The sequence below is a fragment of the Vigna unguiculata genome, chromosome 6 (assembly GCF_037176805.1).
Source record: "Vigna unguiculata cultivar grain cowpea cultivar isolate G323 ecotype 2 chromosome 6, ASM3717680v1, whole genome shotgun sequence".
NCBI classification, from domain to species: domain Eukaryota; kingdom Viridiplantae; phylum Streptophyta; class Magnoliopsida; order Fabales; family Fabaceae; genus Vigna; species Vigna unguiculata.
Window position 1 is genome coordinate 45,116,820 of NC_140797.1, and position 121,896 is coordinate 45,238,715.

Below are 121,896 nucleotides of genomic sequence, written 5' to 3' on the forward strand. Positions count from 1 at the left end.
AGAAAAAAAATTAATTATGTGTGTATCACATAGTTGATTATATTTTATTTATACATAGTTTTTCGGTTCCCCTTTTATAAAATTGCATGCACCTTTTTCTTTCTCCTGCAATGATTCATTTTTCTTTAAGCTAAAAAAACGTTCTTTTCTTTTAGATAAAGGATGGAGGAAAAAAGTTGTTAGACGTCAAACGAAAAACTTATTTTCTTAATCACAAAATACAGACAAAAGTAAAACCGACATCGTTTAAATTAAGAACTCAAATTAGGTTTTCTGTTAAAGTAAAAAGAAGAAAAAAAAACTCTAAAATCTTATATTACATTAAAATATATGCACAAAAAAATAATATAAACTCTAAATAATTCCTAAACAAATGAGTATTTGATATTTAACATATAAACATAATTTTTTATATATATTTATGTCTGGGATACTTTAGAACTCATTTAATTTAATTTAATTTATCGTGAATATTTGAAATAGTGTTAGAAGTGTGATTATGATTAAAGGAAGAAAGTGATTGTGATATTCCTAAGGTTTTTCCATACGTCTCACGTTGGTGTTCTTTGACCAACCAAAATCTTCTTCCAACACGGTAGAAGAACTACGCTTTTGACAAGTTCCCAAGCATTACGTAAACCACCAAATAGCCTGCACAAAACTAGGGGCTCCTCGATTGCCCCACTATTTAACACCTAACCAATTACAATTTTTTCTACTATTAAAAAAATAAATTAGAGATACCACAATTAGCAAAAAAAATTTCATTGTCTTTCGCTTCTAAAACTAAACATTATGTGGATAAATTCATTGATTTGACCTAATCTCGTTTCATATATTACCAAATTTTAATACGGTCAAATTGAATTTATTAAACGTCATTGTCAAATCAAAATGTTGAATCAGGTAATGACAAAAATAAATAAATTCCAAGTAGTTATATAATATTTGTGTTAAAACAAGAAGATAGAAATATATGATTGATTTTGTCTTACATTGATAGTATAATTTGTTTGTCTTAGAGAATAAGATAAATGTCTAACACAATAATTTTGGTCAAACGGAATTTATTATATTGGCCTCCTGGTGAATATATTTTAAGGATCTTTGTTGTGTTATTGATAACAAATTATCTTTGTTTCAGCCCATTTGTCTTTATGAATAAGACATTTTCCTGACTTATTTATTCGAAGCTCGTTCTTGAAAGGTCAGCCATGTTGGTTGTCGAGTATTATGAACACTGTACGTACGCTGTAATAATGCATCCAACAAAACTTGTCTTGCTCCATTTTATACTCAAACATCTACATAAGAATAATAAATACCGAATTTTCCATTCGTTAATTTACTTTAGGGTAATTTGTTTTCTTCTCTTTTTTGAGTCTCTATTTTTAAGTCTTTTCCCTCTTTCTTTCACCCTTCTATTTTCTCTTCTTTGGGTTTGTATTTGTATGAACCGTACGTACTAGACTGTACTTCAATTTTTAGTGCTTCATTGAAGAGACACTCACGGTTGAATGTTTTGTAATTTAATTATTACATTTTGACTACCATTAATGTCAATATCAATATATATATAAAAGCTGGTTTATGCCTTTTGCTGTGCCAAAATTGGTGTAAATAAAATGCAACCGCACGCTGATTTATTAATAATTTGAATTAAAATTAAAATAATTTATATCTACGATTATTAATTATTTACCAACCTTTGTCGTATTTCTCTAATTAGTTCTTTACACACAAGTTAATACATGATATAGCATATGCAATTTATTTATTTATATATCATATTAATTGACGTGTCAAAAAAGAATTAAAATAGCAAGGAAATAGATACACAAAGGGATAAATAATTTTAGGTCTTCCGTTATACCCTCTGAAATATAATTTTTATAAACTTGTTACTGTATTCTGCTTTTACTTTTTTCTTGAGATCCAATATTAAATTATATCGTAGGAATTATTCTCATTACTATGTTTGTTTTACTTCAACAAATAGAATATAAATGTTTATTTTATTATATTTATAAAAGTATTGAACTATATGGAAATTGGAGGCATAAGAGTCTAAACTTCAAATAATCTCCTCCTTTTTCCTTTAAAAAAGTTTAAAAGAAGCAAGTATCTCAAACCTAAGTGAGTTATTGAGACTCAATTTGATGATTATGACACCAACATATTGAACTAAAGAGACTCATGTCACAAGTTTAGAAAAAGGAGAATGCTAATCAGTGTTATAAGGAAATTTGAATTTTCTGCTGGTTTTGTTTGTTGTTCCTCTACTGTGTCTTCATAATATACTGATTATTACTAATTTTAATATTTTAAAATATATTAAAAAGATATTTAAAATACCAATAAAGTGTATTTTTAATGATCAGCAGAGGACAACACAAAAAAAAATCAATAAAGAACATGGACTCGTCATAAGGACACCAGTTAAGGATAATTAATTTGCATTGGTTTCTTCATTTTTGTATTGAAAGTTGAAATAATTAAATACATTAATTAAGATAGTATAAATGCATATAACAAATTTTATAAAGACAAAAATACCCTTTTAAAGTTTTAGACAATAACATGATTTTGAAAATATTAAGGTCACTACTAAAATATTTATATATATATATATATATATATATATATATATATTTATAAATTTTTTAGATCTCTAAGACTATTTTTTTTGCTGATTGTTCTATTGGTTTAAACTTCCTAATATTTTATTATATTTAATTTTATTAAATAAAATATGAAACACACATGTATAATAATTATTGACAGTTTTATCTTTTAAATAAAATAAAATTACATTAGTGATGATTAAGTATGTTCAATTTAATATTATACTTTATCGATAAAGTAATTAATATGTATTAAATTATATAAAAAATTATGTTTACCACCACTAACTAATTACAACTTAGTTTATTCTAAGAATTGATGCAGGCTTCAATTGTTGTTTTTATTGACACATTTAATGCAGATGAAATCAAACATATATGTCTAGACACTAAACACCTAAATGACAGATGTTGAATCCAGCTGTCAAACAAACAATTAGGATCCAAATTTAATACTTAAGACTTCCTCTTTCCTCCATATGGCTACGTTCCTAACTTAGATTATGACTACCCCATGGATTAATTTTAATTATTCCATATGAATTTTCAGCACCTTTTTTAACTTCTACACAACATAAATTATATAATTTTGTCTTTACTTTTTGAAGTTTAAGTCAAACGCTTGTCTTTCTTCGTCGAGTTATACCACCAAGAAGAAACACGATGTCTATACGTGTAACTCTCTGCTTTGAAAGCTTCATAACAAATTTCAGAACTAAATAATCTACGGCCCAACATAGGATACCTCATTTTTTTTTCTTGTATGTTTTTTAACAATGAAACCATTAGTAACTCTTGTTTGAATAAAAATATTATCAAAGTAAATATTAGTTTTTAATAATAAAAAAAAAAAGTACAATCAGGATCGTATTATACCTCACAATTAATTAGGTTCAGTATCCATCTAATAATCAATTTTTTTTGTACGTGTTTTAAGTAATGATAAAAACATCCAACAACATTTTTTCAGTATTTAGTATTTAATTATATAACCAAACAGAGTATTGATCGGTTAGAACATTGTTATGTTAGTAATTTTAGTTGGTGGTTGATTGTCCTGGTCAGTATTTTTAGTTGCAAAATGTGACGTGTTAAGGGTCGTTAGAATTTGGAAGTTCCTAGGTCGAACTTTTTTAATGTCATAATAAACTTTTCAGTGGTGTTTACTAAGAAATGTTACGTTAGTGTTAAATTGAAGGCGATGTGCATTCAGAAAGACATAAAACTTAATTGATTTCTGATTATTAGAAGTGAGACGGCCGAATCTCAGTAAAATACTTCATCTCACAATTATGAAATGCTTTACTTTTATATAATATTTATACAAACATTGGAGTATGTGATATTTAAGTTAAAAGTTAAATATCTTACAATTGACGTAAAATTTAACTAAATATATACAGTTACCATGTGATGATTGTCATTATAAAATAATCTACCGTGTAAACATATCATATATATTATAAAAGAAAACTTCTCAAGAATTTTTTCTGATACTATGTTAGTTTTTTATAAAATACAAGTGAGAGAAACTAAAAAAATAAATACATACTTGATTTTGATTGAAAGTACGAGGATAAGAGTTTGTATACCAATTTATTAGAAATTTATTCAATATATAAATTACAATATCCCATTATATAAAGGAAAAAATAAAATCTAATGTGTATCATCATCAAACATCAAACAAACTATCTAACTATTTGATAATAATAGAAGAGAATCAAAAATATGATATCTTTATCAATCAAATTAAAGTCAGAAATGTATGATATATTTATCATGGTAAAAGTAAAATAGAATCAAATATATGATATTTCTATCGATATCAATAAAATTAAAACAAGAGGATATATTATATATTTATCACAATAAAATATTTTTTTTCTATTTATAACCATTGTATTTTGAGAATAAATATTCAAACTCAATTTGTAAAAGCTATTTTTTATTTTAGTTATCTTTTAGATTCATAGCTTTCATATAACAAATTAAACCATTCATTTTTTTTATTCCTATAAAAGTATTGTTTTAATTTTGTAATTTTAATTAATATGATATTTTTAAATAAATTAAAAAATATTATTTTATTAAAATATAAGGATGTATATTTTTCATTTGCTAAACATATATGGGAACTAAAGACTAATAGTTAAGGACTCATTTAGCATTGAAGAAATGGTACATATATAAGCAATAAAATAGAATTAAACATTTATCTCGTATTATAATTTGTACTATATTTATTATTATTAGGGGAAAAAAACAATGATATGATAGGATCTAAATTATATTAAAACTAGGGTAAACACAGGCGCTATTGCGCGTGTGTGTTTAGGGTAAATGATTTAGGATTTAGGATTTAGGAAAGAATAATCATTGATAATTAAAAAAGAAGAGAAGAAGCAAAAAATATCCGATTTTATAAGAAGTTTGTAGAAGTGACGGTCAATTTTAAAAATTTAATAAATTATTATATTTAAAGAGTAAAATTGATATTTTGAAATGTGGACACAAAAAGAGGAATCTCCTTTAAATATGGTTATAGATGATAAAATAACCGTTTTGTTAAAAGAAAAGAAGTTTTTGAAAGATTTTTGCTATATATCATTAAATATAATGCTATAATTTCTAGTGACGTGTTTTTTATCCATAAAAAATGTATACGTTTTTTATTAATAAAAAAATATAATAATTCTCTTACAATTTAAAAAAGTTCGTTGTTATTCACCTGTCACTATATGTTTGTTAATTCATTCAATCCGGGTACAAACACAAATGTGGAAAACGTGAATGATTTTATATATATTAAGGCTCTCACTCATTTTAATTGTGGTCTTTTTGTAAATGGCCTGGAAAGTTTGGTCGACCCACATTCAAAATTCAAGGACATGAACATGATAAATAGTGTGCTTGGTTTAATGTTCATAATCTCAACATTTTAGATGTAAAACAAGTTAAAAACTTTTTAAATTCATTTTAATTAAAATATAGTTTATGGATTTATTTTTAACTTGATTAAGGTAAAATCCTATTATTATTTTTACATAGATTGCCTCTAGTATGACCAATCAATAAGTTATTAATTTATTTAACTAATTTATGAGATAAATTGTTCCGATATAAAAGTTTTTAGAATTTATTCATTATATTTGTTAATTTTTTATTATTGTTATTTATTTTATTTTAATACATGTATTATCTTACATATATATAACTATTAGATTAATTTTAATACATAATGAGTTTTTTTATTAACTCAAATAAAAAAATTATCATTAAAAATAATAAATATTTCATTACATAATACAATGTTAAAATTAGACATAACAAAAATGACACAAAGCAAATTCAATGTACCATAGGTTGAATTAAAAAGAAAAATTGAAAAAGAAATTAAAAAGAATTTGTATCAAATAGTTTAACTTATGTATATAAAAAAATTTGCCAGATAAGAAAAATGCATATGTATTTTTCAAAAACAAATAATAACTCATTTACATGAAAATAACTTATTATACATTTTTTCAAAAAATAAAATGCAAAAAAAGTAACTATAGTTTAATTATTAAAATATATAAAATTATAATTATATAATAATACATTTGTCCTTAGAAACTCAAATTTTATGTACTTATATTTTTTTCTTTTAATTTATATCTGCTAACTAGTTTATGAGTTAGTTTACTAGATATTTTTAATCTAAAATATTAGCTTATCAGCTTACAATTTATAAACAATAAATTATTAACTATAAATTTATATGTTGAGATGAGAGTTTATTAACTATATAAAAAACTTATTTAATAAAAATTAAATTATAAAATAACAATCAGTTTATTACATAGTTCTACAAAAACAGAACCGTAAGAATGGTCTTAAACTATATTATCCTACTATATCTAACTATCATGGTTAAAATAAATTTAATATTTTAAATTATTATTTTTTTATTCGTGTGAGAAAAATTTAAAACAGTAAAGGATATTAGATTTTCTTCAACGTGGCTCCTTATAAATTTTGTTTTTATGAAACAACTTTTTGGGAAAATTTCCGTTGATGGTGCTTACTTATACAAATGTCACTCAGCACAATATGTTTATTATAAAACTATTTACGTTATAAAAAAATATTCCAATAAATATTTATGTAAAATACGTAAATTTATGTAATATATCTATAATAGTTAAATGTAAGTGATAATTTAACTTTTTCAAAAATAACCTATTTAACTAAAAATATAAAACACAATCATTACAAGATTATTTTAATTATTGACAAAATTTTATTAAGAAATAAATCCAACGATAAATTAAATTTATTTTATTGATGAATTTTATTGAAAAATATTATAATAATTACAAATAAAATATTCTTTGATAATAAATTTGTCAATAAAATTTATCATTGATAATTTACAATTTTTATTATTGATGAATTTTTATCGCATTAAAAAGTATAACAGATTTTGTATCAAGTTAAAAATAATGAGAAAGAAGATGAAAAGGAGAAGTGAATATCAACAACAATAGCGAGGATAACATAATAGGCAAAATTAGAAGAAGAAAAAACTAGAAAAGAAAAAGTAAAAGGAAGAAGAAAAATAAATAAAGATAACCCATGATAAATACATGTTTATTGTAATTATATTAATTGTTGTAAATGTCTTACACATTTTGTATTTCTTTTTTAAATGTAATAAAATCTCTATTAATAGCTTAGTTATTATTTTTCAAAATTTGGACACGAAATCTTTATTTAGAATTAAAATATGAAAACTTTTATCAATCATATCATATTACATCAATATACAAAAATTTATTTTATAATAACAAAATTAATAATAGATTGCGTTTAGTATCCGTTGTATGCATTAGTTGTAGCGTAAAATGTGAGGAGAGCCTTGATAATATTTTATGGATAAAAGTATTATTTTAATATAGATTATAACTATCTAAATTTACAAAATTAATAATAAAAAAGTTATGGATAAAAAATTACTTTAGTAAATTTTATTGTCTGGCTTGGACTTCAAGAAAGGTGGCTATATATCTTGTCAGGTGGACAGGTGAAAAGCTAGATGTAAAAAAATGTGTTTGGAAGTTGCCCTACTTTTCTTCCAGATATATGCACAAGTAAATAAAAAAACACAAAAACTCTAACTCTCATTAGACAATTACTTAATCATTTAATATTATTATGATTATTACAGAAACACACATACACCTATTTATTTGTATTTTTTAAGATTTTGAAAGAGAAAATTAAAATATTACTATTTTTTAAGATTTTAAAAAGAAAATTGAAAATAATAATAAAAGTATAAAAATATTAATGTAAACACTATAAATTTAATTAAAAAAATTTCAATATAATGATTATTATTAAAATGTTAGTTAACAATATTATAAAGTTAAAATTAAAATTATGAAATATGTAAAAAAAAAAAAATCCTATTATATATGTATACGTATGAATAGATAAATTAGTAAATTGTTATTTTAGTGATTAAAGTACGATTTTTGTTTCTAGAATAGGGATAGGATGACATTCTTTAAAAGTTATATTACGATCTAAGATTATTTTTATTTAGTAATTTAATTGAAGATTTTATTATTATATAGATTTCTTGAATGGATGGAAATTGGACTGAGTTGTGAAAAGTATTTTTCTTTTTCTTTTTTTTTTCTTGTTATAAATGCTAACGAGAAGGAGAGCTTGTGAGTCAGATTACCTCTATAAATAGTTCGTAAGGCCTCTTCCTCATTCATGCATCACACTCTTTTCCCCATCTAAAACCTCACCCTGTTCTGCTTCTCTTTTTTCATAGTAACAAGCGAACAAGAACCATGGTTGTTCTGTCTCAGCCAGCATTGAACCAGTTTCTCCTTCTGAAACCATGCAAGTCCACGCCCTTGTTCACGGGGATTCCTGTGGTCGACCTCACGCACCCCGATGCCAAGAACCTCATAGTGGAGGCCTGTAGGGACTACGGCTTCTTCAAGCTCGTGAACCATGGTGTTCCATTGGAGTTAGTGGCTAATTTAGAAAACGAAGCCCTCAGGTTCTTCAAAAAACCTCAGTCCGAGAAAGACAGGGCTGGTCCCCCCGACCCTTTCGGCTACGGTAGCAAGAGGATTGGCCCAAACGGCGATGTCGGTTGGGTCGAATACCTCCTCCTCAACACCAACCCTGACGTCATCTCACCCAAATCACTCTCCATTTTTCGAGAAAATCCTCATCATTTCAGGTAAAACAGAGTCCCCTGTTTTTCTTCTCTCCTGAAAACACCCTACTCACACGCGTTCATCACTTATACAATCCATTAATCCTAAACCCAACATTTTAAAACAGAAACAAAGCATATTTCACCTGTCGGGTCTCTCTGATTTTTATCAGATCACTGGCAAATTTGAACATTTGAAATGGAGTGTGTTTAGTTTGTAGTTAAAAGCTTGCAAACTAACTTTCAATGTAAAAACAGAAAATTCTACTCCTTTTTGCTTTGTTGTTTTGAAAAGTTTCGACATTTGTAGCAGAAGGTAACTTCTGGGCAGCAATAGACCCAAATCTAAAATTTGAAGAAAGACATGACATTTTGTGATGATGTGTGTTGTGGCACTTTTCAGGGCGGTGGTGGAGAACTACATTACGGCGGTGAAGAAGATGTGCTATGTGGTGTTGGAATTGATGGCGGAGGGGTTGGGGATAGCGCAGAGGAATAGCTTGAGCAGGTTGCTGAAGGATGAGAAAAGTGATTCTTGCTTCAGGATGAACCACTACCCGCCGTGCCCCGAGGTGCCAGCACTGAACCGGAATTTGGTTGGGTTTGGGGAGCACACAGACCCACAGATAATTTCTGTCTTAAGATCTAACAGCACATCAGGCTTGCAAATCTGTCTCACAGATGGCACTTGGGTTTCAGTCCCACCTGATCAGACTTCCTTTTTCATCAATGTTGGTGATGCTCTACAGGTACCATTAATGCCTCTCTACTTCTTCACCATTCCGTAACCTCATTTATCATCGTAAACATATATTTTTTTTAGTTGGATTAAAGTTTGGATAAGATCGGAGGGATTTGAATGTTTTAATTGTGATGATCTGATGCCTGCCCTGTTTATTTGTTTACTCGAACTGTTTGACGTGTCGCGAAAAGGGTCACTTATCCTTGGTAAAGAAAACTAGAAAAGACATTCCGACAAGCATATTCATGAGATGATTTATTTATTTATTTATTTATTTATGTGGGTATGTGTGACGAAATGTTGTGAAACTGAATTGATACAGGTAATGACTAATGGGAGGTTTAAAAGTGTAAAGCATAGGGTTTTGGCTGACACAACGAAGTCAAGGTTATCAATGATCTACTTTGGAGGACCAGCGCTGAGTGAAAAGATAGCACCTTTACCTTCAGTGATGTTAAAAGGAGAGGAGAGTTTGTACAAAGAGTTCACATGGTTGGAATACAAGAAGGCTGCGTACACTTCAAGGCTAGCTGATAATAGGCTCGCCCCTTTCCAGAAATCTGCTGCCGATTAAGCAAACACACCCCGAAAATTCTACTCATTTTTCGCACGTGTTATTACCCCACTTTTCTTTCTCTCTTTTTTTTTTTTTTTTTTCTATTTTCTTTTTTCTTTTCTCGTGTGTCTGTCTAGCTTTCAAACACTTGACTCTACTTGACATATATAGAAAATGAATAGGTTAAGATGTTTATCATTTTCTTTTTCTTGTTTCATCTAAATGTAACAGTCAGTCACTACTACTTCCCTTTCTCAATGGAACGCAACTCTAGTTACATCTTTTTCTATTCCTTTTGCGGTGCACTCTACGAGAAATCAAGATAATCATCCATACTTTTATTTTTCCTTTTTTTACTCTTTTAAGAATTAAATTATATATTTTTAATAAAAAGAATTATATATAAAGAGAGAGGTTGAGGTTGAAGGCATCATGATGTCCACATTCTCGTACTTGGGTTTTCCACCTTTACTTAGGTCTGAGAAGGTAGCTCGTAAAGAGTAGGATCTGTAGCACATTGACGCGCAATCGACCAAACACTGAACCGTGTAGTGAATAGGCATGGATAGATGCACCTTGCTGGCTTCCTTTCGGCCACTATCTTTACGTTTGTGTTTCTCGCTTTAAATTCACAAACCATCTGACATAATTAAAAAAGGACAACCTATGAGGGTTTATGAATGAAGCAAAACAACACACATGGTTGCATTTTAACAAGGCACGCATGATTTTCTATGGCAAAAAAATAAAAATGGATTTCGGTTCAAGTTTTGATTCAGAGCAGTTTCGTGGTAGATGAACATACAGGTGAAGTTGGATGAGATTTCCTACACGTAATTTTTCTTCTCACCAAGGACTTTGATTTAAGCCCTCTCATTTATTTTAGTTGTACATCAATGATTTTGACTTCGTCTTCATCTACAGCACTAAATTCAGGAACATACACATTACACCACCAACTCACTAAATTCAGTCTTTTTAGTGAGTTTTTCTTGAAAAGTTCATCATGGCATCGATGATGCGTACTCAAACGAGGTATAACATAGATGAAAAATCTTAGATGTAGAAATTTTTTGCATAGAAAATCTTCTTGCAAAAATTTTAGGCAAATGTGACTCATTCACATTGGTATTAGAAAGGCGTATTAATAAAACTTTTTAAGTTGATATCAATAATTGTGACAAACGAAAAATTACCATTAACTAAAATAATTATAATTAATATCAATTGACAATCATTTTGACAAAATAATTTTAACCAATAATAAAAGAAACTAAAATCTTATATTTTAAATTGTTAAATATTATTTAAAATTAAAATAAATTTTGTTAGAAAATTTCTGATAATTTAGTAGTTGTTAGAAAATTTCTGACAAAAAAAATTAACAATGATCAGAAAACCTTTTTGCAATTCAAAACTTCAAAAAATTTTGAAAAACTTTTAGTTGCTAGAGAAATAGCTAACTTTTGTGTGTGGCTATTTTACGTCATCAATTTTAGTTTTGCATGGGTGGTATTAGAACACCTAGAGTTTAGAAGTTATGTTAAAATTGACACCATTATATAGTGTTCATAAATAACATGTATTATATAATTATTTTTTTAATAGAATTTTATATATTAATTTATAAAAGTTATAAATTGGTTTGATATTAATAAAAAAGAAAAAGAAACTGTGAATTCAACTTTCTCTTTCTCTGCTGATTAAAACATTATAAACTTGACATAACGACAAAATTATAAAAAGTTGTGAGTTCAACACTTTCTGTAACAATTTTGCTAAAAATAACTAGAACGTAAATTTTTAACCTGTCTAGAATTTTGATATAGCAACCTATGTACAAACAAAGAAGACCTAAATAAATAATCTGTATATGTGAATTGCACAATACCTAAAGTTTGTTTTTGATATAAATATGGTAGGAAATGGGGAAAGAAGATTGATAGCAATATGATTTAAGTGACGGTGGCAACAATAATGATGAGTATAGCGTAGTTGTGATGTTGGAACTAAATATAGAAATATCTTATTGATTTAATGAACGTTGTATGGTGTTTCTGAACATATATAGTGACCTGGGAAATTCGGGCACTACTTTGTTATAAATGTTTATAAATATACACTTGATTAATAGGTCCTATCTCCATGACTGCATTCAGAGTATTCATACCCATGACATCTCATATGGCTTCAACTGATAGTGATATCACGGTCATCACCACAAACAATGAAAACAAAGCATTTGGGACGTGTCGTGTCAATTACCAAAGTTGACTCTGTTGCTACTTAGCTTGATAAAACCCTAATCAAATCGTCAATACACTCAAGTGGACCATTCATTCAAATTCTACTTTTCAATTATATAAAGTTTTTATAAAGCCAAAAAAACAATTCAAAGACAAAATTTTATTCAAGTCAAATATCGATCCACATGAACAAGGATAAAAATAATAATATTATAACTATATTGCATATGAATACAATGCTACGTACTAATCCACTTAATTTTCCCCTGCTCAGGAAGAATTTCACATTTTTTATTATCAGCAAGAAAAAAGTTATATGCAAGAAAATTTTGAAGTGTTCTAATACGTATATAAACCAAAAGTTAACACATGTGATGATTTTATTATACTACATGGAAATATAAATACTCAATTTTAATTCTCTCTTATATCTTCCAAAGTTCCTCACATTAAGACAAAGTAACGATAAAAATAAGATTGGCAAAACAATGCAATCTGATTAACTAGTGATTCACTGAAAATAACGCGGACCTACTATGTTACACGACAGATCAGACTACTACTTTATTTATTTATATATATATATATATATATATATATATATATATATTAAAAAAACTATTTAACATTTTTTTTTATTTTATTAATTAATGTTAATAATAAGATAAATTAAAATAATTATTACATTTATATATTAAATAATTAATCAATTGTAAATAATAACTAAAATTTAATTTATAAACATGAATAATTTAAATCGGAATCAATACCCACCTTATTACCTCTAGATAATATTATAATAAAAAAACAACGTGGTTCTAGCAGAAATTAATATCAGATTCAACTCCTATTCTCTCCTTTCTTATGTTCCAAGATGAAGTTTATAAAAAATTCCTAACGTGGGATATGCAATGAAAAAAACTGTGGTTTAGGCAATAAAATGTTTAAAACTTTGAAAAAAAGTATTAAATTTTGTGAAGAATTTAAAAGCAGTGTTAATATTTGCGATTATTTATAGAAAAATATCTTGAAAGAAAACGTGTATGAATTGTTAAATTTGAAATGGAACTTTTATGACACAATATCTATCTACAGATTATGTGGGGAACTTGGTGGATACCGCGTAGTGCAGGAATGGTCTCTTATTAAAGTTTTGTTTTACTTTTTGTTATTAATTTCCAAGGTTTCCTTCAACTGCAGCAGCGTTTATTGATTTATTTGCTTCCTTCTGAATAGAATATGAAAGCTAGCGCATGTTTTCACCACTCATACCCCACTTTTCGCACGCACAAACCTAGTAGAACTTTCCAACAAACACATGCATCAGAGAATAAATACAATGTGACCCATCAAATTTTTAACTTTTAATTAAAATTGGATATATGTAGTACATTATTTTTCATCATTCATGTTATGTTCAATATTTAAAAACTTCCAATACCATACTTGGCCCACTCTAGATCACAAACATAAAATCATAAATATTTAATTTTCATTTTATAGACTGATCATGAGTTAAGTTGGATTTTTTTTTTAATTATATCACAGTTTTTCATAATTTATTTTAAAAATCTGATCAAGTAGATTTAATTATTTTATATCTAAATTGTTTTGAATTTATTCAGTTTTGACAATTTTTGTATAAAGACGGTAATTTTATGATGGTGAGCTTGAATAAAGATTTATGTTAGAGCAAAAAACTTGAGTTGGGTGGGTGGCTTGAATAGTACTTGTATAGTGTGGAATGGTCAACAGAAGTAGAGTGAGATAAGTGTTGTACATGGTCAACGACATTTGTACTATTGAAGCAACTTCGTGTGCTATTCTTTTCATTTGCACATGCAATGTCTATAAAGGTAAATTGCGGTTGACAACAATTGCAAATGAAAATGCTCCTCTGAACTAGGTTTTCCCATATTATATTACTTTCAATTTTTGTCAAAATATTCTTTGATTGCAAGAGAAGAACAGAGAAATGAAACCTGGTATCACAAAAATAACTTTATATATAAATTAATGACTAACGTGTGTGAACTTCATAGAACGATTTTTCAAAGATCTTTTCTGTTAATAATCAAATAATATTAAAATGTATATGACTTCCATAAACCAAACACTTCTAGAAAAAGCATATTTCTTTGAAAACTTCAACTCTTTAGATACTGTTTCAACACAGGCAAAAGTATAGATGCATGTAAGAAAATATATTATCTTTTAATTTGTTTCATGTGGAATGAAATTCTTCTTTAAAATCCATGGTTTTTTTCGAACTAAAATGTATATAGAAAAAACATTATCATTATAATTATCGTGTTACTTCATTTATTGTTACTAGTGTCATTATAGTTCCAAAAGAATTCAGAAGATTTTGTCACTTTATGGCAAGCTAGTGGTTCGTAGAATTAGTTATTGCATAATAATATCATTTTCCTAGGAATAGCAGTTGCATTTGAAAAATATTGTTTTCAAAATATCCGTAATTATATTTATTGATGATGAAATTTAGATTTAAAAATTACTTTTTTAAATAGTAATGTTAAATTATGATTGAGGTAGTTAAAACTTATTTATATTTAAGTTTGTCAAACATGTACGTTTTTTAATTTAAGCCGAGATATTTTGTTAAGAAAAAAAATTGAAGACAAGACCAATAAGTGATAAATTCTTATTCCCATATTGTTCACATGTTCTCTGAAATTTATTCTAAGTTATTGTTCAAACAAAATGGTCGTTGTCACATTACTGCACATCTGTTTAATAAAAAAAATAAAAATAAAATAAGAATAAATTAACTGACTCATTGCTTAGACATTTTAAGTTTATACAATAATGTATTTCCATATTCAACGGCCGACCTCGCTGATCGTGGATCCTCTCATTTTTTTAAATTATTACAAAATATTTGGAAAAAAATTATTTTGTTTCCTCTGATTTCTTAATTTAGTCTTCCCTAATTTTGTTTGGTTTATTTATTTCAAAGATTGATATCCAAATAATTTTTAATTAAAATATGAAAATAAAACTCTAAATTTTTAATTATAAAATTAAATTAAAAGAATCATTTATTACTTTCAATTACTCCTATTAACTTAGGGTTTTAAGTCTGTCATTATTCATATTAATTATTTATTTAGGGTTGTTAAAATAGTTTTATGTAACTTGATTTTGTCAAGTTATTTGTAATTGTGCGTGGAATTGTTTTTCTCAACAGAATGTTTAAAAAAAATATTTTTCTATTGGTTGTCATTACAAACAATCCATCTAAACATAATTTTCCAAATTTATTTAGTGAGAAATAATATAAAAAAACTTTAAATTTATTGGAATTATAATTAATATAAAAATTGAACTTTCTAAACCGACTAAGTCTGTGTAAAAAGTATTCATATATCCTCCAAATCAATCTAAAAAGTTAAAAGTAACCTTTCTTAACAGTTTGTTTTACAACGTCGAAATATTCGATCTTATATTGCTTATACGAACAATTTTGATATAAACTGATTAGATTTTATAAATATTCTATATAACTGAATATATTCTTAATTCTTTTATAAGGATCGAAGAATTTTGTAAATTCAAGATTTCTATTCATTCAATTCTTTTCATTATTTATTACACTTTCTTATAGAAATCTTGAATTCTTTTACTAATTTGAGGATCAGATAATTTTTTAATCAGTAAATCTTTCCTCCAACCTCGTCAACAACTCAACAACAAATTATTCGATTATCAAATTTTCTAAAATTTTCTTCGCTCCCACCCGGAATATTCATAATCTTGCAAGCTCAACATCTATTAATCTAAAAATAATTGTTTAAAATTTTTATGAATTGATATCACCATCTCAAAAATTGTAGTAATAAGTGATAAAAAACTGTGTTTAATGCAATTTTTAAACTAACCTAGACCACCCTAGATCACCAAAATTAATTTGATACATGGTCAATATATTTAAACACTAACAAGGATAACTCACAAATTTTGATCAGGAGTTGGGTATTCAAGTGTGAGTCTAAGTCAAATATTGAATAAAAATGAGAAAGTTGAGCACCATATGAGTATGAAAGCCCATAAACTCATTGTCTTAAGATTTTAGGTTGAGAGTGGTGTCAATCTCTCATGTGTGGGTTAAACTCATGTCTCATTGGTGTTAAATCTCCTGAGTGATCCTCTCTCGAAAGATCCAACAGTGGTATCAGAATCTAGTTCGTGTGGTGACTGGCTTAGACGGGTCCATGTATCAAAAGTCTTCCTGACAATGTGTCAGGTAAAGGTACTCGTGACTTAAAATGCTTCGGCTACAAGTATTAATGTGAAAAGACTCACATTTAAGGGGAAGATTGTTAGGAGTCCAAGTCCTACATTAAGTAAAAATGAGAAAGTTAAAAATTATATAAAGATGAAGACCCATACACCCAATAGTGGTATCACAGTAAGTCAAGTAAGCATATCCCGTCAAGAAGAACGGCAATACAAAAAAGTGATACTCGATAGTTAACTTGAGAGGAAAGTTTTGAATTAAGACTTAATTTAATCCCTTAAGTGCGAGTTGAACTCATTCTTATTCTCGAAAGACAAAAATAAAATTATTAGAATAAATTGTTAGCACTCTTGTGTTTTATCATAATATTTTAATAGAAATGTATTTTTTTAAAAGGATTTTAATTATATGAAATATAAAACAAAACTTAGCATATTAAACAAATATATCATATACATTTCCCATTATAACATTAACTTTAAGGCAGAGAAAAACTTTTTTTTAAAAATTTTGACTCGATTAGTTTTTTTTTTTCGGAAGTCAATGTAAACAATAAGAATATGAGTATATATATATCATACCGTCTCTTCGTTTGGGGGGCATATATTCACAAAAGCTTGTATGTGAAGTTACATAACTTAATCTAAAGAGTGAGGTCCCCACAGCAATTATGTTGTAGCTCTTGATGAACACGAATATTAGTGTCTAACATCCTAAATAAAGAAACTAAGGGTTCATGCATGTGCCACTGCTTTTAAGCAAAAAGAAACCCAGGTTTTACTTTCAAAAGTATAATATTTTTCGCGGGAGAGAAGAATATTCCATCAACAAAGTCTTTAATATTCTTTCACAAACTTAAAAAATACATTCACAAACGAATATTTTCAACGCGTCACCTAAATTCGTCACTATTTCCCGCGGTTTATAATTTAGCTGCCATTTCTAATCATTTTCTTCTTTTTGTTTTTTTCATTCTAGATAATTTACCTTCTAAATTTAATACTCTTGTTTTTTTTTTTAATTTGAATTTATTTCTTATCCCTAAAACTTAAAATTAAAACTCTCTTAGTTCATCATGTCAAAAGTGATATATCTGACTATTGCAGGAAAAAAACGCTTTGAAGAAATATGAGCAATAAAAACTCAATCTAATAGTTAGCATCAGAAAACTCTTTTTAATTGCGGTAAAATTCACGTAATAATGATGCGATTCTGATAAAAGATATACTGGTGGATACAGATGGTGAATGTGTTTATTTAAACTCTTTTTAATTGTATAGTTGGGGAAGGTGAATTATATGATTATTTAAAATAATAACTTACTTTATTTCCACAATTAATGCACAAAGGATCTATCCCCGACAAGAATGCTATATATGACCTGCTATTAGAAAGTTGAATTGTGTTATAACACAGAATATTCTTTATAGCTAAAGTATTTGATATTCGTAAACATGGATCATTGAGTTTAATATTGTAGTCGTAGAATGTTGTAAAGGCATCACCTTAAACCATTGGTAAACTATATTAATAATGTTATTCGTCTTGTTTATCTTTATGTATTCATAGGTTGATTCTGTTTTATTTTTTCCTTTCTGAAATTTTTATATTTAATGTGTTTGATTGAAATTATGTAAATATTAAGTTAATTAATTGATCCGGTGGGGCGAAGTACACCCGACATTACAATAAATTAGATTCCCAAAACTGAAAACATTATCATGTTTGTCATGATTAGGCACTCATTCATATATATCCTTTGGTAATTATATAATAAATAGTAATAATTAATTATGTAGGATTTGTTGAGTAGAGAGAAGGACATGGTGTCCATATAGCACAATCAATTGTAAGTGGTATTTTGTGTATCTTATCTGTTTTGAAAATGAAAGAACATAAAATAAATACTACCAACTTTTCTATTTATATTCTGACAACCTTCCCTTGCCTAGGGTCCCCTCCCATGGTACTCGTTAGAGTAGAATATCTAGCAATCAACAAAGTGGGATCCACAATTCTAAAACTAATTAATTTAACTAACATTCTAAAGTTTTCGTCTTAAATATATATAAAAAATGCTAAATATTTTAAGCTTTCTACAACTCATAATAACGTTATTTAACTCAAACAAAATTAACGAATATTCTTTTAGAAAAGATGTCATAGAAAATTAATATTAACTAGTGGGAATTTTGATAATTAATATTAGAAATCAATTAATCGAAACTATTTTAAATATCAATAATTTTTAATTTATAAATTTAAATTTAAATTGAATAATATAGTAATTAATTATTATTATTTTTTAAATTGGTTATTTTTTATTTAGGTATTTCCTTACCGTGAATACATTATTTTCGACCAAAAATAAAAATAATGGTTCTTTTAATTAAAAAATAACTATACCCACGTTTTCTACACAGATCATCTTAAAAGTTCATTTTAAAAATAATTGTAATAGATTTAAAATATTTTTTTAGGTGTTTATCTAATTAATACTAAATTAAATCCTTTCAAATAAAATATGACATTTAAATCTTAAAAAACTTATATTAAAAATCTAAGTATGAATTGAAAATTTTATATTAGTTCTAAATAAAAAAAATGAATAATATAAAAAAAACCGCTCGTAAATATTAATTCTGAATATTGTATATTAGAGATGGTATTAAATCTTTTATAAAAACAATCATAGATTATTTTTCCACTTTGTTCCAATAGAAAGATTTTCCAACACATTTTAAAATTGAAAAGTGATTTATGAGTTTTTAAAATTTAAAAAAAGCGACTGAAAATGCTTTTTACTATCTTTGGGTAACTAAATATAATTTATAACTATAGAATTGTAAAGCATCTTAGTTTGAGGACTAATTTAGAGTAGATATATGCTGGTTGGCAGAATATTTGAGAGACTTTTAGCTATGAAAGAAAAGAATACATTGGATGATGATTGTAGCACAAAGATTCTTGTGAACCACTCTGAATTAAAAAAAAAAAAAAAAAGCTCAATCCAAGATGAAGAAGAAGAAGAAGAATAGCAGAAGAAATGGTATTTAAAGAGATCCTAACAATTAATCTATTAAGCAGCCAAAGGCAATAACAAGACTCCAAAAGTCTTTCGGCAAAGTGAGTTTTGAATCGTAATCTTAAAGAAATGGTCGGTTTGTTATTTTCAAGGACAAAATCTTTGTCATGTTTCACTCTATATTGCTAATTAACAACTTACTTTCTATAGCCCATCCAATTCAGACCGACCAAATGATGTCACCAACACTTGTTGCAGAGTCAAAAATTTCATTCATTCCTTCCTTCTTTCTCTGTCTGCAATTTTATCCAAAACAGTAGTAACTGATAAACATCATCCAAAAACACTTTCAAATTCTTCTTCTACTTTTCTCATGCATTATTTCATCATATCAGGTACATTGCATTCTTTTGAATCACTGACACACAATCTTATTACACCATTTCACAACTCTCACCACATTAAAAAATGTTTCACATTTCTTTATTAGTTCACACTATGTTGGACAGCAAAAATAAAACAATAACACTACTGGTAGATGATGTAAAAATGAATGTTACACACAGAATGACAGATAAAGTGTAGATGAAAAAAAAAACTGTAAATTATGTATTTTTACATTGCATGAACTTGTGTTAATTTTAATTACTTAAGACCAATTTACTTTCTTTAATTTTGGACTAGTCTATCCAAGCTTTGAGAGTGATATTTACACTGAATTTGGGTCATCTGCTGGTACCACCTAGATTAGTCTGGGCTGAATAATTATGACACCAACAATGGTCCAGCCCATCGGGCCAATATCTTATTATTGAAACTTGTTAATTTCCAAAATTTTTGTGGCTTTTACTTACTGCAACTCCACAATTGCTACATGCACCTCCATAAACTTTTAAAATTACCATTTTATCCTACGAAAACAAAGTGACTTCCGGAATATATATTTCAGTAACTTTCTGGAACGGGCTTTCGCAAATTTCAGAATAAAATTTCAAAAAGAATTTCTAAAACAATTTTTGGAGTTAGATTTCCGGAATGCGTAAAATACATTTAGGAAAAGTTTTTCTATCATAGGATTTTTGAAACAATTTTTTTAGAACACATATAATGTCTTTTAGAATGAGGTTTTTGTATGAAAAATGTTTGGGAAAAATATTTTCAAGACATATAAAATATTTTCCAAAATATTCTTTTTTTCACATTTTCTCTATTCCGTTGTAGCGTTAGCGTTATTCCTCTCTTCATCTTTCTCTGCAGCAGCAGTCACCATGCAAGCAGCAACAACTGCGATAATGATGTTTTGATGTTATTGTGGGGGTTCAGTTAGTAATTTTGGGGTTGCAGGAAGCAATATCCCATGTTGTGCTTCTGGGTATTTGGTTTGGGTTATGTAATAGGCTTTACTAATTAATTATTTATTGTGGCAAGATATACATCATGGCCTTATACATAAAAACAAAATACAAGTAATGGGAAATTAATAATAGTCGAATATTTCACATCTTTCTCTTGAACCCTCTCAAATATGTTGATAGCTTCGTGTACAAAGCCACATTTAAAATACATATCAACAAGAGTCGTTCCAAGAAGCGCATCCAGTTATAGTTTCTGCTCTTCAACAAATCTATCTGTGACCAACTACTTGAATAGATCCATATGCAATGCAAGGTAGAAGAATTAGGCTTCATTCCTTGAAAACTCATTTGCTTGAGTAAAGTCATTGCTTCCAGAAGACATGTTTTTTTTCTGTAACACTGTCAAAAACTTGTCGTGCCAGATAGATATGACCTGTCTTTGCATAAAGATCAATCAATGCAGTAATGACATTCAAATTAGCTAAATCCAATTTTGATGCAGACTTGCCTATGTCACCAGGACCTGACAAAACACTCAACCAAACACATTTTCCAAAACAAGGCTGAGAAACAGAAAGACCCCCACCCATCAAAGTGTTACACGACACCAACTCTTTTTCACTCAAGAAATTCATCAAAAACCTTAAGTGCATCTTCAATTCGTAGCAAACACAATACAGATCCTAAACTGCATTCTTTACATCAAAAAGTCCCTAATCCCAGACTTCACAGCGACCCCATGGATTCCTTCACCAATCCCAACCCATATTATAAATTTTTTACTTTTTTTTTTCTCTAAATTGAATAACACTCTTCAAGGGAGCCAAATCTTGATAGAATTAGTGATATCTTGAAATTATATTCGTTGCAGTGGCAACCGGTAACTAATAGTAAAGAAGTCTTGTATTGACTAACAACAATTTGAAAAATGACAAACAATCCAAATATTATGAGGTTTGAAAAGGAAGTTATGTTCTTGAATGAATCTACTCTGATTTTTCATACGAATAAAAAAAAGATTAATTTAATATATATATATATATATATATATATATATATATATATATATATATATATATATATAAATATGAACTCAACGCTATGGTATTTTAGTAAGTAGTTCATTATTGCTCAAGTATTTCATCGTAGATAAAAAAAGAAGCAGTTAAAGTAATATAAAAAGGAGAAGAAAAAAAAACAAACATGCATGATAATTTGCCAGTGGCAAGCTATTTTCTATGGGTATGCAAAGTAATGGCAATGGACACTTGAAGTATATATTAAAGGTGTTTGAGATCCTGAAAACATGGTTATTTGTAAATTTTTTAAAAGTTTGGAAAATGGAAAAAGGTTTGCACATTATCCATCTTCTTTTAAGTCAATGTTGAAAGCTACCACACATTACAAGTTTTTAGATGAATATGACATTTATCACCATTGCCCCCTGATATTTGAGCACTGCCATGTAGAAGTTCAAAAAAGGTGATAGATTGATCTAGCGCTGTGTAAAACTACAGTTGAAGATATCAGAAATAATAGAAATCCCGAACACAGAAAATAGACAAAATGATTTGATTATTATTGAGTATTATTGAGGTATGAGTGGGTGTGTTAGCAACCTGCAACCTGGCAAAAGAAAGAGACTCTGAAATAGCGTATATAGCCTTAAGAATAGAAGTATCACATTTTTTTTCAGGTCCATAATAGACGAGCACTTCACATGCAGAAGTTAAATTCCATGGGACCCCTGTTTGGGGATACGTCTTATTATACTTTAATCATTTCACTAAAAGCCCAAAAACTGTTGCCACATCACATGTCTTCGAGATACAGTTTCAAATAAGAATGTTCAACTCCAACACAAATATTCTTGGTGGATTCTTTGAAAATTGTCCCTTTTCATGCCCCAAAAGAAAAAAAGAAGAAATACTTAATGGTCAGCATTCATAATTCGAGGGCTTCATGTGTACCACGTTAGCTTATGTCGAAGAGCATCACTTTTTCATATGGCTGAGGTTTGATTATCCATCTTTAAGACTAGGAAAACAGAAGGTCCAAAGAGAGAAGAAAATTAATTAAACAACAAAGAAACTATTTTTAAAGGCACCTTTGGGAATGACCCTATGATGAGGCTTATTTGGCAGAGGGAATAAAGGAGAACCGCCCCACTCTCCTCTCGAAGATAATAGAAACAAACAAAGCCTTATCTTTCTGTATTATAATAAGGTTATGAACAGATTTTGTTATTAATCTTTATAACAGAGCGTTCTCAAGATTGCAAAAGTGGAAAAAGTGAGAAGGAATCATAATCTTACGACATGTTAATCTTAAAAAATGTACCTCTTTTAAAAATGTACCCCCATCAAATATAATAATATCAGGACATACTATAAATATAAATACTCAAGGGTCCTGAATGAATTCCACGTCTTAGCAACCAATAAGGGTAGCCTCTAGTTTTTCTTCCAGGACCAGTCATTTATTCACCTTTTCACTAATGAAATTAAAAAGTAGGAAATTTTAACTTTTGGTTATGTAGCCTTGTATACTAAGCTCACGTAAAGTTGAAAACTTACATAGATTATCTTACACTGTTTAATAGTTAAAAATAATGATAATATATAGATTATCTTCTCACTTGCCATGTTATCTTTCAGGATAAAACTATGACAGAGTTCTTTCTTCATAGAACCATCGAAAACTTGCTTCATGAATGATTGATCTTACGTTATTTCAAGAATGATTATGAAACCATAAAACTCTTTTGTACAAAAAAAAAAGAATTGATGACGTTGGAATAGTTTTAAATTTTATGAAATGGGAAGCTTTGTGATCTTTGTGATTTTAAGGAATATAGTCGTATCCAGTAAGCAAACAAAAGGGAAATAAACTTTACATAAGCGACATACAACATATATTTGGTATTTGATAATCAAAGCAAATAAACTGAAACTAGAATTTATTCTTCTACATAATCTTGCATCGAAAGAATGAGATGGCTTTTGTCCATTGTCTACCTAAAATAATAAGTTCAGTTTCTGGTCACCGCCACATGCATGCTAGTTGCTAGAATGTGACTACTGACTAATGGTGGTGTAAGTGAACGTAAGCATAGCCACTTGATTAAGACGTTGAGAATTACACCATTTTCAACCCTTCACAATTCCTTTCCTCATGTGTTCTATCATTGGTTTTGCTACTCAATTGTTTGCAGAGTGTTGGTAGGTCTCTATTTTCCTCAAAATAGTACCTTCAACTTTCGAACTTCAGATTCCATAATGCCTTTGTTCAGGGGTGAATCTCTTTGGTCACTTGAAGGAAGAAAAATCCCAACTGTACTTAATGAGGATAGTGACATGAATTTCACAGCATAGGGATATTCTTCACCCGTAAAGAGTTGAAATCAGTACACACACAAGCATCCAGTTCACAAAGCTTTTGCATTTCCATGGTGCTACTACCTGTTTCATGGTTAAAGAGAAGGAACAAAATTTATCAATACAAATAATTGGGTTGAAATTGTATTATAAGCTAAGTAACTTGATGATCAAAGGTTTTAGTTTTACCTTAACCCTAGCGGCAGAGGAAGCAAAAGAAACAGAAGAGGAGGAGGAAGTTGATGCTGACGAGGTTGCAAGAGCAGACAAGCCAACATTGTACGTCATGGATTCATCGGGCCGAAAAAGACCATAATTTCGTTCCGAGGTTGGTCCAGGCTTCAAGTCTTCATTAAACAACGCAAACAAGTACACGTCCAACCTCATTCTAGGATTCAAAGGTGTCCCTTCACCTGCCATTTGCCTTCTCAGTAAATTCCTGTTGTAAGTTGCAGCATTCATTGGCGTGGCACCAACCTCATCAGCGTCTCCCTTGGATGGCCAACCAGTCTCGGAGACCCTAACCTCTATCCCCTTGAAGCCCATTTTAGCGATGGCAAACGAAACAGCATCCACCATAGCATAAAGCATGTTATCATAGTGGAGATTGGTGTAAGGGTCAACCATTCCTGCATTGGGATTGAACAACACATAGTTCAAAGGAATCCCATTAGGACTGTCCTTGTAAGCAAAGTAGGGATAGGCATTGATCCAGAAGGGGGACTTGGAGGTTGACAAGAAGCTCAAAAACTGGTACATGATCCCAGAGATTTCACTTTGGAAACTACCAGATGAAGGAGGGTACGAGGAAGCAAGCACTGCCAGAGAACTAGGTGTTGAAACTTTGATGTTTGAGTAGCCTAACTGAGATAGAGCATTGTGAATGTTCACTACCGCTGGCACAAGGTGCTGAATAAGAGTGGTGTCATCATCAGTGAAGACCTCATTCCCAACCTGAACCCCTGTGATCTTTGTCTCTGGTAGGTACGGTATGATGTGGCTGTTCACCCATTGAGCTGCTTGTTGAGGATCATCCAACTGGCTTAGTATTTCGTTTTCCACTGTCACGATGATTTCAATGTTTGAGTTGGCAAAAGAACTCAAAATCTGAGGATTGGTATCGTAGATTCTTGTTTTTGTGAGATTAAGGGTGCTCAACAGTTCAAGGACTTTGTCTGGTGGTGGCAAATTGTTAGCCACTTGACCATAGTTGATTCCAAAAGACTCAACACCAACAAAAACTCCAATACCTGTGTGATGATGGCACAATCAACCAAAAAATGTCAGCAATATTACTCAATGTTATGATTAGCTAACGATTATAATTACAAGTACACAAAAGGGTACGCGAAAACAAAAAGATGTATAGAAAAATAGAGCAAACAGGGTACCTGCTGAGAGGAAAACTGCAAGAAAGGCATAGCTGATAGCGAAATTTCGGATGAAAGTTGCCATTGTGAGGAAGGAAGAGAGTCTAGGATTGTGGAAGAGATATAGAGGTATTATTATAAGGGGGAGGAATTCCTTTCTTTTCTTGTTTGAATATTTTGGAGGAAAAGAGAGACAAGGTAAATGAGAGGATTTGTGTTTGGTTGAGTTAGCTTGCCTTAGTAGTATTGCTATTGCATTTGCCATTACCCTGGGGGCTTTTTCTGGTTTGGCTTGGTTTCCTTATTTATATATTCTTAATGATGCATATTTCTTTTCGCCTGGGTTGTCTCTTTCCAACCCATGCCAACTTCCATTTAACCCACTTTCTTCTGACAAAAGCAAAACAAATCCCACTGCTTGGTTAAATATTAGAGTCTTTATGGCAAGTCATTGCATATTCCCAAAAATTCAGATAAGGTGAAATTTAGAGGACTTTAATCATAACGGATTCTGTTTTAAACAAATGTATATTTCTGTGTACATCTTTTTTATTATGCCAGTGTCGGAGACAAACAACCTTGGATCTCTGATATACACATAGGATCATACTAAATATATTTTATTGAGAAAGGGATTAGATACTTAATTTGTAAGTGATCACATGCAGAAAATTTGGACTATATATGTCAGACAATGATAATTATTTAGCATTAGTAAGTACTGGTTTGAGTGAATTGGTATTATTTATGAAATGATATATACCTTCCAAAAAACTTTGAGCTGAAAAGGAGGGGGACAGAATGAGAAGCGTACCTGTATACATGAGGTGGAAGGTACATTATTTATTTTCTGGTTGAAGTGTCATAATATGTTAGATCTAAATCAACAGAAAGTAGTGGGAAATGTGCGTGTCATTGCTTAGAAAAACCTTGTCTGGTCGGTGAGTTGTTTGGGACTTTTCTGGGTTCATCCATAGATTTCTGTAACATGCATATATAATGCTTTAGGAGTCATGGTCAGAGAGCCCTCCTTCTGTTTTTCATTGAATGAATTCGATTTCGACAAAATAGGTGGTCAAATTAATCGAATGAAAACAAGTGTTCATGTTCTCTTCCACAAAAAAATCTTGTTCGGATCAGACAACCACCCTAGCAAAAAGTTTTCTGCCCCTCTGTTGTAGAGATCGCAATAATTAGCCTTGTGGATCCGTTTCCTGTACCATGAAAAAACCAAAGGATACAATAAACCAATACATACTGTGTTACATACTCAAAAGTATATGCATGAGTTTTGCTATCAGATACTTCTTTAATGACAGAAAAAATGAACTCCGAGGCAGCAGGTCATAGGATTCTGTTATTTCCAGTACTTTAAATATGATGTATTCAAAACGTATTAAATAGTGTGTTTTTAGTATTTTTCAATTATACGTGATTGTAAGAACCTAAGAAAAGTTAAGATTGAGTATATGATGCGCACATATGCACGTGTGTTTATGTTTGTATAGTTTTGTAATTCGGAAGAAAGTCCTAATCCTTGTTACAGCTTTTGTCTGTATAAGAAAAAAGATCCTGGATATTTTTTGGTATAAAAATTCGTATGACATGACATTATAAACTTAAACCATTTTCATTAGTCTCTCCTTAAGTAAAGCAAAGTATACTGTAATTAATTGTTCCCTGATACGTGTAAGATATATTAAGGATAAGTATAGTTTATGAAGAGATTTAATAATATATTGTGTGAAGTATGGTATCCACATGGACTACATAAGTGCAGGATTTGTAAGCTTTTTAGTTATTTGGACGAACTAATTTGACTAATTGTCAAGATCAATTAAAGCTAAAAGACAAAACATAACAAGAACGTTAGAAATGCAAAGAGAACTTAGGAATGATTAGATCTAAAGCAAGCTTTGAATTCCACTTGCATGCGATAGACTAGATTCCTCCCTCATTAATCAGGGAAAACTCTTTCTCTTCAAAAGTCAGTTACCTCCAATAATGCTATAATCAAACACGTCATTATCAATTACTTATTTATAATATTAGGTTATGTTATTTTGAGAGAAAGAATTAGAAGGAGCGGGAGAGAAAGAGAAGAGATGGGAACAATTAAACTATGAAGTTAGTATCCTTTATTTTAAAGGATTTGAAGGTAATTTTATAATAAATTAAGGAGTGAAGTTTTTAAAATCTTTGACTAAATTAAGCGATGTAACGTGTTAAAAAAAATTAACAGATAAAAAAGTTAGATTATGAAAATGTTCCAATTATTATAATATAAAATTGTATATAAATGATTTAGAATTATTTTTATAAATTTTATGAAATGATTGAAAATTTTAATAAAAAAATTATTTATAAAAAATGAATAATACAATATATTTTGTATGAAAATAAATTTAATATATAAGGTGAAAAATAATTTATTTACGTATTTTTTAATAGTAATTTTATAAGTAATAAATCTTTATTATAATCATAATAAATTATTATTTGTGTTACTAATTTTTATTATGTTGTTTTTTTTAAAATAAAGAGAATGAATATCTTCTAATTTCACTATGGATAGTAGGATTGAATTTTCAATAAATTCTCCTAATTACTTTCTTCTATCACCACTTCCAAAAGAACATGTTAGTCACTCGTTAGTCATCACTTCTTATTTCTTATAAATAATACATTCATCCAAAATAACATAGTGTAAAAAATTTTAAAAAGTCCATCTAAAATATTTTAACAAACATTAATTCTTTGTATCATAAAGAAATAAAAAAATTATCCTGATGGAATAAAAAGGCAAAGGTATAAATTAAAATAGTTGAAAATGTGGAACAATTCAACAAATAGGCCGTGATATTATATGAGTTTGAGCGACTTGTTTTCGGACTGCGAATTAATATCCGCGACCAGACATGGTCCTAAAACTTAGAGATCGCATCTCAATTATCTGAAAATGAATACTTTTCACTGTTTGTATCTTATCCTGTATACAGATTATTAGATAATATATGTCAAGTAGTTGAAAACAATTTTAGGTGAAAATTATAAGAATTAAATAACTAAAAAATCCACTGAAATTCTCAAAATTAACGCAGAAGTTTATCATTCCAAATCCAACCAAAAACAAAAAGTAAGTGCAAAAAGTACCGATGAGAGTTTCATTGCATCTTTCTAATAAAACAACTCTACTTATATTTAATAAATAAATTGTTAAATTAAAAAATACTTTAATTTTCGAAAATAAAAATCATCTCTGTATCTAGGAATATTTTTCTGATAATTGATTGGTTTCTGGTAACTTTTTCATTTGAACTCTTTGATCTAAAGATTTTGTATTTAATGACAACGGGACCAATAGAAGTTAAAAAGATTGAAGTAAACTAAAAGTCTTCCAATATATGTGGTAGTTATTATATTTTACTAATCTTTCAAATTATTTAACATAGTAAAATGTTTCTTTTCTGCACGCTTTAGACTTTCCATCCAATTGCGTTGTGTGTAATCCAAGGTAACGTGGCAAAACTTCTTTTCTATTTTGTGGTCTCAAGTGATACCATTTGTAGTTTAATCAGCCTAACCATATTAACAACGGATAACTACAGAACATAAACCCTCATAAATATCTTATTCATCAGCTTAAGCTTACATTTAAATATGTTAGTTTGGGATTAATACAAAATCACTTTGTAATAAAATTTAAGATTAAATATATTTTTTATCCTTAACTTTAAGTGATTTCTTTTAAAATTTAATTTATTTTAGCCTTTCAATTTTAGAATTACATAATTGTCAAAATAATATAAATAATTTAAATATTATAAAAAAACGTGTTTAAAATATCAGATAAATATATCACTCACGTAACGTATTAAAATTGATAACAAGATTTAAGCAGATAATATCATCTTATCACAATTTCACCACTGGTTCAAAGAACTTTCAACAAATACTCAACTGAAAAGGGTTCTGAGTTCCTATAATAGTGAAAGTGTTTACGAGATTACTACTAGAAAGTTGATCAGTTATGAGAATTATCAACCATAGCTTATGTGAATGGATCCATAGCCATGGTTTTTCCCACCACACTTTATTGTGTACATTCAGTGTTGATGAGGAAGAGTGGAAAAGTTGCTGTGAAAAAATGCACTTTACTTACGAATGGCATCACCCCAGCCACTAGCCATAACTTGCATTGCATGTGATCTCACTGTTACAAAAAGATAAAAAAAAGAAAGGCTTACGTGCCCTAAAGCTCCTTTCATATAAAGCACCTACCTTCTCTTTATCAAAATTAACTAAAATTTCATGGATACTTGATGTTTAAGGATTTCTAAATTAATATAAAAAAAATGTCAACAAACTTTGACCCTGAAACTACTCTCCCTTCACAAAAAAATTGTTGTTGTCATATTTGATTGGAAAACTCTTTGAAAATATATATTGTTTTTGTTCGTGTAAAATTAAGTAATTTGTCAATTAACTTTATTTTACTCAAAAATATATTCAAGTTGTATTAAATAATTTGTTTGTTTGTTGATCAAGAGTGGTACCTTTTTTTTTTCCCTTGATGCATGTAATGGAATATGAATATGCATGTGTAGGAGAATATTGAAAGTGGTTATTTTTTTTTATAAAGATCGTGGCTTTTGTTGAAGGACAATTTAATATTTGTTGCAAAGGTAGAGGGGTATGGTGGGTGTGTTATAGGCATACTAAAAAGATAGTTTTAAAGCACATCACATGTTTGTGTTTGCACAAAGACAACTTAAGTCACGCCCTATGTTACAAAAGCCATTCATTTCAATTTATTATCTCTTAATCTAGGGATAAAGCTTCGTGCCATATTTCCATGATTTTTTTTTTTTTCAAAAATCGATATTTTGCTTAATAACCATTGTCCTAAATTAAATAACATTATTGCACCTAATTTAATTCTTAAATTAATGCTTCCTTAAACGTAACTTGATTAAAAAAAGTTAATGATTCAAGATGTTTGGCACCAATTACAAGCACGGAAAATGAGGGATTGGAGTATTATAAAACTATATATACTTTGTTTTGTATTTATTAACGAAAAATATGTAATTGCCGTCTTCTCTTCAAAGGGAAGATTTTATGATAAGAAGAAAATTTTCATAATTTTTGTATTACATCTCACACAAAATGGATAATTATATTTTATCTTTTACGAGAGAAAATATTTGTATACTAAATACTTCTTTTTATTCAAGAGTAAGCAAAACAGAAAGAACTCAAGTTTTCTCTTTCCTTTTTATTATTATTATTATTATTATTGCTTCTTTTAATGTCGACAATATAAAAATGTGCTAATTTTAATTATTTTTTCCTCTCGCTCACTTCCTCCAGACTTTTTTTTTTCGTATACCGTTTTTTTTATTTACCTAAATAACCCAAGTACCCTTTTATTTGGTTAAATATACCGAAAACCTATTTATTGCTGAGAAATTAATTATTCGTCAAGAGAATTTTCGCCTTCCTTTTTTTTCACATCCAATGATCCCAATTCCGAAAGTATGTATTGTTATAATCACGAATACCTTGGGCCGAATTAATACAATTGCTGGACCCTTGCATTTGGGCTCAATCAAATTACAGCTTTCTCTACAGTACGATTTGGGCTTCTTGACTTCATTAAAAGGATTCTTAAGCCCAACCCATAGACTCAGTGGAGCTTGAACTTGGGTCGGCACTCACCTCTGAAGTTTTATTCTCACCCTTACCCCTTTTCTCTTAAGTTCACTACTTACCTTTTTAATTAAATAGTTGATGTAAATTTTTTTAATTCTTTTCAAGTTTGGTTTTTTAAAATATATGTATATATTTTAAAGCACACATAAGATATTTTAATTTTTATCTTAAAAAAAATATTAACGGATCAACGGATTAAAAACTTTAACCTATGCTAATTTTTGACTGATAAATCAAATCATCCCGATACTTATTTTACCATCTCTAATTTTTTTTATATATAAAGATAAACATATTTTTTTTACTGCAAATTTGAAACAACTTTTCCTTCTGATAAATATCAGTTGTGGATATTAACACCTATATGACCTAAATCAGAATGATTGTCATTGTCGGTGTGAAAAATAATACATTAAGAATACATGTGCAAGTATCAAACCATTCATAATAAAAATCTAATACGGAATGGGTCTAAGATAACATAAAAAAATACATACATAATCTTAAAAGTCCATAAAATGAATGTTGTCAAGTCTTCCTTCAACAGGTACACCTTGTAAAAATATTTAACTATGTAAGTGTCAACAATGGAGTAAATTTGTTAGTTTGATGCTTTAGCTTCAATAATTATTGTACAAAACTGACAAAATGGACCAACCTGGATTATTTGGACTTGTCCAGTCAACATGTTGAAAATAAGTCAATATAGTATTCTTCTTTAATAAACTGTAAACTGAAATTCATAACTCGCTGATAATGAGTCTTGGACTCAAACCACAAGAACAACATACTTCAAATTTCTAGTATATTATATTAAAGTTGAATTTTGTTCAAATCGCAAATTTAGTAACAAAAAATCCAAACCAGACAACGTGGTTGGACAATCACATTTGCCGGCGGATTGGCTAAACCCTTTATGCTGACATTTTGACTTGAAAAGCTTTTAAGAAATATTCTTAATATAATTAGGTCATCTTTATTTCCTAATGACAGTTCTTTCTTTTTTTTAACGAATCTGACTTCAGCATTGAAAAAAATGATATAATCTGAAGGTTGAAATAAAGTTTTGTTCTATAATAATGATTTTAATAGACCAATATATTTATCTGTAATTATATAGACTTACGATAGTTAAGTTTAAGATTTTAGACAGAGATTTTTTTTTTCTTAAACAAAAAAAGATCGTTAATATTAGATAAATAACAAGCAATATATACATGTATGAATCGTCCGTAATTAAGGTTCCCTTTCATTGTAAGCAAAGTTCGCAATAGCTACTAAACGCGTGCAGTAACTCACGTAGCTAGATAAAATTTAAACGGAAAGTACGAATCAGATTCAAAGTTTAAGTACATATACACATATTAGATTACAAAATTTTTGTATGGAAATTTTTCTTACTATAATTATATCTAACTGAATCGTGATTGCTTACGAAGAATAGGTAAAATCTGTCAAAAAAATTCTGCAATACCCCATTCATATATACTTGTAACAAACACAAGTAAATAAGAAAAATCAGAGTTTAGTGACAGACACATACATATATATATCGGATAAAATCAGTGGCCAAATGATTTTCGTTATGAACTAAAACATCTCATAGACTAATATAATATGAATTGAATTGTGTGATGGTAAAAGAAAGGCCAAAAGAATGATGATATGCGAATCTTAATATGAGTATGACCATGGCATCAACTCGGTGGGAGGCAACATGAATCCATCAAAGTCTTTGAAGGAGATGTTATTGAAGAGAGTTTCATTTGTTCCAGCAGCAGCAGCAGCAACAGCTCCTATTTCCTTTGACTCAGCGATTCCTCCTTTTGAGCATGACTCAGCAGCAGATTTAACATTTCGCCCTATCCAATCTGTGGAGGAGTTCTTTCCCGTGAGGCTCTGAACCACGTCTCTGAAGTTGATAGCATCGGTTTCCACGTACCTGGTTTCGATTTGCACTATCTTCGGAGCTTCACCCATCACAAGAAGAAGAAGAAGAAGAAGAAGAAGAAGAAGAAGAAGACTGTTCCCAATTTACAGTATACTGTGTTGTGAGGTGTTTGGAGATTGAGATTTATTGCATGTGGATTGGGTGTTATATAGAGTTGCGATATGTGGCCATTATGGTTGCATGGTGGGGCCTAATTTGACACTGCCAAAAGCGTTATTTGAAATGTATGCAGAGAGATAGCAAAAAAAGACGGAAATGCAGTCTAAAGAGACTGGGGAGTTGAAACTTCGGGGTCTGAGTCAAATAGCACGCAACTTGGAAAAACAAAATCATCAACTTGCTTACTGTGAAAAACAATAGTGAAGAAGTCACACATGCAGGGACTATGAAAGAGACTTCTATACAAATAACACTGATTATTGATGTCTCCTTCGTTGGTCTCTCACGTGCCACCAATTTTTGCTACTTTTTTTTTTTTTTCTTTTATGTTCAAGTCAGTCTAGTCAATCAGATTAGCTAAGAACTTTCTTCTTTACATATTATGAGTTGAAGAGATTTTTTCTTTTTAATGTTGTAAATGTAATGTAGGTTTAATTAGGTTTCCATTCCCTTATAAATATAGGTTCTATTACATTTTATTTTTTATTTATTCACTATTTAATTTTTTTTTATTTATGTTGAAAATAATAAGTATTTTTAAATATTTTCTATACTATATTGATTTTTAAGAATTCATAATCGAATTATAATAACAAATACTTAACGTATCAACAAGGAGGGATTTAGGAGATAACGAGAACAAAAGTGATAAAAAGTCTTAAAACTTTGTTCGACTATATATAAACTCTGGTTGAATGAATTTTTGGGTGAAAAACATTCGAGAAATCATTATTTTTGTAATTTAATATTAACTTATACACATATCAAAATAAAATTTTGAAAAGGTATATGAATAAGTATTTACAAATTAAATTATATGCATAAAGTAATGTTAATTTATTAAAAAACATCAATTTTAATTTATAAAAAATAATTTTATCTCTCCGTTTTTTCTCGGAATTTTGTTCGTAAAAAGTTCTAAATAATTGTGGTCCCCTAAGTGGAGAAGCATTTTGTGGTTGACAATTTATAAAACTAATTAATAATTTCAAAGGTTGAAATTTTTTGCTGACGGAAAAGTAGTACAGTTAAGTATTTCTGTAAAAAAAAAATCAAAATAATTAAAAAATATAACTAATAAAGGAATGTTGAAATTCATTGTGTAGAAGTATTTATTATAATAAAACTTTAGACATTTTAGCAATTGAACCGAAACCATTTTGACTAACCGATCATTGTTCTAGACTGGGCTGTACTGTGGGTAGAGGGACTTAAAATTTTGGGTCATAAAGAAAAGTTTCGACATAACAACGATTTTTTTATTTTTAGTCTTAAAACCTCTCTTTTTTTGTATATTTTATTTTTTTAATTTTATATTTAACAATTATTTTAAAAATTTATTATATATTTTTTATTAAACTAAAGTGAACCGAATTGGACCAGACCGAACCGAACTGTACTGAACCGAATCAAACCGAACTGGACAAGACAAAATCAAACTGCACTAAACCAAACTGAAACGTACTAAATCGTATCAAACCGCACTGAACCGAATCGAACCAGACTAAATCGAATCGAACCGCACTGAACCAAATCGAATCGCACTGAACCAAAACGAACTGCACTGAACCGAACCGAACCACACTGAACCGCACAAAACCGATATCCAAACCGAACCGAACCAGATCGGACCGAACTGAACCTAACCAAACTGAACCGAACTGAACTTAAATACTCTTTAGTTGTGCTAAATTTTAAAACACCTTCAAAAAATGATGAGAAAATTTAAAAGAAAAATTTACACTTTCATAATTAATTAATATAGAGCAAAAGGAAAATCGTTTTGTAATATGCATAAAAAATGTCACACCCAAAAGTTTTTAACACCAACACCACAATTGTGAGGTCCTTTTTAAACAATTGAAACATAATGTTTTTTCCCAAATTAAATATAGCAAGTGTATAAACAATAACATAAACAGTGTATATGTTCAATAAAAAGAACATTCAAAGGACAAGCTTAAATTGGTTTGTATTATATGACGATGAAAAGCCTAAATAGTTAAGAAAAAATATTATATGACGATGAAAAGAAAAAAGGTGAAATGGGAGTAGTGAAACATTGAGTATAGAAAAAATGTGAAGAATACAAACGACATATAAGAGAAGGATAAAATGTTAGTTAGGACCAGTTGGGTGGGGTGCGAGGTGTTAGAATTGCAGTGAAGGTGGTAAGGTGAGACGGCGAGAGCAAGGCGACATGGCCTTATATAAAAAGAACATTCAAAGGAAAAGCCTAAATAGTTAAGAAAAATATTATATGACGATGAAAAGAAAAAAGGTGAAATGGGAGTAGTGAAACATTGAGTATAGAAAAAATGTGAAGAATACAAACGACATATAAGAGAAGGATAAAATGTTAGTTAGGACCAGTTGGGTGGGGTGCGAGGTGTTAGAATTGCAGTGAAGGTGGTAAGGTGAGACGGCGAGAGCAAGGCGACATGGCCTTATATAGTAATGACGTGGATGCGAAGCTCACGATCATTGTCTCAATGGTGATGATTGAACTAAAAAATGGAGTGTGTGTGGTGTTTATGATACGAGGTCATTGAAGAAAAAGAAGAAAATATTATACATAATTCAATCAGTGAGCAGTTAGCCGATAAAAGATCATTTTTTTTAAATAAAAGATAAAACAATATTGTTTAATTTTTATTAATTTTTTTTACTTTAATATTTAATTTTTATTATAAATAGTTTAGTTTTTTTTTTTACTTTAATAATATAATACAGATAATCATAGTTAAGTTTACTAAGATTAATTTTGTTCTTGTATAAAAATATATAAAGAGGATATCCTCTTTTGTGTTCATATTTCGTTATTCAATTTTTATCCTTAATTATTGTTTTAAAAACTAATTATTTTATAAATAGTTTACTTTTAACCGTTAGTTTAAAAACCTCTTTTGAAAATATTTTAATTTTCTAATTTTACATTTAAAACTATTTTAAAAATTCATTATATATTATTTATTGAACTGAACTAAACCAAACCGAATCGAAGTGAACTAAACTGAATCGGACCAAACCGAACCGAACCGAACCGCACTGAATTGAACCAAATCAGACAAGACCAAACCGAACCGCACTAAATCGAACCGAACCGAATCAAACTGCTCTGAATCGAACCGAACCGAACCGCGCAAAACCGAACTGGATCGAACCAAACCAAACCATATCGGACCGGACCAAACCGAACTGAACCGAATCAAAATGAACCAAATTGAACCTAACCAAACTGAACCGAACTAACTGAAATACTCTTTAGTTCTGCTAAATTTTAAAACACTTTCAAAAAAAGAGGAAAAAATTTAAAGAAATATTTTACACTTTCATAATTAATTAATATAGAGCAAAAGGATAGTCGCTTTGTAATATGCATAAAAAATGTCACACCCAAAAGCTTTTTCAACACCTACACCACAATCGTGAGGTCCCTTTTAAACAATTGAAACATAATGTTTTTCCCCAAATTAAATATAGCAAGTGTATAAACAATAGCATAAACAAAGGGTATAGGTTCAATAAAAAGAACATTCAAAGAACAAGCTTAAATTGATTTATATTCATCTTTCACACAAATAACTATTTTGTCAAAGTGGAGAACATAGAGTTCCGAAATTGGTAAAAGACTAAATATTTAAGAAAAATATTTTATGACGATGAAAAAAAAAAGGTGAAATGGGAGTATGAAGCATTGAGTATAAAAAAAATGTGAAGAATACAAAAGACATATAAGAGAAGGATAAAATGTTAGTTAGGACCAGTTGGGTGGGGTGCAAGGTGTTAGAATTGCAGTGAAGGTGGTAAGGTGGGACGGCGAGAGCAAGGCGACATGGCCTTATATAGTAATTACGGGGCTGAGAAGCTCACGATCATTGTCTCAATGGTGATGATTGAACTAAAAAATGGAGTGTGTGTGGTGTTTATGATATGAGGTCATTGAAGAAAAAGAAGAAAATATAGTACATAATTCAATTAGTGAGCAGTTAGCCGATAAAAGATCAATTTTTTAAAAATAAACGATAAAACAATATTGTTTAATTTTTATTATTTTTTTTACTTTAATATTTAATTTTTATTATAAACAGTTTAGTTTTTTTTACTTTAATATAATACAGATAATCATAGTTAAGTTTACTAAGATTAATTTTGTTCATGTATAAAAATATATAAAGAGGATATCCTCTTTTGTATTCATATTTCGTTATTCAATTTTTATCCTTAATTATTGTTTTAAAAACTAATTATTTTATAAATAGTTTACTTTTAACCGTTAGTCTAAAAACCTCTTTTGTAAATATTTTATTTTTCTAATTTTACATTTAACAACTATTTTAAAAATGGCTTAAATATACATTTAGTCCCTATTTTTGTTGATTTTATTCAATTTGGTCTCTATTTTCGTTTTATGTTCAATTAGGTCCTAATTTTCGTCAAATTATGGTCAATTTGGTCCTTTTCACGGTGTTTAAATAGTTAACGTTTTTGAACAGTACATGCCACGTGTCAACTCCGGGTTTTTTTTTTATTTTTTTTAATTTGTTTTTAATTTGTTTTTAATTTGTTTTTATTTTTTTGTTTTTATTTTTTTTTTTAATTTCTAAAAAAGTGCCACGTGTCAAGTCACAATTGTGCCACGTGTCAGTTTCTACTAGTATTTTTTTTTTGTTCAATTTAGTCTTTATATTCGTTATTTTTTTCAATTCAGTCCCTATATTCATTATTTTTGTTTAATTTAGTCCCAAATTTTGTTAAAATAAAACCATTTAATTTTTAGGGTTTAGGGTTTAGGGTTTAGGGTTTAGGGTTTACAAATATTTTATATGTAAATGTTAATTTTACAAATATTAGTTTATTTTTCTAAAATATTTTGAATATTTAAAACATTTTTATAAATCAATTTTAATATTTAAAATGCAATAAAAATATTAAATATTTTAAATTTAAATGTAAATTTTACAAATGTTAATATATATTTTTAAAATTTTAATAATTATATTTTAATTATATTTAAATAATTATATTTTATTTAACAATTGAATCTAAAAATTATATTCAATTAATAATTAAATATTAGAATTTATAATTAAATTTAAAAAATAAGTAATAATAATGTCAATTTTAAAAATTAAATGGTTTTATTTTAACAAAATTTGGGACTAAATTAAAAAAAAATAACGAATATAGGGACTGAATTGAACAAAAATAATGAATATAGGGACTAAATTGAACAAAAAAAATAATACTAGTAGAAACTGACACGTGACACAATTGTGACTTGACACGTGGACACTTTTTTTGAAATTAAAAAAAATTAAAAAAAATTAAAAATAAAATTAAAAAAAAATCAAAAAAACCAGGAGCTGACACGTGGCATGTACTGTTCAAAAACGTTAACTATTTAAACACCGTTAGTAAAAAGGACCAAATTGACCTTAATTTGGCAAAAATGAAGACCTCATTGAACATAAAACGAAAATAGGGACCAAATTGAATAAAATCAACAAAAATAGGGACCAAATGTATATTTAAGCCTTTAAAAATTCATTATATATTATTTATTGAACTGAACTGAACCGAACCGAATCGAAGTGAACTAAACCGAATCGGACCACACCGAACCAAACCGTACTAAACCAAACCGGACCACACCGAACCGAACTGAATCAAACTGCTCTGAATTGAACCGAACCGAATCAAACTAATCGAACCGAACCGAACCACGCAAAACTGAACTGTATCGAACCGAACCGAATCAAACTGCTCTGAATCTAACCGAACCGAAACGCGCAAAACCGAACTGGATCAAACCAAACCAAACCAAACCATATCGGACCAGACCAAACCGAACTGAACCGAATCAAAACGAACCGAATTGAACCTAACCAAACTGAACCGAACTAACTGAAATACTCTTTAGTTGTGCTAAATTTTAAAACACTTTCAAAAAAAGAGGAAAAAATATAAAGAAATATTTTACACTTTCATAATTAATTAATATAGAACAAAATGAGAGTCGCTTTGTAATATGCGTAAAAAATGTCACACCCAAAAGTTTTTTCAACACCTACACCACAATCGTGAGGTCCCTTTTAAACAATTGAAACATAATGTTTTTCCCCAAATTAAATATAGCAAGTGTATAAACAATAACATAAACAAAGAGTATATGTTTTATAAAAAGAACATTCAAAAGACAATCTTAAATTGATTTGTATTCACCTTTCGCACAAATAACTATTTTGTCAAAGTGGAGAACATAGAGTTCCGAAATTAGTAAAAGCCTAAATATTTAAGAAAAATATTATACGACGATGAAAAAAAAAGGTGAAATGGGAGTAGTGAAGCATTGAGTATAGAAAAATGTGAAGAATGCAAAAGACATATAAGAGAATGATAAAATGTTAGTTAGGATTTTAGGTTCAAAAAAAGACATACCAGTTGGGTGGGGTTCGAGGTGTTAGAATTGCAGTGAAGGTGGTAAGGTGGGACGGCGAGAGCAAGGCGACATGGCCTTATATAGTAATGACGGGGCTGAGAAGCTCATGATCATTGTCTCAATGGTGATCATTGAATTAAAAAATGGAGCGTGCGCGTTGTTTATGATACGAGGCCTTTTTAGAAAAAGAAGAAAATAAAATACATAATTCAATTGATGAATAGTTAACCGATAGAAGTTCAGTTTTTTAAAAGTAAACAATGAAAAAATATCGTTTAATTTTTATTAATTTTCTTGCTTTAATATTGAATTTTTATTATAAATAGTTTTGTTTTTTTTGTTACTTAAATATAATACAAATAATAGTAGTTAGATTAATTTTGTTAATCCCTAAAAGATAAAATAATTTTATAAGAAGGAAATATTCTAAAATATAAAGAGAAAATAGAAGAAACAAAAAATCATAACAAAAAAATAACAAAAATAAGGTACACCTAAAGGAAGATATCAAAGGTATAGATGAGACTTATCTTTATTATATTGGTCAAGTCAATTTTATCATTTTTTTTAGAACAAAGAATACTTCCTTTTAATATTGTTTATTTATTTATTTTTAATTCCTTTATTATTTTTTAACCTTTCATTACCTTTGGTTTTATTTCAAAATGTTCAAATTGAACTTTTTACCGTCTTTATTTATCTTAATAATTCCTTTTAAGGATACATTTTTATATGATTGGGTTTACACATAATTTCATGTTATAATAAAAGTAATCAAGTCTATTATTGTTTCAAGATATTAATTTATCCCAATGTAGATGTTAATTTTTTTTCTAAAATAACTACAAATCTCTTCTACAGTGGCAAAATATTAAGGGTAAAGATCTAAAATTTTTAAACCATTTTGAAAATTTCATTTAACAGACAACAACTAGATAATCAAATCAAAGACATGAAGAAGCACATGACAAAGATTTTTTTTTCAGCAAACACATGACAATGTAAATGCAATAAGTATGAAGGAAGGAAATCTCTAATACATTTAAAGGTTAATCAATAAGTAATTATAAAATATTTACAAGAAGAAATAAAAAATACATTTTCTAATGTATTAATGGAAAATACTTTTTTTTTGCGCTCTTATGATTTCTAACAACAATAACATGTTTCAAAACAACCTTTTACCCTTCCTAAAGGGACTTCAAAATTACCTGTTGAACAAGATTTTTGGGACAAACTTTATGAAATTTTAAGAACATGATTTCCAAAATAGGGTTTCTGAAAAAAAAATGAAATATAATTTCTAAAACATATGAAATTCATTTTGTAAAGAGCTTTCTAGACTAGAATTTTCAAAATAAGCTTTCCAGAACATATGTAATACTTTTTTAGATGAACTTTTTAGAACAAACTTTTCAAAACTTATAAGATGCAGTCTATAATAGGATTTCAAGAACAAGATTTTCGAAACAAATTATTTATAACGAGTTTTCTTGAACAAGCTTCCCACAAATTATCATCGATTTACACTCTCTCTTATTGCGTTCTCTTAAAAGGATTGCAACAACGGTGGAGAACGGAGGTGTAGTGACAATGGCAACGGATGCGGAGGCACGATAGCTGCAATGGCATGTCTCAACGATGAAAGATATTTTAATATTTTTGCTTTTAGCATGGGAGTTAAACTTAACTCAAATTTCTATAAAATATTAAAAAAAAAATGTAAACACACATACGCGACAACGTCTGTGTGTACGCATTTTTTAGATATGAATGATAATATGTTAATATTTTTAATATGTGATAATAATGTAATGTTATTAAGTTAATATATAAAATAAATTTATATTTATTAAAAATAAAGTGAAATGAATAGTAAATTAATTGTTTATGAATAAAAAAAGAAGAAAAAAAGATAAACAATTTTATAGAAATTAAGTAAAAATAGCCATTAATTTTAAAAAATTTAATAAATAATTATATTGTAAAAAATAAAATTGATATTATGAAATGTGGAAACAAGAATCTCTTTATATATTGTTATAGATTATATTTATTTTTTACTTTTTAATTTATATTTTTTAATTAGTTAATGTTTATAAGTAGATAGATTAAAATAATAATTATTTTTATGTATTAAATTATTTTATTATAATTAATAAATAAAATTTAATTTATAAAAGTTAGTTATCTAAGTTATAATATTATTATATAATTGTGTCTTTTAAATCAATATTTTTTATTTTGATTTTTAATTTAAATGAAACTGGCTAGTGGACCATACGCTAATACAGCCCAACCCATCAGATGTACGTTTGAAACTTATTGATATATAATATGATGTAGAATCATTGTATCACATTAGTTTAACAATTAATTTTATGTAGCATCACATTAATTATGGTTCCTCTCATACATACCACAGGATTAGTTGCGTATCAGCATTATATAAGAAGACTACAAGAAGCAATGTAAAAAAGTGTTTCAAAAATTATAAAATTGTACTAGGGATCATAAATAAATTAATTCTTAATTATATACTTTTTAAATTTTTATTTGGCGAATTAATGTCTCTATACATTGATTATTGTCTTTATATACTAAATTACTATGTTACAATCAGTTAACAATCGAGAGATTTAATTTGTAAATGTTAATTATTTATGTTCAAATATTTTTACATATTATTATTGTTTAGATAGCATGATATAAAAAATAATCTTGTAAATATTTTTTTAATGTAATAATAACAATTAGACAGATTAACATTTCCATTCTCATGTAATGTTAAAAGCATCGACGCAACTTGATAAATTTTATATTGATATTACATCAATTTTTAATTGAATTGATATGGTCAAATACATTGATTACAGGAATAATCATTGTGGTTATTTTCGTATATACACCACATTATTATTTTTATAATGACCATTACATGAGAATATTAAATCACTTCAAATAAAAAAAAAAAAAACTACCGTAACAAAATTGTTTTGAAAAGTATGCAAATGTTACCCGGAATGACAGTGATAAAAGAATTCGTTTCTGTGGGTCTATCTGTCTTAATTTTGTGTAAGTAATATTTTATTTTTCAAACAAGGTATATGGATTAGGATAAATGTATACATATTTGCTCAATTTTTATTCTCGTGTTGTCGTTTTAAATTACTATAATACTTTATTAAATTATATATATATATATATATATATATATATATATATATATATATATATATTTATATCACATTCAATATTTCTAACAATCTTGTATCATTTAAAAGTTAAAATCAAAGACTGTTTAAATATTTCTTTTTCATCTTTTCATATTTCTTTTAAAAATAAAATCGTAATGAAATCATATTTTAAAAAGTACAATATCTCACATGTAAGTAAGGTGATTAATTTTAAAGAGGATAGTAATAATTTGCATATAATTTAAAAAGCTCTTGTATATCTGTTTTTCATTCAATATTTTCATTTGTTTAATTTGTTGAATATGACAAAGTTTTATTAGATTTGAAAAGTCTTTCCCCTTTTATCATAACTTGATTATTTATTCTCAATTTTAATATCTGTTTCATTGTTATTCTTTAGCACGAGAATGTCTTATCTTATCTCCAAGTACTATTACCCTTAATTTATTGAATAACATAAAAGTCATATTATCCCCTTTGTTATTTTCAACTATTATTTTTATTTCATTTAAACCATCTTTGTTTCCGTAGAGTTCTGCGCTCATACTCTTTCTAAGTGTTCAATTTATTTAATATTCAAAAAGTTTATCCAAAGTTTCAGGATAATTTCTCTCCTATCACAACTTTAATTACAAGTTTATTTTAATTAAATTTTATTAAAATAATGCATTGTATTCTAAAAAAATACAATCCTCAATTTCATGAAATAAATTTTTTCTACATTATTTTAATTTGCAATAATTCATCTTGAAATTAATCTGTTCCTTGATATAATTATTATTGTTTTATTATATGTAATTTGTTTATATTTTATAAAATGTAATGACTTTAATTGTTTCGTAATTATCTCGTTATCATTGTAATTTGGATAAATATATTCAATTTAATATAATCTAATAATTGTTTCTTATTACTCGTTTTTATAAACACGTTTAAAATGATGAAAAATACATTTCTAAATTTTAATTTTTTCTGACGTGTGTATATTATAATTTTAACGAGGGTAATAGAAATAATAGTGTGATGATAAAGTTTATCTCATTCAATATTGAATACAAATATAGGAATGATGATGATTTTTTATGGTATAATGTGTTAATGTTCCCCCACCCTCACATATCCTAAAAATAAACACCTAATATTATGTATATACTTTTATTTTCAAAATTAATACTTTCCAAACATTTTTCCTTCTTCTATTCTTAAAGAAATTTCGAAAAAAATACTTTTAAAATATTTTTAATAATGGAAAACCAAAACACATGAAAGCAAGTACTTAGGATCAATCCCCTTCATTTTTCTAAAAATAAAGAAGCAAGAATAAGTTTCCAAACAATTTTTTATAATTATAAGAAGAGTCAAACAAAAACTTTTTCCCTTATTACTACTTAACACTTTAACGATATTATAAAACAATAATTGAGACTTATTAAGTAATAAACAAGAATATTAAGCATGTGTAACTCCTAATAAATCTGGCCAATAATAACCATATGTCCAAAATAACAAGTTAAAAGACCATGTCACTATCATTTTTCTTCCAAAAAAAAAAATCTTAAAATTTGCAAGTAAACTCTTTTATCTCCATACTCGAAATCCACACAATCAAAAGACTAAAAGTAAGTTTATCCTTAACTCTTAAAAATATTTATGAACTACTTTGTTTAAAGAAATATTATTTTTTTAAATCGCGTAGGAAAAAATGAATTTTCCCCTAAAAAAAACTAGGTTCATTAAAATAGAGAAGAACTAGGTATGGTTCATTATAACATTAATTTCAATTTTCTTCTCCAAATTATTAAACAAGTACAATAAACAAAAAAGAAGATTAAAATATGACCTAATGGAAAAATGAAAAAAAAAAGAAAAAAGGATATGCGTTGTGTGTAACCTATGGTATGAGAGAAGGCAAGCGAAGCTTTTAGCTTGGTGCGTATTTGTTTGTTTATTTCCCTTTCCCTTCCTCTCCTCTATAGTTTGGGTGACAACACAAACACAAACAAACACAATGGTGTGTTGATCACTCTCTCTCTTCTCTCTTCCTCTCTCTCCATTTGATGTCTCTCCCCACCAAACGGTCGGGCACCGCTGGTTCCTCCCCGTCGCCGCCACCCCCTATGAAAAAGGCCAAGTCGCTCCTCCTCCGCGCCCCCTCCGACGACGCCGTTTTGGACTCTTCCCCCATGCCTCTCGACGACGATCTCCCCAATGCCCGCGCCGCCAATCTTTCCCGCAAGAAAGCCACCCCACCCCAGCCCGCCAAGAAGCTCCTCATCAAGCTCCACAAAGGTCCGATTCATTCCACTTCGTTTTTAACCCTTCCCCCCTCTTATCTCGAGGGTTTTTCTCTCTCTCCGATTCCCCAATAACGCCCCTTTCCCTCTTCTCCAATTCTTCCTCGCTTAATTTCTGTTACTTAATTTTAGGTATTTGCACTTAATTGTTGCTTTTGATCTGTAATTGTTCCCAAAGATTCTACCTTCGTTCTGTTCCAGCTTTCATTTGTGCCTCTATTTAGCTTCCTCTTGCTTTCTACTAGCTTTATGTCGTTGGGTTGGAGTCTAGAGTGCCGTAGATTAGTAACTTAGCGAGTCTGAGTGCGGAAGTAAAAACAGTTCCAGTTCTTATAGTTCTTATGGTAAGATAATGGTAAGATAATGACCTTGTGCCGATGATTTTCTCATTATACAGGAGGAGACAGGAGACTGAACTTAAACTTATGCACTTCTTCTTTGTGTGTTTGTGAAAAATTAGACAAGAAACTTTAATCAATATTTTTGTATTTATTCTGTGTAAGGTAAGAAATTACAAGGATATGGAGATAATAGTGTTCCATTGTCTGACATGTCCTAGGTAGTGGGTTTGATTTTATGTTGATGATATCCATTGTCTTCTTCTGACATTTCCAAGATAATGATGTAGGTAGGTCGCGATACCAACCCTGTTAGACTCGAGTTATCTATGGGCACATTTCTATCTAGATTTAGTGTCTAAAACTCAAAGTTCCTCATGCTTGTCGTGTGAGTATGTTGAATAGGCCTGCTAAACATGGATTTGTTGTGTGTTTGTTTTCCCTATTTAGAGTTTATTTCTATCTTCATCCTATTGTGGTATATATAAATAATATCTAATTTTTAACTCAAGAATAAGAGGGCTTCTAAATTTTTATTTAATCTTTTCCGTTTTTTTAGCTAAGCCAACTTTGCCCACGAACTTTGAAGAGGATACATGGGCAAAACTAAAGTCTGCCATTTGTGCTATATTTTTGAAGCAACCTAACTCATGTGACTTAGAGAAGCTTTATCAGGTAATAATGGAATTTTCAAATTATTATTTTTATTATTATTGCTATCAGGCAACAATTGGTATTTAATGTGAACTTTATAATCCTTTACAATCTCTGTAGGCGGTGAATGATCTCTGCCTCTACAAGATGGGTGGAAATCTTTATCAAAGAATAGAGAAGGAGTGTGAATCACACATATCTGCAGCATTGCAGTCTTTGGTTGGCCAGAGCCCAGATTTGGTTGTTTTCCTCTCTCTAGTTGAGAGATGTTGGCAGGATCTTTGTGACCAAATGTTGATGATTCGTGGTATAGCCTTGTATCTAGACAGGACCTATGTGAAACAAACGGCAAATGTACGGTCATTATGGGACATGGGCTTACAACTTTTCCGCAAACATCTTTCATTGTCTCCTGAAGTAGAACACAAAACTGTTACTGGTCTTCTTCGAATGATTGAAAGTGAAAGGTTAGTCCTTTTTGGCAATCTCAATATTTGTAAAGACTGGAAAACTGCCAAATACATGCTACCTGTTGTTTAAATGATCCATACTTCTATCCATGTAAGCATGGGTGAGCTGCGATAAAGAGTTTCTTGGCTCTTCTCTTTGGTTTTATTTTATGTTTTAATCTTTGTGCCTCCATTCCTTTAATTTTTTGTATTTAATGAAATGCATACATGCTGAATATACTTGCCAATAGAAATATCATTGATTACAAAATATCAATTTCCAAACTGCATTTACTAATTTGAGTTCCATTTAAATTCAGGACTACATTCCTCTGACCTTATCTTTCTTAAGAATTGTTCTTTTGATTAATGAGGAAGAATATTAATCAGGCATGTTTTGCTTGTGGAATTGGATATTCAAACCTGCATATAGTTTCAGGGGAGTGGGCATTAATTTTCAGGTTAGCAAAATGACCTATGATGGCTGCTTTTTAATCCCTGAAAGTGAGTGATAATCACTTGCGCATGAACGGTTAGGATTGGAGACATCTAGAGGGGTTTAAATGAGATCCTTAGTTGTTATCGATGAGTTTATCACATAAGACATTTTTTTATGACCACAAATTTTCTACTGACCTATGTAATCACTTCAATTGGGCATCTCATTAGAATGTATTGGAATGTCAACTGTTATTTTTTGTATTTAAATCTGTTGCAACTTTTGTATACGAAATATGCAAAGGGTTGGGTTTTTTAACATATTAGATTCATTGCATAAAATATGAGGCTTCATTTTCTTATTATAATTATACTTTCTCATTCAGTTTAGGAAAGTTAGCTGTAAGATCCTTTTGTGTCATGAGTTACATATTTTTTCTGGTCTCCTCAGAAAAGGTGAAGCAGTGGATAGAACCCTTCTAAACCATCTTTTGAAGATGTTTACTGCCCTGGGAATTTATGCAGAAAGCTTTGAGAAGCCATTCCTTGAATGCACATCTGAATTTTATGCTGCTGAAGGTGTGAAATACATGCAGCAATCAGATGTTCCAGATTATTTGAAGCATGTGGAGGTGTTTTCTTTTCCATAGCCCATTGTATTATTTTATTGGCTTTAGTTATTTACGTAATTCTTTAATAAATGGATTATGTCATTCAATATCAGAGTATTATCTGCTAATGGAAGTTATCTTTTTTGTCAATTCTTCCCTTGTCCATGTTGTGTACTTACTGCATGGGTGTTTTTGGGTGCTCCTTTTGCAGATAAGATTGCAAGAAGAACATGAAAGATGCTTGATCTACTTGGATGCAAGTACTAGGAAGCCATTGATAGCAACAGCAGAAAAACAACTTCTTGAACGTCATATACCTGCCATCCTTGATAAGGTTTTGATCACGTCAACTACTAGATTTTGAGCTGGTAATTTTTGTTTTCTTTTTCATTGCTTAAATCTTATTTTGTGTGTTATTTAGGGCTTCGCAATGCTTATGGATGGGAATCGTATTGAAGACCTTCAGAGAATGTATTCACTCTTTTTAAGGGTCAATGCCCTTGAGTCACTGAGGCAGGCAATTAGTTCATACATCAGGAGAACTGGTCAGGGCATTGTTTTGGACGAGGAGAAAGATAAAGATATGGTTTCATCCCTTTTGGAATTTAAGGCTTCTCTTGACACAACATGGGAAGAAAGCTTTTCCAAGAATGAAGCATTCTGTAACACCATCAAAGATTCATTTGAGCATCTCATCAATCTTCGTCAGGTACTTCTCATTTTATTGTGTTAGTTTCGATTTAATAAATATCCCAAGATAGAAATCCCCAGCCAATCTTCTGGAAATTTCTCAACCTAATATGGGCATAAATAAGACATCTTATCTACTATATGATTATGTGTAAGTGACTGACAATCCTATTCGTGCAAACATACTGTCCGTAAAAGATAGTTGAGTTACTTGATTTTTCTGTTTTTTTTTTTTAAATTATTCAAAGCTGATTTTTCTGTTACAACAACTGCCTCATGCATGGTAGTTGTTGCACTCTATGCTCACCTCCTGGAGTAAACTCTCCAAATGGGTGGTTTGTTTGGACTTGTATTCTCTTATTGTCTTTCATTTTCTGCCATGTCCCTTACATTGCAAAATAAATGAAGTATGACTTCTGAACTGTATATTGGATGAAACATACCAAGATAGAGAGAGGTATGTCAGGTCTATGAATCTGGAACATTTCAGTGTACTGTCTCAGAAAAGAGATGAACGTGACTTGTACGGATCTCCTAGAAAAGGATGTAGTGGCATAAGGATGCCTAAATTAAGTGCCCCCAGGGCTCCCGTCAATTTAGCCCTTGGCCTTGGTTAGTAGGGGTGTTAGCAGAAAGGCCAAAGATGGGAATTCTTCAATGTCTTTGCTAGCTTACCATTTTCTGAGGAAACAGCAAAAATAAATAAAGAACACCCGCATTGAATAAAGCATGTCTTCCCATTATCTTATCCTTAAAAAATTATTAGGAGAGTGCTATTTCATAGCGCGGATCATACTGTATATTCATAATTCTATAACTAATGGCTTCTAGTGTAACATTCATGTACATAATGCTTTTCATAGTCATGTAAACCACCACAGCCTAGGTAACCATTATTACTGTATTAATTCCTTGAATATATTATATATATAACGCTAAGAAAATTCATTGTGTTATTTGTTTCTCACCCTGCGGCTAGCTCGAAAGTCTAAATGGTTTTTGCATATCTGTTACCTCGTGGTCTAAACTTCCATAGTCCAATTTTGGCCATTCCCATTCTTGTGATTGAGTATCTGTGCAAGCTGTTGGTTAACCATACTATCTTTTGTCCATTAGAGTGCTTGTGAAGATGTGCTTTCCACTTTTAGGCTTAGGTCTTTATTTTTTACATTTGTGTGGGATTTATTTTACGTGTGATTTACATTTGTGCAAGCTGTTGATTAATCATACTATCTTTTGTCCATTAGATGGCTTGTGAAGATGTGCTTTCCACTTTTAGGCTTAGGTCTTTATTTTTTACATTTGTGTGGGATTTGTTTTACGTGTGATTTGCAATCAACTAACTGCTTTCCTATTTTTTTTCCCTCGCCAGAACCGGCCTGCAGAGTTGATTGCCAAGTTTTTGGATGAGAAACTTCGTGCAGGTAACAAGGGAACTTCAGAAGAAGAGTTAGAGGGCACACTTGATAAAGTCCTGGTTTTATTCAGGTTCATACAGGTATGTTTGATGTTTCATTGGTGTAGTAGCTAACAATTACACCTTATTCCCTGTATTCTTTTGTTTCTGGTCATCATGCTATCATACACTTCTACTGATCTTTCTCTTCCATACTGATATTGGCAAGATTACTTGACATTTTGTTGTTAAAGGGCAAGGATGTGTTTGAGGCATTTTATAAGAAAGATCTTGCAAAAAGACTGCTTTTAGGAAAAAGTGCTTCTATTGATGCTGAGAAATCGATGATCTCCAAGGTTAGGGATTTTCATTCTTTTTTAATTTCTGAAATAATCAAATGGTTTCTCATACAAGTTTTAGTAATATCAGCAGTTTTCTTTTGTTAATACAGTTGAAGACCGAGTGTGGCAGCCAGTTCACTAACAAACTAGAAGGGATGTTTAAGGTACAAATCTTTGAATTATGCCTAATTTTTTTCCTTTTATCTTTCTCTTTGAATTAGCCAGTTCAATGGGAATTTGAGTGTGGTTAGGATTTTTTTGGTTCCATTTAAGATTCAACAGTATGGTTTTCAATTTGTAAATTCCTTTTTAATCTTATGAAATTGTTGATTATTGTTAAATTATAGGAAAAAGAGAGACATTGAGCTGAAACCGTGTGTTTGTGAGACAATATGAGTGCTTTATTTATATTGAGATAACGGAATCAATATAATTAGTAGAAGAAATTTGTTATCTTCTAATAAGGAAGATAGGATGCAATAATATGTAAATTCAGGCATACTAGATCTGGGCCCTAAGAGATTTTGTCATGATATCTGCAAGTTGATTATTTTATTTTTAAGACTTAGTAATGATTTCTTTGGGCAGAATCTTCTCATGAACTTAGTAACAGTTAATTGCTATGTTTGGTTCTTTCGTGAGATATTAGACTAAATGCAATGTTAAGGGTTGCCTGATTATCGTAATACAAATTCATTTATTGAATGTTATAAAACTTCTTTTTAAAGTAGTCCGAGCAAGTCTGCATGGAACTGGCCTAGCCCTATATTACGGGCTAGATCAAGCAACATTCTTGTTTAACTTTCCTGTGAGAGAATATCCACCAATGGACACAGTCTCCCATATCAGAGTGTATATCAATAATCTATGTAAGACCATGTCCAATCTGCATCACAGTACCCAGTTATCTTCATCTACAGTCCTTGTGAAGTAGCCTTTTTGATGTAACTGAGATACAATCACTGCATCCTGGGGATTGCATAAATTGATTCTCTACAACTACACAAGAAATTTCAGGTCTAATGATTATAAGATGAGTTTTTCAGCCAGTCTTCGATTTTTTTTTTTTTTGAACTGAATGTGGTTCTCCTTATCTGGGTAACAACTATTATCAAGATCTGTGGGACTACAATGGGTCTATATCTGACGTACTCATGTTTCCTTCAAAATGTCTACTGCGCACTTTCTTTGGGGAATTGCTATACCACTCTTTGATTGAGTAATTTAAATACCAAGAAGGTAATTTAGATTGCCAAGATCTCTTGTTTGGAGGTGGTTAGACAAAGCAACTTTCAATTGAGAAATTATTGCAAAATAATTTCCTGGGATGATTATCATCAACATAGGCAATCAAACAAACATTTCCAAACCAAGCTAGATTCTCTTTGAGCTAGAAACCCGAGAGGCTGCTACATATTCTAACCCCCTTGATAACCAGAGGAGGCACACCAACCAGTAACAATAATAGTGGTGTAAACAGTACAAAAAGCTTGAATCAGTGGCTTATAGCGGATGCTGGGGCCTTCAGGACTTGGGTGAGTATGCATTGTGGCATTGCACAGCTCTGGGAAATTGAGCAGGATCGAACCTGCAGTGTTACAAAGTTAAAGACTGTGGTGAAATGCTCGAATAAAGAAGCACCTTGTAGATTGTGTATTTATGCACATTCTAGAGTTGATTAAAATTAAAATCTTTACGTATATCAAAAACTATAACTGATACATGAATCTGAACAATCCTGTATCTTCAACAATAAAAGCTAATTACTAATGATCATATAGTTTTGTACAACTACTTTACGATGATCTCACAAACTTCATGCATTAATATAGCTTTACTATCCCTTGATTTTTATAACTTATGTTTTTTTTTTCTGATTCAGGACATTGAATTATCGAAAGAAATAAATGAGTCCTTTAAACAGTCATCTCAGGCTAGGACAAAACTCCCATCAGGGATTGAAATGAGTGTTCACGTCTTGACAACTGGGTAAACTGTGTTTTCCCTTTCTTTTTTATTGATAATTTTTATGTGCCTCTGTTTTTTCAGTGAATCTAATTGGAATAATTGGATGGGTGTAGGTACTGGCCAACATATCCACCCATGGATGTTAGACTTCCTCATGAATTGAACGTTTACCAGGTTGAGCACACACCATAAATGTTCTTTCAACTGTTGGCGTTGTTGATACTTTAAGTGACTTCCTTGACACGGTCCTTTCCTTTCCATTATTCTTTCTTCAGGATATTTTCAAAGAGTTCTATCTAAGCAAGTACAGTGGAAGACGTCTGATGTGGCAAAATTCATTAGGTCACTGTGTCTTAAAGGCAGAGTTTCCTAAAGGGAAAAAAGAGCTGGCTGTTTCCCTATTTCAGGTTTGCCTCTTGAAAACCGTTACTTTATTTTTTATGTTTTCATTTTTATTCAAGTCTATCTTATGTTGTACACATTTTTCTGTTATTAATTCTGTATGTCTGATTGTGTTTCAGACTGTTGTTCTGATGTTATTCAATGATGCTGAGAAACTAAGTTTTCAAGATATCAAGGACTCTACTGGTATTGAAGACAAGGAACTGAGGAGGACTCTGCAATCACTTGCCTGTGGAAAAGTTCGTGTCCTACAAAAGGTGTGCTTGTAATCATTTGCAGAACAATCAGTTTAGGATTTTGTTTATACAGTTATATGTTCTCCTTAATTTCTAATTGTGATTCCTTTTGTTGAACATGCAACAGTTGCCTAAGGGTAGAGATGTGGAGGATGATGACTCATTTGTTTTTAATGATGGATTTACGGCTCCTCTGTACCGTATAAAGGTACCATACCCAATACTTAGGAGCATTAATTAGGGATCAGATTAAGTGAATCTCAAACTATCATTTACCTCTAACTAATGATTATGAAATCCTTTTCCTAACTAATATGGTGTTGGGGAGTGCAGGTGAATGCAATTCAGTTGAAGGAGACAGTCGAGGAGAACACAAGCACCACTGAAAGAGTTTTCCAGGACCGTCAGTATCAGGTCAATTTTCTTTTCTGAAAAAGCCCTTAAATCCATAAGAATCTCAAATGCGTGGTCGTACTAGAAATGTAATGATAATTACAATGTAACATATTTTCGTTGCTGGCACGGTTCACTGCAGGTTGATGCTGCTATTGTGAGGATAATGAAGACTAGGAAAGTGCTCAGTCATACCCTTCTTATCACCGAACTCTTCCAACAGGTGACCACATTACCTTTCTGACTGTTTTATACCTGATTGTTATAATTAATACTGATTTGAGAAAAAGTGATTTTATTTATTTATTGTATGAACAGCTAAAATTTCCAATAAAACCAGCGGACTTGAAGAAAAGGATCGAAAGCCTGATTGACAGGGAGTATCTGGAGAGGGACAAGAACAACCCTCAAATATACAATTATCTGGCATAGTTTATTTTACTTCATTTCACATTTTAAAGTTTCTTTTGTTTAATGACGTGGGTAAAGCTCGATGTTTACTCCTTTGTCATATATGTACAGTAACAACGGATTCTCCCCACTCCTCTATTTTTCTTTCCCTTCATTTATGGACAACTGTACTTTCATTGTAAAGCATATTCTGCCCTTTGAATTTCTTTTCATTTAGATAAAAATTTCAAAATTGTTCCAGCAAATGATAGAGAAATTCAAAATGAATTGGTTATTAACAAGCATATTCATCATTTTTCCCCGCCACATTGCTCTCTTTCCTCTTACACCTCTAACACTGTGATAGATCTTTTGTTGCTCTAGAAGTTTAAGAATTGAAAAAAAAAGGTTTAAATGTAATTAGATGTCGAGAATATTTTGAACAACCATAAGGTACTTTCTTTCCAACTATAACCGCATGCCATAATGTACACCCAATTATTTGCTCGCATGTGGCAGATTGGGCGGTTTTATTTATTTATTTATTGTTGATATTTTTGTCACAAAAATATTGATGAAAACAATTATCAACAGCTTTTTCTTTTTCCCGTTGGATATTATTTTCTGAATTTTTATGTTTGATCTATAACTGTCCTTGCTTTTCGATTTCAGCTACTTTCTATTTATTTTGGAATTCTTCGGTTACTTCAGCTGACAATAGAATTGCTCAAGTTTAATTACTTGTTTGCTTCAAAACTTGATAAAGAAAATCAAATTACGATTCTAGAAAGTATATTTAGAATAAAAAATAATATATTGACGGTATAAGGTTTCCTTATATCATTATCTATTCAATTACAATGTTATCTTTTATAATTTTTTTACCTGTATTAGTTATTCCATTTTCTCATTAAAAGATTATTTCTAATTAACGGCGGTGAAAAAGATTTGTCTATTAAATCCTCTCGGGTTTCTGATCTACATATCGCAAGCTTTATGCCCATTTATATAATTGTTTTTGATGAAAATTTATGTACTTCGATTTTGTCAACTGAACCCGCACTCTTGAAACAGTATTTTTAAGTTACATTCTTTTTTCTCACTATGCCACAATTTATCTTGTATTATAAAATTTAATTTATTGTTTTATTTTAAAAAAAATCCTATTGCTTAATGTTAAATTAATTTAAACAATTCTAAATCGTGACAAAGTATGCTAGTTTAACCATATCTCTTATTTCATAAACTACATTTGAAAAATAATTAATTAATTTTAAAAAGTAGAATTTTAATACATTACATCAATTAATATGTTGTGCTTTGATTTAAGTAATTTATTTTTATAATTTTGTACTCGATTTTATAAGCTTCATTTTCTAAAGCTGGATGGGATTAGTTGTATTATTGTATATTTTTCAGTTCAAACAATTTAAAGGATATCTGATACCTACTATAATAACTATGTCATCCACCTCTGACAATCTGAATATCATACAGTAATATCACCCTTACCAACCAAAACTATTGGGAAGGTTCATCTGTATCTATGCATTGGTATTAATATAATTTAACTCTGCTTTTTAAGATGCTTCTCACACTGAGATTATGTGACCGTTGAATTAAATAATTTTATAACCCAATCATTTGATTTCAATTCTCACCAATTCATCCCATTCCAATCCCTTTTAACAAACGTATGCAATTTACACGATCCAATACATTCCCAGCCACAACGCTTGAGGTAAATTACAACATCCACATTCTATTATTCAACAATATAAAACAGAGTTAATATCCCAAACCACTCTCAGACAAACAACACAGATCCACCCCAGATGAAAAAACCCAGTCTTTTCATTTACTGTTCTCAAAGAAGAAGAAAAAAACACTATGGGTACAGATATTGAATACCAGACCCGTCACAAATTTCAAACGGCTTTGACGGCGGCGGAGGAAGCGATGGCGGCGGAGGAGGAGCTGTTGGAGACGGCGGGGGGATTGAGTGGGGCGCGGATGGCGTTGTCTTCATCGTCGTCGGGATCGTAATCTGGATTGAGACTTCGATCGATGGCTTCGCGACCCTTTTCAAGACAAGGTTTACACGCTATCTCTATTGTGATCCAACCCAAAATCACTCCCACCACTGCTATCACCGCGCTCGTTATCGCACCCATTCCCTTTCACTTTTCTTCTCAAACTTTTTTTGTTTTAACAGAGATTAACGATCATCGTCAACGTCCCAAATGAGACTCAACTACCAAGTAAGGCATAACTGTTCTGCGGGTTCTTATTGGGCTACCCATCGGCCCAATATGTTCCTTGTCTTCTTTCAGGGCATTTTGTTATTCCTGCACCCCAATAATTTCAACCTATACCCCCTTACGTTTTAAAATTCCTAATTTACCCTTTTGGAATTAAATTCATTAGACATTGACCCAATTGCCCACACTGTTCTGTGGCTATGGTAAACCTTCATTCTTCAACAATCCCAAAGAAAATTTCTTCAATAATCTTGGACTAATAAATACTCAAAAAATTACTAATTCCGTAGCCTATGATTTAAATTTAATCATTCGACAAAGCTTAAAAAGCTGCTTAGTCACTACTCTATGCAAAGAAAGCTTAAATGTTGCATTGGAAGAACGTTCATTGCATAGCATTAAGAATTTTCCCACCTAATTCAAATGTTCACACACTGGTCAACTTGCCTTGACCATTACAGCTGCACCACCACTCCTTCCACTTGCACACCATGTGGATTGGATTAACTTTCTCTTACATCGAACAAACGCCACCTCAAAATCAAGAATCATATTTTCCATCATTTGACAGTGACTACCATCAAGAGAAACGTGGTGATAAAGATAGACTTTGTCTTTTGGAACAGAGGATCGAAATGAAAAACTGAAATCTTCAGAAGTGGCAGAATGAGGAAATGTAACCACAGAGCACATACACAACGTTGGAACGAATACCAGAATTCATTTGAAAGTGACATCATATTTATAGACAAAACTGAAAGTTTTGAACTATGTCTAAGTTAAATAAAGAACCGGATTGACAGATGAAACTCTTTAAAAGTGTTAAATTGAGCTTATAAATAAGCAAATTTTATTTCAATTTATTTTCTTCTCCTATATACGTTTATGGTGAAATATTATAATACAGAGCCTCAGGATCCGCCACTTTGATTTTTAATGGTCAGGTGGAGCAACTGAAGCATTGACAAACAAAAAGGCTTTATACAAACAAGTATTATTCTGCTTCTGTCCTTTCAAAGATTGCATCTGATACGGTTTTGGAGACAAATAAAACTAGAACTTCTGATTCTGACAATGTAATGAAACCATAGAGACATCCACTAAGGAGAAAATATCAATGTAAAAATATTGATGTACAGTTAACACTGCCCAAGCAACCATAAGAAGATACTATCACTGATACAATTCAAAAACTGATTAAATTGTTCCTTTACATAGCTATTACAACTTTTAGACCTACAATAATTATAGTGGTAACATTTTTATTCATACAACATTCGTAGCATAATATTACAGGGTAATGAAAAACTAAGCAAACAGCACCTGAGAGCTTGAAGGAGTGAGATCAGACAAACATTCTGGCGCATCAATTACATTCCATCGAACACCAAAGTTCCACTGTTCCTTACAACTTTCTTTTGGTTTCAATTTAGAGATATGGCCAACAGCAACCAGAAGATTTCGACCCACAACATAAATATGACAATCACAAGCACTCACAGCAAAAGGCTTGCATATTTGCTCAGGCAGAGGAGGTCCTTCTATGGCTTCCCAGGAATCAGTTTGAGGTTCATATACCTTTAGCTTCATTCTTTCAAGCTCAGAAACAACAAACAAATGACCGTAAACAACGACACTGGAGCCAGTCCAGCCTTCTCTGAGTCCAACAGCCATATTCTCCCAGTTATTGGTTGTAGGATCATAGACCTGGCCTCTTGGAGAAACATAAAAAGGCCACAACCACCCTTCAGTGACAAGAAGTTTCCCATTGAGAACAGCAGCATCATAAGATGCCATATTTGTTCCCATGTTAGCAATAGGACGCCAACTCCCATTGAGAGGATCCAACACTTCAGCAGAATCTAGCTCAAAAAGATCAGTACTATTTCCCCCAGCTGCATAAATCATTCCATCGATGACTCCACTAGCAAAAAAGGACCTAGCAGTGATCATTCTGTTCTTCACAGTCCACCTATTCTTCTGCATCTCATATTTCAACACCAAGTCAAGAGGGCAATCCACATCAGAAACCATGCCACCACAGACATACAGCGTGCCATCACGGGGGATCGAAACACACCTAAAACCATGAGGGCAGACCCTGTCTTTACAAGGCATTGCAGGGATAGTGTGCCAAGAAAAGTGTGTGAGGTCAAGGACCTGCCATTGGATCTTCCCAGTGCACTTGTGGTAGGCAAATACAAAAAGCCAAGGGTCTTTCAGACCAAATTGCTTCCTGTTGGTGAAAAACCTCTCTTTGTTACCAAGTAGCATATGCCACCTCTTGCAGACAGCTCTACAAGCTGAGTGACTCTGAACTGGAATCCGGAGAAGACAATTCAGAGCAACGTCATCAGGAAGGCTAGGAATTAAGGGTTCCTCTCTTAGAGAATGCTCTAACTCTGGTGATGGATTTGCCAAAGAAGATTGCACCGCCGCTAACCTAAACTTAGGAGATAATTTCATTTGAGGATCCCCTAGTTTGTGTACTGGTGACTGTTGAGAAGAAAATCTGACACGCTGCATCTTTAAATCTCAAATATTCAGCTATAAAACCCCTGTTAAATACTAAAACTTTTACCTTCTCTCTGATTACCAAACTTCCAGTTCCTGCTTTTTTGTATTCTAGAATGGGTTGGAACAATATCCAACCACACAGTGACACCCAATTTCAAACTGGAGGTTAAGAAGCTATTCCAATGTTACTTCAAGTGATTCCCTCATAGATTTTTGGGACAAATAAAAGGAATCCCCCAAATCAAATCCACAATAAAGAGAAGAAGCACCAATTCCTCCACCACAATGATCTAAAAGCTGATGTAGGATGCAACTAAAACAAAATTCTCCTCCTTAAAATCTCTAACTTTATAAAAGTATTTCACACATCACAAATATGGAGACGTGCCCTCTTCACCTAAAGCCAACGCCTTTACCAAATGAGATTCATCAAGATTTTAACTTTAGCTAACCCCAAAATTCTTAACTTGCACCAGCCACAATTTTCCCTATTCAAGGCCCACCAGAAACAACACCTCAGAGACAGCAGATAAAAATCTCAACCATATACGAAATTCCAGAGCAGAAGGCCAGAAAAACAAAAAGCTAGCCAGCGATTACCCCTAAAATATCTTATTAAGATAAAGACAACCCCCAATTTATGAAGGTGGTAAGAAACACTGGAGCCCAAACAAACAAAGACAACACAACAAACAAGGGAAAAATGAAGTGGACAAAAAACAAAAACTTATAAGAGAGAATCAAGGAATTAGTAAAGAGGTTGGGGAGAAAGAGAAGATGAGATTGAGGAGCAGACTTTGCTTTTTAGCACAAGAATATAGGGATAAAGAGAAGAAGAGGATGACCCGTTCTTGATGATTGTTGTGATCAAAGAAAGATTTGATTATTGTGTGGCAAACATGACTCCAGTAGTGCAGATTCATGCAGACAAAACCACGCGCTTTTGAGGTCGTTGCTTTCACACGCCACACAAAAAATGCACAGCAACAACATGGAATGGCTGTAGTCACCACGCTCTACTGTTTCAGGGTTTTCCGAACCTTTTATTCTATTCATCACTGTCACTTGAGAAAAGCTAAACAGTGAGGACAGACAAAGATTAATCTCCACTCATCTAAACTTGAACTGCTACACGCGTTCATTGAAGGTAATCATGGATCTTATTTATGTCCATGCTCCAACTTTCTCACAATATATCAAACAAAATATAAAGCTTCCAAGCCAGTGTTCTTCTAGTCTTGTTAAGAAATTAATAACTACAATGTTTTAATCAAAAAGTTATAGTGGGTATGAATTGACAAATTAAATATTAAACTTCTTGTAAAAAATATTCTCTTTCCGGAAAATAATTAATTGAGTTATCTTAAATTGGAAGAAATTAGGTTTAATTGGATAAAATTAAATACTACACTCATTTCTTTAATTCCTTAACTCACCAGATTTTCCAAACAACGATAATTAAATTATGTTCAATCGGAAGGTCTTTCTCAACTAATTACATTCTCAAGAGAGAGAATCAGTTTCTTTTCAAGTGGGCATGAAAGATTATTTTCGTCATGGTTGTTTAGACCTTTTACCTTATTAATCACATTATACAAATTTTATTTTTTATTTCAATTGTTATAGATAAAATTTTAAAATTAAAATAGCTTGTACACATGTTATTTTAGCAGCAATTTTAGGGATTTGCTTTTACTCTCAAGAAAGAGAACTTCTTTTAATTCATATTTTGTTATTGAATTGTATGACTATTTCAACATTAAATATTTCACATTATATAATTTTTTAAAAATCTTTTAATTGGGCACTCATAAAAGACAAGATGTACCAAACATATCCCGTATGACATTTGTCTACCACGACACCACCCACTACTTCAATGCGTGTCGCTCCACCCAAACTCGCAACATCCTTGCTACTTCAATACTTTTGTTTTTTTCTAGATTAAAAGGTTGGCAACAAGTCATAAAATCTTTTATATTCAATATTCAATTAAAAGATCCATTAGTTACTAGACCAATTTCCACCATAAACCATATATTGCACTTTTTCATGTTGGCTATCGTCAAAAACTACTATTACCACTATTTTCGATATCATGTAGACGTTCTTCTTCGTTATCATTTCTATTATCCCCACATCCATGGTTATCATTGTCGTTATTACTAACTCTTTCATCACTCGTCAAAGACCATCATCACCAATCAGAAAAATGAATCATAATGTGATTAATCATTCGTACGGCTTGATTAACTTGGCCTACGATGAAAAATAACAGAGTGCTGCAATCACATGTTTTCTATATCATTTATAAAACCGATTCATTCATAAAAGTGGTTTCAAAATGATAGTTGTACTGACTACTAACAACAATTTATACAAAGAATAGAGAGACGTGTGTGATAAGATAGGCAATTTGATGAACGTCAATAGTGAGATAAAAATGTCAAAAGTATGGTGTATGAATAATATCACTCTTACAAAATAGGCCTACAAATAAGAATTTGTGGTCGGTTCAACACATACTACAAATACGAAAGTTCTTGGCCTAACAAGATAGTAACCACTATAATGATGCAGATGAACTAATTGAAACTACCTCAGATTCGGTGAGAATTGTAACTGTTTTATGGAAAAAAATACAAAAGTTTATCCAAAATTAAATAAAAAGGTTTAGGTCATGGGGGGACTTGGAAGAGAAATACAAAAGGAAATGGGAAACTTGTAAAGCAGGTTCTAGCTATAGCTTTACCAAAACCATGTCCTTATTGGGACTGATTTTTCATCAATTACTGGCAGAGCTGCTCGACTGCTGCGACAATCTGAGCAGGTTGAACCACAGTCCATTCCTCCAATGTCCCTGCATATGGCGTTGGCACATCCTGAGAGGATAAACATATAATAGGAGCATCCAAATAATCATTGAAATTTTCAGTAATAGCAGCTGTCAGACTAGCACCAATTCCACCTGTGCGCATACACTCTTCAACAATTAACACGCGATGAGTTTTCTTCACTGAATTTCCAATTGTGTAAAGGTCAAATGGTTTCAAAGATCTTATGTCAATTACTTCAGGATCGTACCCTTTGTTCACCAATGTCTTGGCAGCTTGCATGACATGATACCTCATTCTGGAATAGGTTAAAATTGTGACATGTTCCCCAGGCCTAACCATCTCAGCTTCTTCAAGTGATAATACATACTCCTCATCAGGAATTCTCTCCTTGAGGTTATAAAGCAACACATGCTCAAAAAGTATCACAGGGTTCTCGCTTCTGATAGCAGCTTTCATCAAGCCCTTGGCATTATAAGGAGTTGAGCAGGCAACCATTTGGATTCCAGGGATTGATTGAAAGTATGACTCAAGTCGCTGTGAGTGCTCAGCCCCTAGTTGCCGCCCAACTCCACCGGGTCCACGGATAACAATTGGTATTTTAAATTGGCCTCCAGACGTGTAATGGAGCATGCCACAGTTGTTGGAGATCTGGTTGAATGCCAGAAGTAGAAAACCCATGTTCATGCCCTCAACAATTGGCCTCAGACCAGTCATGGCAGCTCCAATGCCCATGCCTGTGAAGGCATTCTCAGCAATAGGGGTGTCCAGAACCCTGAGGTCCCCAAACTTAGGAGCTAGGCCCTTGGTCACTTTGTAAGATCCACCATAATGACCGACATCCTCACCCATGACACATACACGAGGATCCCTCTCCATCTCTTCTTCCAAACCTTCTCGTAGGGCCTCAAAGAGGAGAAGTTCATGCCTGAGAGTCAAGTGCATATCTGGTCAATTTCATCATCATTTGGCACCATCTCATCCTATTTCTACAACTAACTCAGGCAATAAGAGCATACAACATATGCCAAAGCATGCTTTTAGAAAGTTCAACCAATCCTTTATTAACCAGGATTCAAGATTAAGTGTCACGTAAATGTTACTAGCCAACCAACCTTTATCATGGTTCCGAACTTACACTTTGGTTTTACTTACGACTGCATTTCATCAGACTTAAAAAAAGGTCAGAGAAATGCACAAGAGATTATTTTTGCATTAAACTCAAACACCCAGAACAATGAAGTAGCTATGAACACCCTTTTAAGTGATTCAAAAGTCAACTACTAAAACAAACAAAGTTACCATAAAATCAAGGACTCCAGGGGTTGCTTAGAAGTTGTGATACAGTATAGATGAATGTTAAAACACTGGCATTCTCAATGTAAAATGCACACCTATAACCCATTTCATGTACAAAGTAAAGACATCTATTTAAAAAACATGACACTAACAAAAAACAGCCAACATAAAATTATTATCTGTTCCTAAAGAACAGCCAACATAAAATTATTATCTGTTCCTAAAGAACAGCCGCATAAAATTATTATCTATTCCTAAGAGATGATTAGTAAACATGTAACAGCGCTCTGCCTTTTTACTGGTGGCTAAATAAACACAATCATTTTGAAAGTGACAACTAAGTCAACTTATTTGAGAAATTCACGTGGGTCTTATGCAAAATGAATTAGCCTGACCTAATTATGATAGCATTAGCACCAGGGAAATGCTATAGCTAAGGCAAAACCAATGATGTCCATTTCCTAAAGCTCCCCGTCTTGGTCATTTAGGCAATGAACAAGTTTAGCTTTTGGTGCCTAGGCAAGGGTCTTTTTGAGTTTGCACAATGAAAGGATTAAGTTGTCCATTCTGAGAAGGCTTTAGATTCCTTTATTCTGAACGTCAGAAAAAAATGTACAAATCTTAGAAGGCCACCCAGTAAAATAGCAGCCAGTAATAACAAGAGTAATCTGATTCTGGTATGTTAGTTTATAAAAGGAGAATTTCCACTCTTGGATTCTAAACCAGAAGGCCACTCAGTAGAATAGTAACCTTCATTAATAACAAGGGTAATCTGGTTCATAAAAGGGGAATTTCTGCTCTTGGTGTCTCCCTGTTTCGAGCTAAATAAAAATAAAGAGCCTCTGGATGGAAACAAAAAGAAGCCGCGAGAAGTACCTCTCGCCTCAAAGGCTACTAGGAAGACGTGGCACTTTAGGAACCTAACAGCTTTCAATATTGTCAGATACTGATTCTCAAAGCAGCTTAAGTTGTGAGGTGGAGGTCAAGCACAGCACAAGTGTACATAACCAAAACAATCAAAATTACTTGCAAAAGTAAATGCAGGAAGATAACCAGAACAGAGAAACTGAGCTAAATTAAATAAAGAGGTAAATTTACCAGCCAAAAAGGATAAACATAACTTAGTTTCATCACTTGACACACTGTAAATGGTGTTGTAAGACACTACTATATTAAAACATTAAATAAAAAAGGGCGTGTAAGAGTGACAGAAAGTGATAGCAGAAAGAAACTTACCCGGCTTTTGATGATGTAGAACTATCTGCCTTAGTCTGAAAACAACCCAGAAGCCGATCAGCAGCATTATAACAAACACTATGCACGCTACATCTCAATAATCCTAAATTAAACTAATAATAATGATGGGATTGTCAAAAACAACTCACCGCGACTGCATTAGTAAGCAGCTTCGGAGTCCGAGACTTGTGAGCTCCTCTTGAGAGGAGATGGTTCATCCCCGCATCAGATCTGACAACGAAGATTTGTCCTTTCCTCGCTGCATCATCAAAAAACACCAAAAATAACACATTTCAGTCAGGAAAAGCAAAATACTTACAAAAAGAAAAGAGGGAGGAGATTGGAAAATTGAGAGTTGGAAGAAACCTGCGATGGGTGATGGGAGGTGGAGTTTGTTGGTGGCGGGAAATGCGGTGAGCGGAGGGTTGAAAAGGGTGGCCATGGAAACACGGAATGAATGAATGGAAGAGCGAAGAGATCGAAGTAGGAAGAAAGTGAGGAAGGGACAGGAGCGTTAGAGTGAATCGAAAAATATAAATAAGAGGAAGAAAGAGTGGGAGGAAGAAAGAGACGGAAGGGGCGGAGAAACCGAGAAAAAAAGGTTTGGTTTGTGTGTTGGTGTCTATGTTTTTACGTTGCTAAGGTAGCCTTCACCGATGCAACTCTTTTTCGTCTATTTACTTCTCCTACCAACATCTATCTAATGTAAAACAATCACTCACATCTTCATTTTATACTTCATTCTAATTATGCTAAATTTTATTTTATTTTATAATTGGATCATGATGCAGAGATTTTTTAAAAGTTACTTTTACTATTTTCACTCACTTTTAAAGATGTAGTTTTTAGTATTACCAAAATGATTTATTAAAGAAGAAAATTGGAATAGAAGTACTATTTTTTAAAAACAAATAAAAGCTATAGAATTAAGACTGAAAATTACAAGTAATATTTGTGATTATATTTGAAACAAAATTTATTTATTTTTGTAATATAGAGGAAGAAACCATTAACGTGAGACAGAAAACAACTGAATTTTGAATACTTCCTTCCATTGTTCGAAAATGCGACAAAGGAAGCTTGCATTTTGTAGTTTGATAACTACAATGTTCAGTCTATGTTTAACATCTTGTTACTTTTTTTCACTTCAACAGTATATTTTTTGTAAGTATCTTGTTACGTATACTACATTTAGTTATGTAATGCCATTATACGAAAAAATAGTAACTGTGACAAAAATTTTAGCATTAAAATAAAAAGGAAGAATTCAATTAACGAAAATTTTAATGACTCAATTAACCATTGCTTATGTCATAATATAGAATGATGTGGTGGTGGCGAGTTTTCAGGAAATACGTTGAGGTGTCAATTTAAAAAAAAATAAAATAAAATTACTAAATATAGAGAAAGAGAGAGAGAGAAATCGGAGACAAAGGCACTCTACATCTAACCAAACCCCATCACCGAAGTGATGAGTTGAATTTAATGACCGAATTTTTAGAAGCTTATTTTAGCAGCCTCTTTGACCAGTTTTTATTTATTTATTTGGAGATTAATATACAGATTTAAATTAACATAAGAGAATTTGATTTAATTAATTAATTTACATAATATTATATATTTTTGTTTTGAAAAATTATTTGTTTTTGTTGATATAATACAAAACATGTGATAAGAAAATCGTGCCTTGATAACATAAGAAAAGTGCATATTTCAATTTAAAATATCATGTTTCCAAAAAAATACAGACCATATATTTCCTAGTTACCATTTAATATAAAATTCCTATCAATATAATTAAATAATTCCTATGAAGATTGGTGACGTTTATCATGGTTTTTATTCTCATGTTTGGCTTCTTCTATCATTCCATCCGCTGTTCATTAGAATAAGGTAACATGGCTACTTAAATTTAATTTTCCTACCAACGATTTTGTGAATATATATATATATATATATATATATATATATATATATATATATATATATATATATATATAAAACTTACGATTCAACAATCAATAAAAACGGTAATTGAAAAAATGAATATAGCAATCAAAATTTTATAAAGTTATCGTAGCTTGTAATTTCGAATCAAATATGTAAATTTTTATGCGAGGAAGAGCTTAGGGTGTGTTCCTTTTTATGGATGGATATGGGGGAGAGTGTGAAGATGGATTTGTGTAGATTTAAGAGGATGGATATTTGTGTTTTTTTGAGTGGATTTGGAGGGTAAAGTGAGTGGATTTGGAGATAATTTTTATGAAAGTTAGTGAAAGATTTGATTGATGTGATAGATAAAATTATATGTTAAAATTGATATATTTATTACTTTACCATAATACCCTTTTGTAAAAAAAGATTAATTTTTGAAATGATGTTGTTGAATAAATTTTGAAATGAGTTATCTTTTGTCATAATAAATAAATAAATTTTTTTAAAGCTTAGAAAAAAAGAATTTTGAAAAAAAAACACAAAACATGAAAAAAAAAATTTATATATGCTGGGAGAAGAATATATTACACAAATAAATATATTATTTATTATTATTATTTTATTATATAACCGGTTACATCTTATATGTATAATAAAAATAATCATATATAATTATTAATAATATATATGTAAATTATAATTTAAGAATAATATCTTTTATAATTATAAATATTTAAAATATTGTGAGAAGAAAAAGTTTTGAAACTGGTTAAAATCGTCAAAGTGTCTAATATTGTTACAAATCTTCACATTTTGGAAGAATAAAAATTTTGTGAAATCTCGCAAATCCATCCCCGTGCACATGCTTTTAAATCATCAGAAACGAACATGAAAATTTTATAAATTCATCCGCGCAAATCAGCGGATTTATACAATCTGCGCAAAAGAACACTGCTTTAATCTGATTTAGTAAAAGATAATTTAACGATTTGATGAAATCCGTTATATTATTTGTTTCGACGAGGGAGAAGAGTGGTTTATTTATTTAAAATATATAAAATTCTTCGTGCTAAAATGTTTGTTAACTTTAGAAAAAAAAAATTGAAAGTGGAATATTATATAAAGATAAATACTTACAAATTTATGTCTCGTTGGTATTAGAGTTGAAAGTTTGTCTTGGTATCTTCCTATTAAATGATGGTATAAATAAAGGTTACTAATGAAACTCCATAAATATTCTTTCGAAAAATTTATCAAAATATGACAATCTTGCAATAGTTATTCTTAATTATATGCTTGTATGTGAGGAAAAACTACTTGCATTCGATTATTTTGAGTTCAAAATATATTTTTGTTACAATATTCAAATCAATAATATAAATTTTATTTATATAGATAAAATATTTTATGACTATTTTGCGTTCAAAATATATTTTTGTTATGATGTTTAAATCAATAATGTAAATTTTATTTGTGTAGATAAAATATTTTACGAGAGTTTGAACTTGATAAAAACAAAAGTTAAATATAATAAAATAAAATAAACTAACTAATTTTTTTTTCTTTTGTAAAATTGGTTAGTATTATACATGTATGAATTTTAATTACTATTATAAAAAATGTGTGGATGATGAGTGGTTGATTTTGAAAAAAGTAAACAATTTAATATAGTTGAGAGTTGATGTTAAATTTTGATATACGAAATATTTGAATTATTACGTGATTCTTGAATTATATGAATCGATTAATTTTATATTAACTAAAAATTCTAATTGGCTGAAACCATTTTAACGATAAAAGATGAACATTTTAGTTATCTAATAATTTATTCTTATTTTTAATAATTTATTATTTATTTATTAAACAATAAACTATTTTAAATTATTATAAGTATTAAATTTTATATTAATATTACTTGAAATTTGATTTATTTAAAAGTTTATATTATAAAAACCTTAAAATAAAAAAATTAAATTTAGATGCAACCGTACATGTTACAAAAAAGGATTATTTTGGTTAAATATTTTGCATGTCCTATTTATCTTTGTAATTATCATTGTTATTGCTCCCTCACAATTTTATTTACACTTATTAAATCATTCACATTCTAAAACACCCAGTACCATCCGCTATTTATGATATAACATAACTATTATTGTTATTTTTTTTTTATTACATAGAGAGACATTATTATTTTTCTTCTTTCTAAAAATAGAGAGACAGTTTTTATTTATATTCTACATTTATTTAAACAATTAACCAATTGTATGGATTTCAATATTCTTATAAATTTCAAATACACCTTTTTATCTGTGCTACTTAATGTGTAAGGGTTTATGTTTCCCTGACAGAAGAAACTTGATTGGCAAGAGACTTTACAATCAAAGAAAAATTGAAAAAAATAATAATGGAAATATTTTATCTTCTTTGCTCTATCGTGTACAATTTCCTCACCTCTCTTCTGCTGTCCCTTATCCTTCCCTTTAACGCGCTACTGCGGCGGCGGGAATCCGCACGCGCCGCTTCTTCCTTATCCAGAGATGAAGTCGAATCCGTATCTCTCTACGAAGGCACAGTGTGGCACCAACGTCGTCACCCCGTAAACCATTCATTCCAATATCGGGTTCGCTACGCATTCATTGACCTCGACTGTGCACGTCACGCGCCTCACGACCATCTTTCTCCTGAAGAAGCTCGCCAAATTACAGATACCAATGGACCAATGTAATTCATCTTTTTTTTTTCTAATATTTTTCCCATTCGGTTTTGCTAGAGCCATGCAAAATTTCACCTTGACGTTTCAATTTGTTTTCAGTGACTAATAGCTTATGGCTATAAATTATGACTTTTTTGTTTGGATAAGCTTGCATCGAAAAAAAGAAGAAGAGAAGGATTGAGCTTTCAGAGTTTTTTTTTTCCTTTGTTAAAATCAACTTTATCTCTATAAGCTTTTGGAGAAGTTAGACCGGAGAGTTTATAAAGTAGTTGCAATTTTAACTTTAAAAATCTCAATTTATTTTATTTTCTTGTTTTTGTTCTCGAATAATGAGAAATTTATGTTTAAGGAAACTAAGATGTTTTATGTTTCTACGTTGTGAAGTGTTAATTTGATATTGCTTAATGTCGAACCCAATTCTGCAGTTTTCTCCTGACAATCCCCCCTAGTGTGGGTTATGAGCAGAATCCTTTGAGTGTGTATTATTGTTATGCTGTTGAAGGCTCTACTAAACGGTTGAAGAAGTGCATTGCCGAGGTGTGTGACAAAGTTGTTCTCTCTTTTTCTTTTCTTTTTTAGTTTCTGTGACTTTCTAATTTATGCTTCGTTCCCCACTCAAGTCATCAGCGGGTAATATTTCTCAGTATCAACTCCACTCAACTCGCTCAAATAAGACACATTTAGGCTTATAATTGATGTGTTCTTTTTGTTGGCATGATTGACAGCATTTTAGCAGCTTCATTTCTTATCAGGTTACTCTTTATTAAATAAAAAATAGATTTGTTTTTGTTCTTCGATGGAAGTGGGGAAGGATAAGTATTTCGAAATTCAAATGAAAAATTTTCATTACTTTTTCCAATTCTATAAAATAATGTCCCCAAGTAGATATTTAGAATCTGCTGAAACGTTGTGCAAGGGTCTAGTTCTCTTACTATCAGTAGGATGTTTGGGACCATATTTTGCTGTGTTCACAATACTGCAATTTTTTTTTGGGTTTCAGGTTACAAATACACCATGGGGTGAAAGAGTATCTTTTGTTTTCGACCCGCACTCTGATCTAGTGGCCAAGGCTTTGCATGTCAGTCCTTTTATGGTATGTAAGTTCCTTTTGCTTTTGAGAATTAAGGAGTTACGACATTATGTTTATGGTTCACTTAACTATTATTTGTTCAATATTGTTGTATTTTATCCAGATTGAAAAAACAAAAGTTGCCACCTCAGTTCCTCTCTACCCTTGTATTTTTTTTTTCTTTCTCTTGTGGTTGTTGAGAATTGGTTTATTGACACTGTTCTGCACCTTTTGTTTGGTGTTCATCTTCCCGAACTGGATATTGAGTCTACTTGCACTTAGCTAATGATATAAATAACAAGAGATAAAATTTTCTCCGTGTTTATAGAAGTGGTAAGGAAAAAACTATACTTTTGGAGACATCACATGGAATATTATACTCTGAGACAAATGTTTGATTAGTTGGCAAGCTTACCTTTTGCTTTTGGATTCTGTGTTTTCTCTTATTCGTGCGCCCAAAGTAGCTTCAAATGATGTTGCCTGTGGGAGGTTCCAGAAAAGGATCAAGTTATATTATATCACAGTCTGCTGTATACTACTGTCGTTTACATGGTTCGGTTGCCATAAATCAGATATGCTATGGAGTTAAATTGTATTGAAAGTTGTTAAGAATGAAAAATTACAGTTATTGGCAAGAACCTATGGATATGGTTTTGCAAATGCTATGATGTGGTCTACAATTATGATAATTCACTGACTGATATATTTAAATTAGGATGTTTTAAATCTAACAAATATTTGATGATATCATTTTTATAGCTTAGAATATTTTTAGAGTATCTTAAAAGATCTACAATAAATTATTCTTTTTATACATATCTTATGATTTGTTTTCCTTATTTAATTAGGGTCTATGTAGTTATAGGCACATTGTATCATGTAAATAGGAAAATTATCTCCTATATTTAGTGGATTATGTCTATATAGAACAGAGGACACGGTTTGAGCGCCCCTTCTATCTGTATTTTGTCTCTTTTAAGAGGATGCAAATAAAATACTGTCATGCTCAGAATATAGAGAGTAAATATACCACTGTTCACTATGTTAGGGAAATAAAACTGGAACTAAATGATGGTAATGAAGACTCGGGACTAATACTTTTCCTATGTATACTACAATGTTTTCTAGATATCATGGTTTACGTAAAATACTTGTCTACATGGTTAAATTTAATTTTTAATATAATCACAATAAGTTTATATAATTTGTCCTCATTTTATTGATAATCAACTCCCTGTGCTATGGTAGGATATGCTAGGAAGTTGGAATATCAAAGCAAGTGATCCTGGAGAGAATCTTACAATATCAATTTCAGTTCATCATCCTCAGCATGGAAACTATTTTACTGCCACTCTGAAAGCCAAAAAGCTGAGCTCATCCCCAGAGTTAGATCATGAAGTTTTCTTTTGGTTGATGCCTCATAAAGTTGCAGTTTGGATATATTGGCATGTAAGTTTCTTTTTCATACTTTCCTCTTGCTGTGTTCTTAGATGACAAGTATATAGAGCAAATGCTGTCAGACTGCGATATGATTTTTTTGCAAGCAATTTAAGAGTTTCGAACTTGAAATTACTAAAATTTGAAGTGTGATTGGAACTGAAATTTGCTGAGAGCAGCACCTTATAATCAGAGGTAGCCTTCTGTACTGAAATAATCGGGGACAATAGTGACTAAACTGTTGATCATGTGATCATAGGGAATAGAATTATAGTACCATGTCAAGCATGAACTTTCCCACAAGCTTGAGTTAGTACTTGAAGGTTTGTGAATGTATTTTTATATCTAATAGTTTTATATCTCTTATCTGAATTATCTTGTATACTCCTTTGGATTTGAATAATGATTGCTTTGGCATAATAAATATGGTTATCCAGTAATAGTTTTTAACTTAAATTTGGTTGTGTGCACAGCTTTTGGCAACAAAACTTGGAGAAATGCTAATGATATATTCTTGGACATTCTCTAACAGGATGAACTTATGTGGGTCTCATTTAGTGTGTCCATGTTTTTATTTGGGACCAGCACAAAATTGACTCAATAATTACAAGTTTATTGGAAAGAAGATGCAAAACATATGTTTTTAACATTCCTCTCTTATACCATGGTTAGGAAACAAATATATCATAAAAACAACCCATTATCGTATGGAATGGTTTGACCCTTACATCAAATTGCCTTTCAGCCTAGTAAATAAAATTATGCACATGTAATCCCACTTCTACCTTTGGTTTTAGCAAAACAATCTAAGTGTAACTTGTAAAATCATCAAGCATAGTAAAAAAATATTTGTGGGATAATAGCATGCGAGTATTGGCAACAAATCATAATCAAATTTTCATTTGAATTGAGAAGTGCATCCTATCTGTGTGCTAAAAAACGATAGTGTTGTGGGATATAACTAAATCTTTTGCTTTCTTTTCAATTGACCTATGCTTGTACCGTGTTCAGTATGTTCATCCTGCTGAATCTTGTTTTTCACAGGCTTTAAAACTGTGGTGGAAAAATGTGCGTTTTGTCCAACACCCCAGATATAACATTCCCACATACAAGGAGGAAGCGTTGACAAGGGATAGAACACTGCAGTGTTGTGGATTTAGTGATGATAATAGGCATCTGCAACATAGAGAAAGTGACCAAAATTGTTGCTTAGATGAAGTAAGTTCCAAAAACCGGTGGTTTAGATGGAGAGATGCTAAGTGGCCATGGTCATAGAAAATAGTAACCATTTGTTTTTATGTTTCCTTGAAATATGTCATCATTACCCTGATTTCTTAAAGGATTACTCATTAGTTGATAACATTGTTTGATCTTCATGACAATGATTATCAGTATTTAAGGGTTTGAAATAACCTTTATCTCCCTTCTACTTTCAACTACTGTTTCCATTCCCATTCATTATCTCCACAACCTTCAATTTCTTTCCACCATGTGTTTGACTTTGCCTTGTTATAACTTCGAAATGTTGAAAAATGAAGTGTAATAAAACTATCATTTCGTTGTTTTGATATGTTATGATGAAATATAATAATTTTTAAACTTCATTATTTGAAAAATTAAAGCTCAATTTTTTTGGAAAACAAGGATTTTGAAAATAAATTACGCAGAGAAATTATTTGTGGAAATTAATAACTTAACTGTAATTGTATATAAGTGCATAGACATACATGTGTATGTGAATAAATGAGAAAATGAAATAAACATGAAGAAAGTCTTCATTTTCTCTGAAATGGTTATGATAGGAGAAGATATTAGTGTTTTACATTATTGGATGTCATAATTGTTGGTTAGGGGACAAAGCAATAGTGATTGAGTGCTGCTTGATACCAACAACTCACAGATTACTATCATAGATTTTGCATCTTTAGCTAACTAAAAAGCAGCTTGATATTGACAATTATTGAGTGATTGCATAAAGTTTATTTACATAAAGAGGAAAAGAAGAGTTTCGATTAAATTCCAAACTAGATATTTAATTTCTCATTTTACCTTTTAAAATATAAAACTAATATAACAAGATGTTTTAAATGTGTTTGTTGGTAAGGAGAAAAGTTACTAAAAGACGAGATATCATTGGGAGATGCTTTCACAATTATTTATCATTATTTAAAAGTTCATGATTATATATTGAAAATAGTAAAGTGTGATCTATGTGTTTGAGCATCACTCAAAGAGTGGGAATATAACTTATTCTAGAAATATAACCCGATAGAAACTAAAATTATTGGTTTTAAAAATATTAAATAATTAATTTTATAAGATTAATTAATCAGTAAATCCTGAATTATTTGACACTTTTTTAATTACTTTCTTAATATATATTTTTAATTTGGTCTTAATTTGTAGCTATTTTTTTACTGAGACTTATTTTTTTGTCTAACTTAGTTAAGGAAAGCTGATTGCAGTAAACCTACTTAAAAAAACACTACTATTACTTCCCGCACCATATCCTAACCCTATTACTTGGAATTTGTTTTTTACAACCACCCCACTTTTATTAGAAAAATAATTTTCCAAAGACTTTTGATGGAGTGCACCAAGAAATTTGATAGAGTGCAGGGAAGTCCTTGCCAAAAACCACTGAGCTTAAGAATCCATTTAAAAAAATGCTTAGAACTTAATTAATTTTTTAATAAGTTAAAATATCTGCTAAATAAATATCAAATGTCCCTCAGATTTTAACATTATTTTTTTTAAGCTTCTTTAGACAACTTCTAAACATTGTGTTGTGTTTCGGATACCGGGGATTAACTAATAAGCTTCATAAATATTTAGTATTTAAGTTTATTAGCATGTCTTTTTTGTTTATTATTTGATGTGTTTATCTCACTGGAAATTGTTAAGTGTGCGTTCTTTTTAGTTAAGAATATTTTTCTTTTCTTTTTAGTCATTGTGTAGGAAAATGAAAGATTAAAGAAGACTTGAAAGTTGTTATTTAGGATTATCTTGAACAGCAATAATATATATTACAATACACTTTATATTTTTTATTTTTTTTAATTGTTTTGTTTGTCATAAAATTTATTTTTATCTCGAATATATTTTTTATCTTATGATAACCTTTATGCAATTATGTTCAAATGATATATACCAATTAAATATTTTTTATGTCTCACATTTGAATATTTTTATTCTTTTTTAATATTTTTATTTATTGTATAATTTTTTTTTCACATAAAAATATTTAACACTCTCAGTTTAAGTGCTCAATAGCATAAACTTTTCATTTTATCTTCTTTGTTATATTATTATTATTATTAATTTTTTGTTTCATTTGAAGAACTCCTCTTTTTGTTAAAAAAATTTCATTATTTCTCAATCATTGACTATGTTGATATTTGAAAAGGTTTCTTAGACCCCTAAAGTATTTTTCATCTTATCATACCCTTAATTATGCATTTGTTTGTTTCTGAATACACATTCGATAATTTTTTAATATTTTTATTTGTTGTTTATTTTTATAATGTAAAATACTATTTTGATATATTTTATATAATTATTTCTTATTTTCTAATTCATTATCCTACTGTAATTTTGTCACAATAATTGTATAAATAAATTTCATTTACTATAATATAAAATTTAATGTAATTGCCATAAAATTTTTTATCACTATCCAACATATATTGAAGTTCAAAAGATACAAGATGTATATTAAAATTTGTAATTATTAATTTAATCTTTGTTATTTGCGTAATTTTGATCAAATGATGTATTATAAATCTTATTAGTGTATAAAAAAATTCATTAAAATTTAAAAAATTGAAGTAAATAGAAATTTAAAATATATTTTAATTTGAATATTTGTTTTCCTTTCATATTTTTTTTTAAAATATTTAAAATTTTATCAACTAGGTTTCATTAATGTTTGAAAATTTAATAAATGTTTTAGTTGTTATGAAAATTTTATTTTGTATTATAATTTCATATGTATACAATTATAATTTCTTTCTAAATATTTGATATAGAAAAAACAACCGTCCTATATAGTTTTTTATTATTTTATAAAAAATATTAATTAGTATTGAAATAATAAGAAAGCGGGTACGGGTATTAATACGAGTATATACCTGTTATCCGGTGGAACAAGGATGAGACAAAAGTTTGATATCTATGAATTTTTTTCAATAAAATGAGTATGGGATAGTGAAACTCGTCCCCGTTCCATTGTGATCCCTAAACTCGTAACCGGTTAAAAAATATAAAATATCTAAAGTTGAATTTGTGAAATTAATTCGGTTAAAGAAATTAATTCAACTATTTTATAAAAATAATCTTCAATAACAGTTTTTCTTTGTGGCCTGGAGATCTTGATCTCTCAACCTTTTTTTCACATGTAAACTAGTATATTGGTAAAAAAAAAAAAATTAATATACTTTGTATGTTTCACCTTCTCACATTTATATAAATTTATCACAAAAAATTGACACTCGGAGATATTTTTTTTAAGATCCATTGATGCATATGTTTAATGCATGCATCCCGTAATTGATAAGCAACAACACGAGCGGAAAGAAAAGAAACGAAGGTGTCCAAATTGTACAACTTCTTAGAAAGTCATGCGCAATCCAGTGGCCATGACTCAGTGGAATTGTAAAACAAAGAACCAAATTGGATTGAATTGAACCCAGCACGAAGTATCCGAGAAACCTTGTAGCTAATTCTTCGTAAATTCACATGAAATGTCACCGTTGACGAAATAATCTCATGTCATGTTTCACAAAAAATGCAAAAGGAACACAAAACAAAAAGTAGTGTAAAATATTTATTATACGAAGGTGATTGGAGGGTAATTAGATATTTATTGTCTTGAAGTGAAATAGAGTTCCGAATGGGTTCCACTTGCATACAACTTCCTACAAATGAAATCTTGAAGACAGGCTCCGACACGTTTTAGACGTAAGAAGTCGGTAAACTAAATTCTCATTGTCCAATCCAATCTCATGGTTTTTCCTTTTTCTGGCTAAACATGTGCCCATGTTGTCTTATTCCTCTCTCATGGTTACCCATCTCTTTCACAATGTTGCAACTCAAGTCGGCATAACATAAACCATAAACACCTAATCATTCCCTTCTATTCTCTCAAACATACACGTGACATAAATCATTTAGGCAATTTCCACGCTCACCACACTCATCTCACTTCTACCGACTACAATTCTTTATAAATTTTATATAAATACTAACATTCCATCTTTTATCGTCATTTCTACCAAAACATACATATTTATTTTTAATCACCTTTTAAATTTCTATAATTACCAATTAAATATAATTAAAGCTCAATAATATAATTCAAATTTAAAACATACAAAAAAAATAGCATCCATAAAATTAAATTAAACAACCACTTCAACATCTTCACTGTATTAGTGAATACAATAATCTTAACTTTACTTATTTTAATAAAAATAAAAAAATTAAGATGAGAAATTTATTTAATCAACTTAGGAATCTTAGTAGTTGTGACTCGGAGATCCCGTATTTTTCACGCCCTTACTAGGAACGCAATATTGGAAATTGTTTAAATGAAAATGAGAGTTTGAGGCTATAACTTTTGAGGTCTACTTCACATCACGTTTTTTTGTTCACTCTCTTTGAAAATTACGTTATTGGCCTAGAATTATTTAAAAAATAACAACATATTATTTAGCTATCATGGATCGAGTGGACGTGGATTCATAGTGTAAATAAATATTATTTAAATAAATAAGCTCTAATTTTTTGTGAGACCACTTCCTCGTAGTTTCATTGAAATTATGTTAGGAGAGTGACTTTAAATCGATTATCGTAAAAGTTAATAAAATTATATTTATTACTTTCATAAAAAAAATAAGATTTCAAAATTTTATAAAAAATATATTATAATGTAATAATAACGTGATAAAAATGTAGTATGTTTTGTTTTCTATTAGAGATAATAACTGTTCCAACCGATCCAATCTAAATTTGTGTGACAGCAATCGTTAGAAACGAGATCTAAGTCTGCCCCAGTCGAGGGTCAGGAGAGTTGTTGGTCTCCATGGTGGATGCCAATGTTCTGATCCGATCAAAGTTCGTCCGAACTTTAACAGAAAAATTTTATAATAAATATATTAGAATGTTTCTGGACGCCATCATTAGAAACAGTCACTGCGTTCCCGAAGTATTTTTCACTTTGGAGCTACATGGAACTCTGTTACGGTTTTGTCCTGAAAGGCACCTCTGAAGGGTGGAGGAAGGTAGAAATATTTAAATTACGTTTGACCTCGACTATGTGAGACTTATTGAGTGTACCGGAAAAATAACTTTAAATTAGTAATAGTATATGAGTATTCTTCCACACTAAACACTCAAGTTGGATTCTTTTGCACAAATTTCGCTCCGTTTTAGATTTTGACCACAAGTGAAGTGATAAGTAAAATCAAATGCTTAATGGTTTAAATGGTAAAGAATTGGATTTATTTTAAACAAGATTTTATGATTAAATGTTATGAATGAAAAATTATTAGAAGTTTTTTAAAAAGTTATAGCATTCATTGACTTATACACTGTTAGGTGGCGTGACTAGAGGGAAAAGAACTGATACAAAATCTATGTTTTAGATTTGGTATGATCCGCTCCAGTAGTTAGTGTTAGAATTAATTGACGAATTAATTCTATTAGTGACTCATTTGAAATATTATGATGGGCCCAATTGTGATTTAATAAAATATAAAGACTTATTGGTTATTATTATGGGAAGTGATAATAAAATAAAGATAAAGATAAAATAAAAACCAACTTGATGGACGTTGGTTTATAAAAGGAATTGGGGTTCTGTCTCTGACAATAAGGTTCTTTTAACTGTAACCCATCAAGTACGTGTGAGAAGAGAAAGAAAGGCAAAGAGATAGATTGGGAAACGGTGGTTGAAGAGCACACAAGATTATAAATTGAATAACGCATATTCACAGGATCTCTCATGGATCAAGGTTAGTGCTCTATTATGATTTATCGTGTGAGAATTATAAATCTTAAAGATCCTTAATTAAGTTTTACAGTTAGGTCCAAAATATGTTAAAAAAGACCTACTTCCACAAGTTTTTCACACCGCTATTTCTATTTTTTTATTCCGTTGGAATAAGTTATGGCGTCTGCGATGAATAAGAAAACTTTTCATAACTATTATAAATAACAAATATTACTTATATTAGGATCAACTCAAGTGTATTAAGCATTCATCTTTCCTTTAAATGTATATTCTAAATAAAGAAAAAAGATAAGTGGAGTATAAAGAGCTTTTTAGAAGAGAAAATTATTATTTTTTAAGCAAATTCAATCCATACCGTCATGAATGATTCATATCAATCAAAGCCCCTAACACGAAAAGAACATCAACGAATGATTTTAAATTATAAACAAAAAGAAATAAAACTATATATATATATATGAAACGAGAAAAAATATAGAAATAGTTTAAAAATTATATAAAATAAATTAATACTTCGAAATAAACTTTTCTCATAATAGATAAAGCAATAAAACTTTTAATATATTGTCGAACTTTTGTCACGTGTTGTTGGAAAATATCATGCCCGATGAATATTTTGATTGAGAACGAATATTCTTCGCGCTGAACACGAATTAATAATGATTATGAAAAGATAAATAATTGGATTTGATTAAAATATAAATTTGTACAGTAAGATGAAGATGAAATAGTGGTGGGTGTGTAATTAATTCTTGACCTAAGACTAATGATCACGAAATAGTGTGGAGCATTAGTAAAAGAACAACGTTAAGTGCGTGGAGGGGGTTAAAAAAATAGTAATAAAAGGAGGGTTTGATTTTGATGCACGAGTATAATGATTTTGGAAATCGGTGGTGATAGCGTGGCAGCGGCAGGAATCACAACAAGTGGTGTAGCGGTTTCGTGTGGGGTGGCACACAGCCAATAAACCATACACTTACACACACATATAACATAACATGTGATTTAAAAAGTTTGAAAAGCGTGGAACACGTGCTTAAACTGTATGTAACACAAGACACCGATCGCGCTGTCCCTTTCGCACCGCATCCTTCACTCTTCCCGCCGATAATTCTTTGCCTTGTGCTTTACGTGTTCTTATGTACAAATACAGTCCAAACTCTATTCGCTTTCGCACATATTTATAATACGTCCTTCATCCCTTCTCTTCCTTAATTCTCTTCGCTTTCTCTCTCTCTCTCAACAACTTCAAACCCAAAAATGAGGAGAAACTGCAACTTGGAACTTGCCCTTTTCCCTCCCTCCGATTCTGGCCCTCTCCACCACCACCCCGCCAGGTACCCAACCGATCCATTTTTCTAAATTCATTTCATTATCTTCTTCTCTTTTCTTCAACATGTCATTTAGGTATTGAATTCTTTTCTATTTTTCATATGAAAGGGTTCAAGAAACTACTGAGATCAGTCCGCTCCATCACCACCACCGACAGGAGCACCAACAACAACCGCTCACAATTTTCTACGATGGCAAGATTTGTGTTGCCGATGTCACCGAGCTTCAGGTATGTATATTTATTTATTTATCCATTTTTTTTCAGCATTTCCTGTGCCCCTGGTATTTCCAATGCAATCAGATCTAGAAAATGTGTTGTAGATATTTTGATTTGTGTTCGTTGGTAGTTAGCCTTGTACGAAACATAAATATCTGCATGCAAATAGGAAAACTAATCGCTAGTTGGACCCTGTAGATGATCAGATTTGGAGTATAATAGGAATCACAAAATTTGCTAATTTAGTATAAATGACAAAAAGAGAGTCTGATCTGATCACACTTTAATTGAATAACTAATGAATGATCAAATTTGTTTTGCACTTATATTTTAAAGTGATGTAAAAGGGAGTTTACTTCAGAGTGCCTAAAAGTAAATAAGCAAAGGTGGGATTGCCATTTACTCATCCTCACGAGTAAAATATAAGAAAAATGGTTTTCAACCAGATAAATTAGGGATATTTTAATTATTTAAAGTTTTATTCATAATGTATTTGTAAAGAAAAAGATAAATTGAAAGGTGAAATAGTAGATATAAATTTTTTATAAAAAATTTGTTGGGTGTAAAGAAAAATAATAGTAACAAAAATATAATCCATGACCAACCAACATGACGATGATCAATTTAATTTTAGATTTTTCTTTTTTTAAAAGAGAAACCGAGCCGTATGGAATTTTGATTAAAAAAGAAAGAGTTTTAATTTTAACAAAAATGAGAAGTTCAAAAGAAAAGATAATTTTATAATAAGAAAAAAAAAATACTCCTATGCTACTTGTCTTCTTTTCATTTCAAATTAAGAACTATTAAAACTTAGAATATTAATTATCAGAATTATAACATTAAATAATACAAGTTCCTATATTTCTTTAACTTCTAAATTTAAAAGAATTTTACGTCCATTTAATTTTATTTTTAAATTACTGAATAAAAAGGAAAAATGGTAAAAATGAATATATGTTTTGAAGTTTGTAAAATGAAGATAACATATTAAAAGGGATAGGGTAGTTGCCGACAAGTTTGGTGTAGAAGCAGTAAAATAAAAATGATATTTAGAAGGATAAAGGAAACGGTAGGTAGGTGACAAAGGTGGAGGTTTGGTGTTGTCAACAAGCTTCCTAGAAATTTCATAATCAACCACAGACTTCTTCTTTGACTTCCAAAACTGCACGCAACTTGTTTACCAAAATGCACTCATACCATGCTTTTCGATCGGTGAATTTTGTGCAGGCGAAGTCTATTTTAATGCTTGCAAATGGAAAATTGGAAGAAAGAGCTCGAACAGGAAATGGATCAGAAGCATCTTCTCCCACAGTTTTGCAATCTCCTAATCAGTTGTATAGTCCTGGCACTGGACTTTCCATGAGAAAATCCTTGCAACGCTTCCTTATCAAGAGAAAGAATCGGGTCCAAGAAGCCTCACCATACCATCACTAGTTAATTATCTTCTATCACTTTCCATTCTCTTCTTTCTTTCTTTCTTTCATACTTTCTTAGGTTAGTTACCACTTCATTTTTGTGTTCTACTCCCTGTAAATACTTACCTTCCAAACCTTACTTATTTAAAACTCTTTCTAACTAAGAAAGAGTTTATGAATATATATTTTCCATTTCTTCTTATTAATATATATTTTCTTTCTTTCTTTCTTTGCATCTCCACTCAATCATTTTCTTTATTCAATCTTGATATATAACTCATTGTCACTGATCAATATTCTGTATGTTATTATATTAGAATTTAATAAAAGTACCGCACAAGGTTTACAAAATAACTGCTATTTTAACTAGACTGATGATTCAATAAATCTTCTGCTCATTAAAATAATCGATCTCATTATTATTATGTGGCGTGCTTAACATTTTATTAAACTATTGATGGTATTTTGTCTTTTGGCTTGAGTTTACTTTAATTTCTTATTATTTAAACAGACTTAAAAATAGTAATTTAGTCGATTTAGAATCAGTACTATTAATAATTTAAACAAACCATCACGCAACAACATTTGTTATTTGAAATTCTCCACTATGATTAAAACGTGTGAATTGAAAGTCTCTCACATGTTTTCCCAATTCTTCCTCATCTTCTTGCGCGTTTTTTATTTTTAATGCATGCGTTGGTTGTTTGGTGACTTGTTTTCTTCGTATCCAATAACTTTAATGGAGAATATAAAACTTTAAATTTGACAATTTTTTTTTTGGTATTAGGTATTGTAAGTTAGTTGTAGAAAATATGTTCACTAGAATTTCTATAAAAGGTGAATTTGTTTGATTTTATGAGCAAGGATACCACATATACCCATAAGTTTTTTGAAAAAAAAAAATGTTGCACGAAACGATGAATGAAGCTCAATTTTTAAGTGGAAAAGAAATTAAAAGTTCAACATATGTAGTAAAACTATTTAGAGAAAAGTGTGTATTTTGCTATTGCTTTTAATCATCAATATTTTAAAATTATGAGTCGTGGTAAAAAAAATTATAAATTAATGATCATTCTGAATTCTTCATATAAATAATTAAATTTAATTTAAAAAAATAAAAAACTAAATCAAATATAACCTTAAATTGATAATTTAGCATAATTTTTGTCTGTTATTTTTCTTTTATCCTCTACATTTTGATCACTAAGATAAATTTTATTGTTGGTGACATCACCTATTTCATCACCACAAAATCGGCACTTGGATCGGATTGACAAATGCTAGCAAGGTACAAATCATAAAACAATCAAACACCTCATATATAAGAAAATAAAATAAATTAATTTGACACGAAAGAAAAGAAAGAAGAGTTCGAATGAGATACGGAAAATTCAAAATAAGAGGATAAATTGGAGATGCATTTGAAGACTATAAAACGATACAACGACAAAGTAGTTCTTTGGTATAAAAATAATAAAATTTACTTTTTTATAGTAAGTTCAAACTAAGTGTCCCCCATCAATTATAGAATATTCCCCCAATCAACCCTATTTTTAATTTTTGGAATTGATGGGATACCTTAACCTTATGACTAGTCTCGAGGAGAGTTTGGAAGAGACAAACCTTCCACTGAAGAAGGCTAAAAAAATGCTTATAACGTGAGAAATGACTTTGTATTCCAAATCAGCTTTAATTTTGTATTCTCTAAAATTCTTTTATTTTATTTTCTTAAATTTCAACTTATTTAGATAATAATTTAGCTTTTTAATGATTAAACATCTCTTTACACAATAATATTTTATATTTGTGTGTATTTAAAAATGATTTATTTTTTTTGAAAATGATTAATATTTACACTAAGAATCTTATTTATTGTTTTATTTTGTTAGAATATCACTTACAAACTCAGCATAAGATGACTAAAGAATCACTAAACTTTAGAAACAATAATGATATTAATTAACAAGCTTTATATAAATTCTTATGTAATAATATAATTTAAATTTTGATGTAATAGTGACCTAGTTTTACATAAAATAAAAATGATAAAAAACAAAGAAATCATAACCATGGATTCCTTTGAACTGTCAAAAATGAAAGTTTCCTCTGAACTATCACGCAGTAACCGTTGATTACTCAAAAGAACAAATAAATGATAACAAGCATAAAGGATTTATCACGTGCCAAATTTGTTCGGCCGTGTTTGGTACAACGACAACAGACTATCAATTTGTGGTATTTGCAAGGTACTGCAAAGTGCAGTCCGACCAACACTTCTTAGCAGCCACCAGTTTCCATCTTCTATTCTATATATATGTATATGATTAATTAAATAAGTTTATATCATCTATAAAATATATCATTAAAATTTATATCTCTTAAATACTTGTAATATTCAATAATGTATAAATTCGATTTTAACTACAATTTTATTATTTTAAAATTAATAACATGAATTGTCCTGAGAACATATTAGTGTATGACATTATTACGTAACATTATTAATTAAAAAAAAAAAAAATCTGCTATAGGGATAGAACGTCTACTCAAATAATTAACTAACAATTTTCAAAGTCTCAAAGTTTGTTTTTTATGTTTAGTGTGTTATACGTTAATTCAATAAGTGTTATAATTAATGAGTGACAAAAGTTTCAACATTTGACTTATATTTATAGTTTTCCTCATGAGTTCTTGATTAGAGTCGGTTTAATCACAATTCAATTACCTTTTAACTATAATTACTGACATACATGTTTATGTTAATGAAACTAACTGAATCTTGACTGTGTCGCACAATTGATTGCTCAGTGTGACACATAAATTGTATAAAAGACTAGGAAGGAATCTTGTGAAAAATTCAATTTATGGCAACCGATAGAGATTTTTGGTGAAGCGTGGTTTACCATGCAACTTATTGAACCACATAATTCATGTAAAGGTCTCAGATGAAATCCTATATATGAAAGTCCAATTGTTAGTAATTGAGAGATGTCTCACATGACACACAGTTCACTATACAGTTTGTCATCAACTTATATCAACTGATCTTATATAATCTTATTGTCCATTTAGTAAAATAATAATCATCATGATCATTAATCAAATTCGTGTATTAAACATTAAAAATAAAAATAGCCTTTAGATATAGATCACATATATGACATCTTCTGTAACAAAAATTTTCGTACGTAAACATAAAACGCATAATTATAAAAATATTGACCAAATAATTATAAGTCAAACTCATTTGATTCATCTTCTGTTATCGTTAAAAAAAAAAGAAAAAAAAATCCTGTACTACCTACCATAAAACTAAGATTACCTAATCAACTATGTCGTACTTTTAAGTTTTAATGTTCTTCAATTAAAAACTCTTACACGCATGGTTGAATGATTAATCAAAAGACAAGTTAATAAAATAATAAATACTACCTCAGTTTTTTTCATATGTTATAATCATGATAGTTATCCTGGTAGAACTGATAAAAAGGTAATTGGATATTATTTGTGAAATAACTTGTACTCATGATCATTAGAATCTTTTACTCGCTTAAGTTTATAAAGTAAGTTATTACTAGATGACTTGATATGATTTATTAATGTAAGAACATGTATTGCATGAATGATTGAAATAAGTTTCATAGAGAGCAGATTTATTTTTTGAGATAGCAACTCGTCTACATACTATTGCATACTTGTGACTGGTAGGTTTAAAAAAGTGAGAAAAAAAAGAAGTTGAAAGCACCATGTTGAAGTGAATTTATGCTAATTAGCATCCAGCTAATGTACAAGTACATCTAAACCAAATTTAATTTCACAGAAAAATTCTAAATAAAAGGATACTGTTACGTGTAATTTTTTTTATTTAAAAATCGAAATACCAGTAAAATTAGGATGACAATGAATGGATTAGGATTGATTATATCATGTTTCTCACGATAAAAAATCATTCATTTCTTATTTTTATATCTAAAAAGTATAATAAAGAATGTCAGAAGTACCATGTAACTAGAGATAAGATAATTTTATAATATACAAGTGAAGTGCAAATTTTATTTTACAAGTTGGTTTGTGAGTCTTGAGTTAAGCCAAAATCTCATTCTTTAATATATTAGAGTAGAATAGTGAGGAATGAAGATGAGTTGTGCTCATAGAAAAATACCATTAATACTTTTGTTTCACAAAACTTATTAATCAAACCTTCCTGGTATAATTTTTATTATCTGTGCAGCTAAAATATTGTGTAAGTCTATTAAATAAAATACCATATCAAAGTCAATTAACACACATTTTTTAGTGGTGGGTGCTAATAGTGGTTACCATTAAAATACCATTTCATTCCGGAATAAAATTGATTTGAAATTAAAGTTTTTTATTCTAAAATGTGCTACACGTTACTTCTTTGAGTGAAAAGAGAATCACTTTGAGTGAGTGGCATAGTTTTATGTTCAAACTCATCCAAAGAGTCTAAAGTGCTTTTGTGAAGTCAACATCCATCATTAGAATGAGAATGGCACAGTTTTGCAATTTTAAATGTGAGCAAAGAAAACAAATTCATATATGAATATGGGATTAAGTACATAGTGAAACTCTTCTTTGTGTAGCTTTCAAAATCTATTCAAGGTATTGAGATAAAAAAAAACATCAATTGCAATTTTGGTGTAAAAGAAATATGTGACTTGCTTGAGTAAGAAATAACATACCAAAATCGGGTATAAAATTCCAATTAATGAGTAAGTCAAAAATGCAGAGGGGAATCAAAGGTTTATGATGTATCAAAATGTAGATTTTTTTTTCTTCAAAATAATACTTTTTTAATGAAAAATTCTTTAACTATGTTCTCCGAAATATTATTTTCCTAAATAAATCTGTTTAATGTAAAAGAATTTCCTTTTTTTTGTTTTTTTAAATAAGAAAGAAAAATTAAAAAAAAAATTAAAATTAAAATTACAGACAAGCAATTTAAAATATTGAATTTAAATGTTAATTATATTGGGTCTTTTAATTTACTTTCGTGCTAATAAACAAGTTAAATTATAAATTATATGACAAGTATCTAAAACTATCTATATGAAATTTGATGACTATTAACGACTGAGTGAAGAAAGTGTGCAACTACATAAATAATTATTTCTCCTGCACTATATATCTTATAAATATATTATTAATATTTATTTTTTTCTGTTATAATAAAAAAATCATTAAATATAATAATATTAAAATACAAAATTATTAACTTTATATAATTATATTTTGTTCTTTTTTCAATTTAAACAATATTATTTTTCACTTTTTTTCCATCATCACATGCTAGCTAAGCTTATGTATTTATTATAAGCTATTGTTTTTTTTAATAAAAAACCATTAAAAGTTTGCATTTAGATGTGTTTAATACCAGATGAATAAAAATAATAAATCATATATTTGATTTATTAGGTAATTTGTATTTAAGTTTTAGAAATGATTTAAAATAGGCCAAAATTCTTATATTAAAATCATATTTTAATTTTTTTATAACTTAAAAAAAATGCAAGTTATCATAACGTACTCAGGTTTTTGAAGTGTAAATTATGCGGCCTTGGGCTTAGTCACAGGTCCAAACAGAGACCCAATCTAACACATTTGGTTCGAGCTGGATCAGTCATGGAACTTTATGAGAGTTTTGTTTTTTTCACATCCTTATTTACTTTTTTTTAATATAACTTTTTAATAAATTTTAAATTGTGTAAATTATATGATTTATAAATTATTTTTAAATTTGAAAATTCAAAAAGGACAAAATCTCTTTCAAAAATGAGAATTTTTTTTTTATATGGAAGTGCAAGAAGAAATACATGGAAGGATTTTAGCATCTGCACCAGCTATATACCTGTTCTTCCCATAAACCTAACATATAGATGTTGTATAATGTGTTTTTGTTTAGTTTTTCTCTCAATAACAGTAAAATCAAATAGCTGAAAAAGAAAATTACAAACCAGAAACTTCTCCATTAATGGAATATCAAAACTGTAATTAATTTAATTTGAAGCATTTGGAATTTGTAGATAAAAACTCACAAGCAATTGTCAGAATTTTCCCAAAACTTTTCTGTTTGATTTGAAAACACTTGACTACCTTAGATCATCAAGATCATCAAGTCATAGCAAATGTTTTAGAAAAATATAAATTAAAACAAGTTTTTACTGCATCAAATCTCTTTTCAGATTCAGTTGTTGCTGCACAAACATGGTCTGCATTTTCACTCGAAAGAAATTACTGTTCTACAAGATATTACTGTATACGTCTTCATCTACCTTAAACATGTTGTCCTTTTGGATTCTCCTTTCTCAGAATTTTTTTTACCCCATAATAAAAGAATATTTTACTCTGAAAGTAATTTTAAAAACATTATTTATTACTTTCTCCTAATCTAATGAATGATTTTTATAGTGAGAATACGGAAAACAATTCTTTCTCAGAGTACCAAATTAAAGAATAAGAATCATAGGTAACTGTTTTTCTATCTATTGTTTTTGTAGTTGTCATTGGAGCTATTTTTCCTCTTACTTTTGTACTGTTATAGTTTTGAAAAAAATTTAAACTAATTTGTAAAAACTATATATAATTTTTAAATCCCGTGAATGACTGCGTTTGTCTGGAAAATTGTAGTCAAACACTGACAATCACCTCGGTATGCATAGGAGTAACATTTATCTGCAAATTGAACATAATTCTTCAGTGATTAAGCACACACTAATTAAAGGCCCAATTGTTTTTTTTTTTTAATTTGAGAAAAAACTTTACTAACATTATTAAATCTATTTCTAAAAAACACATAACAATTTTTTTGTTCTTTTATTAAAAAAATCAATTATGCTGCAAACTTAGAAAAACGTAATCCTAATGTTCTATAAGATGAATGGACTCCACTAAAAACAAAAAGAAACTGGTCCAGACCCATCAAAGAGGTCCCCACACAGCTATTATAGGTATATTGGTTCAGACAAAACTTGCATGCGTACAAGGATGACATTGACAACTCTATTCTTCTCATGGTACTCCCAAACAACATTCATTTAGGTCTACCTAGGTACATTTTGAATGTTAACCCCTCCTCAGATCAATTAAGGGTTCATCCATTACATATTATAATTTATAAATAGGAGAGAGGATGGTTAGAGCCCAAAAAAGTAGTTAGACAAAAGATTCACACTGTGTTTTGGAAACTGATAAAAAAACAGAGAGAGTAACTGTTTGAAACATGAAAAATATAAACTTTTAGTTTCTAATAAACAAATTTGAGATGTTAAAAATCTTATGTGGAATGTGAAATGAAGCGCACTGTGCAATGTTAAATTATATCTGTAATGTGAAAAATATTATATGAAAAGTGCAACCCAAAGATACAATGAATTAAGAAGAATAATTTGAATTGATGGCTTATCATTTAGTATTGTTTGATATCTTAGAATGGCATTTAATGCGGTACACAGGATATTACAAAAGTCTGGCAATTATATAAAAAAAGATCTTCAGAATGCGAAGTAGATGGGAGGGAACAAGAAAATAGGGACCATGCACTTTTTCTTTTTATTTTTTCTTGTGCTGTATTCTACACAAGTACTCATTGTGTTGAAACTTTGCATGTTGCAGGTAAAGATTGGGAATTTTTCTTACAAGATTCTCTGAGCCTCCCTCTCTACCAAAACAAGTTCTGAGGTGTGCATTTTTTTTTAATGTTGGCAGCAACAAGGGTGGTTGCAGCAAGCTCATTTATATCAGACACCGACAGTACTGTGTCCCTGCCACTCTTTCTAAAGGCTGCTACAGACAACAACACTGGGGATAGGACTTGGGAGTTAAGACGGAGCCTTTCCCAAAAGATACAAAAATCAAACACAAAGCTCCAAATGTGAATCTTTAGCTTTCACAGTTGCATGCAACCAGTCCTATTAGTTGAAGCCGGTAATGGCGACACCATTACAGTGAAATTATTGATTTTTTGTTTATGTGAATAATTTCCATGAACACTACACATGAATGAAGTTTTTGATGTGGATTTGAGTAAAGCATTTTACAAATTACATTCCAAGTGTCACAAGAACAAATTCAGGAAACCATGGATAAAACATAAAACCAAGGAAACAAACATGACTTGTGTATCCAGCCATGATGAACTTGAACTTATGTTGCTTTGGTAGAACGATGGCTTGATACCTGCAGGATCTTCTGGTGGTCCTTCAGCAAAAGTTTTGCCATTTCTTGGCTTGGTATTTGCACAAGAGGGGATTTCCAAATATGAAGACAGGTTCTTCTTCTTTGTCTGATCACTGATACAAAGTTCAGTGTTTCCTCTTACATCCAACCTTTTACCAAGTTTTGTAATGAACTCATCAGGGAGCTGAAGAACTCCATCCAGCATGTTCTGGCTGATGTTCAGTTGATCCAAGTTAGGGAGCAAACCAAGGTTTGGAGGAACTGGTCCACTGAGAGTGTTGTTATCAAGGGAGAGAGCTGTAAGGTTCGTGAGAGATGACAAGGAATTGGGTATGGAGCCAATCAATCCACACCCTGAGAAGCTCACTGACTTCAGCTTGGAAAGGTTCCCTAAGAAGTGGGGAATCTCTGATTTGATGGGGTTGTCATCAATGAGAAAATATTCTAAAAGCATCAAGTTTGACAGGGTTTCAGGAATCGACCCACCAATGAAATTATGACTAAGATCAAGCAAGACTAACCCCTTCATGTTCCCTAAATCAGGAGGTACTTTTCCTGTAAGCACGTTTGAGCTCAAATCCATCTTCCTAAGAACTTGAAGTTTCCCAAGTGAGCTAGGAAGGTTCCCTTCAAGCTCATTCCAACTGAGGTCTAAAATGGCAATACTTTTCAAATCTCCAATTTCCTTGGGGATTTCACCACTGAAGTTATTATAACTCAGGTCAAGTTGCTCCAAACTCACCAAACCACCAATCTCTCTTGGAATGTTTCCCTTGAAGCTGTTCTGAGACAGGCTCAGAACTCTAAGACTAGTAACACCACCCAAAGTTGGAGGTATTTCTCCAGAGAGTGCTGGATTAGACTGCAGAGCGAGGTGTTCTAAGGTAGAGAAAGGGCCAAAGAGAGTTGAGGATAGATTGACGGGTGAAGCAACAAAACAGTTAAAAATTGAAAGTGTTTTCAAATAAGTGAGTTTGAGCAAGGAGTTAGAAAGGTAAGCAGAAAACTTGCAAGGTGGGGAGAGTATATCAGGACCAATGTGGATCTTTGTGACATGAAAAAATGGTGGGTCATTGCTAACTTCACAGCCAACTCCAGGCCATGGGGTGTCAGTACATGGCTGAGGATGTTCTTGGGCCCAGTCAGGATCATCCAGAAGAGCATCCATCACTTCAAACAAACCCAACAACTCCTCTTCCATTACCATTTCTTCAGCATGTACATTGCTTTCCATTCCCACCACTCCACAAGCAAACAAAAGGAACACAACAAGGAGAAGAGACAGAGAAGCCATTTGAGAGTATGCGTGAGAGGTACAAGAAGAAGGCAAGAGGCACTTGCTCTATATGAGGTGAGGTTACTTGAATAGTGTTGATGGCAAAGGGGAAGAACGTAAAGGGGATTCTAGGGATCTCATTTTTTGTGTGTCAGCAGCGAAGCCTGCAAAGAAAAAGCCAAGACTTGCTGTCTCCCTTAGGTTCCCAAATTTGCAATTGTGAGTATGACAGTGTTAGTTTACATGGAAAAGGGATTCAACGGGAAAGACAAATCGATTACTATAAAAGGTAATATACATTTCCAGAACAGTTTAATGGTTAATGCATAAAAATGACACCACTGTGTAAGCCTGCAACAAAAAAAGTAAAGTAAAAAGAGATGAACAACAACTCAGACTCATAACCTACATTCTTTGTCTCTTCAATCAATCACCTTATGAAAGGCAAAACCTTTTTCAGTTTTTGAACCACCCAAACAAAAAAGGTTATTTCTTTACCCAGTTAACTGCTATTTTTTATCCCTTTCTCAGTGTACGATTATGAACTACTCATCCTCTTCATCTTCGACACTTACCTTATTTAACACTTTTATTTATCACTAAAATTCTGAAAGAAAGTTTTAACTTCAAATTAAGCCAAATTCCCTCGTGTCGTATTACTAGTAGTACAGTACCACTGATACTAATATACCATTAATATTCGAGTATTTGGCATCCAAATCCGGGTTGAACTAAACATGGTTTTCTTTATTCCTTTTTATTCTATATATGCTCATAGTTCTTTCTTTCTCTTTTTTCTTTTCTACAAATTTACTCCTATACTTTAGATATGAATACTCAATCTTAAATTAATATTTTGGACATCAACTCTCCCTTCCAGTTAAGGCATGTGACTTTCATTGTCCTTTGTATCTCATTTATTCTTTTCACATTTGTTTTTGAGATTTTAATAATCGAGTTTAATTAATTTAACTTTAAGCATGTCATAAACTACAACACACAAAGATTGTCCAATAATTTATTTTAATTTTCTTAAATCTATTTTATTTTATTTTATTCCTATATATGAAAGTAAGATCTTTACTATTCAAAATATAATATTTTATTTTTTTAAGATACATGGTTTGTCATAATTGAATAAAATAAGACTTTTTTTATCCCCTGAATACTCTTTTTTTTTTTAATTTTTAAAAATGTTTCAAGAAAATTAGTTACTGTAAATTTATTTAATGTAAAATATTAAAATATTATCAAACTTGAAAAGGCTTTTTGTTTGGGCTCCGATGAATGGCGGACTAAGGCCCGGAAAGCATGGGTCGCGGTTTTCAAGGTTTTACTTCACATGTTTGAATCAGCAGTGATCGGGGTTAGATATTATTGTATTAGTAATTTTGTATTAATAAGATTTTATTAGGGATTAAATTCACGTTTAGAGTTTAGACCATGCAATACAAATTATAAGGGATATTGAATTTATTAATTATGTCTTCATCTAATTACAATCAACTAAGCACAATTGCAATTATATTGAATCTTGTGCCCTATAATTATACACTCTCATAATTTTCTTACATTATTGAAAAGAATATCATAACCATTAATTCCATTTGTGGAGTTCTAGTGATTTGTTTGAAACCCTTGATGATGTGACCATTAAGGTAAAAAAATAATACAATATTTCCACGTATATTCATAGCTTTGAAAAAAGAGAGAGTATGTTTGTACCGTAGAAGTTAATGAATTTAGTATTTTAAGTATCAAACTACAAACCCATTATATTCATATTTTTCAAAAATAAAATATGCCCCTTTTATTTGTTGAGTTAGAAGTCTAGCATAATCTTGATTGCAAAATTTTATGATAATAACTCAACTCAAGGGAACCATATTTAGGTTAGAGCAATGCAATTTATAACGAAAGAAAACAATACCCAATAAATACTTTCAAAATAAAATAAATAATTTTAGTTAAAAAAAATTAAGAATTTAGTAATATTTCATTAAATCTTGAAGGCTGTAAAATAACAATAATTCATCATTACAATAACAGTTATATTTTTATTCTGGGAACAATTATTAGGGTGATGATATGGAATTATTGGAAGAATGAGTACGAGATGATGAGGTAACGATAGTATTGAAAGAAGTATGTAATATATTTTAAGATATTATGATTAAAATCTTTCATAGATTCGACAGAGACGTGAAACTTCAATGAATTTAAAGTATTTTATTCCTAATAACTTTTTTTAATTCAGTAGTAAATTTTGAATGTTTTCACCTGTGTGATGAGAAACACCTTTCATATGAGTAATCATAAAATATTAGGTTATAAAGCGAGTAAAAATAAAACTAATTTAAAATGGTTTGATCGAAGTTTTAAACACAATAATTTATTCGTGAATAAAATCTAATCAATCCCATCATAGAGACAAACCCAAAATCATGTTGGCCTCTCTTTCATCAGTGATATACACAATGGACAAAACATCATCAAAACAGACGAAACCACATCTTTATCTTGCTGTTCTTGCTCTGTCCTACACTACAACAAATTTCAATTAAATGTAGTTTTATAATTAAGGTACAATCTTTTTGATGATTTGATCACGCAACAAAGAGATAATTAACCAATTATAAATCGACAAAGCTTTTACCAATTCTAACCCACAAGTTCTTGCTCTCCAACATTGAGGTAAATAAATTAACACCAAAGACCCCAGTAAGCAGAAGTATTGAAGAGATTTAATGCATATATATGACCTATAAATTGAAGGAAGTTCTTATGGAATAAAGTTTCAAGATTTTCGTGCCACACAATCTAATGTCACCATCGTGATGTTGGGTGCAACTATATTTAAACTCGTGAAACAGAGCAAAGGTGTTGGCCATAGACGGTAAATGATGACTAAATGAATTGGGAGCGAAGCCAAAACCTTGGGGCTGCTCAAGGAGATTTTGCCACATGTTGGTGATTTTAAGGTTCCATGCTTCATGTTCTAAGCTTTGAACCTTATAAAAAACGAGAAGAGTTGTTGGAAAGGACCCACAAAAACCATTATATTGGCCAAGACGAACAAGAGTTACGCAGACTTTGGTAAATGATTGTTTGGATTTTGGTTTTTGTTTATTTGTCATAATTCAAGAATCCTGCGGATAAAGATACACCTAGCTAGCCACCTAGGCACACCATCCATAACTAGTCATCTTCTTCATCATTCATAGGAATCTCAAAATCTGGTTTCATCGCACAAGTGTCTATGTGGGTTATATCATATTCACACACGTTCCAACATTTCCTTCAATCATTTCTGTTACTTTCACTTTCACTACTATACTACAACATGGGGAATATCTAATTACAAATTATTTCTGTTTCTATTCTTAGCACAAACTTTAGCTGTATTGTATAGTTATGGCTATTTTATTTCTTAAATCATGATAAATTTACTTAAAGTTTTAAGAAAATTAATATTCTTACAGACAAATGATTATGTGTCAAGAGATGGCGAGAGAAAGAATACAGGTCTTTTTAATATAACCTTTTTTTTAAAATTATTTGCCATTGATGTATCTTGCACAATATGTAGATTTGCATATAAGTTGACACAAAACGCCTACTTAATATATATATATATTATATACTTTAGTAAAATATAAAGCAAAACATCACAGAGAATTTTATTATGACAATTAATATATATGATATATGAACGAATTATATAATAATGAAATGCATAGGTTCATCAATGTCTTCCATGTATACATTCTAGAGAATTCTTCAAGCTATGTACTTCTATATACAGTTCATGCTCACTTCTGTTATTTTAATCTTTGAAAACCAATAAATAAACCATCTCCAATGGTAATGAAACAAGCAACATAATATCAACTTAATAACTCATAAAAATAACTTTTCGGCTTGCCTTGTATAAAGTTTGGTTTGATACGGTCCGTGTATGAGGACTTATTAAATTAATTATTTATCTAAGAACATGATAATTGCTGAATCAACACTTGCCTTTGAACAATCAATGCTTACTTATCATGCATGACGTTGTGATATCTTGACTTCCTCTTGTTGCCAAATTCCTTTTCATTTTCGTTCCAATAGTTTTTAGTTTTCATAGCTATCATGGAAAATAATTGAGAGAAAACTAAGCCAAATTACCTAAAACCAGATACCAAAAGGCACATCTTAGACATTTTTTATTGTTGAACTCACCCAGATATTGGTAACTATTCTATAGCTATCATGTCAATTGTACCTGTAATTTCTCACGTGAATACGTTATTAAGTTTTATATTTATATATAGTTGAACAACACATTCTTCTCCGTGAATTTAGTGCCTACGTAGATTTGTCCACTGCACAGAACTAAGATCATTATTAAGATAATTCATGTATCATGTTATTAACAAATACAGGTGGAGCCAATATTCAACTCAAACACATCATAGGTGTTAAATTATTCACCAAATTAGCTGGCACATTTTTTGCTCAACATTTATTGGATCATCACTCAAAACGATTCAAATGGAAACAAAAATTGTCACTGTAAGGGTAGATTTGTATTTGTAAGGGATTAATCATTTGATACTTAATCATATGAATCAAACATTATATATATATAAGCTCTACAGAACTCATTTGAACTCCCACCAAACCTCGATTTATACACACTCAGAAAGCTTCACACACTCCTGTCACTTCCATAAACTCCTGCATGGCCAAATCACTATATCTAGAGCAAGATTTCAAACCAAAAGTTCATACCCCTGGAACAAAAAATCTATCTTTCTTTGCCTCTATGTTCTCCCTTTTCATCTACGTATGTGTCTTTTATACCTTCAACCTATCTCCCTATTCTCTCCTCAACAACAACATCTTCTGGTTTTTCATGTCCAACACCCTCATTCTCATCATTGCTGCTGACTATGGAGCCTCCAAAAAAAAACAAGATCTCTATGATGAGTATGTCCAACATAGTCAACCACGAAACTGTGCCTCCTCGTACGTACCCAAATATGATGAACAAGTTCATAAACAATGCATTAACCCAAAAAAAGAGCTGGGGCGTAAGCTGTTAGAGGAGAAGAAAGAAACTGTCTCTGATCAAAATATCCCAGAACGTGTACTTGAAATTGTGGCGATAAGCCAGCCTAAAAAATCTATTAAATTTTCCCGTGAGAAAAGGTGTGCACTTCATTTGCATGAGGGTGATGAAAAGATTGAGGAGAAAGCAATTCCAGCAAGAATTTACCGGCGAAGTAAATCTGATAGATCCAGCAGAGTGAAGCATGTAGTGAATGAGGAGAGAGTGAAGATGGTGCAAAGATCAGAGACTGTGAAGGTAAAAGTGAAGGTTGAAGAAGAAAATGAGTTTTCTAAGATGTCAAATGAGGATCTTAATAGGAGGATAGAGGAGTTTATTCATAAATTTAAATCTCAGACAACTAGCAATGTCTATCAAATTTAGAAAATCTGCGTTAGAAAATCCAAAAAATTTTGCGTTGTAGCTTCTGTACTTGTTTTAAATGCTGTCTTATGGCATAGACCTGTTTCACATGTTGAATATCGTTTTGTGTTTGTGAAACAATCTTAAATATTTGTGTTGTCCATTTAGTTTGGAGTGTATATACACCTGCAGTTTCTTCTCATCATCACCATTTCTCGTATAAATTAGTATAAACATGGAGATTTAAACTGATAAGCTTCCACTAATTCACAGAAATGAAATTGTGACCAGAAAATGAGAGATAGATATTTGTTGTTGAAGTGGTGCAAAATGAGCAATATTAAGATTTTGAGAAGTTATGTTGATTGAGGTAGTGTGGGTCTTAATCTATGTATGAGCATGCATCTTTGTTGTGCATTCGTGTAAAAGGTGAAAGCGACGGTTGAACAAACAATTATGATTTGTATGCAATGTGTACACGTTTGAGACGGCTTCAATTAGAACTACTCAATGTATTGCTATTTTAAAATGGTTATTACTAGACTTCTTTGACCTTGTTTTTTTTTTTATAAATTTTCATTTTTCTTGAATCATAAATTCTTAAACTGTTTAAAATGATTGAAATTGATTAAAGAGAGTTGAATTTGTTAATTGATACTTATTGTATAATATAAATTTTTTCCTTTTAAAATTTATATTGTTGTTCTTATTGAAAATTGTTGAGGAGTTCTTTGTATCAGACTACAAGTGTTAAGTATAGTTTGGATCGGATTTCAAATGTAATTAGAAAAAAAAAAATCTACTTGTAGAAAATTCTTAAATGACTATAAAATATGAAGGGATATGAGAGAGTGGGTACTTAAATACCATATTGATTATTTATAACTTTAAGGGTGCGGATTAACATACTATATAAAAAATAAAGATAACTTGTATACAATATAAACTATTTATTTATACAATTTTAATTTTGAAAGCACCAGCTATAATAATTTAGTTTTTATATAATTATAACAGATGGAAGTTAATATTGTAACAACTTAAATTACCAATTAGAGCATTTTATTTGAATACTGTAGTTTTTTCAAATTCAATTACTAGAAGTGGGAAAAATCTAGAATACGAATACTCTAGTCTGACAAATAATTTTAAAATGAACATTTAATGAGAGCTTTTTTCAGTTATATAGTCTTATTTTTTGTGACGTTTTATTGGATTATGTAGCCAATATGTAGAAGAGTTAGTTAGTGCAGCGTAAAAAAGTTTCTTATAGAAACACTATCGAATTTATTTTCCCTAAACAACATACTTTAGCTTTTATGCATTAAATACTACACTTTTATTTGCTCTAATATTCAGAATTCGATTTTTAGGAACTGAATTCTGAACATGTTTTAAGATTAGCACGCTTTTTAAATAGAAATATCAAAAACATATTTAGGACTTTTTTTTTGTTTAAATCAAATTCTGAACTATTGGAATAAAAACATTTTAATTGAGTAATAAAAACCATAATTAATGTACTCTTTGAGAAAAGGAAATATTGCATGGTGCTATTTGCCTAAAAAGTTCAATAGTGCAAGTTTTGAAAGCATTATGATTATGAGGCGAGGTTTAGTGCTAAATAAAGTTAAATATTCTAGTGCTACACTGAGTGGTTGGCTTCCAATTAAGAAAGTCTTTGTCCTATAGTTTATGTGTTAAATATTTATTCATGAGTTTTTTTTTTTTTTTTTTTTGAGACCTTTTAGACTTAATTTGTCATAATTCAAGTATTTTTAAGCTTTTTACTTTTAGGATTGTGATATACAAAACAATTAGTTTGAGATCTCGTTTAGAGTCAAAAAAAAAAATAATAATATCTTATATACAATACTTACATATAATTATACTCTTTCAACAAAGTTGAAATCGGAACAATAAAAGATAATACTATTTGATAATATTTGCTATTAGTGATTTTATGGTAATGGATGATGAAATCTTAATATATTGATTTTAATTAATAATGAAAACAGACCAGTTATATTGTTGGAAAAAAATAGATATTGCTGATTCTTTATAAACATAAATATTTAATTTAATCTCAAGTGACATAAAAACTTAAGCTTTTAAGGAAAATAATGGGAAGCATATTTAGGAAAAGAAACCAACAACACTAACAAAAAAAACGATATGTCTAAAAGTCGTTTTCTACAAATACATTAGTTTTGTGCTTTTTATAATAATTTAAATTTTTATTTGTTTCTAAAAATTAAATGTACTTTTCAACGGCTATTCGCATGATCAATTAGTTCTCATTTTTTTTAAGGCACTTATAAACATGATCAATTATTTGTTTAGTACTAAATAATTGGGTCAACCAACCAATCAGTGGCATTGAATTTTAAAATTTTGTTGAAATGCTCATGTAAGCGGTGCTATGATGAGTTCATCAATTTAACTACTCCTTTAATTTCCATATTTATCCAAAATATGCATTTTAATCCTTATATCTATAAACACTACATTGTAACTACTATACAAACATGTATTTTTCTTTTTTACGTTTGAGTCTCAGTCACTAATTATAGAATAACTTTGTTTAGGCACACAAAATCAAAATTGATTATATATATATAATTTCTGCATAATTTTGTTTGAAGAAGTTAAAGGAAATAAAAATAAACAATATACATATATTATAACGAGCGTGATGGACAATAATTTCTGCGAAATGAAATCACACAATCACAATCTTTGACTTTATGAAGCTTTGAATCGTAAGAACATATTAGTTAATCAAATGTCAGTTTATGCTATTTTCAACCCTTAAATCTACCACACAGGTAAAAGCATTTTCATACAATCTCATGCGTCTTCTTCTTTGAATATCAAAGTATATTCTGTTTAATTTAACATAAAAAAACCTTTAATATTTGTCTTTTCTATGGAAATCGGAAGTAAGGTTTCATTTAACATATTCAACCAAAAACAATTCAATTTATGAATTATTTTTATTTGGACTGGTATTTCTAGATTTTTTTTATTATTTTAGTGAAACAAAAATTATATAAAACAACCTCTTCAACAAAACAAAACAGATAAATCCAAAGTGGAATATTTTTATATTCACTTTTATTCGATAAAAAGTTAGGTGTCCTAAATCAAATAACAAATATATAAAATGAATAATTTAGCTCAAAGTTAATAATGTTTCAAGTTATAAAATATAAGTAACTTAGTCTCGAGAGCTTTTGTATTTATAAAGAAATAAATAAAATAATTACAAATATTAAAAATCTTAATCCGTTTAGTTAAAAAAAAAATTAAATTTTTTACTTAGTTTCTTTATTACATTTATAAATTTTTTATTTTTTGTTTATCTATTTATATATATATATATATATATATATATATATATTAAAAAATACACTTAATTAATAAAGTAAAATATTAATTATAAAAAAAATTATTTTTTGTTTATAGCTTTTTATATAAATATTTAGTCAATTAATAAAGATGATTGTATTATACCATGCGATAGAATACAATTAATAATATCTATACATGCCTACTTTGATTTTAATAACTGGACTGGATTGTTAGAATCTAGTATGTACATGATTGGATAATTACTACGCAACATATCTCTCTTAAATTTACATGGTTATCATATTAATAAAAACATAAATATAAATTCTGAATCAACACTACATAGGATATTCCTAAAACAATAGTAAATTATTTGACATTAATATTTGTGATACAGTGTAGTTTATCTAATATTTGTTTGCAGCATTGCCAAAAGAAATAGTAAAGTAAGTGGAATCAAGAAAACACTGGTAAGGAATGGTCTTATCCGGTGTCTGAGACATGGCACTGTTTTCTCTGCAAAACAACCTTTTTCCATTGCTAATGTTAAATAGTAGTTTCTCAACCAAGACCCTCCCCTCTGTCACTACTCGTCGAGCCACCGTCTTTGGTTCCACCCTCCTTTTTCTCAATTTGTCCAATCTCAATTCAACACCCCTTGCACTTCCACAGCTTCTGCTAGATGACGAGCTTCAGCAACAAGAAGACCGTGTTGTGCAACTGTTTCAGGTAATCTCAACTTTGGTTAAATACTCATGTTGTATTTGTTCAGTATAAATGGTGATTACTTTTTCTTCTTTTGCTATTATTTTATTAAATACGGGAATTGGGATTGTCACAGGATACTTCACTGTCGGTTGTTTTCATTAAAGACATTGAATTGGCTAAAGTTCCCAAGGCTTTTTCCAAGGGAGCCGTGGTGAATGAGGACGAAGATGAAAAAGTTGAAGGCACTGGCTCGGGCTTCATCTGGGATAAATTTGGTCACATAGTAAGATAACCCAAATCAGATATAGGAAAATAGTTCGCCCCATTTGGATTTTATTCTGTTTATCGTAATTTACTGTTTCACTAGTGGAGCAGTTTTTGTTTAAAGTCTATGAAGATAGGTACCGAAAGGACAAACTTTTACTTGCAAAATGGTGGTTTCAATTGAATGAAGATTGATGACATGTGGAAAACTGTTTCATTGACTTTGAAATTCCTTTGATCATTATCAACGTAATTAGACAGTGAATAACACATTTATGCATATTTTGATTTTGACACGATATCTTAATGGCTAATAAGGAATTGTACTGATTACTGATTGTTCAGACTAGTGATGTGTTTTTGCTGGTGGACAGGTTACCAATTACCATGTTGTTTCTAAAATGGCTACTGATACCAGTGGTTTACAACGTTGTAAGGTTTTCCCTTGATGCTGTTAATTCCATTAGACTTTAATATTATATTTTTTATCAGAGAAGAATGATTATATTATATTTGTTTTAGCATTTCTCCGGGTAGCAATAGTATTGCACATTTGTACTGCTGTCTACAGGTATTCCTAGTTGATACCAAAGGGAATAGCTTTTACAGGGAAGGCAAGATAATTGGTTTTGATCCAGCGTACGACCTAGCTGTTCTGAAGGTATACATTCCAAATCCTCTTTTTTTTTCCCCTTCATTTTATTCCTTTTCAGAACACATTGTTCTTTGCTACTTCTGTGGCCTCTTCTCTATGCTCTCCACTTTCCGATCCACTATCGTGACATATCCTTGTCTGCTACTTGAACACTGGTATTCTTTAACACTGTTGTTACCATAATTGCTTTTATAGTCATGTTCGGCAAGCTGCTTTACTAAGCACATGATTTATCTTAGTTATACGGTCATTTTAGGCCATCATAATGGGAAAGCCTAAATCTTCCAGCCCAAATTACGTTTTGAGCATGTTGATATAGTATAGCAAAATTATTGTTGGCTTCAATTTTCCCTCCTAAGGTTCTAAAAAGTATTAAACAATATTGATGTTCATCAAACTGAAAGGCCAGTTGAGTAGCTAAATCAGTATCTGTCTGGTAGAAAAGATATTTTATTTATGGTGTAAAACCCATACTATTCTATCCCAGTTAAAAGGAAAAGGGAAAAAAAAGGGAAAAAAGCTCTGAATGTCTTTGACCGGAAGTATTTCTAAAGTGAATAGAAATGAAGAGTTGGTTGTGAGCTCAAAGTATTTGTAAAGACAAGGATTTAGGAGCGTACAGTAGTGAAAAATCGGTTACATAACATGAAATGAACGTTGGAAGAAATTGATGTCGCAGTCTGTGCTTTTCATTTTATACATGATAGATAGATTCTCATTTTTCTTCTTTTGTTTACCTAATAAAACCAATATATTAAGTTACATTTAACTTCTGCATTTTTCTTTCTCTTGTGTGCCACTCAGAAATGCATAAAGTTGTTCTATTTGCAGGTTGATGTTGATGGATACGAAATAAAGCCAGCTAATCTAGGTCAGTCTAACAATTTACGTGTTGGCCAAAGTTGCTTTGCCATTGGGAATCCTTATGGATATGAGAACACTCTCACTACAGGGGTAATTTTTTAATCATCTATTTCTTACATCTCTATCCATTCAGGCAAAATAGTTGTAGAAGAAGGATAATAACTTATACATAGGGCAATTATTTACGCTGGCCTATGTAAAAATTTTGTCATACTGAGCTATAGCTTCCCATATAGAACAACAATAGTTATATTTTTCAGAATAACCATTTTGAGTCACGCGCAGGCACTGGATTTTAGCAGTAATAGTAAGTTCTGATGCTCCAAAAAAGTATAATGTGATCATTCTGTATTGTCTGATGTAAATTATGCAGGTGGTCAGTGGTTTAGGCCGCGAGATACCTTCACCAAATGGAGGGGCCATCAGAGGAGCTATTCAAACTGACGCAGCAATTAATGCTGGTAACCTAACCTTACCTTAATCGACGTTCATAGTGTTAGGACCTCAACCTCCTCTAAGTAAGAGTCAAGGAATGTGGGTAAACTGTAGTTTGTACTCTAATTCATTGCATATCAATCAAAATGGTCACTTCAGTTTTTCCCCTTTACTCTACAACTTGGGCATGGATCGAGAGGAGACTACGTAATATTAACCTTTCAACCTCTCTTCTCATCATGATTTTTAAAATATGTTCTGTCCATGTAATATCAGTTATGGATGTGATTTGATTAGTTAAGCTAAATTCATTTCGAAGCTATCAGAGCAGCTGCAAGACTGAAACAAAATTGCCTTTATTACCCAATGGTTTTGGGTTAATTTACCAGATCTTCTGCAAAAGGACACGGGCATCAACAATGCTAGCCAGTTATCTCCATATCTAGTACAGATGGCTGCATTATTCTTGGAAAATATAATGCCTAGTGAGATCAACCTCTGCAGATTCACTTCTTTCTACCTAAATGGGGGAAGAAAATATATAGTTCTGAAAATAATATTGGTTAGAAACGTTTTACTTAGAGAAATTATTAGATCTATTTCTGTCCCTGTTTCCATGTCTTATGTAATATTTAAGACATGACTTTATTGTTTACTGAAATGCCAAGTTTTAGATGGTATTGTTTGTTACAACTCTTAGGATTAACAAAATTATTTTGGAGTTAAGTATTTTCTTAAGTTGCTGTTGCACGAGATTATGTAGGTATAATCTTATATGTGCACGAATGTGACCAGGAAATTCAGGGGGACCATTGATCAACTCGTATGGCCATGTTATTGGAGTAAACACAGCTACCTTCACTAAGAAAGGTAATAAGAAACTATTACTTTTATCAATATACTTTCGTAACACTGTAAGGAGGGAATAAGAGACTCATGCTTTTAGCCTGAATTAGACAGGAAATTTTGTCTTAAATAATAATGTTATTATTTCTTCCTTTGCATAATTTATTGTTGCAAAACTCCAGTACATCATATTTATTTAAAAGATAGTTGGAGAGAAGAAGCTGCAACACAATTTAAGTCTAGAAAATTGAGATTACCTTTTCTTTATCTAGTATCTTGCTTCCAAAAGAATGGTGTTGAGTTAGGTAATGAACTCACATATTCATCATCACCTTTACTTTTTTTCTTTATTTTCTAAAAGAGTAATCAGTTCTTAGAATTTTGTTCCCTTTTATTTCATATGTATATCCGCTCGATTTAGGAATCTATTTCTTCCACTGAACCTGGTAGCAATGCCAATCTGTCGAATATGTATACGTTAGGATCAATTCTAGTTCTAGGAATTAACATGAAACTCAAAGAAGATAGAGAAGAGAGGGAATCTTATGAAAGAAAGGGTTCTGAAATAATTACTTGATTGTATTAAGTGTTTTACCAGAGGAGAAAACTGTCTGTGTATCAGTTAATACTCGGCCACTTATAGCTACTAACTAACCAACTAATTGTAACCCCTCTCACCATACATCTTATTTCATATCTGTACCCAGTTAAATTTCCATTACTTTAACCTAAATAAGAAATTAATTTATCGTTCCTCTTCATTTCAGAAACATTATCTAAGCTCTGTTATTTTGGTGGAAAGCAATATCAAAGCTAAATTAGAATAATTTCTTCTACTAGATTGTTATGTTTGAATAATGATTTTTGCTCATTTTGATTCATTTCAGGGACTGGAATGTCGTCAGGTGTTAACTTTGCAATTCCCATTGACACAGTCGTCAAAACTGTTCCATACCTTATTGTCTACGGAACACCTTATAGTAATAGGTTTTGATTGTTCATGTAACATTCTATAAAACCTGAACTTTGAATATCATTTTTACATTCAGTGAAATACCATGTCTGTTCTAAAGCTAAACAAGTATCCTCTCTTCTAAATCTGTAAATTTTGTCACTACCTTTCTAGCATTTCAAAGGTTAAAAATAAATCACTTAAAGGACAAACCTCTTTCAATACATGTTTTCTTCTTGTAAATAGATATTAGTTGCTGATCTCGGCTGTACAATGCATTTTTTTTGACACATTACTAAACAGACGAACAAAACAAAAATTTTGCAGTTTCTCAGCCTTGTGATACAACAATTATAACAAGTTTTATTATAGTTGCTCCAATAAGCAAAACAAAATCATGATTTATTTCTCTAGTGCCATTGTTACACTTCCGGCATTTTTGTAGAGATCAATTCATTTATAACCATCGAAAAAAACTAATAGTTCATAGTTGTTCCTAGTTCGTGTGCACAAATTCTTAATATTGATTGATGAGAAGAGACCATCAAGAAAATGTTCACTCGGTGCTGCAATCTAGAGTTAGAGTGGTAGCCGTGCTAATAATACTTAGATGTGAGTATTAATAACAAAAAGTAAGGGTTCAACATATATAATATATACTATGGTTTGAATAATATATATTTTGGTTTGCTTTTTAAAAGCATAAATACAATGTAGTATTAGTATAAATCATTAATGATGTACAGTTGCGTAAAATCTACCTATTAACCGGAACAGTTTAGAAAATTTCATTTGCAGAAAATGCTTATCTCTCACTTTCTTTTGACTGTTGCACAGCATTAACAATAGCTCTACTAGGAATTGTTTGATTATAAACTCTCTTGATTTCAAAACACGCAAACAAAACCAAATAATAACCAGCCGCGAACCTGAATTCAGCTACAATATCAAGATTTATGAAGTAATTGCATCTGCAATGTAACCATGACTGTGTTTGAGATGTTGTATACATCAGCTACATTTTCCGCAATATCAAGCAATTCAAACTACTATCACAACCAATACAAACTACTACCACAACCGCAATTTAACAAAAGAAATTCACCTGTTCCTCGCTCACATCAAATCTGATAGATCATTTAGCATCTCAAAATGTACAAAAACATGAACATATAGCTGAAACTATCAGTAGCACCAACAAATTCTCTTTCGTTTCAGTAACGAAACATGAGCAATTGAAGAGGCACTCACAGTCATACATAGGAAACCCTAGCTAACTCTCGGTGGCCCTGGATGAAGCGAGAGGAGAGAGAATTGTTCGTGGATAGAGGAATCCACGTGACAAGAGGTGCGACAGGAGGAGGGAATGAGAATAAGGCCGAGACACCTCTGTTCCATGGGAGAAGGCGAGGATTGGCGCGTGCTGCGATACTCGATGGCGTCTTGGAGAATGATGTTGCCTTGTTTGTCAATGCAATAGAAGGAACCCAAGAAGAACCTTCCGTCTTTGATACCCACTAGCATTCGCCGAAACAGCAGCTTCCGTGCCCGACTCACCGCACCGGAGCTACCGGAGTTCTCTGCTTCTGCTTCGACCGGAACAGCTTCTTCTTCCTCCATCTCACCGCACCGATGTATGTGTATGTTTTGTGATCAATTGTTTTCCACTGGCTCTTGGATTCCAAAGCCACCGCACCTATTCACCGCCTTAACCTAACCATACAACCCAGCTATTATATGTGGAACTTTTATAACTTCAAGTGGAACTTCTTTTAAAAGGCTTGGAACCTGTTTCACACTTTTTTATATTATTATTATTATTATTATTATTATTATTTTATTATTATTATAGCAAAATAAAATGTTTCTTTTTTCTTTTCAAATAGCCACTTCATAAAAAAAAAGGCTTACGTTTATTAACGCTGTCATTAATTAAAGAAGAAAATGAAAAAAATACTATGAAAACTTGATGTTCGTGGATAATCGGAGACACTTCATGCAGGTGAACTTATTCATCTTTAAAATTCAGAGACAGGATGATGCGTAAAGACGCTTGATCGCACCCACTTCATATGTGATGCTTGATTATTCCAAGACAATTTGTTTACATAGAGCTAAAGTGCATTTCATCTCAGCATTCCTGACCAGTGATTGTTATCAGGTTCAGTATCTTCTTGAAAACAACAAATTGAATCTAAAGGCATGTCTTTATGGTCATGAAAATAGATCTATGAGGTCCGGTATTTTGTTTTTTTTTTACTGTATTCTTGTTTCTTAAAATTTAGATGCTTAACTTTCTTTCAACATTTTTAGTATCAGCATAAGATTAAGATTGTTATGTTATAGCTCTTTTTGAAAACAAATAAAAGATGTAGACATCTCAAAAGCGTCAACATAAAGGACTTTTGAATGAAATTTTACAATGAGATATAACATACAGAATGGAATGGAGTTATGCAGGGATAAATCTAACGATGAGATAGTATAGTACAGTATATCTTTCTGCTGATCTTTAATGGTCAACCATACAGGCGTCAGGCAGTTGAGAATGTATCTATATAGAGGGTTCAAGTGTGCCCTCTTTCAAATCTCTACAATGACACGGTAGGGCGTTTAGTCTATTCCTCCATTCTTTTGAATAATGGTTGAATTTCATAACAAATCATTGCTCAGTCTTTGCTCTCCAAGAGGTGTATAATCGGTAAATTCAAGTACAAACATTTAATATTTTACAAAATTCCTAGAATAAATCTTTGGTTTTCCATAAATTTGTAAGTTTTAGTGTGCTTTTATTTGAATGAATTTCAATATAAGATTAAAAAGAAAATTGGAACAAGAAATATTGAAAAGATGTACTCTACTATCATCTCATGGATACTTCCTTGTGTTACAGTTTCCAGTCCCCGCAAATGTCACTAGTTAAAATTGCATAATCTCATTCATATGCATCATACTCAATATCTGCAAATGCATAATATCATTGTAAGCTCTCACATAAAGAAACAATGAACAAATAAAACAGAACAAACAGAGTTGGGGAGCGAAAATAAATGTTCCAAGAACAGTTTTACCAAACTGAAACCAGTCATAAAAACAGATAAAACTAGCCCTCACCTCATTTCTCATCCAGAAGAAGTGATGTGCAAGAATGAAGAGAAGATATTTCATCTTCTTTTGCCAACCCAAAGCCTTGCCATCTTACTCTACCGAAATTATCAAGTAGAAAGATATACCTGTGAGGTAGGAATGTTAAAAACAGTTTTATTTATAACTAATAACTTCACTGTATAAAAAAATGATAGAATATAAAAAAGCTTTTAACCCTGTTAGAAGATTCAATATCTGAAGTTCTTTTCTGAAATAATAGTGGTCACCAAATGAATAAACCGTATGCTTCTCAAGTGTATCCTTGCTTTCATGATTATTAGGCTTCTTCATTGTCCAGAGAAGGAAACGTTTTATAGGAGGCCGACACAAAAGCCACGAATCTATAAATGATACCTGATAGGAAACACGATATAACTTCATTTGTAGCCGGTGATTGAAAAGATGGAAATAAAGAAATAATCACCGAAGTTCTGTTTAAATAATAATATTGGAATTACAGTTTGAAATTATAATTTTAATCCAATTTTCTTGGAATTGGATATTCTTAAGAATCACATTTCTTTTATGTTTGGGACAGAGTTGATGAATAGAAATATAATACAAATTAAGTTGGAATTCTATTAAAGGACGTCGGTGATGATGAACAAAGAACACAGGAAACAATCAATATTAATTGGTGATAATTGGCCATGACATGGCATGTGTCCACAACAATGATTGCTAAGAGGACGTAAATCACAATGGCTTCTATAGTTAGCAGGAGACAATGATAATGAACATTAAAATATGAAATGGAGAGATATGATTTTGAAAATTCTTTGTGTACTTCATTTTACGTACTTCAAATTCTTTGAAAATTAAATATATTTGTTAGAGATATGATTTGTATATTACATTAAATGGAGAGAGATATGATATGATTTGAAGGAAAATATCGTCTAAAATATTTCCTAGAATTTTTTTTTTTTTTTTTTTTGATCAGCATTTCCTAGAATTAAATATTGATTTTGTTCCTTATTGTATTTCTCATTCATTACAGATAAGAACATTCATGTATACATAACACACACACAACTACTAGCAATCACGTCAACATGGTATAAGAGTTTATCATATTGATGTTTGTTAGACCTATCATATCACTTCTTATAACACCACCTATAAATATTTAGTCTCACATTTAAGATGTCCAGTATTTACACTGCTTATAAGCATCTAAGATGTCCAGTACTCAGCATGAGAAGATGTGTTGGAAATCTCATATCGACTAAAAATATCCAAAATTATAGTATCTAATCATGGATCCAAACATCACCTTACAAGTCAATTTTTTTGGTGATTGAATTAGGTTCAAAATTCACTTTCTAATGTACATCATTGGAATTTAACTATTTGACTTGACATCTGATCTGAAGATCAACCCGTGCATAAATGGAATTGGCGAAGCATTCACACCAGCTATTATAATTTCAATATAAAAATTTTATAGGTCATACATATATATTAACATTTTGAGTGTTTTAAATTATATATATTCTTAACAGTTTACATTTTTATGCTACATAAGTAATAAACATAGTTATAAATCCCAAAGGATAGTGCAAAGCAGTCAACCGCAAAACCACTGACCACTCCAGTGTTCGGCAACTCACAGAATGACTGATAAAGTTCAGATATAGCTTAAATAATATAAAAGCTCAAATATAAAAAATAAAGATGTAAAACAAAACAAAAAAATCAGAAGAGAAAACAAAGACGAAATGAAAGACCTGTAGAAGATAGAGAACAAAGAGACCTGTGGGAGAATAGAGAGAAAGACCAGAACAGTCCCCAGAACAGAGTTGGAAAGGAAACATTGTGCTGTATTTTGGTCTTTCTTGTGTTCATCCTAATGACAGAAAGAATAAATCTTGCCCCCTACGTCTATATTTCAAATGAAGACTGAAAATCAAAAAAAGTTGGTTCAGGAATAAAGAGGGGAATTTCCCTGCCAGCCACAGCGACCAAGATGGCCATGATTTTCTGGATGGTGGCTGCAATTAGCAGCCGCAACCCCTGATACATAAAAAACTCTAGTACAGGTATGAAATCATGGGCAGAGACTACTCCACGCCACACCAACCTTCACCATTATACTGCCCTAGTGATAAAATTAGTAATAACTTATTAAGTTTTCTTCCCCTGGTCTTTTTCTGTGACTTTTCAATGAAAACCCAAGTACGTAAACCCTTAGGGTCAACAGAGTAAGTGATTGATTGAGAAACTCTCTTCAAGAAGCCAAGTTAAGGATTATCATCTCAGACAAATAGTGGCACAAAACGGAAAACTTAAGAAAATCAAGTAGAATTTTCAAATTCCATTGGGACAAACACATTTAAAAAAGGCGAATGTATAACTTGTCTTGTCATCTTTTTCTTTACAACTGATGTGCTGTCATATATGACTTACTAATATATCAAGATCAACAACAAAAAGCATAAACATGAAAGAAACAGTTAAATTACCTGATATAAATGAACACCTTTTGATTTTCTAAATGCTTCAAGAAAAGGTACACTCCAAGAGTTGATCATTTCCTGTCAAAGATATACAAAAATGAATTTACTGCACCAACAGTAGACCAAATTAAGCTGAAAATGTGGTTACTGACAAACATACCAAACAATACAACAAGCATAATATCTAGTTCCTTTATCACTTGTACTCATAATAAAAGGTGTCAAATGTATTTCTTAGAGTTGCAAATTCATTACAGCAGGTCATGTCAAGATTGCAGCAATAAATGACATTTGTCACAAAAAAAACAAGGATTCTTAAGGCTGAAATGCAAACATAGCCCAGTAAGAGTAATTAAAGTATCTTCACGATATATTTACTCTATTCTTTTCTTCTTGTCTCCAATGACATTTTAATTCCCTTTACAGGGACAAGTAATAGTAGACATTGTTCAGCCTTCAATCAAATAGAATAAGACTACAACAAATGCTACCATTAAATGTCAACCATTAGGGCTTTGTTTGAATAAATGTTAAAACATATTGAATAACAATGACCAGTAAGAGTTGGATTGGCATTTAACGCACCTAGGGCAGTGGAAAGGGTCTAAACCAGAGGCAGTGTAAGACATACATGGTTGGTGTTGCCTGCACTCGAATGAGCAGGCAACGTAATAATGTGGACTGTACACGATAGAAATCACATAATCACAAAACACTACCATGATCCATCATTACCTGGGAGCTTGCTCGAAATGAAAGACAAACCAAAGATGCCTTGGGCACAGAAGATTTATCAGAATCAACTGCAAGATCAGAAACACGGATAGGAAGCTTCATTGTTTTACCATCCGAGAAGCTAACTTCAAGATCAGGAAACTTCACAGCTGCCATTGCAGGTATTATCACTTTATTAGCTACAGCAATCTGCACAAGTCACAGGTAAATCTGTCATATTCTTACTTTCTTAGCTGGTATACCCTAGACGGGTTTCTAGTTTAAACAGTCAATCATTTCCTTCGTTATTAGACAGATAGTGCATCTGTGTGTACTGATCCAAACAATATACATATAACTGTTTTGAGTTTAATTAGCCCAGTAGATAAGTAAAGTTCTAACTTCTAAGCAAGCTAGTTTAGACCAATTTAGCAAAACTGAGAGATATGGAGTTTGGAAAGTTAGTTTTAGTTTATGTATATGGTGTGTCATCCTACTTGGAACATAGAAACTAGAATTAAACAGCAGAAAACCTACATTGATCTCGCATGAACGAGCTTCAACATATTCCACCAGACCAAATCACATGCTATAGAAACAAAAGAATTTATTATAAAATAGTTGTTTGCCACTAACAGCAAAGTAAAGTAAATGCAATATTGCAAGAATGTCTGAGTAAATTACCTTACCACCGTGCTGTTTGAACTCGGCCATATCGGCAAAGTATCCCCTCTTCATTTCATCTCCACTATATAAAAATAAATAAATAAACTATCAGTCAACATCACTCACTCTTTCACTTCCCTTCGTTACTGACTACAACACTTCACAAAAACCATAAATTGAACTTACAGTCGAGCGCGCTCCTCCTCAATTGCTTTCTTATTTATAAACTGCAAAGAAAAACGAAGTGTGATCAAAACTATGAATCTAACGTAATTAAAAAAGAAAAGCGAATGGAAGACGAAACCTGGTGAAGATCGAGGAAACGTTTGGGGGTGAGGCGTGCCAAATGCTGCGAGGGAAGAGGACAATGACAATGAACCTTCTCCGCTGCGAAACCCACAACGTAATCACGGAGACTGGGGCGCCGTCGTATCATTCGCTTCAAACTCACCATCTTCGCCGTTTCCCTTTTGATCTGCCTCTCTCCGTCCCCAAGTTTACCACCACCCTTATATGCTGAGCAATTTATTCCACATCTTAAATTCCAAACTCATATCTATCATAAATTTATTAATTTTCACAATATATGTTTTCAAGTTTCAATTTGTTCCAAATTTCATATTTCATATGAATCAAATTCTTTTTAAAACGATTTTATGACGAAACTAATATTAATAACAGATAAAAATGAAATATTTTATATCAACAAAGTACTTTTCATTTTAACGATTAGGTAATTTTTCAAGAAAAAGGGGATGATATTCTAAGCAGAGGTTCAATATTAAAACCACTCATAAAAGAATTTATATTTTTATCTTACTGAAAGAAATAAGAAATTTGGTAATTTATGTTTTCTTTCTTGATTTTGTTACAGGAGGTGTTCTTCAACCAAAAAATAATAGAAGTGTTCACGTTTACTTTCTTATAATCCATTAGTTGGACATGCTAAGCACAAGACGGAATTCAATTCACCATCTATGTCTTTAGCTAATTAAAATGTAAAATTTACATATAAGCTACGAACCACCTTTAAAATAGTGTTCCTGAGTTCACATTTTTTTGACACGATTTCTTCTTAACTGTCACAACTAAATTTATTTTTCGGATCATACACCAATCATTGGACTTGTGACACGTCTTAACTTTCACAACTCAAATTTTTCTCTTGGATCCGACACTCTATGCGACATTTTAGACTAACTCGACACCTATTCTTCACAAAACAGTACTATAATAAAAAATAAAAAGCAATTTATAGCATACATAAAGCATGATTCGCTTTTTAGTCTTGTTTCCACGTAGCTATCGTATTTAGAATTATATAGTGAATAATGTTGTTATTGCAGAAAACTGTAATAAATTTGTTTCCTTAGTTTAAACTACATAAATCTTTAATTGAAATTTGTCATATTACATACATAAAGGTTATATCCGCGTTTCCCATATTTTGGGCATTGGGCGTGTTCAAGTAGACGTTATGTCAGATACGTTGTGGCCTGATAATTCACACTGAGCAGCCATGTCCACAAATACAACCATAGTTCTGGGATATGAGTCAGATACATAATATTACCCCCATAAACAAAGAGGCCGTTTCCTTCTCTACAACTCTTCACCACCAATTCATAAAGTAGCAAGGTTCAAAACTCTAAAATAAGTAGACAAAAGCTTTTAAAAACTAGACCTAAAAAAATAAGCATTAAAAGGAAGTTCTACAGTAAGATAGAATGAAATCATTCTTTCACAACACCAACTCAATAAATTTCACCTCTGTAGTTATAACTTCTCCTACAATAACCTAAATTAGCAGCACTTGTTTGATAGCAATTCCTACCATAACAACATTGGAGATATGTGTGATTGTTAGGTTGCATTATTGAACATGATATCATTGATTCTGTCAAGGCCGATATCTGAAATGGGATCGATGGGTTTTTCATCTTCTAGAGAACACTCGTTACTCGAAGGATCTCTACTGAATTCATCTGAAGAGATGTTCATATCAATTATCAGAAAACTGATAGCACAGCCTCAAGAAATCAAACTTGTGTTGTTTACTAACATGTCCAAATCAAAATTAAGCACAAGAAGAATTTGGCATCGAACTCACCAAAAACTGTGTTTAAAGAAGAAGGGGAAGGTGTTGAAATGAAGTTAAGGCCAATGTAGAATCCCAGCATCAAAACAATGGTCACCATCACATATGTTGGTACTGCTAAAGCCCAATATCTGAAAAGCCAGAAGTTGTTTTGCTAACATTTTGTCACACAAACAATCTGAAAAGCCCAATACCCGAAAATAATTCTTTTTCCTACATATGCGAACTAAGTTCCCCACTCTATGATCTCGAAAGCAAAAACTGATGCAAAATTCTCATTGTTAACATAAACAGGTGATTTGAAATCCTTTTTCCATATATATTCACTATTAAAGACTCTAAAGGAAAAAGTTGGGCTTAATACCCTCCATCCCTTCCCAAAAGCCCTACTAAACAGCTAAATTGACATTGTTTCATGCACTATGACCGAGTTTACATTTGTAAACCTTAAAATTAACACTCCAGAACTTCTCACTTCAGGTTTTCTCGACAAAAAGTTATTGTTTTGTGCACCCAAACAATTACATCTGACACTTTCCATAGGTTCAAATAACAAGAGGAGTGGAGATGTCTAACCTGCTAGGATAGTACGAGATGCCAGCAGATTGTAGCCATGATTCTGGAACATATGCCCATATGAAGAAAATAACTATTCACAAACGAAATATTAAAATACAATAAAAGTCAAAATCACACATGAGCATCATGAAAAACTTGGTTGCTAACTAAAAGTTACAATCATCACATATAATATTGCGTATAGAAAGTCACGTATAAGAGAGTATAGACAGAATAGGGTTAAAATTCTGAAGAGCAGAATAAAAGGGAAGAAGACCTGTAGCAACAACAGTGGTAATAGAACCTACAAAACCATAAACTTCAGAAGGCTTAGGGCCATGATCGCCAGACAATCCGAAGCCAGAGGTTTTGTCTTCAGGGTCAAAAAAGGACACAGTTGCCCTCCGCTTCTTCGACAGACTGAGAGTTCTTCTTGGACTGTTCACTGAGTGAGGACTTTCCATGTTGCGTCCCTTCAATTACATTTAAACTCTTAACAAATGCTCAAGAATAATGCAAATTCTGTTTCTTTTAATATCAAATTCAACAATAACGGGTACCAATAACTGCATTCACTAACACACTTTCAATCATACAAATGAGTGCATTCATCATTGTATTGAAAATCTGCCTTGGTACTCTTCCATTTCCTTTCTCTATTCCGCTTCATTGATAGGGCTGGCCCAAGCTATGGGTCATATTAGGGTCAAATTAGTGGACTGTTGGCCTCAGTTTAAGTCCAACAACTTCCTTTTTACTTAAAGCAAAATATCAAAAATATAACATTATGCACTAGATAAAGGATAATATAGCAATTATAAAAGGATAATAATACTAGAAAAATATAAAAATTATTTAAAATAGTATATAACATTATCAACTAATAATAATAACAATGTTACAGTAAAAAATATAAAAATTTACTTATAACATCATATAATATTGAATTATTATGTTATGTATTTTAATATATTTTTTGTTTGAAATATACTCTTATGAAATTAAAATTACAGTTTACTTTGATCAACTTGTGGCTATCTTGAGTGAGAGCATTAATGATCAATTTGTGGCTATCTTTTAAACCAGCAATATTCATTTTCGTAGCTTGTAAACAAACTGTTGTTGGAAGGTCCTAATAAGGTGTACAACCTATTTCTAAGCTTCATAGGACCTTGTTGGGTACGAATCTAATTGCTCATATCCACTACCTTACGTGGCTAAGGGATAACATATCAGATCAGATTCACAGCTTGGATCCTAAACAGCTCCCTATTGCCTCAGCTTATCTATCTTAGCATCTTAAACTATAAACTCCGCAACAATTACATATACAAGTTGTTAAGCAAAACCACAATGCAAAAAAAAATAAAGATAACAAAAAGAATTAATCATTAACAGCATTACCATACCAAACAGAAAACCAGCATCAGTAAACCTTATAAAATATTTCATTACATACATACGAAGCCAGGGCAATTTAATCAGCAACAAGGAATTACCAGGAAAATACTTTGGCGAAGAGCTTAAGCTATAGGTAGACAGTCTTGATAACACTAGCAACCAGGCCCAAAATTCCTGCAATGTGTACAAAAGGGATTTAGACTCGTTACAAGGCACAGACAACGTGGACTTCCTATCAGGCAAGCCTTCACAGGTTGCGATGCTATTTTTTCTGCTAATAAATTACTCAACAGCAAGCAGTGGCTTAAAGTAAAATTATATATTTTTAACAAAAAATTTATAATTTTATTAAACACACCGTAATTTCTGGAAATTTTATTCAAACCAAATGAAATGACAGAGAAGAATAGTGTATGAATTAAAAGGTGAAAAAAGGAATTGCAGAAAATAAATGAAAATTTTCAAGCCCTAATCCTAAATTTCTTTCCAATACTCACGTCACGCAAATCATAATTTGAGTTTGATGATTCTGAGTAGGGCTCGAAGTAACGGGCGGGTTCTTCTTCTCGGCATCCAGTGGTGGCAGTGTTCTTCCAAGAGAAGTGAATTCAGTTCTTCGCAATGCAGGTTCAATAGCTTTTCCCTTATCTCGCAAATGTAAATCTGTAAAGAGAGAAATAGCAATTGTGCATTCTTTCTGTCAGTAAGGCTTGCCTCCAACACCTTTATCTTGTCTACGCTTTATGATTTTGAGGGTTTGGATGGGTTTCACGTTTCTGCTGAAGACGACGCCCGGTAGGTTCCAGAACGGATCACTGGACTTGTCGGAGAGGAAGGAGGAGGATTAACCAAGACACAGGGCGTTATTGTGCCATTTTTATTTTTTTTATTTTTGGTGTGAGGATTTGTGGATCAGGAAAATTACATTTGCTATTTTGTATTGGGCCATGTTAAATGGGTACTTTGTGTTGGGTCCATGTTAAATCTTTATAGGCCCTAAACTATTATGGTTTGATTAAGTTAGGTTACTTTGATTCTTGATATAGAAGTAGAAATTAATGCAGTGTTAAACCATAATTGAATAGGTGAAAATTAGTCTTCGTACTCAGTACTTTATTTATTTAATTGGGAATCAATGTATTGTTAAATGGCTTCAGTTCTCTAAAGAAACTGTGTGATTGAAAACTAATATTCATTTATACCATCCAAATTAATATACAAATTATATTAAATCAATAATAATGATTAAAAAGACATTATTTTAAAAATATATGTAACTTCCCTGTGAATAATTTTATTGGAGTTTGCAAAACAGTTGAAGTTATGCCTTATTGTAATTTTTAATTTTTATTATTATTATTAAAAGCAGTGGAAAAGAGTAAAAAGTGTATGCAGGGGTGTGGGATTAGTAATTGTGGAGGTGCGCGAGAAAGTGAATAATGCAGCGAAGCCTAGAAAAGCAAAAAAAACAAGGCGGGAGTGCAGGATCGTAAAAGAGGGAGGTGCGCGAAGAATAGTCATCCCAAGCCATAGCAAAGTAGTGGGTGTGCAGAAACTAATACTGGGGGTGCGCGAAGAAAAAACTACACAGTCCCAAATTTTTTTTTTAACCTAATTAGACTAAAACTTCTCTACTCACGCAGCTCTTCCTCCCATCACCGCCGGCGATGGCTTTATCTCCTTCTCACTGTTTTCTGTCTTTGATCTTTTTTTTTAATTAATTTTGCTTTTGGAATTTGCTGTGTTATCCCGTGGATTGGTTTGGAATGATATTGCTATGAAATTTTAATGGTTCTGGAGCCGGAAAATAGCGTGAGTAGGGGTGCGAAGGAGATGATTGAAGATGAGTTGAGGGATAATGGGTTTTGTTTTGTATACAGTGATGGATAGGTGATGAGTCTGTGAACAATGGTGAGGCAAAGAAAATAATGGTAATGTGTGTATGTGGATCTCTAAACGCAGGTTGAAACGGAGTCTAAAGGAGAATGACATGAGATAATGGTTGGGCTTTGGGTTGAACTTGTTTGGGTTATGCGCTCACAGGTCGGGTTTTGCGAGCATAGGTGAAGGAGAAAGGAGTGATAAGTATGAGACCGTGAAGGGGAGAGAAAGGAACAGGAATCGTGTGGGATGAGTTGATGTTTAAACATGCTCCTTTTTCGTCACTCAAACAGCAAGCAATAGAGATTGGGTCATGAGCAGAGCAAACAGCAAGCAATAGAGATTGGGTCATGAGCAGAGCAACGCAGCAAGCAATAGAGATTGGGTCATGAGAGAAATAAATAGCGAGATAGATGCGGGACAGATGCGCACAAATACATTTGAGAACAAAACACAACAAATTCAACACACCATGTAATGCATCTTCGCGCAAGTACTCAATGCATAAACCTTACCTCTTGAAGCTCCTCGTTCCCTTTGAAACTCTTTGTTCTGTTTGTTCTTTCCGAAACTCCTTGTTCTCGTTGCTCTTGTTGCTCTAGATATGAATTGTCTACCTTTATTTTTTGTTGCTCTGAATATGAATTGGATATATATTTTGAAATCTTTTCTCTGCTGAGAGCCCTTTTGTTCACGGTCCAGAGAGGTAAAAGGGTCAGGGTAACAAAAGTGGAAAGGCTAGCCTACACTATGCAGAAAAATTAAAAGCACGCTCCCCTCTGTGCTTTTTTTTTTAAATCTTTCTTCTCCTATTTTTTTTTGGTTTTTCTTTGTTTTTTTTTTTCAAAAATGCTTTTCTTTTTACTCTTTTTTTTCGTTTTCTTTTTTTTCCTTTTTTTGTTTTGTTTTTGTTTTCACCCTTTTTTTTAATCCGTTTTTTTTTAAATAATAAATAGTAATAAAATTAATATGAAAAAAATTAAAAACAAAGAAAGAAAATAAAAGAAGAAAGAAAAAAGAAAAGATAAAATAAAATTGACACGTGTCATTAGGGGTGGCAATGCGGGCTGGCCCGCCCCGTTTAGGTCCGCCCCGCATAAGGCCCGCACATCGCGGGCCGTCCCGCCCCGCCCCGCCCCGCACATTTTATGCGGGCCGCATACTCTGGCCCGCCTTGCATATACGTTGGCCCGCGGGCTCGCGGACAAGCTCGTTTTTTTTTTATTTTTTTATTTTTTTATTTTTATAATAAAACTTTCAATGTTTAAAAATTGGGAAACTTTAAGAAATTCACAAAATTAAGTAAAGACTTTGGGGAATTAGATGATAAATTGATAATTTAACATTTTCATCATATTCATACTATGACATACACAATGTATTCTTTAAATTTTAGCACATTAAAAGTTACATAATATCTGCTTGTCTTTTCCACTTATACAAGAATTTGAAATGTTAATGCAAGAGTCCATAAAAGAAGTAATTAATATACACAAGTGCAAGTTTTTTTTTTTCTAAATTTTATGCGGGCTTGCGGGCCGAGCCCGCGCGGGCCTGCGGGCTCACTATCCTTGCACGTCCCGCGTTTTTTCTGCGGGCCGGGCCCGCGGATCAGGCCCTAATTGCCATCCCTAGTGTCACTGTCACATCACACTGTCTCTGCCACGTGGCACAATGTCAGATTGACACATGGCAATTTTAAGTTTTTTTAAAAAAAAAATTTAAAAATAAAATAAAAATTTTTTAAAAAAATTAAATAAATTAAAAAAAATTAAAAAAAAGTCAAAAAAACCACGTGCTGACACGTGACATATAATTAACACCGTTACTGGTCAACTAACGGAAAGAAACCAATTGTAACGAATTTTCAAAAATAGGAACTCAATTGAGTCAAATTAAAATAAGAGACCTACTTGAGATTTCGCTACAAAAATGGGACCTATGAAATGATTTAACCTTAATAATATAAAATCTTACATATTTTATCTTATGTTTAAGGTACTGGAACCGGTGATGTCATTATTTCACTAAATTACCATTCATTTAATTAGCTAATATTAGTTATTTTCTCCTATCCTCAGGAGAGAGATTGTCTCGTCAGTTTACGATCTTTTTATTGATAAAAAGTTGTAAAGTAATTATAAAATATTTAAAAACAAATGAATAATAATATTTTTTGAGAAAGGGAAAAAAAATCTCTTAAATTATCTGTATAATAAAAGGGACACGGGTAGTAAATAATTTTTAGTTTCCGTCATCTTCATCTGTTGAATTGGTATTGATAATCCAAACCAAAATAGTTAATTTAATTTGAATGAATCTAATCAATTAATGATCAAACAAACAATAAATAAATATTTATTAAAATATTTTAAAAGCATATGTTAGTTTTGCGAAACTTAAAAGAGAGTTCAGAAAGCATATGCCATGAATGCACACATGCCACATGGTGCGCGTGTGTTCTGGTTTAGTTAGTGATTTCTTGGATCCAAATCTAAATTATGAGAAGAATGCTAAGTGCACATGGTTTATGATTCCTAATTGGGATACAAAATACATGTATTTTTTATGCTTTTGAACAAGTTTTAGGTCATAACTACACCCTACAGATAGACAAATCAATTATATATATAACAATGTCATATAGTTGTTTAACATCACATAAAATCTTCAAAGTAATGCACAGTGAGAAAATTTTCTTAAAAAATACCCAAACATTTAGTATATTCAGTACATAACCAGATTTTTTAGACATTTTACGAGACTTCAATGTTTTGGTCGTGTGAATCAAAAGCCCAGGTTTCTAGTTTGAGAAAACTGTCTTCTAATATTTTTACCTAACCATGATTAAATAGTTTTTGAGTGTGTGCAAAAGGCAGTAGCAAATTGAAAGAATTTCTCAACAATTTTTAAAAGCTTTAAACAGATACCACTTGTAAAGAATAAACTTTTTCTTTAATGTTCCATTTGTGTGAAAACTGAACATTCTTTGATATCAGAACAAATTCCATTCACTTATTTCCCACTTCCTGGTTAATTCCCATTAATTAATTGATTTTTATTTTATACATCATTAAAAAAAATAGGATACTAATATAATATACTAAGCAACTTACACTAATGATTCGAATGCATCAATCAGGTAACAGTTTCAGCTTTGTAGAAATTTAATTTTAGTATTTGTTGGTAGGAGAGACTGAGAGAATAAAATAAAAGTAAAGGATCGGATTCATGAGATAGAAACAGGGTGTATTAGAACCACGTTCACCAGACTAATTTTGATCAATTCAAAACCAGCTCATTATTTCTAATTCAAATCAACAAAACCTTTAATTTTAGTGTATTAAAGTACATGTTTTCTATAATTCATTTTTATCCCTTACATTATCCTGTATTTGAATATGATAATTTAGAAGGATATTCATTTATTTAAATAATTTAAATTTTGTTACATTAAATTAATTTATCTAGATAAAATAATTATAAATAAATTAAAATTTAAGAAATTTTGAAATGTATTTCAAATGAATGAAATAAAGATTTTTAAATACTTAAAAAATATACAAAATTTGAATTTTCACTTCATTAAGAAAGTTTTAGTTTAATCGATAGCAAAATGTCTCATTAAATCGATTTGGATCAAAAATTAAATTGGAATAGTCTTGTCATGTTGATCCAAGATGCAAGTATTGTCGAGTATAACCGATTCAGTTTACAATGATTATGATTATGTTGTAAATTATACCTAAATAATTTTTTTAGTGTTTATATTTATTTTTTCTTTACTCTTTAAATAATTTTTTTAATTAAAATAATTAATTTATTAATATTACCTTTAAGTTATTATTACTTAAATATAATATTTTTTAATTTAATTATTTTTTAAACTTACTCATTAATTAATTGAACATTTATCTACAAAATAAAATAAAACTACTTATGATAAAAGTTAAAAACATTATTTATACTTAATTTTATAATTCTAATAATAAATTTATTATTTTTCACTTATTATTATAAAATATTTGAAAAAGAAAAACAAGATCTATCGTAGATACCTAATTGTTAAATTATCTTTCTTACAATTGTAACTAATTAACAATAATAAATAAAATGATCAATAAAAATATAAATAATTTTATTTTCTACTTATTTTCATGGTCACAATAATTTTTGTGTTCGATTGGTTAAATACTACGTCGTATACCCTATACGTTTTAATTTTGGTGGTGAAATTTTAAAAACTTTTTACAGGTAAATTTATGAAATTTTGTATTTTATTGATCAAAATTGTAAGCAATATCGAATTATTTGACCTTAGAAGTGATTTATGGAACACTACTATCAACCATACACTCTTCGTAACTTCAACGACTCCGGCCTTTTGAGACGAAGAAAACGTGTACATGTATAAATAAATCCACATTTTATGTGAAGAGAATTAAGTTATCCATTATAATATTGTGTTAGGTTTTAATGTCAATTTCAATTAATTATTGTACCAATTTTCCATACTGTTTTGGCATTATACATAATTTAATTCATTCCTTAATAATTAAGTTTTTCTTAAAATAATCATGACTTAAAATTGAAAATTTTAAGATTACCAAAATAGATGAAACTTAATTAGTTTTTAGTAGGGATGGCGATTTAGGGCGGGCTGGGATGTTGAACCCGCTAGTCCGCAATGACCTGTCCCGTATAGGTCCGCAGCCCGCGCGGATTAAAGGTGGGGCGAGACGAGACGGGCTGGTCTGCTGACCCGTTTACCAAATTATATGTTCTCATTTTTTTAGTTTTCACATCATTTGTTTTATTATTATGTATTGTTATTATTT

At 30.6% G+C, this 121,896-nt stretch overlaps 14 protein-coding genes across 17 annotated transcripts; 6 read left to right on the forward strand and 8 right to left on the reverse strand.

The window, feature by feature from the left end:
* Nucleotides 1-8,398: 8,398 nt before the first annotated feature.
* Nucleotides 8,399-10,437, forward strand: LOC114186714 (gibberellin 2-beta-dioxygenase). The gene is made up of 3 exons (XM_028074692.2): nt 8,399-8,874; nt 9,254-9,599; nt 9,915-10,437. Exons 1-3 carry the CDS (start codon nt 8,474-8,476, stop codon nt 10,164-10,166), a joined length of 999 nt encoding a protein of 332 aa, XP_027930493.1. The 5' UTR covers nt 8,399-8,473; the 3' UTR covers nt 10,167-10,437.
* A 13,385-nt stretch (nt 10,438-23,822) lies between these two features.
* LOC114187447 (glucan endo-1,3-beta-glucosidase 14-like) lies at nt 23,823-26,427 on the reverse strand. Its single transcript, XM_028075706.2, has 3 exons — nt 25,804-26,427; nt 24,602-25,662; nt 23,823-24,496 (listed from the first exon to the last, which is right to left on the reverse strand). Exons 1-3 carry the CDS (start codon nt 26,045-26,047, stop codon nt 24,419-24,421), a joined length of 1,383 nt encoding a protein of 460 aa, XP_027931507.2. The 5' UTR covers nt 26,048-26,427; the 3' UTR covers nt 23,823-24,418.
* An 18,770-nt stretch (nt 26,428-45,197) lies between these two features.
* CUL4 (cullin4) lies at nt 45,198-54,112 on the forward strand. Its single transcript, XM_028076481.2, has 17 exons — nt 45,198-45,535; nt 46,438-46,553; nt 46,653-46,999; nt 47,871-48,051; nt 48,242-48,364; nt 48,452-48,739; nt 50,093-50,218; nt 50,371-50,472; nt 50,568-50,621; nt 52,340-52,446; nt 52,539-52,599; nt 52,701-52,832; nt 52,947-53,084; nt 53,191-53,271; nt 53,397-53,477; nt 53,599-53,679; nt 53,775-54,112. Exons 1-17 carry the CDS (start codon nt 45,304-45,306, stop codon nt 53,886-53,888), a joined length of 2,364 nt encoding a protein of 787 aa, XP_027932282.1. The 5' UTR covers nt 45,198-45,303; the 3' UTR covers nt 53,889-54,112.
* Nucleotides 54,113-55,588: 1,476 nt separating this feature from the next.
* LOC114186905 (outer envelope membrane protein 7) lies at nt 55,589-56,118 on the reverse strand. Its single transcript, XM_028074976.2, has one exon. The coding sequence runs from the start codon at nt 56,018-56,020 to the stop codon at nt 55,775-55,777; it is 246 nt and encodes an 81-aa protein (XP_027930777.1). The 5' UTR covers nt 56,021-56,118; the 3' UTR covers nt 55,589-55,774.
* A 1,090-nt stretch (nt 56,119-57,208) lies between these two features.
* Nucleotides 57,209-59,811, reverse strand: LOC114186903 (Galactose oxidase/kelch repeat superfamily protein). Its single transcript, XM_028074975.2, has one exon. The coding sequence runs from the start codon at nt 58,631-58,633 to the stop codon at nt 57,416-57,418; it is 1,218 nt and encodes a 405-aa protein (XP_027930776.2). The 5' UTR covers nt 58,634-59,811; the 3' UTR covers nt 57,209-57,415.
* A 1,228-nt stretch (nt 59,812-61,039) lies between these two features.
* LOC114187346 (pyruvate dehydrogenase E1 component subunit beta-3, chloroplastic-like) lies at nt 61,040-64,666 on the reverse strand. The gene is made up of 4 exons (XM_028075579.2): nt 64,360-64,666; nt 64,143-64,252; nt 63,994-64,028; nt 61,040-62,386 (listed from the first exon to the last, which is right to left on the reverse strand). Exons 1-4 carry the CDS (start codon nt 64,433-64,435, stop codon nt 61,414-61,416), a joined length of 1,194 nt encoding a protein of 397 aa, XP_027931380.1. The 5' UTR covers nt 64,436-64,666; the 3' UTR covers nt 61,040-61,413.
* Nucleotides 64,667-68,264: 3,598 nt separating this feature from the next.
* Nucleotides 68,265-72,586, forward strand: LOC114187347 (DUF1365 family protein). The gene is made up of 5 exons (XM_028075580.2): nt 68,265-68,652; nt 69,070-69,181; nt 69,645-69,737; nt 70,962-71,162; nt 72,195-72,586. The coding sequence occupies exons 1-5, from the start codon at nt 68,336-68,338 to the stop codon at nt 72,423-72,425; spliced, it is 954 nt and encodes a 317-aa protein (XP_027931381.1). The 5' UTR covers nt 68,265-68,335; the 3' UTR covers nt 72,426-72,586.
* Nucleotides 72,587-79,332: 6,746 nt separating this feature from the next.
* JAZ8 (jasmonate-zim-domain protein 8) lies at nt 79,333-81,354 on the forward strand. Its single transcript, XM_028074626.2, has 3 exons — nt 79,333-79,499; nt 79,603-79,723; nt 80,939-81,354. The coding sequence occupies exons 1-3, from the start codon at nt 79,423-79,425 to the stop codon at nt 81,143-81,145; spliced, it is 405 nt and encodes a 134-aa protein (XP_027930427.1). The 5' UTR covers nt 79,333-79,422; the 3' UTR covers nt 81,146-81,354.
* A 7,248-nt stretch (nt 81,355-88,602) lies between these two features.
* Nucleotides 88,603-91,094, reverse strand: LOC114186653 (uncharacterized). Its single transcript, XM_028074623.2, has one exon. The coding sequence runs from the start codon at nt 90,614-90,616 to the stop codon at nt 89,201-89,203; it is 1,416 nt and encodes a 471-aa protein (XP_027930424.2). The 5' UTR covers nt 90,617-91,094; the 3' UTR covers nt 88,603-89,200.
* A 4,165-nt stretch (nt 91,095-95,259) lies between these two features.
* LOC114186654 (uncharacterized) lies at nt 95,260-96,197 on the forward strand. The gene has a single exon (XM_028074624.2). The coding sequence runs from the start codon at nt 95,325-95,327 to the stop codon at nt 96,075-96,077; it is 753 nt and encodes a 250-aa protein (XP_027930425.1). The 5' UTR covers nt 95,260-95,324; the 3' UTR covers nt 96,078-96,197.
* Nucleotides 96,198-99,838: 3,641 nt separating this feature from the next.
* On the forward strand, nt 99,839-104,263 carry DEG5 (DEGP protease 5). Of its 2 annotated transcripts, XM_028076098.2 has the most exons (8): nt 99,841-100,139; nt 100,252-100,401; nt 100,757-100,819; nt 100,954-101,043; nt 101,869-101,991; nt 102,275-102,362; nt 103,132-103,206; nt 104,070-104,263. In XM_028076098.2, the coding sequence occupies exons 1-8, from the start codon at nt 99,912-99,914 to the stop codon at nt 104,174-104,176; spliced, it is 924 nt and encodes a 307-aa protein (XP_027931899.1). In that variant the 5' UTR covers nt 99,841-99,911; the 3' UTR covers nt 104,177-104,263. The 2 variants fall into 2 exon arrangements, with proteins under 2 accessions (XP_085531300.1, XP_027931899.1); XM_085675174.1 differs by lacking the exon at nt 100,757-100,819 and having other exon boundaries at nt 99,839-100,139.
* Nucleotides 104,264-105,068: 805 nt separating this feature from the next.
* On the reverse strand, nt 105,069-105,754 carry LOC114187747 (Small nuclear ribonucleoprotein family protein). Its single transcript, XM_028076100.2, has one exon. The coding sequence runs from the start codon at nt 105,752-105,754 to the stop codon at nt 105,404-105,406; it is 351 nt and encodes a 116-aa protein (XP_027931901.1). The 3' UTR covers nt 105,069-105,403.
* On the reverse strand, nt 105,221-111,678 carry LOC114187746 (ATPase complex subunit). The gene is made up of 8 exons (XM_028076099.2): nt 111,425-111,678; nt 111,307-111,347; nt 111,139-111,202; nt 110,476-110,664; nt 109,747-109,818; nt 107,457-107,635; nt 107,249-107,367; nt 105,221-107,095 (listed from the first exon to the last, which is right to left on the reverse strand). Exons 1-7 carry the CDS (start codon nt 111,572-111,574, stop codon nt 107,250-107,252), a joined length of 813 nt encoding a protein of 270 aa, XP_027931900.1. The 5' UTR covers nt 111,575-111,678; the 3' UTR covers nt 105,221-107,095; nt 107,249.
* A 964-nt stretch (nt 111,679-112,642) lies between these two features.
* LOC114188560 (phosphatidylinositol N-acetylglucosaminyltransferase subunit P-like) lies at nt 112,643-117,807 on the reverse strand. Of its 3 annotated transcripts, none has more exons than XM_028077134.2 (7): nt 117,574-117,807; nt 115,675-115,840; nt 115,276-115,351; nt 114,054-114,249; nt 113,795-113,837; nt 113,231-113,349; nt 112,643-113,105 (listed from the first exon to the last, which is right to left on the reverse strand). In XM_028077134.2, exons 4-7 carry the CDS (start codon nt 114,238-114,240, stop codon nt 112,984-112,986), a joined length of 471 nt encoding a protein of 156 aa, XP_027932935.1. In that variant the 5' UTR covers nt 114,241-114,249; nt 115,276-115,351; nt 115,675-115,840; nt 117,574-117,807; the 3' UTR covers nt 112,643-112,983. The 3 variants fall into 3 exon arrangements, with proteins under 3 accessions (XP_027932935.1, XP_027932933.1, XP_027932934.1); XM_028077132.2 differs by having other exon boundaries at nt 113,795-113,867; nt 117,574-117,806; XM_028077133.2 differs by lacking the exon at nt 115,675-115,840 and having other exon boundaries at nt 113,795-113,867; nt 117,574-117,792.
* Between the last annotated feature and the right edge of the window lie 4,089 nt (nt 117,808-121,896).

Coding starts and splice junctions, on each gene's coding strand:
- LOC114187346 (XM_028075579.2), bottom strand. CDS start 64,435: ATGGCCACCCTTTTCAACCCTCCGCTCACCGCATTTCCCGCCACCAAC. Junction 64,029..64,142: donor TGCTTACTAATGCAGTCGCG/GTGAGTTGTTTT, acceptor GGTTGTTTTCAG/ACTAAGGCAGATAGTTCTAC. Junction 62,387..63,993: donor TCTACATCATCAAAAGCCGG/GTAAGTTTCTTT, acceptor CTTGACTCTCAG/GCATGAACTTCTCCTCTTTG.
- CUL4 (XM_028076481.2), top strand. CDS start 45,304: ATGTCTCTCCCCACCAAACGGTCGGGCACCGCTGGTTCCTCCCCGTCG. Junction 48,365..48,451: donor TACCTGCCATCCTTGATAAG/GTTTTGATCACG, acceptor TGTGTTATTTAG/GGCTTCGCAATGCTTATGGA. Junction 53,680..53,774: donor TCACCGAACTCTTCCAACAG/GTGACCACATTA, acceptor TTGTATGAACAG/CTAAAATTTCCAATAAAACC.
- LOC114186903 (XM_028074975.2), bottom strand. CDS start 58,633: ATGCAGCGTGTCAGATTTTCTTCTCAACAGTCACCAGTACACAAACTA.
- LOC114186905 (XM_028074976.2), bottom strand. CDS start 56,020: ATGGGTGCGATAACGAGCGCGGTGATAGCAGTGGTGGGAGTGATTTTG.
- LOC114186714 (XM_028074692.2), top strand. CDS start 8,474: ATGGTTGTTCTGTCTCAGCCAGCATTGAACCAGTTTCTCCTTCTGAAA. Junction 8,875..9,253: donor GAAAATCCTCATCATTTCAG/GTAAAACAGAGT, acceptor GGCACTTTTCAG/GGCGGTGGTGGAGAACTACA. Junction 9,600..9,914: donor ATGTTGGTGATGCTCTACAG/GTACCATTAATG, acceptor GAATTGATACAG/GTAATGACTAATGGGAGGTT.
- LOC114187347 (XM_028075580.2), top strand. CDS start 68,336: ATGGAAATATTTTATCTTCTTTGCTCTATCGTGTACAATTTCCTCACC. Junction 68,653..69,069: donor ACAGATACCAATGGACCAAT/GTAATTCATCTT, acceptor CCAATTCTGCAG/TTTTCTCCTGACAATCCCCC. Junction 69,738..70,961: donor TGCATGTCAGTCCTTTTATG/GTATGTAAGTTC, acceptor GTGCTATGGTAG/GATATGCTAGGAAGTTGGAA.
- LOC114186653 (XM_028074623.2), bottom strand. CDS start 90,616: ATGGCTTCTCTGTCTCTTCTCCTTGTTGTGTTCCTTTTGTTTGCTTGT.
- LOC114186654 (XM_028074624.2), top strand. CDS start 95,325: ATGGCCAAATCACTATATCTAGAGCAAGATTTCAAACCAAAAGTTCAT.
- LOC114187447 (XM_028075706.2), bottom strand. CDS start 26,047: ATGGCAAATGCAATAGCAATACTACTAAGGCAAGCTAACTCAACCAAA. Junction 25,663..25,803: donor TGCAGTTTTCCTCTCAGCAG/GTACCCTGTTTG, acceptor ATCATCACACAG/GTATTGGAGTTTTTGTTGGT. Junction 24,497..24,601: donor CCTCTGCCGCTAGGGTTAAG/GTAAAACTAAAA, acceptor ACCATGAAACAG/GTAGTAGCACCATGGAAATG.
- JAZ8 (XM_028074626.2), top strand. CDS start 79,423: ATGAGGAGAAACTGCAACTTGGAACTTGCCCTTTTCCCTCCCTCCGAT. Junction 79,500..79,602: donor CTCCACCACCACCCCGCCAG/GTACCCAACCGA, acceptor TTCATATGAAAG/GGTTCAAGAAACTACTGAGA. Junction 79,724..80,938: donor CCGATGTCACCGAGCTTCAG/GTATGTATATTT, acceptor AATTTTGTGCAG/GCGAAGTCTATTTTAATGCT.
- DEG5 (XM_028076098.2), top strand. CDS start 99,912: ATGGCACTGTTTTCTCTGCAAAACAACCTTTTTCCATTGCTAATGTTA. Junction 100,140..100,251: donor GTGTTGTGCAACTGTTTCAG/GTAATCTCAACT, acceptor GGATTGTCACAG/GATACTTCACTGTCGGTTGT. Junction 101,992..102,274: donor AGAACACTCTCACTACAGGG/GTAATTTTTTAA, acceptor TAAATTATGCAG/GTGGTCAGTGGTTTAGGCCG.
- LOC114187746 (XM_028076099.2), bottom strand. CDS start 111,574: ATGGTGAGTTTGAAGCGAATGATACGACGGCGCCCCAGTCTCCGTGAT. Junction 111,203..111,306: donor GAGGAGGAGCGCGCTCGACT/GTAAGTTCAATT, acceptor ATTTTTATATAG/TGGAGATGAAATGAAGAGGG. Junction 107,636..109,746: donor AAGGTGTTCATTTATATCAG/GTAATTTAACTG, acceptor GTTTCCTATCAG/GTATCATTTATAGATTCGTG.
- LOC114187747 (XM_028076100.2), bottom strand. CDS start 105,754: ATGGAGGAAGAAGAAGCTGTTCCGGTCGAAGCAGAAGCAGAGAACTCC.
- LOC114188560 (XM_028077132.2), bottom strand. CDS start 114,240: ATGGAAAGTCCTCACTCAGTGAACAGTCCAAGAAGAACTCTCAGTCTG. Junction 113,868..114,053: donor TACCACTGTTGTTGCTACAG/GTCTTCTTCCCT, acceptor GTTTGTGAATAG/TTATTTTCTTCATATGGGCA. Junction 113,350..113,794: donor ATCTCGTACTATCCTAGCAG/GTTAGACATCTC, acceptor CTGGCTTTTCAG/ATATTGGGCTTTAGCAGTAC.